This window comes from Oncorhynchus mykiss, chromosome 10 (genome assembly GCF_013265735.2).
Source record: "Oncorhynchus mykiss isolate Arlee chromosome 10, USDA_OmykA_1.1, whole genome shotgun sequence".
Taxonomy (NCBI): domain Eukaryota; kingdom Metazoa; phylum Chordata; class Actinopteri; order Salmoniformes; family Salmonidae; genus Oncorhynchus; species Oncorhynchus mykiss.
This window is the reverse complement of record NC_048574.1, coordinates 74,016,484-74,160,662: the sequence shown is the minus strand read 5'-3', so window position 1 is coordinate 74,160,662 and position 144,179 is coordinate 74,016,484. Positions and strand designations below refer to the sequence as shown.

At 40.4% G+C, this 144,179-nt stretch overlaps 6 protein-coding genes, 1 non-coding gene and 1 pseudogene across 10 annotated transcripts; 7 read left to right on the top strand and 1 right to left on the bottom strand.

Moving 5' to 3' along the window:
* Positions 1 to 47,045: 47,045 nt before the first annotated feature.
* On the top strand, positions 47,046 to 47,915 carry LOC118966653 (proteinase-activated receptor 2-like). The gene has a single exon (XM_036989387.1). It carries the CDS (start codon positions 47,046 to 47,048, stop codon positions 47,913 to 47,915), a length of 870 nt encoding a protein of 289 aa, XP_036845282.1.
* A 4,336-nt stretch (positions 47,916 to 52,251) lies between these two features.
* LOC118936764 (probable E3 ubiquitin-protein ligase TRIML2) lies at positions 52,252 to 67,476 on the top strand. 2 transcript variants are annotated; one of them, XM_036933972.1, is made up of 16 exons: positions 52,252 to 52,464; positions 58,911 to 59,188; positions 59,752 to 60,332; positions 60,617 to 60,712; positions 61,236 to 61,391; positions 61,738 to 61,815; positions 62,023 to 62,161; positions 63,637 to 63,687; positions 63,794 to 63,844; positions 63,956 to 64,000; positions 64,106 to 64,150; positions 64,253 to 64,297; positions 65,503 to 65,556; positions 65,720 to 65,746; positions 65,965 to 66,140; positions 66,341 to 67,476. In XM_036933972.1, exons 2-16 carry the CDS (start codon positions 59,050 to 59,052, stop codon positions 66,713 to 66,715), a joined length of 2,058 nt encoding a protein of 685 aa, XP_036789867.1. In that variant the 5' UTR covers positions 52,252 to 52,464; positions 58,911 to 59,049; the 3' UTR covers positions 66,716 to 67,476. The 2 variants fall into 2 exon arrangements, with proteins under 2 accessions (XP_036789867.1, XP_036789866.1); XM_036933971.1 differs by having other exon boundaries at positions 59,749 to 60,332; positions 66,341 to 67,474.
* Positions 67,477 to 68,014: 538 nt separating this feature from the next.
* LOC118936763 (UPF0687 protein C20orf27 homolog) lies at positions 68,015 to 81,348 on the top strand. Its single transcript, XM_036933970.1, has 6 exons — positions 68,015 to 68,366; positions 74,265 to 74,352; positions 74,772 to 74,908; positions 75,252 to 75,405; positions 79,235 to 79,360; positions 79,820 to 81,348. Exons 2-6 carry the CDS (start codon positions 74,334 to 74,336, stop codon positions 79,891 to 79,893), a joined length of 510 nt encoding a protein of 169 aa, XP_036789865.1. The 5' UTR covers positions 68,015 to 68,366; positions 74,265 to 74,333; the 3' UTR covers positions 79,894 to 81,348.
* Positions 81,349 to 81,894: 546 nt separating this feature from the next.
* On the top strand, positions 81,895 to 92,303 carry LOC110534571 (sterile alpha motif domain-containing protein 9). Of its 3 annotated transcripts, XR_002475145.2 has the most exons (7): positions 81,895 to 82,135; positions 83,451 to 83,737; positions 85,170 to 85,271; positions 86,100 to 86,171; positions 86,377 to 86,431; positions 86,647 to 91,833; positions 91,865 to 92,303. XR_002475145.2 is itself a non-coding variant. In XM_021619480.2 (6 exons), the coding sequence occupies exons 2-6, from the start codon at positions 83,478 to 83,480 to the stop codon at positions 91,570 to 91,572; spliced, it is 5,415 nt and encodes a 1,804-aa protein (XP_021475155.2). In that variant the 5' UTR covers positions 81,895 to 82,135; positions 83,451 to 83,477; the 3' UTR covers positions 91,573 to 92,303. The 3 variants fall into 3 exon arrangements, 2 of the variants coding, with proteins under 2 accessions (XP_021475155.2, XP_021475156.2); XM_021619480.2 differs by having other exon boundaries at positions 86,647 to 92,303; XM_021619481.2 differs by lacking the exon at positions 85,170 to 85,271 and having other exon boundaries at positions 86,647 to 92,303.
* Positions 92,304 to 93,863: 1,560 nt separating this feature from the next.
* On the top strand, positions 93,864 to 93,946 carry trnal-cag. Its single transcript has one exon. It is a non-coding gene; the product is annotated as a tRNA-Leu (tRNA).
* A 3,783-nt stretch (positions 93,947 to 97,729) lies between these two features.
* Positions 97,730 to 100,344, bottom strand: LOC110534573 (GTPase IMAP family member 9). Its single transcript, XM_036933969.1, is given in 3 exon segments — positions 97,730 to 98,559; positions 98,562 to 98,708; positions 98,711 to 100,344. Coding segments are annotated over 3 exon segments (993 nt in total). The 5' UTR covers positions 98,955 to 100,344; the 3' UTR covers positions 97,730 to 97,957.
* On the top strand, positions 99,217 to 102,497 carry LOC118966652 (annotated as a pseudogene).
* Positions 102,498 to 105,938: 3,441 nt separating this feature from the next.
* LOC110519805 (GTPase IMAP family member 8) lies at positions 105,939 to 114,180 on the top strand. The gene is made up of 4 exons (XM_036933968.1): positions 105,939 to 106,481; positions 109,618 to 109,692; positions 110,051 to 110,770; positions 112,838 to 114,180. The coding sequence occupies exons 2-4, from the start codon at positions 109,686 to 109,688 to the stop codon at positions 113,734 to 113,736; spliced, it is 1,626 nt and encodes a 541-aa protein (XP_036789863.1). The 5' UTR covers positions 105,939 to 106,481; positions 109,618 to 109,685; the 3' UTR covers positions 113,737 to 114,180.
* The last annotated feature ends 29,999 nt before the right edge of the window (positions 114,181 to 144,179 follow it).

The window sequence follows — 144,179 nt, the reverse complement described above, 5'->3', positions numbered from 1 at the left end:
GTGAATGGAAGCAAGTCCCCGTAGCAATGTTCCAACATCTAGAGGAAAGCCTTCCCAGAAGAGTGACGGCTGTTATAGCAGCAAAGGGGGGGAAACAACTCCATATTAATGCCCATGATTTTGGAATAAGATGTTTGATGAGCAGGTGTCCACATACTTTATGTCAAGTAGTGTTTATTGTGATATGTTTCTGTCACCTCAGTCTCACAATTAAAACCTATAACTGACTGTTTTGCTTGGTTTGACTAAATGCATTCCATTACATATTACACTCTGTATAACAGTTGCTTCTCTACTATTCTATATTGTTCTATATTAAAATGTATTGTTCATTTTTTTAAAGTGTGGAATAAAGCAAATGTGATTGATTCAACAGTTTATGTCATCAAATATGTCTCCTCCGTCAGTGATGAATACAAATGTATTTGCTAATTGTGTCAACATTAAGAAACATGCTAACTCAGCCACTAGGAAAAACAACATTAGCTTCCATGAACATCGGGACCTACCTGATGTTTTCAATGACTATTTGCATGATAGCCAACATTGTATTTTAGCTGTTGTAACTGCCTCTGTAGGAGCATGGCCTAATTCTGGAGTTGATCCTGACATTATCTTCAATATTTGTATATTTTTAAAGAAAACCACACACACACACACACACACACACACACACAAAGACAATAGATATTATATGATTTCTAAAATTCTAATAGTTCAGCAAATGTAGGTTTATGTGACAAAATAACCAGTCACCGTGTAGTGAATCATTGTACCATCAAAACCATTGTGAAATATACACTGCTCAAAAAATAAAAGGGAACACTAAAATAACACGTTCTAGATCTGAATGAATGAAATATTCTTATTAAATACTTTTTTCTTTACAGAGTTGAATGTGCTGACAACAAAATCACACAAAAATGATCATTGGAAATCAAATTTATCAACCCATGGAGGTCACTACAGGCTGATCCAACTTTGATGTAATGTCCTTAAAACAAGTCAAAATGAGGCTCAGTAGTGTGTGTGGCCTCCACGTGCCTGCATGACCTTCCTACAACGCCTGGGCATGCTCCTGATGAGGTGGCGGATGGTCTCCTGAGGGATCTTCTCCCAGACCTGGACTAAATCATCCACCAACTCCTGGACAGTCTGTTGGTGGATGGAGCGAGACATGATGTCCCAGATGTGCTCAATTGGATTCAGGTCTGGGGAACGGGCGGGCCAGTCCATAGCATCAATTCCTTCCTCTTGCAGGAACTGCTGACACACTCCAGCCACATGAGGTCTAGCATTGTCTTGCATTAGGAGGAACCCAGGGCCAACCGCACCAGCATATGGTCTCACAAGGGGTCGGAGGATCTCATCTCGGTACCTAATGGCAGTCAGGCTACCTCTAGCGAGCACATGGAGGGTCATGCTGGAGGATGGTGCAGGCTGCAGAACGTTCTCCACGGTGTCAGTGTGAACCTGCTTTCATCTGTGAAGAGCACAGGGTGCCAGTGGCGAATTTGCCAATCTTGGTGTTCTCTGGCAAATGCCAAACGTCCTGCACGGTGTTGGGCTGTAAGCACAACCCCCACCTGTGGACGTCGGGTCCTCATACCACCCTCATGGAGTCTGTTTCTGACCGTTTGAGCAGACACATGCACATTTGTGGCCTGCTGGAGGTAATTTTGCTCGGCTCTGGCAGTGCTCCTCCTGCTCCTCCTTGCACAAAGGCAGAGTTAGCGGTCCTGCTGCTGGGTTGTTGCCCTCCTACGGCCTCCTCCACGTCTCCTGATGTACTGGCCTGTCTCCTGGTAGCGCCTCCATGCTCTGGACACTACGCTGACAGACACAGCAAACCTTCTTGCCACAGCTCGCATTGATGTGCCTTCAAGGTAGTGTAGCCCTGGATGAGCTGCACTACCTGAGCCACTTGTGTGGGTTGTAGACTCCGTCTCATGCTACCACTAGAGTGAAAGCACCGCCAGCATTCAAAAGTGACCAAAACATCAGCCAGGAAGCATAGGAACTGAGAAGTGGTCTGTGGTCCCCACCTGCAGAATCACTCCTTTATTGGGGGTGTCTTGCTAAATGCCTATAATTTCCACCTGTTGTCTATTCCATTTGCACAACAGCATGTGAAATTTATTGTCAATCAGTGTTGCTTCCTAAGTGGACAGTTTGATTTCACAGAAGTGTGATTGACTTGGAGTTACATTGTGTTGTTTAAGTGTTCCCTTTATTTTTTTGAGCAGTGTATTATCCGTAACCAAAACTATTGTATTTTGCGCTGTTTGAAGCTGGTGCACAAAACAGAATGTAAAATATTCTAAAACAAAATGTAAGAATGCAATGCACAGAAATAGCACAGCTTCTCACATGTGCTTTCAATGAGAATGACAGATCTATAACTCCCATTTCTACGTGAATTTGGTTGGGTCGCCCAAAAAGTTACACATTGCAGGTGACAGAGTCAGCCCTTGCAGGTGGCTGGGCTAACCTTTGGCTGGGAAAGACAGGTGCTGAGTGATATGAGTGATGATGCTTCCATTTCTGCTCAGGCCAAAATGCCTGAGCAGGTTTAAATGCCTGTGTTTAAATCTATGTGTGTGTCTGTGTGTGTGTGCATATACATGTATGTAGCATTTGTATTTTATTCATCTGTGTTTTGTTCGTGATATATTTTGATTTCTAGTCAAATCAAATTATTTCCTCTCAACTAATCATGCAGTTGTACACCTTTTTTCACTTCACTGTAATGGTGACGGGTGGTGTCAGTTCTGTCTTTGATTGTTTTTGTCCTATTATATTTGTTAAAATGGTGTGCAGTGCATCAGAGTAGTTGAGTCAGCATAAATGGGGTCAGCCAGTTATTAGCATATTTTTGTCTTTTGGTTGTGTGCATCTCGTCTGATCCCCGGTGGTACCCATGGAGACGCAGGATGTAACTGCCTCTAGCCAGTCACCCGGATGGAGATAGAGAAATCAGTACTAGCTATTTAGCAAGATACTTCTTTGAGAAGAAATGACAGCAACAGATCGGTGTGGGAGAATGCAAAAATGAGACAGAGGATCAAACGATTCTCCATATTGCTGCTGTGTGAACTTTATGAACTACCTCCAAAGATAGTACATTATGAAGATTCCTTGAAACTGCTTCTCAAATAGAAATCCCTGATCACGCTTGTAGCTGATGTCATGGCAACGTTGGCTAGCTAGGACAGGAACACATCATCAGGTCTTACGGTCGTCTCACTCCGAACTGCGCATATGCATGCTGTCAGAACAAACTAACTATCGAGACAGAGTTGTTTTTGACGAAAATTAAAACGTGTCAGTTTGTCACTTTCACAAGGTTGGAGTAATATGATGTACATCTTCTTTAAGACATTTGCTCGATTCTATATTGTGCCTTTATTTCTTTTGAAATGAACAACTAAGGAAGTATTTTCACTACTCCTATTGACTTCCTATACCCCCAAAACCGGTCTGGTCGGTCAAGTCTGCTTTGTGAAGCATTCTTGGAAGTATCACGATGTTTGGCCTCTGGGTTTCGAAACATATGGGCACATGGTGATATTGTTGTATTATGGTATAAAATATGTTGTATTGTAGATATGCAGTGGTGTATTAATGTTATATGACGTACTGTTTTATATGTAGTGGTGTATTAATGTTATATGACATACTGTTTTATATGTAGTGGTGTATTAATGTTATATGACATACTGTTTTATATGTAGTGGTGTATTAATGTTATATGACATACTGTTTTATATGTAGTGGTGTATTAATGTTATATGACATACTGTTTTATATGTAGTGGTGTATTAATGTTATATGACATACTGTTTTATATGTAGTGGTGTATTAATGTTATATGACATACTGTTTTATATGTAGTGGTGTATTAATGTTATATGACATACTGTTTTATATGTAGTGGTGTATTAATGTTATATGACATACTGTTTTATATGTAGTGGTGTATTAATGTTATATGACATACTGTTTTATATGTAGTGGTGTATTAATGTTATATGACATACTGTTTTATATGTAGTGGTGTATTAATGTTATATGACATACTGTTTTATATGTGGTGGTGTATTAATGTTATATGACATACTGTTTTATATGTAGTGGTGTATTAATGTTATATGACATACTGTTTTATATGTAGTGGTGTATTAATGTTATATGACATACTGTTTTATATGTGGTGGTGTATTAATGTTATATGACATACTGTTTTATATGTAGTGGTGTATTAATGTTATATGACATACTGTTTTATATGTAGTGGTGTATTAATGTTATATGACATACTGTTTTATATGCAGTGGTGTATTAATGTTATATGACGTACTGTTTTATATGTAGTGGTGTATTAATGTTATATGACATACTGTTTTATATGTGGTGGTGTATTAATGTTATATGACATACTGTTTTATATGTAGTGGTGTATTAATGTTATATGACGTACTGTTTTATATGTAGTGGTGTATTAATGTTATATGACGTACTGTTTTATATGTAGTGGTGTATTAATGTTATATGACATACTGTTTTATATGTGGTGGTGTATTAATGTTATATGACATACTGTTTTATATGTAGTGGTGTATTAATGTTATATGACGTACTGTTTTATATGTAGTGGTGTATTAATGTTATATGACGTACTGTTTTATATGTGGTGGTGTATTAATGTTATATGACATACTGTTTTATATGTAGTGGTGTATTAATGTTATATGACATACTGTTTTATATGTAGTGGTGTATTAATGTTATATGACATACTGTTTTATATGTAGTGGTGTATTAATGTTATATGACATACTGTTTTATATGTAGTGGTGTATTAATGTTATATGACATACTGTTTTATATGTAGTGGTGTATTAATGTTATATGACATACTGTTTTATATGTGGTGGTGTATTAATGTTATATGACATACTGTTTTATATGTAGTGGTGTATTAATGTTATATGACGTACTGTTTTATATGTAGTGGTGTATTAATGTTATATGACATACTGTTTTATATGTGGTGGTGTATTAATGTTATATGACATACTGTTTTATATGTAGTGGTGTATTAATGTTATATGACATACTGTTTTATATGTGGTGGTGTATTAATGTTATATGACATACTGTTTTATATGTGGTGGTGTATTAATGTTATATGACATACTGTTTTATATGTAGTGGTGTATTAATGTTATATGACGTACTGTTTTATATGTAGTGGTGTATTAATGTTATATGACGTACTGTTTTATATGTGGTGGTGTATTAATGTTATATGACATACTGTTTTATATGTAGTGGTGTATTAATGTTATATGACATACTGTTTTATATGTAGTGGTGTATTAATGTTATATGACATACTGTTTTATATGTAGTGGTGTATTAATGTTATATGACATACTGTTTTATATGTGGTGGTGTATTAATGTTATATGACATACTGTTTTATATGTAGTGGTGTATTAATGTTATATGACATACTGTTTTATATGTAGTGGTGTATTAATGTTATATGACATACTGTTTTATATGTGGTGGTGTATTAATGTTATATGACATACTGTTTTATATGTAGTGGTGTATTAATGTTATATGACGTACTGTTTTATATGTAGTGGTGTATTAATGTTATATGACGTACTGTTTTATATGTGGTGGTGTATTAATGTTATATGACATACTGTTTTATATGTAGTGGTGTATTAATGTTATATGACATACTGTTTTATATGTAGTGGTGTATTAATGTTATATGACATACTGTTTTATATGTAGTGGTGTATTAATGTTATATGACATACTGTTTTATATGTAGTGGTGTATTAATGTTATATGACATACTGTTTTATATGTAGTGGTGTATTAATGTTATATGACATACTGTTTTATATGTGGTGGTGTATTAATGTTATATGACATACTGTTTTATATGTAGTGGTGTATTAATGTTATATGACGTACTGTTTTATATGTAGTGGTGTATTAATGTTATATGACATACTGTTTTATATGTGGTGGTGTATTAATGTTATATGACATACTGTTTTATATGTAGTGGTGTATTAATGTTATATGACATACTGTTTTATATGTGGTGGTGTATTAATGTTATATGACATACTGTTTTATATGTGGTGGTGTATTAATGTTATATGACATACTGTTTTATATGTAGTGGTGTATTAATGTTATATGACGTACTGTTTTATATGTAGTGGTGTATTAATGTTATATGACGTACTGTTTTATATGTGGTGGTGTATTAATGTTATATGACATACTGTTTTATATGTAGTGGTGTATTAATGTTATATGACATACTGTTTTATATGTAGTGGTGTATTAATGTTATATGACATACTGTTTTATATGTAGTGGTGTATTAATGTTATATGACATACTGTTTTATATGTGGTGGTGTATTAATGTTATATGACATACTGTTTTATATGTGGTGGTGTATTAATGTTATATGACATACTGTTTTATATGTAGTGGTGTATTAATGTTATATGACATACTGTTTTATATGTAGTGGTGTATTAATGTTATATGACATACTGTTTTATATGTAGAGGTGTATTAATGTTATATGACATACTGTTTTATATGTAGTGGTGTATTAATGTTCTATGACATACTGTTTTATATGTGGTGGTGTATTAATGTTATATGACGTACTGTTTTATATGTAGTGGTGTATTAATGTTATATGACGTACTGTTTTATATGTAGTGGTGTATTAATGTTATATGACATACTGTTTTATATGTAGTGGTGTATTAATGTTCTATGACATACTGTTTTATATGTAGTGGTGTATTAATGTTATATGACATACTGTTTTATATGTAGTGGTGTATTAATGTTATATGACATACTGTTTTATATGTAGTGGTGTATTAATGTTCTATGACATACTGTTTTATATGTGGTGGTGTATTAATGTTATATGACGTACTGTTTTATATGTAGTGGTGTATTAATGTTATATGACGTACTGTTTTATATGTAGTGGTGTATTAATGTTATATGACATACTGTTTTATATGTAGTGGTGTATTAATGTTCTATGACATACTGTTTTATATGTAGTGGTGTATTAATGTTATATGACATACTGTTTTATATGTAGTGGTGTATTAATGTTATATGACATACTGTTTTATATGTGGTGGTGTATTAATGTTATATGACATACTGTTTTATATGTAGTGGTGTATTAATGTTATATGACATACTGTTTTATATGTAGTGGTGTATTAATGTTATATGACATACTGTTTTATATGTAGTGGTGTATTAATGTTCTATGACATACTGTTTTATATGTAGTGGTGTATTAATGTTATATGACATACTGTTTTATATGTGGTGGTGTATTAATGTTATATGACATACTGTTTTATATGTAGTGGTGTATTAATGTTATATGACGTACTGTTTTATATGTAGTGGTGTATTAATGTTATATGACGTACTGTTTTATATGTGGTGGTGTATTAATGTTATATGACATACTGTTTTATATGTAGTGGTGTATTAATGTTATATGACATACTGTTTTATATGTAGTGGTGTATTAATGTTATATGACATACTGTTTTATATGTAGTGGTGTATTAATGTTATATGACATACTGTTTTATATGTGGTGGTGTATTAATGTTATATGACGTACTGTTTTATATGTAGTGGTGTATTAATGTTATATGACGTACTGTTTTATATGTAGTGGTGTATTAATGTTATATGACATACTGTTTTATATGTAGTGGTGTATTAATGTTCTATGACATACTGTTTTATATGTAGTGGTGTATTAATGTTCTATGACATACTGTTTTATATGTAGTGGTGTATTAATGTTATATGACATACTGTTTTATATGTAGTGGTGTATTAATGTTCTATGACATACTGTTTTATATGTGGTGGTGTATTAATGTTATATGACGTACTGTTTTATATGTAGTGGTGTATTAATGTTATATGACGTACTGTTTTATATGTAGTGGTGTATTAATGTTATATGACATACTGTTTTATATGTAGTGGTGTATTAATGTTCTATGACGTACTGTTTTATATGTGGTGGTGTATTAATGTTATATGACATACTGTTTTATATGTAGTGGTGTATTAATGTTATATGACATACTGTTTTATATGTAGTGGTGTATTAATGTTATATGACATACTGTTTTATATGTAGTGGTGTATTAATGTTATATGACATACTGTTTTATATGTAGTGGTGTATTAATGTTATATGACATACTGTTTTATATGTAGTGGTGTATTAATGTTATATGACATACTGTTTTATATGTGGTGGTGTATTAATGTTATATGACATACTGTTTTATATGTAGTGGTGTATTAATGTTATATGACGTACTGTTTTATATGTAGTGGTGTATTAATGTTATATGACATACTGTTTTATATGTGGTGGTGTATTAATGTTATATGACATACTGTTTTATATGTAGTGGTGTATTAATGTTATATGACATACTGTTTTATATGTGGTGGTGTATTAATGTTATATGACATACTGTTTTATATGTGGTGGTGTATTAATGTTATATGACATACTGTTTTATATGTAGTGGTGTATTAATGTTATATGACGTACTGTTTTATATGTAGTGGTGTATTAATGTTATATGACGTACTGTTTTATATGTGGTGGTGTATTAATGTTATATGACATACTGTTTTATATGTAGTGGTGTATTAATGTTATATGACATACTGTTTTATATGTAGTGGTGTATTAATGTTATATGACATACTGTTTTATATGTAGTGGTGTATTAATGTTATATGACATACTGTTTTATATGTGGTGGTGTATTAATGTTATATGACATACTGTTTTATATGTGGTGGTGTATTAATGTTATATGACATACTGTTTTATATGTAGTGGTGTATTAATGTTATATGACATACTGTTTTATATGTAGTGGTGTATTAATGTTATATGACATACTGTTTTATATGTAGTGGTGTATTAATGTTATATGACATACTGTTTTATATGTAGTGGTGTATTAATGTTCTATGACATACTGTTTTATATGTGGTGGTGTATTAATGTTATATGACGTACTGTTTTATATGTAGTGGTGTATTAATGTTATATGACGTACTGTTTTATATGTAGTGGTGTATTAATGTTATATGACATACTGTTTTATATGTAGTGGTGTATTAATGTTCTATGACATACTGTTTTATATGTAGTGGTGTATTAATGTTATATGACATACTGTTTTATATGTAGTGGTGTATTAATGTTCTATGACATACTGTTTTATATGTGGTGGTGTATTAATGTTATATGACGTACTGTTTTATATGTAGTGGTGTATTAATGTTATATGACGTACTGTTTTATATGTAGTGGTGTATTAATGTTATATGACATACTGTTTTATATGTAGTGGTGTATTAATGTTCTATGACATACTGTTTTATATGTAGTGGTGTATTAATGTTATATGACATACTGTTTTATATGTAGTGGTGTATTAATGTTATATGACATACTGTTTTATATGTGGTGGTGTATTAATGTTATATGACATACTGTTTTATATGTAGTGGTGTATTAATGTTATATGACATACTGTTTTATATGTAGTGGTGTATTAATGTTATATGACATACTGTTTTATATGTAGTGGTGTATTAATGTTCTATGACATACTGTTTTATATGTAGTGGTGTATTAATGTTATATGACATACTGTTTTATATGTGGTGGTGTATTAATGTTATATGACATACTGTTTTATATGTAGTGGTGTATTAATGTTATATGACGTACTGTTTTATATGTAGTGGTGTATTAATGTTATATGACGTACTGTTTTATATGTGGTGGTGTATTAATGTTATATGACATACTGTTTTATATGTAGTGGTGTATTAATGTTATATGACATACTGTTTTATATGTAGTGGTGTATTAATGTTATATGACATACTGTTTTATATGTAGTGGTGTATTAATGTTATATGACATACTGTTTTATATGTGGTGGTGTATTAATGTTATATGACGTACTGTTTTATATGTAGTGGTGTATTAATGTTATATGACGTACTGTTTTATATGTAGTGGTGTATTAATGTTATATGACATACTGTTTTATATGTAGTGGTGTATTAATGTTCTATGACATACTGTTTTATATGTAGTGGTGTATTAATGTTCTATGACATACTGTTTTATATGTAGTGGTGTATTAATGTTATATGACATACTGTTTTATATGTAGTGGTGTATTAATGTTCTATGACATACTGTTTTATATGTGGTGGTGTATTAATGTTATATGACGTACTGTTTTATATGTAGTGGTGTATTAATGTTATATGACGTACTGTTTTATATGTAGTGGTGTATTAATGTTATATGACATACTGTTTTATATGTAGTGGTGTATTAATGTTCTATGACATACTGTTTTATATGTAGTGGTGTATTAATGTTATATGACATACTGTTTTATATGTAGTGGTGTATTAATGTTAAATGACATACTGTTTTATATGTGGTGGTGTATTAATGTTATATGACATACTGTTTTATATGTAGTGGTGTATTAATGTTATATGACATACTGTTTTATATGTAGTGGTGTATTAATGTTATATGACATACTGTTTTATATGTAGTGGTGTATTAATGTTCTATGACATACTGTTTTATATGTAGTGGTGTATTAATGTTATATGACATACTGTTTTATATGTAGTGGTGTATTAATGTTATATGACATACTGTTTTATATGTAGTGGTGTATTAATGTTATATGACATACTGTTTTATATGTAGTGGTGTATTAATGTTATATGACATACTGTTTTATATGTAGTGGTGTATTAATGTTATATGACATACTGTTTTATATGTAGTGGTGTATTAATGTTATATGACATACTGTTTTATATGTAGTGGTGTATTAATGTTATATGACGTACTGTTTTATATGTAGTGGTGTATTAATGTTATATGACATACTGTTTTATATGTAGTGGTGTATTAATGTTATATGACGTACTGTTTTATATGTAGTGGTGTATTAATGTTATATGACGTACTGTTTTATATGTAGTGGTGTATTAATGTTATATGACATACTGTTTTATATGTAGTGGTGTATTAATGTTATATGACATACTGTTTTATATGTGGTGGTGTATTAATGTTATATGACATACTGTTTTATATGTAGTGGTGTATTAATGTTATATGACGTACTGTTTTATATGTAGTGGTGTATTAATGTTATATGACATACTGTTTTATATGTGGTGGTGTATTAATGTTATATGACATACTGTTTTATATGTAGTGGTGTATTAATGTTATATGACATACTGTTTTATATGTGGTGGTGTATTAATGTTATATGACATACTGTTTTATATGTAGTGGTGTATTAATGTTATATGACGTACTGTTTTATATGTAGTGGTGTATTAATGTTATATGACATACTGTTTTATATGTAGTGGTGTATTAATGTTATATGACATACTGTTTTATATGTAGTGGTGTATTAATGTTATATGACATACTGTTTTATATGTAGTGGTGTATTAATGTTATATGACATACTGTTTTATATGTAGTGGTGTATTAATGTTATATGACATACTGTTTTATATGTAGTGGTGTATTAATGTTATATGACATACTGTTTTATATGTAGTGGTGTATTAATGTTATATGACATACTGTTTTATATGTAGTGGTGTATTAATGTTATATGACATACTGTTTTATATGTAGTGGTGTATTAATGTTATATGACATACTGTTTTATATGTAGTGGTGTATTAATGTTATATGACATACTGTTTTATATGTGGTGGTGTATTAATGTTATATGACATACTGTTTTATATGTAGTGGTGTATTAATGTTATATGACATACTGTTTTATATGTAGTGGTGTATTAATGTTATATGACATGCTGTTTTATATGTAGTGGTGTATTAATGTTATATGACATACTGTTTTATATGTAGTGGTGTATTAATGTTATATGACATGCTGTTTTATATGTAGTGGTGTATTAATGTTATATGACGTACTGTTTTATATGTAGTGGTGTATTAATGTTATATGACATACTGTTTTATATGTAGTGGTGTATTAATGTTATATGACATACTGTTTTATATGTAGTGGTGTATTAATGTTATATGACATACTGTTTTATATGTAGTGGTGTATTAATGTTATATGACATACTGTTTTATATGTAGTGGTGTATTAATGTTATATGACATACTGTTTTATATGTAGTGGTGTATTAATGTTATATGACATACTGTTTTATATGTAGTGGTGTATTAATGTTATATGACATACTGTTTTATATGTAGTGGTGTATTAATGTTATATGACATACTGTTTTATATGTAGTGGTGTATTAATGTTATATGACATACTGTTTTATATGTAGTGGTGTATTAATGTTATATGACATACTGTTTTATATGTAGTGGTGTATTAATGTTATATGACATACTGTTTTATATGTGGTGGTGTATTAATGTTATATGACATACTGTTTTATATGTAGTGGTGTATTAATGTTATATGACATACTGTTTTATATGTAGTGGTGTATTAATGTTATATGACATACTGTTTTATATGTGGTGAAATCAGATAAAAAAATGACTATGTAAAAGCAGGGACTGTGAAGAGACTCACAGTTACAAACACAAACATAATAACATGTGCACTACATATACAGCTACAACTGGATTTTGTCTTGTAGTAGAGTAGTTGCCTGAGGGCACACACTCAATGTATTGTGAAATCTGTTGTTAATGTATGTTAACATGTATTCCATGCTTTAATTGTTGCTGGACCCCAGAAACAAATATTAGTCCAAGAATGTATTTAGCAATCACAGATTGCAGATTGGGATGGATAAAAGGAGAGAAAGGGTAAAAAAGAGGAGGGAGGGCACAGATCATCCTGCTGACCTTGATGCTGAACTACTCGCCTACGATCATCAGGGCTATTCTTCAGGATCATATTTATTTGAGATCATTCGGGTGTATTCTGACCCCCATTACTTTCTCCTTCAGGGTGTTGGGTATCTTTGCTCAGCCCCTCCTCTACCTCCACAGGGCTGGGAAACTAACCTACAAGGATAATTCCATTGTCCATTACTCAGGTAATCATTCTGTTCTGTTCCTTTTAAACATCTCATTTGTTTTAGAGGTTTTGACATTTATAATAAGTGGTGTATGGTTAATACATAAATATAACCCACCTTTATGCTTATCTGTTTCATACACATAATTTAAAAAAATTAAAAGGTCTATACACCATGTATGTTTAATGTACATTGTTCTGAAAAGTTGAAGAGCCTTATGGGCTTGTCAAATAGCTGTACTTCTATTGCCATGGCTGCCAGGTGGACGACACCACACCTAAAGGAGGGTAACTCTGACTCTTAGGGGTACAGCAACCAAGGGTTTGAGGCCCCCTTCATGTCAAGCTTTTTTATTAAGGAAATGGTTAGATGCTGGTCCTCGATGCTCAAAGACTGTAGACTACACATCTATGTATTATACTGTAGCCCATATTGTAGCAACAATTACTAATATAGCAGTAGCCTATGTCGGTATGCGAGTGGGACTCCAGGAAGCTCCTCATTAAATGTACTTGTAATCTTTTTTTGAAAGGTTTTTGCTTCATGCAATTCTACATTTCAAAGTAAAAAAGAACATCTTACCTGGGATTCACAGTTGACGCAAACTGCGAAAATCTGCAGGAGCCAGGATCACGACACTGTCAGCCTTTCGTCCAGTTGAAATGTTGCTCATGTTTTAGTAACTTTGATTGGTAGATCGTGCGGTTTGACTTATGTTATTAAGGATGCTGAGCACGTCAAACTATGTCACCATTTCTAATTGGCTGATAACGTGGCCAGCTGGTCTTGTTAGCATAGGGCTGAGTGTTCCAGGTTATCTTATGGGGACAGCTAACATGTAGCGATCTATAGCATGCAACTACATCAATGATTTGATTTGGCTGATGGAGATTTTGAGAGAGATGTCTCAAAAATGTGTTCAGGTATGGATCCAATCAATTCAAACCGTTATCACACTGGAATACAATCAAATACGCCTCTCTATTTAAACATGGGAATACATAGAAACAGATTTACCAAATTACTTTCAAGTTATTTACCTGTAAATGTTGTTATTTTATGTCTAACAAAGAAAATTATTTTTTTGACCCCCCCAAAAAAATCAGTGTGGGCCAAATATTGGGGAATCCTCACCTGTACTGTAGGATGCTCTAACACAATTAGAGAGACATTCTATTTGAAACAGACTAACACTGTGTATGTCTGATTCCCATATGATGTGATTATGTAAGGTGACACAGTCAGACCTTTCAGGTGGCTGGGTTAACCTATGGCTGGGACAGACAGGTGCTGAGGGATATGAGTAATGATGCTTCCATTTCCAACAATGCCTGAATGCAAATCACTGAGAAGGTGTGTGTGTGTGTGTGTGTGTGTAGGTGCTTGCTTTCATGTGCATTTTAGTACCCTGTGTTTTGTTCACGATACGTTTGATATGATTTCTAGTCAAATAACTTCTTGTAAACGTAACATAGAATTGTGCTCAATTCATCACTGCCCACAGGTGTGTGTATGTAAATAACACAACACGTGACTTGTTAGGAAGAACACAGGACTGAGAGCTTTGGCTAAAATCACTCATACTGTATGTAGGTGTTGTACAGTCAGGTTAGACGAAGCCTTCTGCTGGAGAGAGAAGTACGAATATCACAAAGCAAGTTCTGACTTACCAAAACAACTAAGGTGGGTTATTTGGCATTTTAACATCCCTGACTATGTCATCTCAAGCTACTTTTATTTTAGGTATCCTCTTCATGTTTTCATTCAGCCTTTCTGAGACGATAAAGAATGTTTTGACTGACAAAAAAGTAGACTGACGTATATCAAAGTATGTTTGTGTCTGTTTGCATCAGTATAGTAAATAAAAAATGTTGCCAATAAAATATTGTAACAAAGTCATGAATTGTGTATTCTCCCCTCTCTCATAACTCAGTGGGCTTGAAAATTGTTCCAAAAGCATGAACGACACATCAGGAAATCACACTGACCTTGACAGATGGGATGTTTGCTTGGACCAGGGCTATGTTGCGCCAGTGCTTTGCCACGCTGCCCAGGCCCTGTGCTTCTTCCTAGGGGCACCAGCTCTGGTTTCCTGCCTCTGGCTCTCTCTGATTGGAAGTCTAACTGGAGGTCTCAAACCCACCCAGGTCTTCCCTATTGAACTGTTTGCAGTGGAGCTGGTGTTCTGTGTCAAGGGTTTTCTTGAGGTGGTCAGCTACCTACTCACCCAGAATGTAGTTTTACGGAAGGTTATTTATGTCCTCTTTTACATCTCCTGGACCTGCAGGCCCCTGCTCCAGAGCTGCATGTGTGTGGAGAGATACCTGGCGGTGGCCCAACCTGTGGCTTTCCTCAAGTACAGGCTCCGGAGGTACAGGGTGGCGTGTTCAACCACGGTCTGGCTGCTGTCGCTCGCTTTTGCATGTTCTCCAATCGCCTCAATCGGTTATGAAGAAGCTGCAGCTCAAGTTCTCATTGGTGTCTATTGCCTTGGAGTGGTTGTCATTTCTATCTGCTGCTTCTTCATCCTGTGTGTGCTGAAGCAGCCTGGTCCAGGAGAAGTAGAGAGGGGCAGAGTGGGAGAGAAGAAACAGGGGACGACAGACTCACATAAGATGAGAGCTTTTGGGATTGTCTTAACCAACCTGGTGATTATCTTGGCGAGCTCCATCGCGGTGGTTGTTAGTTACACCACCGTGTCATCCAGTCTTGTCTCCTACTGCAATATCTTCCCCTTGTTAATGATCGTTAACATTTTCAGTGTCCTGGTCTCACCCCTGATGCATCTCTACAGAGAGGGAAGGCTGCCATGCCGAAGAGGGCCAGAGACACAGTAGTAGGCACTAAATGTACATGTTTGTGACAAGCTAAAGTTCTGCTTTCTGATGTATCAAATACTTATGTCATGCAAGAAAATGCAAATTAATTACTTAAAAAGCATACAATGTGATTTTCTAGATTTTTGTTTTAGATTCCGTTTCTCACAGTTGAAGTGTACCTATGATAGAAATTACAGACCTCTACATGCTTTGTAAGTAGGAAAACCTGCAAAATCGGCAGTGTATCAAATACATATATACGTATTCTCACACACACACAAACAAACATGTTCACACGATCACCATATACTAATGCACATTATTTTGGAATGAGATGTTTGATGAGCAGGTAGCCACATACATTTGGTGACGTCATATACACTGACAGTCTCGCACACAAACACACGTTCATACAATCACCATTCCCTTGCTAGTCTTAATTATTTTTTATCATGCTGCGCTACAATCTTACCTCTGATTGCGTGTACATGTCTAACTCAACATTCACCTGTATCCCTGCACATTGATATTGGTACTGGTCTTGTCTATAGTGTATATTCTAGTGTGTATTTTATTTATTGTGTATTATATTTTATCTGACTTAGTATTGATTCAGTTCTCTTATAAAGAATCCATTCTGGATGTTACACTTCTATTTCTTTGCTTTTAATAATAAACTGCAATGTTGAGGGAGAGCTTGCAAGTAATCATTTCATTGTACTTTTTACACCTGCTGTATCCGGTGTGTGTGACAAATAAACTTAATCTTAAACTTAAACAAATTTGATTTGTGTGTATGTAAATAACGGGACTTCTTAGGAAGAAAACTGAACACAGTTCATACACTCATTCATGTAGTTAAAATCAGGTTGGATTCAGCCTTCTTCAGGAGAGAGCACCAAGTCAATCACAAAATTAAGGACATACCAAAACAACTAGTGTAAGTTATTTTACATGTTAACATCACGGAGTATGTTCTCAGGCTAACAGTTTAACATCCCCTTTTCATGTTTTCTTTCAGACTTACTGAGATACAGTGCCTTCAGAAAGAATTGACACATTTTGTTGTGTTACAGCCTTAAATTAAAATGGATCAATTACGTTATGTTATGCAAAGCCTAAATAAGTTCAGGAGTAAAAATGTGCTCCGTGTGTGAAACAATAGTGTTTAACATGATTTGAAGGAAACCTCATCTCTGTACCCCACAAATGCAAAAAGCCACCACAATGCTTGAGGGGTATGACGGCTGCATGGTCCCATGGCGTTTGCAAATTGATCCCAAGGAGGAACCAGACTAGTGAAGGTCTACAAAGGTCTTGGCTGATTTCATTTGATTTTCCCGTGATGTCAAGCAAAGAGGCACTGAGTTTGAAGGTAGGCCTTGAAATACATCCACACCTCCAATTAACTCAAACTATGTCAATTAGCCTATCAGAAGCTTCTAAAGCTACAACATCATTTTCTGGAATTGTTCAAGCTGTTCAAAGGCACAGTCAACTTAGTGTATGTAAACTTCTGACCCACTGTAACGATCTTCTTCATCTGAGGAAAGGGAATATGTAAGATCGGACCAAACTACAGCGTGGTACATGTCCATGTTATTTTACAACTGAACACGGAATACAAAATAACAAAAGTGAAAATAGAAACAGTCCTGTCAGGTGACACAACACAAAACAGGAAACAACTACCCACAAACACAGGTGGGAACAGGCTAACTAAGTATGGTTCTCAATCAGAGACAAGATTGACAGCTGCATTTGATTGGGAACCATCCCTGGCCAAACACAGAAATACATAACATAGAACAAAACATAGAATGCCAACCCCAACTCACGCCCTGACCAAACCAAAATAGAGACATAAAAAAGGAACTAAGGTCAGGACGTGACACCCACAGGGATTGTGATACATTGAATTATAAGTGAAATAATCTGTTTTAAACAATTGTTGGAAAAATTACTTGTGTCATGCACAAAATATATGTTCTAACTGACTTGCCAAAACTATATAGTTTGTTAACAAGAAATGTGTGGAGTGGTTGAAAAACGAGTTATTGTCTCCAACCTAAGTGTATAAAAACTTCTGACTTCAACGGTAGCTAAACAATTAACCATAATCCCAACTCATAATGTTACTACCCTGCATAAATCTGCAGGTAGCTAACCAACCAGGTTCAATGTTAGCTAGCTAACATTAGGCTATAACTAGCAATTCAATTGGCTCAGAGATATGAATAGTATTACTACACAGATCATACACATAACATTAGCTAGCTAGCCAGCCAACTAACATTAGCTAGCTAGCTAACAATACACTAACTTGACATGAAAACAACTTACTGACAAAATTTGAAACGTGTAATACCTGAAAATGTAGCTAGCTAACCTCTCTTACCTGTATCCATGGATGGACACTTATCCCTCTCTGTTACAGATTAAATGGTTGCCCTTCGTTTGAAGTTGTAATCTGGAGACAGGTGTTTTATGTAACGGCCTTCTCTGTGTTCTCTTTTCGACTTTGTCTGCATATTTGCAATCACAGGCTAGAATCTCCTTAGCTATCAAACTCTAATTCCACTGATTTCAAAGGTTGGTCTCCAGAAAGTGGAGAAGGTTGCTGCTTTTTTCCTTGGTTAAACCAACTAGGCTCGTAATTTAACAATTGTATGAATTTTTACAGATGGCATACAAGTTTGAAAGCATATTATTTTATTTTTTTTAGTTTACGTTAAAGTGGCGCTCCTGTGAAGTAGTGACTTTCGACATACGCCTAGTTTCCTGAAACGAGACACAAATAATATGTATATGTCAACTTTTTATTTAATTTGACCAATAACTGTTAATATAATTATGTGATTAGAATGATTAGAATATTACATTCTGAAACCATAACTCTGAAACTATATGATTGTATGAAATGTGTTAGATTCATTAGACTATTTTAATGCTGTGTGTGATTTAGTCTGCAGAATTATATATCCGGGAGTGTAGTTCGTAGTCAGAATTCATTTGTGATTTTCTGGATTTTCTGGATTTTGTTTTCTCATTTTGTCTGTTATAGTTGAAGTGTACCTATGATGAAAATTACAGGCCTCTCTCATCTTTTTAAGTGGGAGAACTTGCACAATTGGTGGCTGACTAAATACTTTTTTGCCCCACTGTATCTCTCAGTAAATAATAACCATCATGTATTCTGCCAAGCCATCATATAAATAATATTTTATATTTGACAATGTATAAAAAAGGAAATCTGGGGGAGCCAGTTTGAATGGGTCTGATGCAGCTGATTAAATTAATCATAGTATTGTTATCTATATTTTACAGGTGCTATGCTTAAGTTTGTCAGCAGAGGAGATGCTTGATCATCAGCCAGTACAAGCACAGACTCAATTGATCCAAATCCAGCCTCAGCCAGTACTAACACAGACCCAGTACAGCCGGGCTTCAGTAAATACTAACATAGTACTTGCTGAAGCTACCAGTACTGGGTCTATGTTAGTATTTGCTGAAGCCCGGCTGTACTGCGTCTGTGTTAGTACTTGCTGAAGCTACCAGTACTGGGTCTAACACAGACGCAGTACAGCCGGGCTTCAGCAAATACTAACATAGACCCAGTACTGGTAGCTTCAGCAAGTACTAACACAGACCCAGTACAGCCAGGCTTCAGCAAATACTAACATAGACCCAGTACTGGTAGCTTCAGCAAGTACTAACACAGACCCAGTGCAGCCGGGCTTCAGCAAGTACTAACACAGACCTATGGTGAAGTACAGGCAGCCTCAGCCAGTACTAGCACAACCAGAGGTGTACAGCCAGCATCAAATACAAGCAGCTCAGACCCTAATAGAAGAGTTGCTGCTCCATCAAATGACCAAGCAGATTGGCCCCCAGTCTTAACAAATCAAATCAAATGTATTTATAAAGCCCTTCTTACATCAGCTTGTGCCACAACATGCTGTACAGAAACCCAGCCTAAAACCCCAAACAGCAAGCATTTCAGGTGTAGAAGCAGACTTTATGAGGACTGAGTTAGTGTGCAGAGGTCCATTCAAAGCAGGACTGGAAAATATTACCAGGAGCTGGCTTTCATACTCAATCAAAAACAACGCAGTGTACTATTTTTTATGTAAGCTATTTTCTACAAAACAATACAAAATAATAAAGGAAGGTAAAAAATATGAATGACTGGTCAAATATCAACGCCATTCTGAAACACCATGACGGTAGACCTGAACACACACAAAATTATGATTAATTAAAACATTAATAATCGATCAAATTGAAGACGGGTCTGTTTTCAATACAGGAGGATCACAAACTAACGCTACTTCCCTAGTCTTGCGCAACTCTCAAACAGTACACATAATGTTACCCTGATCCAAGATGGCCGTACTTCTTCATTACACAAAGGAAAAACCTCAACCAATTTCCAAAGACTGGTGACATCCAGTGGAAGCGGTAAGATCTGCAAACAAGCTCTTAAGAGTCTAGTGTCCCAATGAAAACTCATTGAATAGACAGTGACCTTAATCTTTTATTTCTGAGTGGTTAGTCCTCTGGGTTTTGCCTGCTACATAAGTCCTGTTATACTCACAGACATAATTCAAATGGTTTTAGAACTTCAGAGTGTTTTCTATCCAAATCTACTGATAATTTGAATATCTTATATTCTTGGCATGAGTAGCAGGAAGTTGCAACTGGGCACGCTATTTATCCAAAAGTGAAAATGCTGCCCCCTATCCCAAAAAGGTTTTAAGTGGAGAGAACTTGATCTGCGTCCAAGTCAGGGACAGACTCTTGACCAGATACAAATTATAATTTTGGACTCTAAGACAGATGGCAGGATGTCATTGCACATTTAATCGTATGACCCAGTCTCTGGCTGAAGGAAACCTAGCATTCATGGGTTCATTAGACAAACTCATCCAACCAGATAATGGAAACTTCCCAAAAGAGGTTGAATTACTGGCAAAATTTGACCCTGTTATGGTAAATAATTTCAGCTAAATTAAAGATGGAGAGACATGTTCATTACCTTGGGAAGCACCCAGAGAATGAGCTAATACAGATTGTGAGTGAAAAGATTCTTGAAGCAATAATGACTCAAGTAAGAAACTCAAATTTCTTCTCCATTATCTTGGACTGTTCTTGGACTGTCACCAGGAGCAAATGTCCATTCTGAGAAGCGTGGCTTTAAAGGGAAAGCCAGAGATCAAGGAACACTTCCTCGGCTTTGTGAATTTTGAGGTTACAACAGGCTTGAATCTGTCCACTGTCATCTTAGATAAGCTGAATGAGCTGAAGATTCCATTTAAAGATTGCAGAGGGCAAGCTCATGACAACGGGGTCAACATGAAGGGCAAGCACCAAGGAGTACAAGCCAGACTGCTAAAACAAATCCCAGAGCCGTGTTCGTCCCATGTGGAGCAGATACTCTACACCTTGTCATTGCAGATGCTGCCAAATCTTCAAAAGATGCATTTGTTTTTTGTGTGCATGTGCAAAAGCTCTTAACTTCTTGACGCTACCCATCCCTTAAGCGGGATAATTGTCATCAGCATTCACTGAATAGCATAGCGCCACAGTCAAATAATATTACCAAAAATATTTATATTCATGAAATCACAAGTGCAATATTGCAAAACACAGTTTAGCCTTTTGTTAATCCACCTGTCGTCTTATTATGCGAAATTATGCTTTACAGCAAAAGCAATCTAAGCGTTTGTGTAAGTTTATCGATCGCATGACAAAACATTAAGTACACTTAGCATCAGGTAGCTTGGTCACGAAAATCAGAAAAGCAAACAAATTAATTGTTTACCTTTGATGATCTTCGAATGTTTTCACTCACGAGACCCCCAGTTACACAACAAATGTTCCTTTTGTTCCATAAAGATTATTTTTATATCCAAAATTCCTCCGTTTGTTTGGCACGTTGTGTTCAGAAATCCACAGAGAAGAGCGGTCACAACAACGCAGGCGAAAATTCAAAATAATATCCATAATGTTCACAGAAACATGTCAAACGTTTTTTTATAATCAATCCTCAGGTTGTTTTTAAAATATATAAATCGATAATATATCAACCGCAAATGTCTTTATCAGTAGGAGAGGGAAAAACAATAGCTGTCCAAACTCTGTTGCGCGAGCAAAACTCATGTGACCTCCTGACGCAATGTTATCTTTCTGGCTCATCTTTCAAAATAAAAGCCTGAAACTATGTCTGAAGACTGTTGACACCTTAAGGAAGCGATAGGAGGAAAAGGAGGCTATGGAACATGGAGTTTTCAAAATAGAATCCACTTCCTGGTTTGATTTTTCTCATGGTTTTGCCGGCAATCTCAGTTCTGTTATACTCACAGACAATGTTTTGACAGTTTTGGAAACTTTAGAGTGTTTTCTATCCTAATCTGACAATTATATGCATATTCTAGCATCTGGTCCTGAGAAATAGGCTGTTTACTTTGGGAACGTTATTTTTCCAAAGATAAAAATAGTGCCTTCTAGCTTCAACTGGCACACAAAGATGGTGTGTTTTGAAGAAGAACGTGAACATAACCGTGAAGTCATTGAGTGACACAAGATGGGAGAGTAGTTCATGCAATCAGGTATCAGGCTTCTGAGGTTCAGGAGGCATTACTGGAAGCCAGACAGACGATCAACGATCCTGTGGCCAAAGTGGAAGCACAAGCACATGCAGAGGAATTTGGGTCCTGCCTCTTCTTGATTTGTTGTGTCGTATGGTGTGAGATACTGACAATGACGAACAAGGTGAACAAGCTCCTCCAATCTGCCTCAAGGCTGTTAGATATCATAGTGAATTTAATTTCAAATGCAAAGGCATCCCTCACCACACATTGGGAAACCTGATTCTCTGAGGTCCAGACAACAGCTAAAAGTTTTTCTGAAGAAATTAATGTGGAGGCTGTTCTGAAAGAGATGACACTGAGAAACAGCAAGAGGCATTTCAGCTATGAGTCTCCTGATGAACTTTCTCAAAATCCTCCAGACAGTCCAGATAGACTGGTGACCATGCTGATGCTGAAAATGCCAGGCTGTAGAGGGAACCAAAGTTAATCACACAGCTGTATAGGTTTTATTTTACTATTTTGAGACATATAGCTGCAGCCATAGCCTATAGGCTTATGTTTACATTGTCTATACAAAGCTAATTGTATAATATTGGGAGGACTGGACTAAATACCAGGCAGCAGAGCCAAAGCTCAGTGTTATATCTTGAAAACTTCTTAGGGATAGGCGTCCCGTTAACGGGACAGTTGTAAATCATGCAGAGCCTTGTGTCACGATCGCAGAATTTAGAGAAACAACAAATGACGGTACATACAGTATAAGTGTCTTATATTGCCTGAAAGCTTAAATTCTTGTTAATATAACTGCACCATCCAATTTACAGTTGCTATTACTGTAAAACAATGCCATGCTATTGTTTGAGGAGAGCTCCTAACAACAAAACACTTTATTTCAACACAATAGGTTTGATAAAACGTATACTTACATTCTGAAATCTTGCTCTGATTTATCATCCAAAGGGTCCCAGAGAGAACATGAAGTGTCGTTTTGTTTGATAAAATCTTTTCATATCCTAAAAAGGTCCATATAGCATGCACAATCGATTTTGTATTTCCACTCGTTCAATTTGCAGATAAAGGAATCTGTGAAAATGTAACCCTAAACATTGTTTCAACTAGTCAAATCACATTCGTATTTATTCCTCAGAGATCCTAGAACGTAACTAGACTTCACTACATCGTGAGGGGTGTAGTATATCCTATAGGACACCAAATTTGGTCAGAGAGCGACACCTTCATGGTACGCCGATTACGTGGGCAGTCTTCACTTGATTGACAATAACTTTGTCAAATAAGCACCAATCGGGTCAAACAAAGCTAGCTAGATAGCTAATGAGCTGGGCTTTATGGGAGTGTCGGGAAACCCCGTATCTGTCGCTAAGTGTAGCTGCTAACCTTGTGCGACAGCAAGCCTTTTCCTTTTGAAGAAAAATTATAAGAATATGGAGAGTTATGAAGTTATGAAAACTGGGTGTTTTGCAAATTATAATATGGCTACTAATACTGGAAAAGCTAAATCAAAGTCCAAGTACACCGATTTGACGATATTCTTTGACGATAAAAATTTAATGTGAATGTGAATGTCTCCTTCACGATTTGCCCAAATGTACCTGGGTGACTTCACACTAAAAGTTATGAAGTTTGCTCATACTTCGAGTTATCCATCTGAATCTTTGCACATACACTGCTGCCATCTTGTGGACTCCATAGGAATTACAACCAGAGTGATGGCACGATATGGGGCCTTTCTGTTGCATTTCAAAGATGGTGGTAGAAAAAAAAGAAAACAGTTGCTTTTTACTTTGTATTTTCTTCTTCCAGATCTATTGTGTTACATTCTCCTACATTCAAATCACATTTCCACAAACGTCAAAGTGTTTTCTTTCAAATGGTACCAATAATATGCATATCCTTGCTTCAGGAGCTACAGGCAGTTAGATTTGGGTATGTCGTTGTGGGTGAAAATTGAAAAAAAGGCAGCTATCCCTAAGAAGATTCTATAGAAAATATTCTAGTCAATAAATATTGTCTGTTTATACCTCATTCTGTTTTGTATAGGTCTACTAGACCGACAGATGGAGCAAACTGTTTTAAAGAAGGAATGATTGGAGTGGGAGCACTGGGGTGTCAGGACTGTGTGGCACTTGCAAATTGTTTACATGGCTCACAAGTGAGGTAGGAGGGCCCCTTAGCAGTATTTTGCTTAGGGCCTCGGGGAGGTCAGGACCAGCTCTGAGTTTAACTAAATCATCCAATTTATAATTTGTAGAACATTTTCACACGGGAATAAATGCTTCTGACATATTGATGCCACATAGGCTGTTTAAAAAGAGAAGTTGCTTTTTAGGGGCAGTTGCTTAATACACATTACCATAACACTGTCTGAATGACAAGCTACTACTTACTAGCCTGCATTCTATTACTTTGTTACTGAATTATAACATACTGTACCATACTGTTAAAACTAACTACACATTAACACTCTATACAGTATTAGCACGGAAGGTTTATTAACTCTACAGCCATGTGACTATTTTAGATCATGATAAACAAAATATGAATAATAATAACGTTTTTTTTTTTTATTAAGTACAAACCTATAATCTATGCACTATGCAATTAGAGAGAGATCCAGAATCCAGATTAATACTATGTCTGTCTGAAGCCCATATGATTTGATTATGTAAGGTGAAAGAGTCAGCCCTTCCAGGTGGCTGAACTAACCTGTGGCAGGGGCAGACAGGTGCTGAGTATTTTGAATGATGCTGCTTCCATCTCTGCTCAGGCCAAAATGCAAATCCCTGAGCAGGTTGAAATTGCATCTGTTTGTGTGTGAGTGAGCGGGTGCGTGTGTGCGTGTGCGTGCCTGAATGTGTATGTGCGCATGTGCAAGCAAATCCTAACGATACGTTTTGATAGGACTTCCAGTCAAATAAAATGACCATCATGCAATGGTGCTCAATTCATCAACGCCCACAGGTGTGTTCATGTAAATAACAAGTGACTTGTTAGGAAGAACACTTTGTCTAAAATCACTCATGCATGTCAGTGTTGTACAACTGGGTTGGAGAACTACGAATATCGCATACCAAGGTTCGAGTTGCCAAACCAACTAGGGTAGGTTATTTAACATTTTAACATGTACGTGATCTTCGACTAAACACTTTACATCTCATGTTTTAATTGACTTCTGGGACAATGCAAAATGTTTTGACTGACATAACAGTAGACCTACGTATGTCTAAACATTTTTGGGTATGTTAGTTTCAGTATATTGCATCAGTATTTTGCCAACAATATCTGAAAACATAATCACGAATCGTATACTCTACCCTCTCTCATATCTCAGAGGGCTTGGATATTGTCCCAATAGGATGAATGATTCTTCAGGAAACCACACTTACCTTGACAAGTGGGATGTTTGCTTGGTCCAGGGCTATGTTGTGCCAGTGCTTTGCCATTCTGCACAGACCCTGTGCTTCCTGCTGGGGACGCCAGCCTTGGTCTGGTGCCTCTGGCTCTCTCTGAGTGGAAGTCTCTCTGGAGGTGTCAAACCCACCCATATCTTCTCAATTAACCTGTTTGCAGTGGAGCTGGTGTTCTGTATTGAGGGTCTCCTTGAGATGGTCAGCTACCTAATTAGCCAGAATGTCTTGCTACGGCAGGCTATTTATGTCCTGTATTACCCCACCTGGACCTGCAGGCCCCTGCTCCAGAGCTGCATCTGTGTGGAGAGATACCTGGCGGTGGCCCAACCTGTGGCTTTCCTCAAGTACAGACTCCGGAGGTACAGGGTGGTGTGTTCAACCGTGATCTGGCTGCTGTCGCTCGCTTTTGCATGTTCTCCTGTCACTACAATGGGTCATGAAGAAGCCGCAGCTTACGTGCTCATTGGTGTCTATTGCCTTGGAGTGGCTGTTATTTCACTCTGTTGCTTCTTCATCCTGCGTGTGCTGAAGCAGCCTGGTCCAGGAGAGGTAGAGGGGGGCAGAGGCGGAGAGAAGAAACAGGGGACGACAGACCCACATAAAATGAGAGCTTTTGGGATCGTCTTAACCAACCTGGTGATCATCTTGGGAAGCTCCATCCCGGTGGTTGTTGGTTGGGCCACCCTGTCATCCAGTTCTGGCATAATCTGCAATGTCTTCCCTATGTTATTGATTGTTAACATTTTCAGTGTCATGATCTCGCCCCTTCTGCATCTCAACCGAGAGGGAAGGCTGCCATGCCGAAGAGGGCCAGAGTTACGTTAGACTTACATTTGCAGGCACAAAAAGTACAGGTTTGTGTGACAAATTATTGCTAAGAGAGGATATAGCATTGCAGTAAATTTTATTACCATTCTTCTAATGCCGCGGCGCAGATCACTTCTTGGTACCTGCATCTGTAGTTTAAAACATACAGTTGAAGTCGGAAGTTTACATACACCTTAGCCAAATACATTTAAACTCAGTTTTTCACAATTCCTGACAATTAATCCAACTAAAAATGCCAGGTTTTAGGAAAGTTAGGATCACCACTTTATTTTAAGAATGTGAAATGTCAGAATAATAGAGAAAATTATTTATTTCAGCTTTTATTTCTGTCATCACATTCCCAGTGGGTCAGAAGTTTGCATACATTCAATTAGTATTTGGTAGCATTGGCTTTGTATTGTTTAACATGGGTCAAACAATTTGGTTAGCCTTCCACAAGTTTCCCACAATAAGTTGGGTGAATTTTGGCCCATTCCTCCTGACAGAGCTGGTGTAACTAAGTCAGGTTTTCTAGGCCTCCTTGCTCGCACACGCTTTTTCAGTGCTGCTCACAAATGTTCTACAAGATGGAGGTCAGGGCTTTGTGATGGCCACTCCAATACCTTGACTTTGTTGTCCTGAAGACATTTTGACTCAACTTTGGGAGTATTTTGTTCCATCAGACCAGAGGACATTTCTCCAAATGACTGATTTCTTTGGATTTTCCCATGATGTCAAGCAAAGGCACTGAGTTTGAAGGTAGGCCTTGAAATACAGGTACACCTCCAATTGACTCAAATGATGTCAGTTAGCCTATCAGAAGCTTCTAAAGCCATGAGATCGTGTTCTGGTCTTTTCCAAGCTGTTTAAAAGACATAGTCAACTTAGTGTATGTCAACTTCTGACCCACTGGAGTTGTGATACAGTGAATTATAAGTGAAGTAATCTGTCTGTAATAAATTGTTGGAAACATTACTTGGGTCATGCACAAAGTAGATGTCCTACCGGACTTGCCAAAACTATAGTTTGTTAACCAGAAATTTGTGGAGTGGTTGAAAAATGAGTTAATGACTCCAACCTAAGTGTATGTAAACTTTCGACTTCAACTGTACATGACTCCATTTCTCAGGTTAACATCCAGTACCATTACTTTTAATTATATTGTTAAGGGTTTTTACATGTTTTATTCAGTAAGTGGATTATGGTTAAACTCAACAGTCTGTTTGGGGAGGGTGATTTTTGTGTGTAAAATTGACAAGTTAATAGTTGTTGTATAGCTGAGTGAAATTAGCGTTCTCACAATTCCAACCTACAGTGCCTTGCGAAAGTATTCGTCCCCTTGAACTTTGCGACCTTTTGCCACATTTCAGGCTTCAAACATAAAGATATAAAACTGTATTTTTTTGTGAAGAATCAACAACAAGTGGGACACAATCATGAAGTGGAACGACATTTATTGGATATTTCAAACTTTTTTAACAAATCAAAAAATGAAAAATTGGGCGTGCAAAATTATTCAGCCCCCTTAAGTTAATACTTTGTAGCGCCACCTTTTGCTGAGATTACAGCTGTAAGTTGCTTGGGGTATGTCTCTATCAGTTTTGCACATCGAGAGACTGACATTTTTTCCCATTCCTACTTGCAAAACAGCTCGAGCTCAGTGAGGTTGGATGGAGAGCATTTGTGAACAGCAGTTTTCAGTTCTTTCCACAGATTCTCGATTGGATTCAGGTCTGGACTTTGACTTGGCCATTCTAACACCTGGATATGTTTATTTTTGAACCATTCCATTGTAGATTTTGCTTTATGTTTTGGATCATTGTCTTGTTGGAAGACAAATCTCCGTCCCAGTCTCAGGTCTTTTGCAGACTCCATCAGGTTTTCTTCCAGAATGGTCCTGTATTTGACTCCATCCATCTTCCCATCAATTTTAACCATCTTCCTGTCCCTGCTGAAGAAAAGCAGGCCCAAACAATGATGCTGCCACCACCATGTTTGACAGTGGGGATGGTGTGTTCAGCTGTGTTGCTTTTACGCCAAACATAACGTTTTGTATTGTTGGTTTCATCTGACCAGAGCACCTTCTTCCACATGTTTGGTGTGTCTCCCAGGTGGCTTGTGGCAAACTTTAAACAACACTTTTTATGGATATCTTTAAGAAATGGCTTTCTTCTTGCCACTCTTCCATAAAGGCCAGATTTGTGCAATATACGACTGATTGTTGTCCTATGGACAGAGTCTCCCACCTCAGCTGTAGATCTCTGCAGTTCATCCAGAGTGATCATGGGCCTCTTGGCTGCATCTCTGATCAGTCTTCTCCTTGTATGAGCTGAAAGTTTAGAGGGACGGCCAGGTCTTGGTAGATTTGCAGTGGTCTGATACTCCTTCCATTTCAATATTATCACTTGCACAGTGCTCCTTGGGATGTTTAAAGCTTTGTATCCAAATCCAGCTTTAAACTTCTTCACAACAGTATCTCGGACCTGCCTGGTGTGTTCCTTGTTCTTCATGATGCTCTCTGCGCTTTTAACGGACCTCTGAGACTATCACAGTGCAGGTGCATTTATACGGAGACTTGATTACACACAGGTGGATTGTATTTATCCTCATTAGTCATTTAGGTCAACATTGGATCAGAGATCCTCACTGAACTTCTGGAGAGAGTTTGCTGCACTGAAAGTAAAGGGGCTGAATAATTTTGCACTCCCAATTTTTCAGTTTTTGATTTGTTAAAAAAGTTTGAAATATCCAATAAATGTCGTCCCACTTCATGATTGTGTCCCACTTGTTGTTGATTCGTCACAAAAAAATACAGTTTTATATCTTTATGTTTGAAGCCTGAAATGTGGCAAAAGGTCGCAAAGTTCAAGGGGGCCGAATACTTTCGCAAGGCACTGTATTCCTTAATGTTTTGCTTGGTTTTACAAAATGTAATCCCAAAAAATATAAAATACTATTTTAACTTTCCAAATCATATGTTAACTTGTATTTAATACTGTAAAGCTGTTGCTTCTCTACATTTGACTGATGTTATACATTGAATTGTATTGCTACATGTTTTAAAAGAAGTGTGGAATAAAGCAAATCTGACTGATTCAACACGCCCAATTTTTCAGTTTTTGATTTGTTAAAAAAGTTTTAAATATCCAATAAATGTCGTCCCACTTCATGATTGTGTCCCACTTGTTGTTGATTCTTCACAAAAAAATACAGTTTTATATCTTTATGTTTGAAGCCTGAAATGTGGCAAAAGGTCGCAAAGATCAAGGGGGCCGAATACTTTCGCAAGGCACTGTACTTACTCATATATACATATACACCTTATTTTAGGCACCAAAGTATCCCCATATATACTTCCATCATTTTTGATGGAGAGAAGGATAACTTCTTCTCTATAACAAGAGAAGGATAACTCCATTACTGTTTAGAGGTTTTAACATTTTCAATACAGTAAGTGGTTTATGGTTATATTCAAGTGTGTGTTTGGAGGAGGGGATTTGTGTGTGTAAAATTGCCATTTTATTTGTTGTTGTATAGCTGAGTAAAATTAGCGTTAACATTTTGTCGATTTTACACCTCATTCTCACAATTCCAACCTACCCCTAACTGTTTTTCTTTGACAAAATGTAACCTCGAAAGATATATACTACTATTTTAACTTTGCAAAAGCATCTTTTAACTTGCATTTCATGGTGCAAGCATTTGTTTCTCTACTTTTGACTGATGTTCTCTGTTGAGATGTATAGCTGTAAGTTTTAAAAGAAGTGTGGAATAAAGCACATTTGATTGATTCAACAGTTCAGGTCCCTGTCTGTCACTTGTGATTACAGCATTTCATCAAATATAAATGCCCCTTCAGTGATAAATGCACCTGTCTTGGCTAATTGTATCACCTTTAGGAAGATGCAAACCCAGACAGGGACACTGGAAAACAAATGTACTTTTTTTTAACATTGGGAACCTGCCTGATGTTTTCATTAGCTATTTGCATGACAGCCAACATAGTCTTTTAGTCGAGATCCGTCGGTAGTTCCTGGGCTGCAAGCTCGTCCTTTACTCACCCTCCACTGCGAGTGCGCGGAAATTCACTGCATAGTCTGCCACACTGAGGGAGTCCTGCCGATGCTGGAGTAACTTCCGGGCAGCCTTTCTCCAGGACACTGGAGCCTCAAAAACGGTTTAAACCTCCACCATGAAACCCTCCATACTGAAGCAGACTGTTGCTCCCAAATGGCCGTAGCCCAGGTGAGGGCCCTCCCGGACATCAGTGTGATGAGGTACAGTATCTTAGAGCGGTCCGAGGGGAAGGAGGAAGGCTGCAGCTCCATGACGAGGGAACACAGAGCGAGAAATGCCTGACAGGTGCCCCCCGACTCTCCATCAAAGCATTCCGGGGGAGGTAAGAGGAGGGGTTCCCAGGAAACGGGGGGACGGCACTGCTACCAGCCGGGTAACTGAGGGGCTGGGAGGTTACCGTGATGGTAGGCTGCCTAGTAGACAGCCCATGAAATTGCTCCTGCAATGTGTCCAATGCTAGTTCATGACGTTCAGCCACGGCCTGGAACCCTTCCATTAGACCACGAAGCAACACCTCTTACCTACCAATGGTGGCTCCTTGGGAAGAGATGGCATTGCAGAGCTGGTCCAAGTCTTCTGTGTCAGTCATGGCCAGTTCGTACGATCACGTTATAAGGTATGACCCAGGTGCAGACAGTGTTGAATAAACACAAGTTTATTCGTTAAACAGGGGTAGGCAAACGACAGGTCCAGGCAGGCAGGAGTCAATAATTCAGAGAGGGTGTAAGACACCAGAACAGCAGGCAGGCTCAGGGTCAGATCAGGCAGAGGTCGGTAATCCAGAGTAGAGGCAAAGGTACAGGATGGCAGGTAGGCTCAGGGTCAGGGCAGGCAGGAAAGGTCAAAACCTGGAAACTAGGAAACAGGGAGTATAGCAAAGACAGGAGCAAGGGAAAAAGCGGGTATTAACTATCCCAGACAGAAAACACAGGTATAAGTACAGAGGGGATAATGGGGAAGATGGGTGAGTGACAGCTGTGGGGGGGGGGGGGGGGGGGGGGGTTAGAGACAAGCAGTATCATGCTTTTCAGCGGCAGGGACTTGGAGATTAGTCAGGATTGAGGGAAAGATGAACGGAGCGTTGTACAGAGAGATCCTTGATGAAAACCTGCTCCAGAGCACTCAGGACCTCAGACTGGGGTGAACTTTCATCTTCCAACAGGACAGCGAACCTAAGCAAACAGCCAAGAAAATGCAGGAGTAGCATCGGGACAAGTCTCTGAATGTCCTTGAGTGGCCCAGCCAGAGCCCGGACATGAACCCGATTTAACATCTCTGGAGAGACTTGAAAATAACTGTGCAGTGACGCTCCCCATCCAACCTGACAGAGCTTGAGAGGATCTGCGGAGAAGAACGGGAGAAACTCCCAAAATACAGGTGGGCCAAGCTTGCATCGTCATACCCAAAAAGACTTGAGGCTGTACTCGCTTCCAAAGGTGCTTCAATATTGTACTGAGCAAAGGGTCTGAATGCTTATATTCAAATGTAGGAACTGGGTTCTACAGTTTGAACCCCTGCTGTTTCTGGACCCACAGCCACTGCGCCCGGCCATCTAGATGTGTGAAGGTTAGTGTCTTTTCTTGTAGAGAAGCTAATTATCCATCATGTATGTCCTTCCTGAGAGTGTGTAAACTTAATTTTTTTATTACCATATAGTTTTTGTATGTTCTCTATAGTTATGTACTTGAAAATGTATCAATTGACCAATTCGGGACATTTGGGCAGACTTGATTTGTCACGTTCTGACCTTAGTTCCTTTGTTTTGTCTTTGTTTTAGTAGGGTCAGGGCATGAGTTGGGGTGGGCAGTCTAGGTTTGTTTTTCTATGTTGGTTTTTGTGTTCGGCCTAGTATGGTTCTCAATCAGAGGCAGGTGTCGTTAGTTGTCTCTGATTGAGAATCATACTTAGGTAGCCCTTTTACACTTTGGCTTGGGTGTTTATTTTCTGTCTTTGTGTTACGTGTGTATGTCACCAGACAGGACTGTTTCGTTCGTTCATTTAGTTATTTTTGTATTGATTCAGTGTTCAGTGCTTCCTTTAATTAAAATGATGAACACTTACCACGCTGCGCTTTGGTCCTCCTCTCTATCTCCAGACGACATCCGTTACATGATTCAAAATGTGCAATAATGTAATAATTCCCTGGATCAGTCTGAAACTTTGGACACACACTGCTGCCATCTGTGGGCCAATATCTAAATTGCACCTAAACTCAATTGTGATTTTATGGCCTTTCTTTTGCATTTCAAAGATGATGAAAAAATAATTAATGGAAACTTCAAAGCATTTCCTTTCAAATGTTATCAATAATATCCATATACTTGCTTCAGGTCCTGAACTACAGGCAGTTAGATGTCATTTTAGGTCAAAATTGAAAAAAGGGGTCCGATCCTTATTAAGAACAAATACTTATTCACAATGACGGCCTACCTCGGCCAAACCCAGACAATGCTGGGCCAATTGTGCGCCGCCCTATGGGACTTCCAATCACGATTGGTTGTTATGCAGCCTGAAATTGAACCCGGGTCTGTGGTGACACCTCTAGCACTGAGAGGTGCGCAACTCGGGGGCCCCAGGGATGTGCATGTCTGACATCAATATATGCACAATTACAATGATAACGTAATATTGTCTACTTCAGAAAATTGTATATAACATAACCATAGTGTTGACAAGTAGGCTATGGTGTAAAGGAATGTTTTGCCTTGTGTGGAAGGTTTTGTGAGTTTTGACACTCTTATCTAGGTGTCATATCCAGCCATGAAATAATGCAATATACTGTATGTCAATATAGGTCTAAATTATGTGTCATGACAGTGTTAGGACCGATAAAGGACTAGTAGGAGACAGGCATGTAATTCATACTTTATTTCCGCACACCAAACAAACACATGACAAACAGGAAGTGGGATAGAATCTGCAAAAGTGGTTTATGGTTAATGATGCTCTAACAAACTGTTAGGAAATCTAGTGGAGTGTTAAGGTGGTGCAGTTTTCTGATCTGTTGTCTCTCTGCACCCTTGTGTCCAACTAAAGAACAGGAAGGAATAGGTATTTTATCCCACCTGATATGACTTGTTATTGGCTGACCAGGTCAGCTGAATGAGTTCCTTGGCAACCTGGTCCATAACACAAAGGTGTGAAGAGTTCTCTGCCGCTGGACAATGGGGTCTGTCTGAGGCGGGGAATGGTAGCATTAGTCACAAAAATCTAAAGTTGTGTCTCTGTAGCCAGAGAGAGGGTTTGAGAGAGAAGGTTTTCTACACTATGTATGTCTGATTTGATTCTGTAGAATAAAAAAAAACTCTAGTATTATTAGCACTACAGATATGTGACTCTACTTTAGATTAAATAAAACAAATTAACTTGTTTGAGAAATGGTGTGTGTTTAACCATATAATATATTATTTTTAAAGGAGCATTTCACATGTGGTTTAAGGGTACACTCTATGCACTATGCAATTAGAAAGAGATTCAGAATCCAAATTAACACTGTGTTTATTTTTTTTATTTCACCTTTATTTAACCAGGTAGGCTAGTTGAGAACAAGTTCTCATTTACAACTGCGACCTGGCCAAGATAAAGCAAAGCAGTTCGACACATACAACGACACAGTTACACATGGAATAAACAAAGATACAGTCAACAATAAGGTAGAAAATGTCTATATACAGTGTGTGCAAACGAGGTAAGATAAGGGAGGTAATAAATAGGCCACTATGTTTGAAGCCCATATGATTTGATTATGTAAGGTGAGAGTCAGCCCTGGCAGGTGGCTGGGTTAACCTGTGGCTGGGACAGACAGATGCTGAGTGATATGAGTAATGGTGCTTCCCTTTATGCTCAGCCAAAATGCAAATCCCTGAGCAGGCTGAAATTGCATATGTACGTGTGCATGATCGCATGTAAAAGGGTAGAATTTCTAGCCAAATAAAATGACTTCATGTAAACTAATCATGAAATTTGTGCTCAATGCACAAAGATTTGTGTATGTGAACTTAAGCTGCATTACTTGTTCAGCATTATAGGGTATGTTATTTTGTATACAACGTACAGTTGAAGTCGGAAGTTTACTTACACTTAGATTGGAGTCCTTAAAACTTTTTTTTGTTTTTTTATTCTTAACAAATTACAGTTGTGGCAAGTCGGTTAGGACATCTACCTTGTGCACAAGTCATTTGTCCAACAATTGTTTACAGACAGATTATTTCACTTATAATTCACTGTATCACAATTCCAGTGGGTCAGAAGTTTACATACACAAAGTTGACTGTGCCTTTTAAACAGCTTGGGAAAGTCCAGAAAATGATGTCATGGCTTTAGAAGCTTCTGATAGGCTAACTGACATAATTTGAGTCAATTGGATGTGTACCTGTGGATGTATTTCAAGGCATACCTTCAAATTCAGAGCCTCTTTGCTTGACGTCATGGGAAAATCAAAAAGAAATCAGCCAAGACCTCAGAAAAAAAAATGTAGACCTCCACAAGTCTGGTTCATCCGTACAAACAATAGTACGCAAGTAGAAACACCATGTGACCATGCAGCCATCATACCACTCAGGAAGGAGATGCGTTGTGTCTCCTAGAGAAGAACGTTCTTTGGTGGGAAAAGTGCAAATCATTCCCGAAACAACAGTGAAGATGCTGGAGGAAACGGGTACAAAAGTATCTATATCCACAGTAAAACGAGTCCTATATCGACAAAACGTGAAAGGCCCCTCAGCAAGGAAGAAGCCACTGCTCCAAAACTGCCATAAAAAAAGCCAGACTATGGTTTGCAACTGCACATGGGGATAAAGATTGTACTTTTTGGAGGAATGTCCTCTGGTCTGATGAAACAGAAATAGAATTGTTTGGCCAAAATGACCATTGTTATGTTTGGAGGAAAAAGGAGGAGGCTTGCAAGCCAAAGTCCTCACAACTGTGAAGCACGGGGGTGGCAGAATCATGTTGTGGGGGTGCTTTGCAGCAGGAGGGACTGGTTCACTTCACAAAATAGATGTATCATGAGGTTGGAAAATTATGTGGATATATTGATGCAACATCTCAAGACATCAGTCAGGAAGTTAAAGCTTGGTCGCAAAAGGGTCTTCCAAATGGACAATGACCCCAAGCATACTTCCAAAGTTATGGAAAAATGGCTTAAGGACAACAATGTCAAGGTATTGGAGTGGCCGTCACAAAGCCCTGACCTCAATCCCATAGAAAATGTGTGGGCAGAACTGAAAAAGCATGTACGAGCAAGGAGGCCTACAAACCTGATTCAGTTACACCAGCTCTGTCAGGAGGAATGGGCCAAAATTCACACAACTTATTGTGGGAAGCTTGCGGAAGGCTACCGGAAACGTTTGACCAAAGTTAAATAATTTAAAAGTAATGCTACCAAATACTAATTGTGTGTATGTAAACTTCTGACCCACTGGGAATTTGATGAAAGAAATAAAAGCTGAAATAAATAATTCTCTCTACTATTATTCTGACATTTCACATTCTTAAAATAAAGTGCTGATCCTAACTGACCTAAGAGAGGGAATTTTTACTAGGATTAAATGACAGGAATTGTGATAAACTGAGTTTAAATGTATTTGGCTGAGGTGCATGTAAACTTCCGACTTCAACTGTACGCATAATATTAGCACAGGTTGTCTAGATATGGGATTAGACCTACTCATTTTGTGTCAGCATAATGGAATGTCTTTTTCTTCATGTTATATTGTACTTTTGAACTTAGATCCTTGTCTGTCACTTAGATTGCACAATGTTGTTCAAATATATGGGGGCTTGACTGTGGACGATCATCTTAACTTGGCTAATAATGTCATCTTTATGCAACATTCTGGCCCTGACAGTTCACACAAAAAAATGTGGACCCACCTGATGTAAACTTTGGCTATTTAAAAGGCAGATTAATGTCAATTCAAAAGTGAATAAGGTTGTCGAATATAGGCTACTCTAGATGAGTGTCATCTTGTTTTGAGCACTCTTCACACCATAATGTTGGAGCCAAATCAGAATCCCTGGACAAAGGCACAGACGCTCATTCCTCCCAGATAACAACAAGCCACAGCAGGTACAATGACAACTCAATATCTTACCTTGTCTTGAATCCCCAGTCAATGTTATCATTATGTAATAATAACATTGTCTATCCATGAGTATTAGCTTACTTCCTGTGAGGATAAACTTATTTTACACCGTGTTAAACCTCTCTAGATCCACTACTTACCTCTTCTCTTGATTTTCTCTTTCAGCCTCATTCTCTTAGAACACAGGTCTTCCTATTCTTCAGAGAATAAAGTAACAGAGGATATGCAGCAATGAAGGAACCAAACTCCTATTTTCACGACTCCCAGACTTAAATTAATATGATGGTGCTGGGTGTGTCCCACCTGTCTGCCTGTCTAACTGGGAACAGAGATGTTCAACTGCCTCCTGGCCTGGTCACTAACAACTGGTACCTGTGGCTGGTCACCAACAACTGGTACCTGTGGCTAGTCACCAGCAACTGGTACCTGTGGCTGGTCACCAACAACTGGTACCTGTGGCTAGTGGCTGGCGGCCCTTCGGTCCAGGTGAAACAGGAGCTCTTCAACGTCAACCAGTCTGTCATGAATCTTCTACTCGCCACTATTGGTCACCAATGTCCTCTTCATCAAAAGTTTGAGCATTCATTCGGACAGGGTACACTTTTGTCTTTGCTGAGTTTGGACGGTCCCTGTTCCAGTGCTGCATCTGTGTGGAGCTCTACCAGGCGGTGCTCTACCCTGTGGTCTCTCTCAAGTACAGACCCCTGAGGTACAGGGAGACATGTGTGATCATGGCATGGTTGATGACACTCGGCCTCTTCGGTTCAATGGGCGCTACCGAAGGCTGCATCGAGTTCAACGCTGGTATCTTCGCTGTGATTCTGTTCACTGAGTGTCTTCATACTGAGCGTGCTGATCAGGTCCGGTAAAGAATTTACTGTCACCTCATGCCCACAATTACGACTGTTTTGCTTGGTTTCACAAGATCGAACCATAAAATATATATAACACAACTTTAACTTTGCAATGTCATCTCTTAACTTGTATTACATGCTGTATAGCCAGCCTGGTCTCATAGACTAGCCATAACATAGTAAATAGGGCACACTCATATAAGTATCATATTTTACATTTTGTATAGTTACATAAGACAGAAGGTTACTTGATGGGACATTTGAGAAGTGTCTAACTTCATATTCATCATTGCCAGCATCAACATACTGTATGTGAAATTACTTATTTTTTTACATTTAAACCTTATTTAACTAGGCAAGCGCTACCAATGACATCATCAGTGTGAATCACATGATTTTTTACTTTTATTTAACTAGGCGAGTCAGTTAATTAAGTACAAATTCTTACTTATATTGACAGACCACCCCTGTCAACTGGGACAAAGCTGGGCTAACTGTGTGCCGCCCAACAAGACTCCCAATCATGGCAGGATGTGATACAGCCTGGACTCGAACCAGGCACTGTAATGATGCCTCTTGCACTGAGATGCAGCGCTTTAGACCGCTGCGCCACTCAGGAGCTGAATCACTTATGATTGGCATTGCCTACTAATTGGATACTAATTGTGTACTAATATATCTTCCTATATATTTCTTACTACAAAACAGAAACTCACAATTTTCACAATTAGAAATTTGGAGGTACTCAACACACTTCACAGCCATCTCCTAATGAACCGTCCGTCCATTATCGAGAACCACATAGCAGATGTTTTAACAGGGTCATTAGCAATTGAGTTTTACAGGTATTTCCTGCACCTACCTAGCTCAAATTCTAGACTTCGGATTAAAACGAGTCTATAGAGTCCATAATGTGACCATTGGGCATTTTTTTGGAGCATATCCGACAATGCTAACACCTTTGGTGGCCGAAACTCAGATTTCTAACACCAGTTCGTGTTGCTCGGCAACAACACAGCATCTTCCACCATACTATCAGTCATAAGAAGTGTATGGAACAAACCAAGGCTACTGTATATAGCTAGCTATATGGTGGTATTCAAGCTGAGGTTAATCAAGAAAGACAAACAAATAATTGCATTAAATAGGTAGATAACATGTCCTTTTTAATCATAACACACACATTTTCTCAACAACAGGTTATTGTCAATAATATCAAAGGCTGCATTGAAATCTAACAGTACAGCTCCCACAATCTTCCTATTATCAATTTCTTTCAGCCAATCAACAGTCATTTGTGTCAGTGCAGTACATGTTGACTGTATTTTCTCTATAAGTATGCTGAAAGTCTGTTGTTAATTTGTTTACAGAGATATAGCAATGTATTTGGTCAAACACCATTTTTTCCCAAGAGTTTGCGAAGAGCTGGCAGCAAGCTGATAGGTCTGCTGTTACAGCCAATAAAGACTGCTTTACAGCTCTTGGGTATCCAAATGACTTTCCCTTCCCTCCAGGCCTGAGGACAAACACTTTCCTATAGGCTCAGATTAAAGATATGACAGATAGGAAGGAGTGGCTATAGAGTCAGCCACCATCCTCAGTAGGATGGTAGCTGACGTCTTTTTCCACCCATCTTTTAACCTATATCCAATGACATAGTTAACAGTTTTTGTTGATTGCACTTTGAATACACGTTAACTGACAACATCCAACTTTAAATCAAAACTTTGAACTGTGCCCAGTGGGAATGCCTAATTCTGGAGTTGATTCTGATCTTCAATATTTTTGTGTTTTAAAGGAAAACTACAAAAAAAATTGATTTTACTCAACATGTCAGTGGTTCTGGGACCCTTGGAAATCAAAAAGGACCTGGTTGTCAGAATTTCAAACCTTATGTCACTCCATATTATGGCAAATCCTTATGCATGTCTATAAACACATGAATACTATTCAATAATCATTACCATGACTGAATGACAAGCTACTACTTACTAGCCTACATAATATTACTTTATTACTGAATTATAACATAGTACCATACTATTAAAACGAACTACATTTCACACATCAACACTCTATATAGTATTATAACACTAGCATTATTAACACTACAGATGTGTAAGTATATTTTAGATCGTGATTAATTAAAAAACATTTCACTCTTTTGAAAAAGGGTGTGTGTTTAAACATAGAATGTATGTTTTTTAAATGAACATAGCACATATTGTTTACCTGTATGTGAAAATCTATACTGTATTCACTGTGTGATTAGAGATCCAGAATCCAAACAACAGACTAATACTATGTATGGCTGAAGTCCATATGATTTCATTATGTAAGGTGAAAGTGTCAGCCCTTGCAGGTGGCTGGGTTAACCTGGGGCTGGGTTAGACAGGTGCTGAGTGATGATGCTTATTCAAAAATGCAAATCCCTGGGCATGTTGAAATGTAACCTGTGTGTGTGTGTGCGTCCGTGCGTGCGTGCGTCCGTGCGTGTGTGCGTGTGTGTGTGTGTGTGTGTGTGTGTGTATGTGTGTGTGTGTGCGTGCGTGCGTGTGTGTGTGTGTAACATATGCATTTAGGTAATCTGCCTTTTGTTCATGACTAGCTTGCTGTAAACAGATCATACCATGGTGCTCAATGTATCAATGCACACAGATGAGTTTATGTAAAGAATGCAACACGTGACCTGTTAGGAAGAACACAGGACATTGGCTGAAATCACTCATACATGTAGCTGATGTTCCATCGGGTTGAGCACAGCCTTCTGAAGGAGAGAGAACCACAAATATTGTGAATCAAGGTCTGATTTACCAAAACAATTAGGGTAGGTAAATTTACATTTTAACATCTCTTGAGTATGTTTTCTCAGGCTAATTGTTTTACATCTCCTCTTCATGTTTCCGTTCAAACTTCCTGAGACAATGCACAATGCTTTGACTGACATGACAAGAGACATCAAAGAATATTTTATGTATCTTTGCAACAGTATATTGCTTCAGTATTTTGCCAACAATATATTAAAACAAGTCATTCTGATCTTCAATATATCCGTGATTTACAAATAATCTACACACAGACACAAATAAACTAGATTTTACTCAACATGTTGGTGTTTTGGGGATCATTGGAACCCTAAAGCATGTGGAAGTCAGAATTTTAAATCTAATGCTTTTCTCTCTATTTACTGACAACTCCTTATACATGTAAACTGGACAGAAACCACGACTGAATGACAAGTTACTACTTACTGGCAACTCCTTATACATGTAAACTGGACAGAAACCATGACTGAATGACAAGTTACTACTTACTGGCAACTCCTTATACATGTAAACTGGACAGAAACCATGACTGAATGACAAGTTACTACTTACTGGCAACTCCTTATACATGTAAACTGGACAGAAACCATGACTGAATGACAAGTTACTACTTACTAGCCTACATAATATTACTTTACTACTGAATTATTACATAGTACCATACTGTTAAAACTAACCACACATTTCACACATTAACACTCTTTATAGTATTATCACTCTAGTAGTATTAACACTACCGACATGTAGATCTTGATTAATATATTTAATTAAAAAATATTTAACTTGTTTGATTTCTGGTGTTTAAACATAGAATGTATGGTTTTAAATGAATATATCACATATGGTTTACCTGTAAGTACAAGCCTATATTGTATTCACTATGTGATTAGAGAGAGATCCAGAATCCAAACGACAGACTAGTACTGTGCATGTCTGAGGCCCATATGATTTGATTATGTAAAGTGACAGAGTCAGTCCTTTCAAGTGTCTGGATTAACCTTTGGCTGGGACAGACAGGTGCTGAGTGATGATGCTTAGGACAAAATGCACATCTCTGAGCAGGTTGAAGTTCCTTTTGTGTGTGTGTTTTTGTGCATGTATGTGCTTGCGTGCAACATACAATTTTTTTTATATGTGTTTTGTTCATGATACGTTGTAATCTGATTCCTTGCAAAATAATGACTTGATGTAAACTAATCACACAATTGTGATCAATTCATAAATGCCCACAGCTCTGTTTATGGGTGTGTGTGTGTGTGTTTATGTAATTAATGCAACATATGATATGTTAGGAAGAACAAAGGACTGAGAGTGTTGGCTGAAACATGTAGATGATGTTCTACCATGTCGGACACAGCCTTCTGCAGGAGGGACAACCACGAAAATAATAAGGAAAGGCCTCTATTTTACCGAAACAAGTCGGGTAGGTTATTTTAAATTGTAACATGTTATGTTCAGCTAACCGTTTTACTTCTCCTCTTTATGTTTTCATTCAGACTTTCTGAGACAATGCACAATACTTTGACTGACATAACAGTAGATCTACGTGTATCTAAGTATTTTATGTATGTTTACATCACTATATTGCATCAGTTTTTTCAATATATTAAAACCTAAAGTGATGAATCTTGTAATCTGCCCTCTCTCATATCTCAGTGGGCCCAGATATTGTTCCACAAGGATGAATGACTCTTCAGGAAACCACACTGACCTTGACAAATGGGATGTTTGTGTTGACCACAGCTATGTTGTGCCAAAGCTGTCCGGTGCTGTCCAGGCCCTGTGCTCCTTACTTGGGATGCCAGCTCTGGTCTGGTGCCTCTGGCTCTCTCTGAGTGGAAGTCTCACTGGAGGTCTAAAACCCACCCAGGTCTTCCCTATTAACCTGTTTGCAGTGGAGCTGGTGTTCTGTGTCGAGAGTCTCCTTGAGGTCATCAGCTACCTATTCATCCCGAAGGCTATAATGTTACGTCAGACTGTGTATTTCCTTTATTACCTCTCCTGGATCTGCAGGCCCCTGATCCAGAGCTGCATCTGTGTGGAGAGATACCTGGCGGTGGCCCAACCTGTGTCTTTCCTCAATTATAGACTCCGGAGGTACAGGGTGGTGTGTTCAACCGTGGTCTGGGTGCTGTCGCTCGCTTTAGCATGTTCTCTGATCTCTTTATTTGGTTATGAAGAAACCTCAGGTTATGTGCTCAGTGGTGTCTATTGCCTTGGGGTGGCCGTCATTTCTCTCTGCTGCTTCTTCATCCTGCGTGTGCTGAAGCAGCCTGGTCCAGGAGAGGTAGAGGGAGGCAGAGGGGGAGAGAAGAAACAGGGGACAACAGACCCACATAAGAAGAGAGCTTTTGGGATCATCTTAACCAACCTTGTGGTTATCTTGGCGAGCTCCATCCCAGTTGTCGTTGGTTACACCACCCTGTCATCCAGTCTTGACTACAACTGCAATGTCATCCCCATGTTGCAGATTGTCAACGTCTTCAGTGTCATGGTCTCACCCCTGATGCACCTCTACAGAGAGGGACGGCTGTCATGCCGTAGAGGGCCAGAGACACATTAGACTTGCAGTTGCGGGCACTAAAAGCGTGTTTTATTTTGACCAACTAATGCTAGGACATGACAGAGCATTGTGTTAAATATGCATTGAATTATAACATTTCTGTCAGTACCGCTGCTCAGTCTAACTTCTTAGTGCCTGCAACCGTTGGTGGAAAAGAAGTAGATGCGGCGAAGACGTAGAATCCATGTCTCTTATCTCTTATTTGATCAAGTTCTTCTTGTTTTAACAGCCCGTTACCATTAGAGTTGTTGTTAGCTAAAGCTGCATCCCTTGTTTATCTTTTATAGTGAACGTTGGTTTGTTTTATTAATGATTCATTATACAGTTGGGACGGGGTGGTTTGATAGTGGATTAGACCTATTCATTTAACTTCATTATTAAGTAATGACTTGTGTTCTTCTTAATGTTATGTTCTACTTTGAACTGAGGGTCCTTGTCTGCCACTAAGATTACATAATGATATTTAAATGTACGGGGACTGACTGTGCATGAGACTTGGCTGATGGTGTCATTGTGACTTAACATTCTAACCCAGACAGTGTACACTCCTAGAAATACATTTGGGCTCCATCTACTCTGGAGATAAAATAAAGTGTGGACCCCCCTTTTGAATGGCAGGTGCATTTCATTTGAATTTAAATGTCTATACATTACTCAAATACAGTGTAGTCTAGTCTAGATGAGTGTCATCTTGTTATGAGAACAAGTACTGTAGATGCCAGATCATAACGCCTTGACAGAAGTATAGATGTCCAATCTTCCCAGATAAGAACAAGTTGCAGGAGGTACAGTGAAAACTATTGTATTGAAATGCCACAGTAACTTCAGTCAATAATGTAATAATGACATTGGCCAGTTCTATTCAATGACCAGTTTTCATACTGAGGGTACTAAGAAGGTCCATGCGATGGAGGGAAGGAGAGAAAGGTTGAAAAAGAGGAGGGAAGGAACCTGAGGAAGAGAAGAGCCTCCTGTAGCGTCCAGATCATCCTACGGACCTTGACACCATCCTACGATCGTCAGGGAAATCATTCAAGATCATATTTCTTAGAGACCATTCAGGTGTATTCTGACTCCAATGACTTTCTCGTTCAACATGTTGGTTAGCTTTACTCAGCCCCTCCTCTACCTCCACAGGGCTGGGAAACTGACCTGCATCTGGGGTTAAAGAGAAGGATTACTGCACTGTAGGGGAATGTTTGTCTTGCATTTATCAGGTTATCATTCTGTTCTATTTCCTTTAATCACATTGTTCATGCTATCTAGAGGTTTTGACATGTGTAAGAAGTGGTTAATCATTCAAATAAACAGTGTGTGTAGAGAGAGCAGGGCATAGAGGGTGATTGGTGCGTCTGTGAAATGTTGTATTTGTCGTATATAGCTGTTAATTCATCTAAGTGGAAATTAGGGAGCTACATTGTGATAATTTACTATCACCTCATGCTCACAATTCCAAACGAATCCTAACTTTTTTGCTTGGTTTGACAAATTGTAACCCCAAAAATACATACTACTATTGTTACTGCTATACTATTGAGTGGTGTTCTCTATTGAATTGTATTGCTGTTTGTTTTATAAGAAGTGTGGAATAAAGGAAGTCTGATTGATTCAACAGTTCAGGTCCCTGTCTGTCTGTCACACACGATTACAGCATCTCATCAAACGTGTATCGCCCGTCAGTGATGAATGCACCTGTATTGGCTCATAGCAGGATTTTAACAAAACATATGCTGAACAAAAAATATAAACGCAACATGCAACAACGGCAAAGATTTTACTGAGTTACAGTTCATAATGGGCTCCCGAGTGGCGCAGCAGTTTACTAAGGAACTGCATGGCGGTCACATACAGCGGCGCACAATTGGCCCAGCGTCGTCCGGGTTATGTTTTGGCCGGGTTAGGCCGTCATTCAACCGCTGGTGGACATTCCTGCTGTCGGCATGCCAATTGAATGGATCTGGAGAAGGTCTGTATGGAGGAGTGGGCCAAAATCCCTGCTGCAGTGTGTGCAAACCTGGTCAAGAACTACAGGACACGTATGATCTCTCTAATTGCAAACAAAGGTTTCTGTACCAAATACTAAGTTCTGCTTTTCTGATGTATCAAATACTTATGTCATGCAATAAAATGCTAATTAATTACTTAAAAATCCTACAATGTGATTTTCTGGATTTTTGTTTTAGATTCCGTCTCTCACAGTTGTAGTGTACCTATGATAAAAATTACAGACCTCTACATGCTTTGTAAGTAGGAAAACCTGCAAAATCGGCAGTGTATCAAATACTTGTTCTCCCCACTGTATATACTGTCCCAACCATTTAAAAAAAAATGTATCCCCTTTTTCTCCCCAATTTTGTGGTATCCAATTGTTAGTAGTTACTGTCTTGTCTCATCGCTACAACTCCGGTACGGACTCGGGAGAGGCGAAGGTCAAGAGCCATGCATCCTCCGAAACACAACTCAACCAAGCCGCACTGCTTCTTAACAGAGCGTGCATCCAACCCGGAAGCCAGCCGCACCAATGTGTCAGAGGAAAAGAGGAAACAGAGGAAAAGAGGAAACTGTAAACCTAGCGAGCTGGTCAGCGTGCACTGCGCCTGGCCCGCCACAGGAGTCGCTAGTGTGCGATGAGATAAGGATGTCCCTGGTGGCCAAACCATCCCTAACCCGGACGATGCTAGGCCACGATGCTTTCCTCCTGAAAGATAATTTGCCTTCTATAGACAACCTCAGACATCAGTATGTCTGTTAGTTAGCATCAACATAACTATGATCTGTGGGTTGGTGCAGTCCCTCACCTACCTCCACAGAGCTGGGAAACTACCCGGCTGCCTAAGGAGTCAAAGAGATGCTAACTGATGTAGAACACCCCCCCCCCCCCCCCCTCTCTCTCCGTCTCCATTCCAGTTGCTAAAATCACAAATCCACATATCATCACAGAGGAATAAATAAACACCCACACACAGGTGTTCAGGCTGTTGATGGATTTGCCTAATAGACATGTGATTCCTCTCTGTCAGGAAGATGTAAAGTAAATGTGACACACCTCACAGGAGAGACAGGTTCCCACAACACAGGTCTGACACATTTTGGTCTTGTTAATATCATGATATTAAGCTGTATGTTGTAATATGAATAGTTGATTTGTTGTACATGACTTGTGATTTAGTACACCCTGTTGAAGAGAAACTCGTCTTGCGTACCTAGACTGTTTGTTGTACAATATCTACTTAAGCTGACTGTCTGATGCTACGTTTATAATGTACCATTTTTTGCTGATACATTTAATGTTATTACATTACTATTGTTACAAACTGCTAAAGATGACCTATTCTCATGTGTGGATTGGGTTTAGTATACAAAACTGTATGTCTTTGCAACATATATACAGTTTGTTTGTAGTTGAAAAGTTGTAAGAATATTAATTGAAAGGCAATATTTTTAATATTTTGTCATAATGTTGTACATTTCAGTTGAGAAAGATCACAGATCGAGGGGTGCTGTTGGCTCTTCGAAATTTGAATCAGGGATACATGGGTCATTAGCCCGGTGAGAATGTTTCCCAGTAAATCATTTTCAGTATGAGAAGAGAGTGTTTGCATGTGATTCATGTACATTACAAGTACGTGGCAGTTGTGAAGATATCCTGCCCAGCTGAAAATAATAATAATAATCATATCATCCACTTCAAAAGAGTAAACAGTCATTTTCCCTCTTCCCTCAAAACAGCTACAAACAGAATAATAAGAAAATGAACTCCTCCGAGATCAGTTCTGACCAGCTCCAGCCAACCAACAGCACTGTTAGCCTGTTGAATTGTCTGGGCTCCCCCAGCTTTACAGGTAGCGTTGTTGTCATGACGATAGACTTCACCTTCGGTGTGCCAGCCAATGGCTGGTCTCTCTGGCTCATCTCTAGCGGCGGGTGGAGTCTCATCGAGTCCGAAATCTTCACTTTGAATCTGGTCTCCATGGAGATGGCCAGCACTCTCCTGTTCATGTTGTCGATACTCAACGTTTTCACACTGCGTAACCTGTCCTTGGAATTGGCTTTTAATTTCATGTATGGTGTGGTCTTTGCAGCCAGGCCTCTGTTCCAGTGCTGTATCTGTGTGGAGCGCTACCTGGCGGTGGTCCACCCTGTGGTCTTCCTGAAGTACAAACCCCTGAGATACAGGGTGGGGTGTTGTGGTGTAGTCTGGCTCTTAGTTCTGGTGTTCGGTGTAATAAACTACAAAATATTATCTGTATACAATAACTTGGGCATATTCCTCCCCGTACTGTCAATGGACTTGTTCTGCAGCCTCTCCATTCTCAGGGTTCTTAAGAAGCCTGGCCCGGGAGATGGAGGGAAGGAGAAAGAGGGGGGAAACCTGCAGAAGAAGAGAGCTTTCAGGATCGTCTCCATCATGGTGGTGATGCTGCTGGTCAACTATGTACCAACGATCATCATGGCACCAATGATGCATCTATTTTCAGAGAAGGAAAACCTGTGTGAAATAGCCCCACCCCTTGTCTCCTTCTCCATTATGGGCAGTTCTGTCCAGGCCCTCCTCTTCCTCCGCAGGGCTGGGAAGGTGCCATGTCTCTGTGCAGGCAGGGGTAGCGGGGAGAACCACTAGGATTGTAATAAAGGTAGACTTAGCATATTTGGCCAAATTCCACAGAATGACCCAATCGAGAGGCTTATCTTCTTAGCACTTGTTGTCACGCAACTATCACATTGAGTGAAGCAAACGTGCATGCGTTCTGAGTGGGTACCACACAAGTGCTGCCTCTTACATTGTGTCAACTCTGTAATATCTGTGGTTCCCATATCACTGAGTCTACTTAACGTAAACAGCAGGAAACAGATGTAACTTTAACAGTAGCATGTTTCTGTGGACAACTACCGGTGGAATAACATGATTATATGTGACGTTATGTAATTCATTATGAATGTAGAACATTATAATAATCACTTGATTATATGTGACGTTATGTAATTCATTATGAATGTAGAACATTATAATAATCACTTGATTATATGTGACGTTATGTAATTCATTATGAATGTAGAACATTATAATAACCACTTGATTATATGTAGCGACACTGGTGATTGATAAGATGGCTATACTTTATTAACTGGCTTTGTTGTCATTGTATTATAATTTTACGTTAAATGATTTGACAGTTTAAGTCTATACAATCTAAATGAATCATTTCCTCACTACATAATGTCTTCTTCATCGTGTGTAGTCTCATTATTCATGTTTGAACTACTCATGTCATGCTGATGTTTGGTGTATGTTTGATAATGATGAAATTAAATTGTGAGCTAGAGAAAGATCTAGAATCTGTCTCTTTTGTATTTCCTTTTTGGAGCCTTTCTTCCTCAAGTTTCTTGTACGTTATTGTGGTAGTAATGTCAAGCACAGTATAATACAATGATACTGTGTTAAATATCACTGCCCTTTAGGCTACAGTATATGATGACTAACAATACTGAACGATGACACGTGTATTTCAGGGTTAATATAGCATGAATTATTAACTAATACGCCTATTTACACACTTGTTTAAGTACTTCACTTGAATCTATTGCATGAGGATACTGTATCTTTACAAACACACACAAGTTTTTTTCTAGCAGTGATTTACTTATTTGGCATCAATCTTTACTCAGTCAGAGAGATGCAAAATCTACACCTCTCACTCAGAGAGTCCTCCTGTGACATTGTTACTATATTTGTCTGGAAACAATGATACTGAATGCTGATTGGTTAAAACCGTATACATGTATGCAACATGATGGTTTTATGAATGAATGTGTGAAGACAAAGATCAGCCTTTATCTGTCTATATCAGTCTGGATGAGCCCCACAACTATTCCTGCTGTTATCCTTCTCTATTCAAAGTATTGTAGTAGTAGTACTAAGAATCACAAGTAGATGGCGCCTAATGTCACACACCAAAACAGCAAGTTGCACCTCATCACTCAAAGTAAATACAACTGGAAACTCCTGACTGTAGGCCTATACTGCCTAATTCCATTGGGTTTGGTGATGGCAGCCCTTTAGTCACCGCACATTAGCCTAATAATATCAGCCTGACAGGTTGGCAGAAGGGGAAAAATATATTTGCATGGGATCGATTACACAGTGCTCTATGCCGAGTAGGCCAAAAGGCAGTATGCTTTAGTCCTTTTGATTAATGACTAGTTCCTCCCTTTTCCTAATGGGTCAGTCCTCCCTTTGCCTAATGGGTCAGTCCTCCCTTTTCCTAATGAGTAGTTCCTCCCTTTTCCTAATGGGTCAGTCCTCCCTTTTCCTAATGAGTAGTTCCTCCCTTTTCCTAATGGGCCAGTTCTCCCTTTGCTTAATGGGTCAGTTCTCCCTTTGCCTAATGAGTCAGTGTTCCTTTTGCCTAATGGGTCAGTTCTCCCTTTGTCTAATGAGTCAGTTCTCCTTTTGCCTAATGAGTCAGTCCTCTCTTTTGCCTAATGAGTCAGTTTTCCTTTTGCCTAATGAGTCAGTCCTCCTTTTTTCCTAATGAGTCAGTCCTCTCTTTTGCCTAATGAGTCAGTCCTCCCTTTGCCTAATGGGTCAGTCCTCCCTTTTCCTAATGAGTAGTTCCTCCCTTTTCCTAATGGGTCAGTCCTCCCTTTTCCTAATGAGTAGTTCCTCCCTTTTCCTAATGGGTCAGTTCTCCCTTTGCTTAATGGGTCAGTTCTCCCTTTGCCTAATGAGTCAGTCCTCCTTTTGTCTAATGAGTCAGTCCTCTCTTTTGTCTAATGAGTCAGTGTTCCTTTTGTCTAATGAGTCAGTCCTCTCTTTGCCTAATGGGTCAGTCCACCCTTTGCCTAATGAATCAATGTTCCTTTTGCCTAATGGGTCAGTTCTCCCTTTGTCTAATGAGTCAGTTCTCCTTTTGCCTAATGAGTCAGTCCTCTCTTTTGCCTAATGAGTCAGTTTTCCTTTTGCCTAATGAGTCAGTCCTCATTTTTTCCTAATGAGTCAGTCCTCTCTTTTGCCTAATGAGTCAGTCCTCTCTTTGCCTAATGAGTCAGTCCTCTCTTTTGCCTAATGAGTCAGTCCTCTCTTTGCCTAATGGGGCAGTCCTCCCTTTGCCTAATGGGTCAGTCCTCCCTTTGCCTAATGGGTCAGTCCTCTCTTTGCCTAATGAGTCAGTCCTCCCTTTGCCTAATGGGTCAGTCCTTCCTTTGCCTAATGGGTCAGTCCTTCCTTTGCCTAATGGGTCAGTCCTCCCTTTGCCTAATTAGTCAGTCCTCCCTTTGCCTAATGGGTCAGTCCTCCCTTTGCCTAATGGGTCAGTCCTCCCTTTGCCTAATGGGTCAGTCCTTCCTTTGCCTAATGGGTCAGTCCTCCCTTTGCCTAATGAGTAAGTCCTCTCCTTTGCCTAATGGGTCAGTCCTCCCTTTGCCTAATTAGTCAGTCCTCCCTTTGCCTAATGGGTCAGTCCTCCCTTTGAACAAACACACACCATTCTCTAAATGACTTCACGTTTTGTTATTAAGTTCGTGCAGTTTTATGTTCTCAAAAAATTGAAAGTTGCGTGATGTTTCCACTTACCTGTGATCTTGTCGATCAACACAAACGTTTTTGTAGCAGCTTAAAAACAGGTGACAGCGCAAGAGAACACACCCATGGGACAAGCTGTAGGCCTACTTGCTGGGTCAACCAGGCTTCTTACGTAGACAATGTGTATGAATAAAACCACAAATGTTGTCGTATTCCACATTAAAACAAATCTAGCCTACTTTCAAATTACACACTTGAAATTGTCAGTCAATGTCAGTTGATCTGCTGCACCACATTCACACACAAGGCACGTCAGTCATGTCACTCACGTCACTAACATCACTCACAGCTGCTGAGCTAACAATCCTCTCCTTCTAATTGTGTCTGTATGGTGTCTGTGTGGCTACTAGAATTCTTCAAAGACTTACAAATCATTAACTCTTTATTTGCACACTCAAGGAGTATACAGTTACAGCACTTAGACTTTATGTTTAATAGCATAACCGTGAGGCGGATCCTGAAGGGGACTTGAATAGGAGAACCAGTAAGACGGGTGGTAAGGTCTTTCTGCCTACATGTACGTATTACCTCAACTACCTTGACTAACCTGTGCCCCCGCACATTGACTCTATACCGGTACCCCCTGTATATAGCCCCGCTATTGTTATTTTACTGCTGCTCTTTAATTATTTCTTGTTCTTATCTCTTACTGTTTTGGGGGTATTTTCTTAAAACTGCATTGTTGGTTAAGAGCTCATAAGTAAGCATTTCACTGTAAGGTCAAATCAAATACCTGTTGTATTCGGCGCATGTGACAAATACAATTGGATTTGATTAGATTTTTTAAGCTCTGTGTACTTTTCCTCCAAGACAGGACACCATTGTAGTTGAATGTGCTCAGAACCACAAAAGCCTTACCTCTCGTGAAAACATTTAACAGGTGTAGCCTGTGTCTCGCAAGCCTAATGATATGTTATTAGACCTACACCGCCCGCCACTCTCTCACTCAAGAGTAAACACATGTAATACGGTTGTGTGCGTCAAGGGGCCACCATCTCTGGGAAAATGCTACCTTAGTTATGGGAGTTTAGGCGAGAGAGTAAAGAGAGGTACTGCTAGAACAGTGCCATGAGTTAATCCTTACAAATCCTTTAGAGGATGTCAGACAGGTGTGGAAAAGGAGGGAGGGAGAGAGAGACAGAGAGAGCAAGAATGCAGAGAGAGAGAGAGAGAGAGAGAGAGAGAGAGCAAGAAAGGCAGAGAGAGAGAGAGAGAGAGAGAGGTAGAGAGAGAGAGGCAGAGAGAGGGAGAGCAAGAGAGGCAGAGAGAGAGAGAGAGAGAGAGAGAGAGACAGAGAGAGAGAATTAAACGCATACCTGAACCTGGTCGGCACACCTGTCTGGCTGGTTGGATTGGCTGAGGGAGGGAGGGAGGGAGGTACCAACTGTAAAGTCTGCAGTTACTCCATCATGATGACAACAACCTCAGTCTAACTCTGGATACCTGTTGAGAGCAGTGAGGAAAAGACAGAAAGAGAGAAAAGGGGAAAAGTGTGTAACAAGGAACAACAAGATAGAGGAGGGGAAGACTGACAGAAGACAGGACACTGGACATTATCCACTTGGAAGTCTCAAGGACCACAGAACAGGTACTAGGTCCATCTCAAAATGATAAAGTCCTAGCTAATAAGCAAGCCTTTTGCATATATTTTCATGTGGGCCAGTGCATTGTGTGTGTGTGTTTCTCCAATACTAGCCTATTGTACACCTGTCACATGATGGATAACAAGTGGGTTTGCCAGTGGTGCTTAGTTTGCAGAATTGCTACACTTCATCAGACTTGGTATGATAATATTATTTTGGAGCTAGCTCATTTCCATTCTTTAAATATACACCAGGAGGAGCCATGTGAATCTGTGAAGAAAGCCTAAGCATATGTAAATGTGGGTGAGGTAAGTCTCAGGTGGAGACCCAAACTAAGTCCTGAAAAATGTAGAAGTACTGAGACTAGGAAGACGTAGCTACTTTGCATGTGTCTCCTTCAATATCTAACTACAGTAGGCCTCAACATAGATGTCACTTAAATATCTAGCTAACAATAACTAGCAGTAGAGTAAACTCAAAAACACAGACTATTTCCCTAGTACTATTCCACAGTAGGCCTAGCTCCTTCTAGCCAGCTAGCTACTTCTCCCGTAGGTAGCTAACTACAGTATCTAGGCAGGGCTCAGAAATGAAGGGTGTCCTGTTGTCCCGGTGATGATAAAATGTCTGGAATGTCTGGGAAGATTCAAACAGACTCTGGGACAGTTCTGGGAGGATAGTTCCACATTCATACAACTACTGTACATACAAAACACGTAATAATAATACGCTGTTAAAGCTAATGCAAGAGATTAGAACGTTTAGCTTAAAATGTTAATGAGCTGTTACTTCTGCACATGTTAAGCGCAGCAATGCACACTAAACAGTAGGTTATGTGTCAATGTTCCAAAATGCAATTCATGGGAACACACTGTTCTAAAGAGCTACATTCAGGCTACACAGAATAGATGTACATACGCTAGTATTCCAATGTTGACCTTTTTACAGGCCATTTTTTTATGTGAATTTCTGGCTCAGCCCCATTTATCTACTTCAGTAGCAAATTAAATGACTGTGAATGACATAGGTTCTCAAGTAGACCCATGTTGGCATATCAAAACTTTAAACAAAATATGTAGACTATTTTAATTTTGGATGGTTCATCTTCATTTTGGGGCGATTTAAATTGCACTTCGGAACGATTCTGGGATGGTGATAAAAACGGTTAGTCTATTGGATAACTATGTCAACTCCACTCTTGCTGTGAAAAAAAAAGGACTTCCGACTTCAGTGCTTTCAAATGAGTTCCGACATTGAGCGCGGCCTCCTGTGGTCGGAAAAAAACAAATAATAATAAATAAATAAATAAAGGATGTGCCTCTTGGGCCCCCTTATAGGCTCGGTCCCAGCCCCTAACTCACAATTGATCAGTCACAATAATTTAGTATGCAGTTTATTTGAATGTTAATAATCAGTTACCCAATCAAGGCAGGGCCAGCCCCCTACCTCTTCTCCTCCCCCATCTGATGATTATCAGAGCGGCAGCAGACAGCAGCAGGCTGTCTACACTCACTGAGAGCTCCTGAGTCTTCCTGTGGTTGGCGGTTGCAGTAAAAAAGTACTAATTATATACTACATACATACTGACTAATTATATATTATATAATATATAACCCTTGAACTCAACTCTGGATCTCAAAGCCAGTTCCACTGCATTTGTTCATTGATCCCCTCTAATTTACTGATTGTGGCTGTATCCGGCACCGACAGAGATGGCCGCCTCGCTTCGCGTTCCTAGGAAACTATGCAGTACCTCGTTTTGTTATGTATTATTTCTTACACTGTTACCCCAGGAAATCTTAGGTTTTATTACATACAGCCGGGAGGAACTATTGGATATAAGAGCAACATCAACTTACCAACATTATGACCAGGAATACGACTTTCCCGAAGAGGATCCTCTGTTTGGTCCACCTCCCTGGACAATGGGCCACAGAAGGGGCAGACGGAGCGGTCTTCTGGTCAGGCTCCGTAGACAGACACATCGCCCACCAATCCGGAGTATACTACTCGCCAATGTCCAGACTCTTGACAACAAGGTAGACGAAATCCGAGCAAGGGTTACCTTCCAGAGAGACATCAGAGATTGTAACATTCTCTGTTTCACGGAAACGTGGCTCACTAAGGATACGTTATCGGAGTCGGTACAGCCACCTGGTTTCTTCATGCAGCGCGCCGACAGAAACAAACATCTCTCTGGTAAGAAGAGAGAAGGGGGTGTATGCCTTATGATTAACGAGTCGTGGTGTCATCATAACAACATACAGGAACTCAAGTCCTTTTGTTCACCTGATCTAGAATTCCTTACAATCAAATGCCGATCGCATTATCTACCAAGAGAATTCTCTTCAAGTATAATCACAGTCGTGTATATCCCCGCAGACACCTTGACGGCCCTGAAAGAACTTCAATGGACTCTATGTAAACTGGAAACCACATATCCTGAGGCTGCATTTATTGTAGCTGGGGATTTTAATAAGGCTAATCTTAAAACAATGAATGAGTGACATATCTGGATCATTGTTACTCTAACTTCCACGACGCAAGCAAAGCCCTCCCTCGCCCTCCTTTCAGAAAATCTGACCACAACTCCATTTTTGTTGCTCCCTGCCAGGTCTGCTCAGGTCTGTTCAACGCTGGTCAGACCAATCTGATTCCACACTTCAAGATTGCTTCGATCACGTGGACTGGGATATGTTCCACTCACTTCTGTCATCATGAAGTGCTTTGAGAGACTAGTTAAGGATCATATCACCTCCACCCTATCTGACACCCTAGACCCACTCCAATTTGCTTCCCGCCCCAATAGGTCCACAGACAACACAATCGCAATCACACTGCCCTAACTCATTTCAGCCCTCTCCTGTACTCCCCGTTCACCCATGACTGCACGGCTATGCACTCCTCCAACTCAAATATCAAGTTTGCAGACGACACTACAGTGGTAGGCTTGATTACCAACAATGACGAGACGGTCTACAGGGAGGAGGTGAGGCCCGCAGAGTGTGGTGTAAGGAAAATTATCTCACACTTAACGTCAACAAAACAAAGGAGATGATCGTGGACTTCAGGAAACAGCAGAGGGAGCTGCTCCCTATCCAAATCAACGGGACAGTAGTGGAGAAGGTGGAAAGTTTTAAGTTCCTCGGGGTACATATCACGGACAAACTGAAATGGTCAACCCACATAGACAGTGTAGTGAAGAAGGCGCAACAGCGCCTCTTCAACCGCAGGAGGCTAAAGAAATTTGGCTTGTCACCAAAAACACTCACAAACTTTTACAGAGGCACAATCGAGAGCATCCTGTCGGGCTGTATCACCACCTGGTATGACAACTGCTCGCCCACAACCGTAAGGCTCTCCAGAGGGTAGTGAGGTCTGCACAACGCATCACCGGGGGCAAACTACCTCCAGGACACCTACACCACCTCTCACAGGATGGCCAAAAAGATCACCAAGGACAACAACCACCCGAGCCACTGCCTGTTCACCCTGTTATCATCCAGAAGGCGAGGTCAGTACAGGTGCATCAAAGCTGGGACTGAGAGACTGAAAAACAGCTTCTATCTCAAGGCCATCAGACTGTTAAACAGCCATCACTAACAATGAGTGGCTGCTGCCAACATACTGATTCGAATCTCAAACCACTTTAATAATAATAAATTGGATGTAGTAAATGTATCACTAGTCACTTTAAACAATGGCACTTTATATAATGTTTACATATCCTACATTACTCATCTCATATGTATATACTGTACTCTATATCATCTACTGCATCTTGCTTATGCCGTTCGGCCATCGCTCATCCATATATTTATATGTACATATTCTTATTCATTCCTTTACACTTGTGTGTATAAGGTAGTTGTTGTGAAATGGTTAGATTTCTTGTTAGATATTACTGCATGGTTGGAACTAGAAGCACAAGGATTTCGCTACACTCGCATTAACATCTGCTAACCATGTGTATGTGACCAATAACATTTGATTTGATTTGATTTAGACCTGGGACACCAGGAAGGTGCAATTAATTATTAGGTCGAACAGAAAACCAGCAGGCTCCGGGCCTTGAAGGGTAAGAGCTAAGTACCCCTGATATGTAATATGAAGATAAATAATAGATACATAATATATTTCCTTTATTATTATATATATATTTTCTTTAAAGTATATAAAAAAAAAATCTCTGTCTTGGTCCCACCACTGGCCTGGGACCCCCAGGGGCTTCTGCCCTGGTAATCTCCTGCATTAATCTGGCCCTGGTCCCTTGTGTGTTGGCCTATATAGGAGCCTACCACATTTTGAGTTCTATCAACTTGAAGTCCTGTGTGACTGTGAGTCTTGTCCCACAAAATACGTGTCTTTGATAGCCAGCTCTGTACATTTATCTGCATCCAATAGATGATGTAAATGGAAGTATTATGTCATTGATTTCACGTTGCCTAGTCACCTGATAGTTGATGAGAAGTAGTACTCAAGGTACAGATGCATGATAAGAGAGATGGCAAGTGCCTGTGGATTTTCCTGCAAGAGAAGATTAGTATGAGATAACACAGTGAAGGAAGTGAAGAAGTGCATTCTATTTAAACCAGTATGGCTTTGGGTGACCAAAGCCAATCATGTCATTCATGTCATGCATTTTATCAACAAATTCAAACACTACTAACTTATAAAACAAAAGGCTGATTTGTCCCAAATTTCAATCAAATATTCAGACCTGTCCGTTGCCGTCACATTGCGCTTATGAAAATATATATATAATATCGTAAGGATGTGGTAGCCTAAACCTACTGGTGATGTTAAACATGTGTTCTTCAATCATTTTTAAGATCTGACATGCCATGCAGCCCAGTGCAGCGCAAGACATGTCATAGGCCAATGGTTAACCAATCATATTTTTCAAATCCTGAAAGGCAAAATTCCAGGTAACCTTGGAGAGGAAAGTTATGCCTTACAAGTTTGCTTCTGAGGAAGAGCTGCAAAAGTAAGTAAGTAGCTGTATTAGGTGGAAATATAGAAGGTCATTTCGTCAAACTTCATTCAAAATATAGATGTTTTTCTTGAGACAATATGTGTGGGCATAGGCAGATGTTGAAATTGGAGGATGCATTTGGGCATATTCTATAATGAGATTCAATCGGCCACATCTGTCCGTACAAACGTTGAGAAATGATGACGTAATTTAAATTTGTATTGCTCTCTTCCACCTTAAACCCCATGAGCTCTCTCTCTCTCTCTCTGTGTGTGTGTGTGTGTGTGTGTGTGTGTGTGTGTGTGTGTGTGTGTGTGTGTGTGTGTGTGTGTGTGTGTGTGTGTGTGTGCGTGCGTGCGTGCGTGCGTACGTGCGTGCAAATGGATATTTTACATGTGGCCACCCTAGCATGGCTACTGACATTAACCATAAACAAATGAAAGATGCTAATAAGTACTAAGAACATGATATACCCTGGGTGGTTATGACTTAGGCTGGGTGCTCATGACATAGGCTGGGTGGTCATGACATAGGCTGGGTGGTCATGACATAGAGTGGGTGGTTTTGACATAGCATGTGTGGTAATGACATTGTCTAGGTAGTGATTTGTGAAAGTAACATTGTGTGAGCCCCAAATAGCAGTTTAGGTTACAGAGTGCAAACGAGTAAGTGAGGATTACTAGCAGTCTTATTTTGTGTTTTAAACATATTGCCTAGTTATAGTGCATGTTTAAAGATGTTTCCTGTCAGGCAGAGGCTGTGGCCTAACAACAGCCTGAAGGCCTATTGATCCTTGTTTTCTCCAACCAGACCAGGTAGTTTTTACCATGTTGCCATAGGCGACAGTATCAGCGCTGGTTGAGGTCTCCTCTGTGCTGCCGGTCCTACTTCATTCCACCCCCTGTCTGATGTGACAGATGCAGGCCTACTGTGTCTAACTCGGGTAAACATCAGTCAGAGTGCACAGACCACATTCTTCTACATTATCTCACAGGCAGCCATGCTTGACTGAGACAAATGTTCCTCTGTGGAGGACACAGTCTCTCTCTGTGTGTGTGTGTGTGTGTGTGTGTGTGTGTGTGTGTGTGTGTGTGTGTGTGTGTGTGTGTGTGTGTGTGTGTGTGTGTGTGTGTGTGTGTGTGTGTGTGTGTGTTGTGTGCTGACAGACATTACCTAAACAAAAGGGACATTTACACACACTCTCAATCCACCTAATACCTGGGAGCTCCTGTCCCCTAGCTGCAGAGATCCAGATAAGTAGCCCTACCAGCCAGCCCTAGTGTCTCACCGGCCCCAGCCTCAGCCCCAGCCTCAGCCCCAGCCCCAGCCTCCAGCCCCAGCCCCAGCCCCAGCCCCAGCCCCAGCCCCAGCCCTATCCTAAAGCCCCAGCCCCTGCCAGGCTCCCTCTGGGCTGGGCAGATTCCTCTCAACAAACTTTTTAATGACACCTAACACTTGCGTTCTGTTGCCCCCTAGCTGCAGAGCTCCAGACCAGTAGCCCTACCAGCCAGCCCTACCGTCTCCCCAGCAGAGGTCCAGACCAGTAGCCCTACCAGCCAGCCTTACCATCTCCCCTGCAGAGCTCCAGACCACTAGCTCTACCATTTTCCCCAGAATGGCTCTCTCCGGGTCGGGTGGCTTCCTCTCTGAGGATCAGTTCATCTGTTCTATCTGCCTGGATGTGTTCACCAACCCAGTCTCCACACCCTGTGGTCACAGCTACTGTCTGGACTGCATCTCCACCTACTGGGATGGTATGTATTGTGGCTTTGTATATACTGTAGACTACCTGAAATATAAGTGTTTACATAGGCCTATATACTGTACACTACCTGAAATATAAATGTAAATTTGTTTGTATGTTTACATAGGCCTATATACTGTATATTACCTGAAACATAAATGTTCATGGGCCTATAGACCCTACCCAACTTGAAATATAAATGTACATAGAGAGAGAGAGAGAAATTAGTTTGTATGTTTACATAGGCCTATTTACTATACACAACTTGAAATGTAAATGTACATAGGTCTATATATTGTATATTACCTGAAATATAAATGTACATAGGTCTATATACTGTACACTACCTGAAATATAAATGTTTACTTAGGCCTATATACTGTAGACTACCTGAAATTGAAATGTACATTTGTTTGTATGTACATGAGACCAATACATGCAACAACTTACATCCATGCAATCTTATTGGTTGTTTCCTATTAGTAGGCCTATTTCATCACATCCCCATTCAGAGATCAATTGTATTCCACCTTGTGAATGAATGAAATGAACTGTAACTTGTTGTTGAAGGAGGAGGAGGGAAGACGTGTGTGTGCCCGCTGTGTAAGGAGAGCTTCAGGAAGAGGCCGGAACTTCACATCAACCGCACCCTGAAGGAGATCACCGAGCAGTTTAAGAAGATGGCAGACGGATTGGACCGGGGGGCCATGGTGTTTGAAGGAGGGATTGAGAGTCAAGGTTTGGGTGGCGGTGGAAATGAGGGGGTGTCATACGGCGTTGAGCGTCCTCCGGTCCCTCCAAGACCCCCAGGGATGGGTGTGATGCCTGGGGATTTGTTGTTGGAGATGAAGACCAGGTTCCAACGACCTTCGAACTCCAGAACCCCTCCGCCGGTCCTCCACCCCCACCCGCCCTCACCCTTCTCCTCCAACACCACCGCCCTCTCGCCCCCCGCCCCTCCTGTTGTCCCACGCAGATACACCCTGAGCGGGCCGGCTGATTCCTCCACCGATGCGCCTCTCTGTCCTGAACACCAGAGGGGGCTGGAGTTCTTCTGCCGGACAGACCAGACGTGTGGGTGTGCCGTGTGCATGGAGGGAGAGCACCATGGACACCAGGTTATACCAGCCAAGAGAGAGTGGCTCATTAAGAAGGTAGGGAGAGGGACAGAGGTGGAGGAGCAGAGGTGTGTGAACTAATTCTGATGGAGATGTAGGGTACTCCAATTGCAATGCTACTACTGTAGAAATGAAAACATACTGTATTAACCAACGCTATATAGTCAGTTTAATCAACTCTACACAAAAGAGACTGGGTGTTTGAAACATATTTAAATTGTGTTAATCACATGCTTCGAGTTAGAGGTAGATAGGTACATACTAGGAATACGGAATAAGTACATTGCAGTATGTTGACTCCGGTCTGTTTCTATATGCAGTCTCAATTGGAAATCACAGAGGCAGAGCTGAGGGACATGATCACACAGAGAGAAAAGAAGGTGGAGGACATCAGGACATCACTGGAGAACATACAAGTGGGTGTCTGGAACACACTCACACAGACACACACACACACACACACAGTACACACACACACACACACACACACACACACACACACACACACACACACACACACATACACACACACACACACACACACACACACACACACACACACACACACACACACACAGACACACACACTACACACACACACACACAGACACACACACACAGTACACACACACACACTCTCCCTGCCCCTCATCCTCCCTCTCTCTCCCTCCCCTCTTTGTCTTTCAATCCTCTCTCCCTGCCCCTCATCATCCCTCTCTCTCTCTCTCTCCCTCTCTCTCTCTCTCCCTCCCCTCTTTGTCTTTCCATCCTCTCTTCCTGCCCCTCATCATCCCTCTCTCTCTCTCTCTCCCTCTCTCTCCCTCTCTCTCTCCCTCTCTCTCTCCCTCTCTCTCTCTCTCTCTCCCTCTCTCTCTCTCTCCCTCTCTCTCCCTCTTTACCTCTCTCTCTCTCTCTCCCTCTCTCTCTCTCCCTCCCCAGGTGTGTGCGGAGCATGAGACAGCAGGCAGCATGCATATGTTCTCTGCCCTGGTGAGCTCTGTGGAGAGGAGCCAGGCAGAGTTGTTGGAGGTGATAGAGATGTCACAGCGGGCTGCACAGCACCAAGGACAGACCCTCATCAGAGACCTAGAGCAGGTGTCATTTTATTCATTCATTTTATTTGAGTGAATGGTTTATTTCAGAGAGAATGGTTTATTTCATCAAGAGGACAATCATATCAATAGCAGAGAAGGCGGAGTTGACACAATATTATTAAAACTTAAATCACATGAAATGTGATGCATTGTACTAGATATGGCTAAACAGCTCATTTGCATCTTCAGTAGGTGATCAATAAAATAAATTCATGCTGCTATCTTTTTAAGCTACTGATATTGCTGATTGTTGTCTTTGTGACTGTGTTGCTACAATGGTTGACAAACCAATTCCCTCTGGGATTATTAGTAATAAAGTAGTTATTCTCTTTTCTTTCCTATCATAGGAGATCTCTGAGCTGAGGAAGAGAAGCGCTACCCTCACCCAGCTAGCCCAGTCTGACGACTACGTACTTTTCTTCAAGGTTAGAGACTCTTTCTGTTCATCACATCTTTTTGTCTTTATTCATCCTTTTCAACAATTTCTACCTTTTTTGAAACCGTTTTTTCCTCTAGTTACCTTAGTTACAAGGTGAGGTACTTTTCCTTTCCATTCTCTTCATTTAAAATGATCTTGCCTCTTGTTTTTTCTAATTCATTTATTCCTCCATTCTCTTTATTCCTCTTCTCAGACATTCTCCACGCCGCCTCAGACCAGGGATTGGTCGGATGCTGTTGTGACCTCTGACCTCACCTCAGGGGCGGTGCTTCTGACTGTCAATCAAATGGTGGAGCGGTTTCGGGAGGAGCTCAAGAGACTGCCGGAGATCTGTGAGTTATGGCTGACCGTTGTAGAACTCCTATACATTCTATCTATGAGTACTATCAGTTTCAAAGTGGGCAAAACTGGTTGAAATTACGTCAAGATTTTACCACTTTTGCTCGCTGGGTTGTTGCAAGTGACAAACAGAGAATATCACCAATACTGTAGTGTTGAGACGGTCTAATTTTACTTTATGAGCACTACTAGGCTACAATACTGTAGTGTTGAGACGGTCTAACTTTACTTCATGGGCACTACTAGGCTACAATACTGTAGTGTTGAGACTGTCTAACTTTACTTTATGAACATGACTAGACTACAATACTGTAGTGTTGAGACTGTCTAACTTTACTTTATGAGCACTACTAGGCTACAATACTGTAGTGTTGAGACTGTCTAACTTTACTTTATGAGCACTACTAGGCTACAATACTGTAGTGTTGAGACTGTCTAACTTTACTTTATGAGCACTACTAGGCTACAATACTGTAGTGTTGAGATGGTCTAACTTTACTTTATGAGCACTACTAGGCTACAATACTGTAGTGTTGAGATGGTCTAACTTTACTTTATGAACCCTAATAGGCTACAATACTGTAGTGTTGTGACTGTCTAATTTTACTTCATGAACACTACTAGGCTACAATACTGTCGTGTTGAGATGGTCTAACTTTACTTTATGAACCCTAATAGGCTACAATTCTGTAGCGTTGAGACGGTCTAACTTTACTTTATGAACATGACTAGACTACAATACTGTAGTGTTGAGATGGTCTAATTTTACTTTATGAGCACTAATAGGCTACAATACTGTAGTGTTGAGACGGTCTAACTTTACTTCATGAGCACTACTAGGCTACAATACTGTAGTGTTGAGACTGTCTAACTTTACTTTATGAACACGACTAGGCTACAATACAATATGTAGAGGATGATGTAGACCATCGATTCTCAACTGGTGGGTCGTGACCCAAATTTAGGTCGCAAGCGGTTTTGAATGGGTTGTGTGTGTCAGTAAAATAAACAAAAGATTTAATAAAAAAATACTCCAGTCTGAACTTAAACAACTTAAACCAGGTAGAGAGTGTGAATAAATGATAATGAACTTCCATTTTTTTTTTAAATAATTTAATCTCTTTGTCTTCAATCACAGTATTTTCATTATAAAGCTATTAGCAGCACTATTTTGGTTGATTTTGTTGTCTCAAACCAGTGAGTTTATTAACAATCTTCATCAAGAACATGGGGCAAAATGTATTTATTGACAATGAAAGAGGTGGGAATGTTGTTCCCTTGTCATATAATTGCTATATTTAAAATCAATACAGAATTAAAAATAGTTTTTCAGAATATATTTTGCTGATTATTTTTCCCATTGCAAATATTGTGTCGTGACTGAGACAACCTGGTTAATTTAGGGTCCCAAGGCAAAACCAGTTGAGAACCTATAGACCCATACACTGCATTGTCTTTTGTTGGCCAGGTCTGCGTCCTCAACCTCAAACAGACCAATCTGTGGGGAGAAATATTCCAAGTAAGGTCTACACGCTCAAAGTACCATCCCATCTGTATCTTTTAATGTTAATTATGATCTAATATGTGTCTGATATTGATTAATGCATTCTCTTATGTTTGGCCAGGGTTGCGTCCTCAACCTCAACCAGACCAATCTGTGGGAAGATGCAGTCCAAGCATGATTTTCATTCATGCCTGTGTCACACTCAAAGTCCCAGCTCCTCCCATTCCGTGTGTCTAATAATCTATACGGTATTGATTTTATGTATTATTTTTTGTTTGGCCAGGTTTGCTTTCTCAACCAAACTATGCTGTCGGAAGAAATAGTCCAAGTAAGTCCAAGATAACATTCATGTCTCTGTCACACTCACAGACCCAACATATGTCTAATAATTCATGCAGTAATTGATTTCCTGTATTCTAATTTGTTTGGCCAGATTTACCTTCTCAACCAGACCAGTCCCTGGGAAGAAGTAGTCCAAGTAAGATTTTAATTAATTCATGGCTGCTTCTGTCACACTCATCCCTTTCCATTTGTTTCTAATAATAACACTGTATTTGATTACATGATATTGTTTTGCCAGGTTTGCGTTCTCCACCTCCACCAGAACACTCTGTAGGAAGTCCAGGTTTGGATTCGTTCCTGTTTCTTTCACACGCACAGGCCCATTCCATATGTGTCAGTTACCAATGATACATAAAGTGTCTAATTAAGGTATAATGACCGAGATGGTGGTGTTTGGAGGATAAATTGGCACAGATGCTGTTAGGCCCGAGATGAATATATCCTCCAAACACCTGCTTCGAGGGCATTGTCACTTTTATACAACGGGTTGCTAACATATTCAAATAACGATTGACATATTTTCATTAAAAGCATTAACTTGATTAATTTATTCAAACTATTTTATCCTTCCACAAGATATAAGCCGACACAGATCTAGGGTTGCTACCCGAGCCGGCTGGTCGTTCATTCTATCAGTTCGGTTGTCAGAGACGCGACCCAGTCGTTCAGTTCTGTATCTATGAATGCGATCCAGTCGTTCATTCTAAATGTTCCATTGCCATACTGGCTGGAAACGTTTATCCCTTGCTTGCTAGCTTGTCAACTACAGCTAACTTACAGTCACGTCAAACACTGCAGCCAGAATATCAACAGTAGCTGCATTAGCATTAGTTTAAGCTGTTTTCTAGTGACATTTATTTGGATACATCCACAACAATGAGATAATGAGGCGCGATTTCACCTGGATTAGAACATTTTCTATCTCGTCAGGACGCTGTTGTTCAGAGGACCTAGCCAACAACACAATAACTTCAAACTGAAGCTGGAACGACTGCAAACTAGCTGCACTTCGTCTCGTTTTACCTTTTTTCAATTGACATTTCTTGCTATACTGTATACCTAATGCCAGCTGATTCATGATTTAGACTGGCTGAGAAACGCTGCCTGTCTGTCTCATCCCGAATCCCAACAACTTCATTACCATGGGACAGCTGGAGATCCAATTTGAATATTGAAACGTTGTTGAAAATGTCAGAGAGACCAACAGCAAGGTTTATACAAATCTCCGCTGTTGAAAACTAAATGTTAGTCTAAAAGAATGTCTAGATGCTTTTTATAGTGGAGATAAAGTTCATAAAGTGCCTGGCTGGGCTGATGAGACAGTGGATTGCGCAGTCAGATGGAACAGAGTAAATAGGCATTTTAACGTGATAGATTTAGCCGGTGGTAACTTTTGGAATAGACACCGGCTGGAATGCGATTTTAACCCATCAGCATTTAGGATTAGACCCACCCGTTGTTTAATTACATGTATTTTTGTTTGGCCAGATTGGCTTTCACACCCTCAACCAGAGCAGTCAGTGGGAAGAAATCCAAAACCAAGTGAGGTTTTGATTCATTTATTAACTCAAAGTCCCAGTCATGTGATAATACATACAGTATTTGATCAGGGATTAGATGGTTTAACACCTCTCTTTCTCTTTCTCTCTCTCTCTCTTTCTCTCTCTCTCTCTCTCTCTCTCTCTCTCTCTCTCTTACAATCCAGAGGTGAGGAGAGTGCAGGAATATGCAGGTATGTACTTCCTTCTTCCTGTATCATGTTTTCTGTGTTCATGTGTCAAGCACATTCCTGCTAGTTATAGACACAAAACTGCTGATTGAACTCTTGATTGGTGATTGATAACTTTTTCTCCCTCTTTCTCTATGCCTCTGTTCTCTCATTTTCTCCCTCTGTATGTCTCTCTCTCTGCCCCCCCTCCCCTTCTACCTCTCCCCTCCTCTCCCTCTCAGTGGACATAACCCTGGACCCCCTCACCGCCCACCCACGCCTGCTCATCTCCGACGACGGCAAGCAGGTGCGCTGCTGGGACCGCTACCAGCCCGTGGCGGACGGCCCCGAGCGCTTTGACCGTGTGGTCTGCGTCCTCGGGCGCCAGGCCTTCTCTTCGGGACGCCATTACTGGGAGGTGAGAACAGAAGCAGGGCTGGTTTCATTCCAACAGCCATCAGGCTGAAGAACAGTGGCTCATAATGGGGCCTGATAGATGACGGGACTGTATGCCAGGGATGATGTGAATATACATGTGCTCACCTTCCAGTGTTGTTGTATTGCATGATGTTGTATTGTAGTGTATTGATTATGACTTTGGGTGATTTGTATTCGTAGGTGGAGGTGGGTGGGAAGACGGACTGGGACCTGGGCGTGGCTAGCCACTCCATCAACAGGAAAGGGAAGATCACAGTAAGCCCCGCCCACGGCTACTGGTTCCTGAGTCTCCGGGATAAGAACGACTACGCGTTCCGAACGGAACCGTCGACAGCGCTGGGCCTCAACCACAAACCCAACCGTATAGGGATCTACGTAGACTGTGATAAGGGACAGGTGTCGTTCTATAATGTGGACGCTAAGATGCTCATCTATACATTCACCGACAGCTTCTCGGATGTCATTCATCCCTTCTTCAGCCCTTGCACCAATAAGTCTGGCAGGAACGAGGCGCCGCTCATCATTTGTCCTGTCTCGATGCCTCTGGTGGACTGAGATGGGTTTTAGTTTTTTTTTTGTTCATTCCTAAAGGTAGTTTCCTTCAGTCTGTCCTTGTTCAATGTTCTTCACTGAGCCAATAGGACGGGACTGGATAGGGCAAAGCAATATGGGGGAAGCTATAGCTGATGCGCCCAATATACCCAGATGTCTCATGTCAACATAGGGAAGGGAACAAGGCCAGAAGAGAGGGAACAATTTTCTGCAATGAAATACAGTCTCTTAGAACCATTCATAATGACCTCCTGTGTTCTATGGAGCTGACCAATGGATAATCTGGATACTGAGTCTGGATTGGACTGATCATTTTGACCAATACAACCGACTACAGTCCATCAGTCTGAGAATGAAGGATTTCACCATCTGTCCTTATCACAGGATGGATTAATCTGTCTATATAGGGTCATATGTGTCTCACATGGCTCCCTATTCACATATAGTCTGCTTCTTTGACCAGAGCCCCATGGGCCCTATGTATTGCATTACTATATGGAATAGTGTGTTATTTGTGACATAACCACAGTCATTACAAATAAAACATATTACTTGTACATTACAATCCAGTTTTTGAAGAATGTCCACAATAAACCAAATGTAAACTATGTGGACTGGGAGCCACTGAGTAAGACCCAGAGACAAACACAAAGACAAAGAATCCTTTATGAGCCAGTCAATTTAGTCATCGTATTCTACACAGAGTGGAGAAAACTTTAAGAATACCTGCTCTTTCCATGACATAGACTGACCAGGTGAATCCAGGTGAAAGCAATGAGCCCTTACTGATGTCACTTGTTAAATCCACTTAAATCAGTGTAGATGAAGGGGAGGAGACAGGATAAATATGGATTTTTAAGCCTTGTGACAATTGAGACATGGATTGCGTATGTGTGCCATTCAGAGGGTGAATGGGCAAGACTAAAGATTTAAGTGCCTTTGAAAGGGGTATGGTAGTAGGTGCCCGGCTCACCGGTTTGTCTCAAGAACTGCAACGCTGCTGGGTTTTTCACGCTCAACATATTGGATAGCCTGGGGTGAATGAGACTGAATACTTTTTGGAAAACTATATTAGTGACAGAATATATTTGAATCATGTTGTGATAGGAGTTCAATTGGAGGCTAATCTAATAAATCATTGCATGAATTTTTCTAAAATAACCCTGACCTTGAGTTGTCCATCTTCTTGAACTTTCTAGTACAGTATTGTATAGGCTATTATATTATATTATACCCTGTTAGAGCCTATTAAATTAGCATATTCAATAAGGCTACAAATAAAATATTTATCCAATTGATAGCCTGCATTTCATTCAATCTGAAAGCAGGTATAGGGCCAATACCACAACTATCTAATAGGCAGAATAATTACAGTGTAAACGTGATGTTTACATTAGGAGTGTTGAAAAACCTCCCTCCCCGCAATGCCTGCATCCGCCAATGACTGCAGCTATAGGTCACCGAGAAAGCGACGTGCCAGGTATGGCTGTTGTAGACTGCGTCTGTCCGGAGGAGGAGAGCTGGAGAGGAGACTGAGTAGAGCCTCGGTAATAAGAGATCAGACAAACACAGCAAGCAGCATGCCGTTTGGGATGGTAACGCTTCCCACTGTCCGCTACCATCATCACTAAGCACTGAACAAATCTACAAAGCGGTAAGTCCTTCGATAGGTTTTTTAATTACGTTACACATTTTCATAAACGCTTTCTTGCAGCTGGGGGGAATCCAGTTCGGAGGTTCATATCGTATTGACATCTAACTGGGCGTAGGCTAGGCTATCTGCCGATCTGCCCGTCTGTCTGTCTGTCTCTCTCTCAGGTTGAATATATTCGATTTGATTTATGTCACAATGACAATATAACGAATATGTAGTTGTTGTCCAAATCTATTCGTTGCAGTTTTGCCCATCACGACAGCAAATGCAACTCTGTGCCTATGTCCCAGTTTTGATGCGCACTCCATCCAATGGGCATGCAGTGTGTGTGATCGTCAACATGGAAATTGTAACATTAGAATAAAAACACTGGTGGGCTATGTGATTGAAAGGAACAGCATTGCATTGCCTCTATATTCAATAAACAACCCAAGCAGCCTAAGGAACACCTATTCGCAAGTATTTTGTAATTAGGCTAAAACCGGTCAAAAATGTCCCGGGCGGCGCACGTCCCTCCCTGTTGATGCGGTGGTGGCGGCTCGGGGCTGGGTCGTTCCCAACAGTGCCGCATTTGCACGTAGAACAGTGACAGTGTCAAATAAGGTAGAAGCCTACCAACCGCGATGCCTTTGCACAATGCGTCCAGGTCCCATTGATAACTGCAGTGGTGTAAAGTAACAAAGTAAAATCTACTTTGAAGTAGACTACTACTTAATTATTTTGGGGGGATATCTGTACGTTACTTGAAGCCTACAACAGTGCATTCTGAAAGTTTTCAGACCCCTTGACTTTTTCCACATTTTGTTTGGTTACAGCCTTATTTAAAAATATATATATATATTTTTACTCATCAATCTACGCATAATACTCCACAATAACAAAGAAAAAATAGGTTTGCAAAAAAATGAAACATCACATTTACATAAGTATTCAGACCCTTTACTCAGTACTTTGTTGAAGTACCTTTGGCATTGATTACAGCCTTGAGTCTTCTTAGGTATGATGCTACAAGCTTGGCACATCTGTACTTGGGGAGTTTCTCCCATTCTTCTCTGCTGATCCTCTCAAGCTCTGTCAGGTTGGATGGGGAGTGTCGCTGCACAGCTATTTTCAGGTCTCTCCAGAGATGTTCGATTGGGTTCAAATCCGGACTCTGGCTGGGCCTCTCAAGGACATTCAGAGACTGGTCCCGAAGCCACTCCTGCGTTGTCTTGGCTGTGTGCTTAGGGTTGTTGTCCTGTTGGAAGGTCTGAGGTCTGGGGCAGGTTTTCGTCAAGGATCTCTCTGTACTTTGCACAGTTCATCTTTCCCTTGATCCTGACATCCCCACAGCATGATGCTGCCGCCACAATGCTTCACCGTAGGAATGGTATTGACCAGGTGATGAGCGGTGCCGAGTTTCCTCCGGACGTGACACTTGGCATTCAGGCCAAAGAGTTCAATATTGGTTTCATCAGACCAGAGAATCTTGCTTGTCATGGTCTGAGAGTCCTTTAGATGCCTTTTGGAAAACTACAAGCGGGCTATGTGCCTTTTACTGAGGATTGGCTTCCGTCTGGCCAATCTACTATACATGCCTGAGTGGTGGAGTGCTGCAGAGATGGTTGTCCTTCTGGAAGGTTCTCCTATCTCTACAGAGGATCTCTGGAGCTTTGTCATAGTGTCCATTAGAGGTCGACCGATTATGATTTTTCAACGCCGATACCGATTATTGGAGGACCAAAAAAAAGCAGATACCGATTAATCGGACAATTAAAAAAAAAATGTATTTAGAATAATGACAATTGCAACAATACTGAATGAAAACATATTTTAACTTGATATAATACATCAATAAAATAAATGTAGCCTCAAATAAATAATGAAACATGTTCAATTTGGTTTAAATAATGCAAAAACAATGTGTTGGGGAAGTAAAAGTGCAATATGTGCCATGTAAAAAAGCTAACGTTTGAGTTCCTTGCTCAGAACATGAGAACATATGAAAGCTGGTGGTTCCTTTTAACATGAGGCTTCAATATTCCAAGGTAAGAGGTTTTATGTTGTAGTTAATATAGTATTTATAGGACTATTTCTCTCTATACCGTTTGTATTTCATATACCTTTGACTATTGGATGTTCTTATAGGCACTATAGTATTGCCAGTGTAACAGTATACCTACCTGGGCTCGAACCAGGAACACATCGACAACAGCCACACTCGAAGCAGCATTACCCATCGCTCCACTAAAGCCGCGGGGGGAATAACTACTCCAAGTCTCAGAGCGAGTGACGAAACCCCGCTAACTAGCTAGCCATTTCACATTGGTTACACCAGCCATTAGGCTGATAGGCTTGAAGTCATAAACAGCGCTGCGAAGAGCTGCTGGCAAAACGCACAAAAGTGCTGTTTGAATGAATGCTTACGAGCCTGCTGCTGCCTACTATCGCTCAGTCAGACTGCTCTATCAAATCATAGACTTAACTATAACATAACACACAGAAATACGAGCCTTTGGTCATTAATATGGTAGAATCCAGAAACTATCATTTCGAAAACAAAACGTTTATTATTTCAGTGAAATACGGAACCGTTCGGTATTTTATCTAACGGGTGGCATCCATAAGTCTAAATATTGCTGTTACATTGCACAACCTTCAATGTTATGTCATAATTATATACAATTCTGGCAAATTAGTTCGCAATGAGCAAGGCTGCCCAAACTGTTGCATATACCCTGACTCTGTGTGCAATGAACGTAAGAGAAGTGACACAATTTCACCTGGTTAATATTGCCTGCTAACCTGGATTTCTTTTAGCTAAATATGCAGGTTTAAAAATATATACTTCTGTGTTTTGATTTTAAGAAAGGCATTGATGTTCATGGTTAGGTACACATTGGAGCAATGATACGCACCGCATCGATTATATGCAACGCAGGACACGCTAGATAAACTAGTAATATCATCAACCATGTGTAGTTATAACTAGTGATTATGATTGATTGATTGTTTTTTTATAAGATAAGTTTAATGCTAGCTTGCAACTTACCTTGGATCTACTGCATTAGCGTAACAGGCAAGCTCCTCATGGAGTGCAATGAGAGGCAGGTGGTTAGAGCGTTGGACTAGTTAACTGTAAGGTTGCAAGATCCCCCGAGCGAACAAGGTGAAAATCTGTCGTTTTGCCCCTGAACAAGGCAGATAACCCACCGTTCCTAGGCCATCATTGAAAATAAGAATGTGTTCTTAACTGACTTGCCTAGTTAAATAAAGGTATAAACATTATTTTTTTTAAATAGGCAAAATCGAAGCCCAAAAATACAGATTTCCGATTGTTATGAAAACTTGAAATCGGCCCTAATTAATCCGCCATTCCGATTAATCGGTCAACCTCTAGTGTCCATCGGGTTCTTGGTCACCTCCCTGACCAAGGCCCTTCTCCCTTGATTGCTCAGTTTGGCTTGGCGGCCGGCTCTAGGAAGAGTCTTGGTGGTTCCAAACACCTTCCATTTAAGAATGATGGAAGCAACTGTTTTCTTGGGGACCTTCAATGCTGCAGAATTTTTTGGGTACCTTTCCCCTGATCTGTGCCTTAACACAATCCTGTCTCGGAGCTCTACAGACAATTCCTTCGACCTCATGGCTTGGTTTTTGCTCTGACGTGCACTGTCAACTGTGGGACCTTAAATAGACAGGTGTGTGCCTTTCTAAATCATGTCCAATCAATTGAATTTATCACAGGTGGACTCCAATCAAGTTGTAGAAACATCTTAAGGATGATGAATGAAAACAGGATGCACCTGAGCTAAATTTCGAGTCTCATAGCAAAGTGTCTGAATACTTATGTAAATAAGGTATTTATGCTTTTTATTTTTAATACATTTGCAAACATTTCTAAAAACCTGTTTTCGCTTTGTCATTATCGGGTATTGTGTGTAGATTGATAAAAAAATATATATATATAGAATAATGCAGGAACGTAACAAAATGTGGAAAAAGTGAAGGGGTCTGAATACTTTCAGAATGCACTGTACTTTTTATTAGGCCTTATTGTCCCTGACACCAACAGTAGGCTAGGCTACTCGATAATCGAATGCTTAGCAGGACAGGGAAGAATGGTCCAATTCATACAGTTATCAAGAGAACATCCTTGGTCATCCATACTGCCTCTGATCTGGCGAACTCACTTAACACAGATGCTTTGTTTGTAAATGATGTCTGAGTGTTTGTAAATGGTCTGTTGGTCAGTGTTGGAGTGTGCCCCTGGCTATCCATTAAAAAAAGCTAATTGTGCCGTCTGGTTTGCTTTATATAAGGAATTTGGATGGATTTATAGCTTCTACTTTTGATACTTAAAGCTACAATATATAACTTTTTGGGTGACCCCAACCAAATGCACATAGAAATGTGAGTGATAGATATGTCATTCTCATTGAAAGCAAGTATAAGAAGTGGTGTATCTATTCTATGTGCTCCATTTCTATGCTTCCCATTCTTAAGTGTTGTTTTTGCGTCTTTTACTTTCCGTTTTACACACCAGCTTCAAACAGCTTCAAATAAAATATTTTGGGTTATGGAAAATATATTTCACAGCAGTTTTCATGGTCCAATGATTCTCTACCTGTTTGTTTTGCCACATGAACTGAATTTAGGCAAACTATTACAATTTTAGCAACCAGGAAAAAAATTATTTAAGTTATTTCTGCGTAGTGCATCTTTAAGTGTATTTAAAAGCAGATAGTTTTAGATTTTTACTCAAGTAGTATTCTACTGGGTGACTTTCACTTCCACTTCAGTCATTTTCTATTAGGGTCTTTACTTTAACTCAAGGATGACAATTGGGTACTTTTTCCACAACTGGATAACTGTCGATGGTACAGTAAGGCCGTTATAAATAGAATGGAATGAGCTTCTCTCTGTTCTGTGTTCTATTTCCTCCCCATTCTAGTTTAGGTTACATAACACTCAAGGCTATTCCCCCTCCAGTGTTTCCGTATTAGGGAGGATTGTGTGAATTAGGCTCGGTACCCAACTCCCAATGGTAAAACTGTAAGAAATGACTCTTTCTAATTTCTTCCTCTAATCCCACCTGGTAAGCTTTGTGGGCAGAGATAAGCTTCTTTAGTGAGCAGGTCAGGGAGTCGTTTAGCCGCGCCTTTGTCTGCAACACTGGACTGGACTCACAGCTGGGCGCTTCTAATGATATTGATAAAGCCGCAGTAGGATTACATTTAAGGTCAAAGGTTATTGTTGACGTGCGGAACAGATGGCACCCTATTCCCCTATTGGACCTTGTTAAAAGAAATGCACTAGGGTACCATTTGGAACTCAGTCTAGGGCTCTATCCAGCGGATTGATACGCTACAGTACCAGAGTACTTTTGGGCAGAAGTTGCTACCTGGCACAAAGCTAAAGAAAATAAACCACTTTACCGTTATGACTTTGCCAGTGACACTTTAGTTTATTTGACTTTTACTTTAAGAATATCATAGAATTATTACCAAACACCATGCAACAAGTAACCTCAGATGTGACTGCTTTTCCTATTTTGATTCACAGGTCTAGGATCAGCCATCGCTTATACCCAAATCATGACCGTAATTAGAGGGGAAAGTGTTTAACTGACTTTAAATGAGTGTCTAGGCCTAGGGGCTACTTTGTCCTACTTCTAGTTCTAAGAGGTGGTTTAGTCTGAGGGAACTTTTTGGCAGAAAATGACAGAAGACAGAAGAAACTGTTGTTGAGGAGCTGTCACCTTTACAAAGAAATTGTGACTTGGTCTCTCTTTCTCTCCCTCTTTCACCTCACTCTTCACCTCTTTCATTCCTCATCTGCTCCCCCCTTTTCTCTCTCCATCTCTCTTGTTCTCCCTCTCTCTCTATCTCCTTACATTGTTCCTTGTCATGTTCTCTGAAGGAGGGTAATGATGACATCACAAATTCAGACTGATACAGTGTGATCCATCATTCCTGGCCTGACATTGACATGGCAACAGGCAGGAAGGGTGAGTCCTTGACTTCTATGTGTGTGTTTCTGTCTGTCTGTCTGTCTGTCTGTCTGTCTGTCTGTCTGTCTGTCTGTCTGTCTGTCTGTCTGTCTGCAACTGATATCGCCCAAACATTAATTCATTTATCTGCCAGCGATTGTCTCTAAGTGCATGGATTTTCAATTCCCTTCCCGCTGTTTGTAAAGCCCTAATACCATGTCAGACCTAAGTTATACTGATAGACCAAAACACTAACTCTCTCCCTCTCTCTCTGCTCTCTGTCTCACTCTCTCTCTCATAAAAGCGCAATGAAAACTTGCAGTCCTATACAGCTGCTTAGCCATGCATGAACGATATGTGTGTGCGTGTGTTCAGTACGTGCCTGTGTGTGTATTTCTGTCCCTGACCGAGTCACGCCCTTACTGCCTCTTCCCCAGGGTCGACCTCAAAGGGAGGAAGCGTGCGTTTCCCTGACGACGAGGATGCCATGGGCTCCCCTGTTCACCGTGAGGACAAAGCCAAGGATTCTTCCATCCCTGCTCTCCCAGAGCCTGATGGGAACTTCCTGGTTAAGGTGGGCGGGGTTTGGAATATGAATGCTCGAATTGCTTGTGCCAAGTTCAGTAGGCAAACATTGTTGAACATTGCAGATTGAAATGTTATGAATAGAGCAGACATGATTCCTTATTCTACAGGTCATAGAGCCATGTTTGTTCCCCATAACATATTTCTACAACGTTATGCCCTGCTGAATGCACCCCTGATGGGTACCTACATAAGAACTACTTAACGCATTTCATAAGACGTGTGTGAGTATTTAATAAGTGTTTATATAATTTATACTGTGTTTCTCCTCTCTCTCTCTCTCTCTCTCTCTCTCTCTCTCTCTCTCTCACATACACTCTCTCTCTGTTCAGGTAGGGTTCCTGAGGAGTCTGCATCGTTATGAGATCGTCTTCACCCTCCCAGAGGTGCCTGTGCTGGGGAAAGATGTGTGCTCCCTCCCTTCCTCCTCATCACCGACTCCCAGACCCCTCCTCAAAGTCAACCGTGTCACACCCACACCAGAGGGTACGTTGGAGACCAGGGCCGTATGCATTAGGGCATGTCAAAGAAAACGTTAAACCGTTTTGCAATGGAAAATGAAAATTAGTGTTTCTTATTGGAGTCCAGGTATTCCTTTCCTGTTTCAATCAGTTTTTATACTGTTCGAAGCCTATTGAATGCGACCCAGGATAGAAACTGAGATGATTGCTTCTGTGTTCCAAATCGTCCAAATGGATATGGATTGAGTAAATGGATATATTGGTAAAGATGGGTGCAGTGTAGACCTGAAAGTGGCAGAAAACCACTAACAAGGCATATCTAATCTCCCATGTGCCCCTCTGCCAACAAACATATTAGCACCATAACAAGACACTGTTTCTGTCATTACTGTAACCTACTATTACAGTAACTGGTATGTTATCAAACCTGTGAAACTTGAATGTTTGTCTGGATCACTGGCGAAGGTCTCTTCCTTCTTCTACTTTTTCTCCCCCTCCATCCCCTGTCCCCAATGAATACTTGTCTGGCGCAAAGGCGACAATTTCCCTACCTCTTCCTCTTTTATCACCTATTCTGCATTCTTTAGATCCGCTCTCCATCCCCTGTTCCCCTCCCAATGCCATCCGACCCATGGAGGGTGAGGCTCTGATCGGAATTACCAGAGGAATATAACCACTACCAGACAGTTATTACCAGAGGAATATAACCACCACCAGACAGTCATTACCAGAGGAATATAACCACTACCAGACAGTCATTACCAGAGGAATATAACCACTACCAGACAGTCATTACCAGAGGAATATAACCACTACCAGACAGTCATTACCAGAGGAATATAACCACCACCAGACAGTCATTACCAGAGGAATATAACCACCACCAGACAGTCATTACCAGAGGAATATAACCACTACCAGACAGTCATTACCAGAGGAATATAACCACTACCAGACAGTCATTACCAGAGGAATATAACCACCACCAGACAGTCATTACCAGAGGAATATAACCACTACCAGACAGTCATTACCAGAGGAATATAACCACCACTAGACAGTCATTACCAGAGGAATATAACCACTACCAGACAGTTATTACCAGAGGACTATAACCACTACCAGACAGTTATTACCAGAGGAATATAACCACTACCAGACAGTCATTACCAGACGAATATAACCACCACTAGACAGTCATTACCAGAGGAATATAACCACCACTAGACAGTTATTACCAGAGGAATATAACCACCCTCAGACAGTCATTACCAGAGGAATATAACCACTACCAGACAGTCATTACCAGAGCAATATAACCACCACTAGACAGTTATTACCAGAGGAATATAACCACTACCAGACAGTTATTACCAGAGGAATATAATCACCCTCAGACAGTCATTACCAGAGGAATATAACCACCACTAGACAGTTATTACCAGAGGAATATAACCACTACCAGACAGTCATTACCAGAGGAATATAACCACTACCAGACAGTCATTACCAGAGGAATATAACCACCACCAGACAGTCATTACCAGAGGAATATAACCACTACCAGACAGTCATTACCAGAGGAATATAACCACGACCAGACAGTCATTACCAGAGGAATATAACCACCACTAGACAGTCATTACCAGAGGAATATAACCATCACTAGACAGTCATTACCAGAGGAATATAACCACTACCAGACAGTCATTACCAGAGGAATATAACCACCACTAGACAGTCATTACCAGAGGAATATAACCATCACTAGACAGTCATTACCAGAGGAATATAACCATCACTAGACAGTCATTACCAGAGGAATATAACCACTACCAGACAGTCATTACCAGAGGAATATAACCACTACCAGACAGTCATTACCAGAGGAATATAACCACCACCAGACAGTCATTACCAGATGAATATAACCACTACCAGACAGTCATTACCAGAGGAATATAACCACCACAAGACAGTTATTACCAGAGGAATATAACCACCACTAGACAGTTATTACCAGAGGAATATAACCACTACCAGACAGTTATTACCAGAGGAATATAACCACCCTCAGACAGTCATTACCAGAGGAATATAACCACCACTAGACAGTTATTACCAGAGGAATATAACCACTACCAGACAGTCATTACCAGAGGAATATAACCACCACTAGACAGTCATTACCAGAGGAATATAACCATCACTAGACAGTCATTACCAGAGGAATATAACCATCACTAGACAGTCATTACCAGAGGAATATAACCACTACCAGACAGTCATTACCAGAGGAATATAACCACTACCAGACAGTCATTACCAGAGGAATATAACCACCACCAGACAGTCATTACCAGACGAATATAACCACTACCAGACAGTCATTACCAGAGGAATATAACCACCACAAGACAGTTATCACCAGAGGAATATAACCACCACTAGACAGTTATTACCAGAGGAATATAACCACTACCAGACAGTCATTACCAGAGGAATATAACCACTACCAGACAGTCATTACCAGAGCAATATAACCACCACTAGACAGTCATTACCAGAGGAATATAACCACCACCAGACAGTCATTACCAGAGGAATATAACCACTACCAGACAGTCATTACCAGAGGCAAACAAAGACCAAAGAGATCAATCCATCAGCTCCCATTTCAGCCATGAATCGATTCAGAGAGAGGAGACCAGAAGAAGAGATTATTTTGCATTGCTCCCCCCCTCTCTTTTACACCTCTGCTACTCTCTGTTGTTATCAACTATGCATAGTCACTTTAATAACTCTACCTACATGTATGTATATATGTGTATGTATGTATATATAGTCTCGCTATTGTTATTTTACTGCTGCTCTTTAGTTACTTGTACTTGTATTTATTTTTCTTATTCCATCTGCATTGTTGGTTATGGGCTCATAAGTAAGCATTTCACTGTAAGGTCTACACCTGCACATGTGACCAATACAATTTGATTTGTTTCCCTGGCTTCCTCCCAAATGTCCCCTTGTCACCCCATTCCCTATACAGTGCACTGCTTTTGACCAGTGCCCACATGGCAGGCCCATAGTCCTTTGGACAAAGGTAGAACACAATGTAGGGAATAGGGCACCATTTGAATTTTAGGGGGAAAGAATCTGATCTCCCCTCTGGGCTTTCAGAGTGGCTTCCTGTAAGAGAACCCTGGGTTGTGTCATGGAGAGCAGCCTATTCTATTAACTTGAAACATTGAATATTCCCTATAGGCCCTGATCAAATTAGTGTACTATATAGGGAATATGGTGGCATTTCAGACACAGATTTTATGGTATGTGGGGAACTATGGCGAATTACATTGAAGTAAATACTGGTTATAAATACTCAATAGACTACTGTCTCTCAGTCTTATGTTACTTCTGTCTGTTTGATGACTTTTTGTCTCTGTCTTCATGTCACTCTTTCCCCGACCATTCCTGTCCTTTTATTATTGACTGTCTCCATCTTTCTCTCCTTTTTTCTGTCTTTCTTTTTTCTCTCCCTTTCTTTTTCTACCTCTGTCTGTCTCCCTCCCTCTCTCCATCCATTCCGTCTCCCTCCCTCTCTCCATCCATTCCCTGTCTCCCTCCCTCTCTCCATCCATTCCCTGTCTCCCTCCCTCTCTCCGTCCATTCCCTGTCTCTCTCCCTCTCTCCATCCATTCCCTGTCTCTCTCCCTCTCTCCATCCATTCCTTGTTTCTCTTGGTCCATCTGCCATCTCCTGCTATCTCCCTCCCTCCCTCCCTCCCTCCCTCCCTCCCTCCCTCCCTCCCTCCCTCCCTCCCTCCCTCCCTCCCTCCCTCCCTCCCTCCCTCCCTCTAGGTGGGGTGAAGGTGACGTGTGAGTACACCACCCATCAGGAGGGGGTGCTGCAGGAGGAGCTGACCCTGATCAGCCGGGGGAAGAAGGACCAACGTCTGCGGGTCAGACTACAGGCCCGGGTCATGGGTGAGTTACTCCTGTGTGCCTGGTCATGTGTGGACACAGTCATACACACAGAAACACACACAGTGACACACATACTGATCATCTGGGCAGTAACCCTGTGTTAATAGGGGAAATATCTGCAGTTAGTTACTTATGGTATTTACAGTAAGGCATACTGCTGAGTTAAATGCTATTATGCAACAGATGTACTATGTATGGCCTGTCAGTGTTAAAGGGTGGACAGCACCCTCTGGTGGACTAAGAGGTCTCTGCAACTTCCTCTACATCACACACTCACTATGATCCTTTACTCAGCAAAATAACAGTGACTCTTCCGCTCTCTTTCTCAATCTCCCTACCTCTCTCTTTCTCTCTCTCGCCCTATCTCTTACCCGCCAACCCAATCTACCCCACCCTCTCCCTCCTTCCCTCTCTCTTCTCCCTATCTCTCCCTCCCTCCCCCTCTCCCTCTCTCTGTAGATCGTCACCATGGTACTCCTATGCTGCTGGAGGGGGTGCGGTGTCTGGGGGCGGAGAAAGAAAAAAGGAAATGAGCCGTCTGTCCCTTTATATCTTTCCCCTCCTGTAGAGACCAGCCATCATCCATCCCTTTATATCATCCCCTACTGTAGAGACCAGCCATCATGTATCCCTTTATATCTTCCCCCTCCTGTAGAGACCAGCCATCGTCCGTCTCTTTATATCTTCCCCCTCCTGTAGAGACCAGCCATCATCCGTCCCTTTATATCTTCCCCCTCCTGTAGAGACCAGCCATCATCCGTCACTTTATATCTTCCCCCTCCTGTAGAGACCAGCCATCATCCGTCACTTTATATCTTCCCCCTCCTGTAGAGACCAGCCATCATCCGTCACTTTATATCTTCCCCCTCCTGTAGAGACCAGACATCATCCGTCCCTTTATATCTTCCCCCTCCTGTAGAGACCAGCCATCATCCGTCACTTTATATCTTACTCCTCCTGTAGAGACCAGCCATCATCCGTTCATTTATATCTTCCCCCTCCTGTAGAGACCAGCTGTCGTAGTGGAACAAAACCAGCACTTACCTGCACTTAGCCACACACATGCATGCACCCGTAGTGGCACACACACACCTGAGGAGGCTGATGGGAGGTGCTATAGGGACGGCTTAGTGTAAAGACTGGAATGGAACATGTGGAACGGTATCAAACATATAGAAACCACGTTTGACTCCGTTCCATGAATTCCATTCCAGCCATTACAATGAGCCCATCCTCCTATAGCTCCTCCCACCAGCCTCCTCTGACACACAAACACACACACACACAAACTGTTTTTTTTTGTGATTAGCCCTGTAATGAAGACCAAGGTGTCCATGATCACTTATAGTTCCCCAAATGTAAAATGACACATTGCTCAGTGAGGGAGGCAATGTGTTTCCAACATCCACTGTAGGTCCATTATATAACCAGGCACTGCAGCTCTTTGCTTCTCGTCCCTTCTGTCGTTCTGCAACAAGAGCCAAGCGTCAACCAGCCTTAAACGATCAGAAATAATATTTACATTTTAATTATGCACGTCAATATAACCTGTCATTGTATTATGATTTACACTGAGTGGACAAAACAGTAAGAACACCTTCCTAATATTGAGTTGCACCCCCCCCATTCACCCTCTGAATGTCACACATACACAATCCATGTCTCAATTCTCTCAAGGCTTAAAAATCCTTCTTTTTAGCCTGTCTCCTCCCCTTCATGTACACCGATTTGAAGTGTATTTAACAGGTGACATCAATAAGGGATCATAGATTTCACTTGGATTCACCTGTTCAGTCTGTCAAGGAAAGAGCAGGTGTTCTTAATGCTTTGTCCACTCGTTGTACAGTATGTGTTCTGTGTGAGCGCCACCTTTCACCAACTATGTAAGAGTATGCCTTTTAGTCTATGTGTCCTGCAAAACTGTCTCTGTATTGTACTAGATTCTCCTATATCTCTGTCAGTAAATAAAATATCATGTCAACTGTTAACCTGTAGATGTACACTATTGTTTTCCTGTGTTCTGCAATTCATTGTGTCCTACAGGATCCATATCATTTTCTTTGACTCATGATAAGGTATATTATATATATATACATTGTGGTTGTTGAAGACTAGTGGTGGTGTTCAAGTATAGACGACAGCCACCATATAATGTAATGGAGATGGTGTCGGAGAGGGCAGAAACACTGGCATCGAGCCAGCATAGAACTGGTCCACTGGCTCAATTCCCAGACTCCTTGCCTTCATAAAAAAACGAGACAGTCGAGCCGAGAGTTGAAGACGGGTAGAAAACACAAACCACACTTCATAGAAGAAGCTCCTCTAACTGTTTTTTCTTTCTTATTTCATCTCACCGGAGTCAAAAGGTTTTGCATTCTACTTCCTAACATATTTTAGTCTAAGATACAAGTTTCTGAAATATATATCCAAAGCTACCTCCCACAAACCCTGACTCTGCCCTTTGGTTTCCTTATATGGAGATCATGGGTAGGTCTAAAGTATCGGATATCAGATATCAGCCTTCACACCTCTTCAGACGCAGGCTAAATATCTACTAGCTGTGAGCTACTAAATAGACCATGTTTCTCCTGTATTAGTAGCTTCTGGGGTTAAATTCGGCACCTCCTAGGTGCGGCCCAGAATACGTGACGAGTTTAGTGGTTCTTTGTCAAGAATACAGCGGGGAAACGGTTACTGATATTTCTGTGGCTGCACAGGATCTAAGAGCACACCTTTCAAACTGTGCAGATATGAGTGAAGTTAGGACTCAGAGTGGTAAGGTTCTGTTTAAAGTCTTGGATATATTCTGTTATTGTCTACACAAATGTTTTCTAAACTAAAAATACTGCTGTAATTAGTCTAATTATTACAAATGAATGCAGCCTAATTACGTTGAGCTCATTATAATTAAAATAATAATCGTACTGATTATTTCTCATGCAATAACTGAGATTCTGAATGTATAAATCAGACATACTCCGTAGGTGACGAAGGTCCAAGTTTACTCAATAGCGTACTGAAATCAAATGGCTCCTGAGGGAAAATCTTATTTGACGTAGCAAGTCTACAGTACAGAGTTACAGTACACTCCCTGGTATATTATGTGTCTCTGGAATGCAGAAACACAAGTTTTCATTCAGTCTACTCCATGTTCGATGAGGCGATAGGCAATGAATAGGTTTGTTTGCTTTTCATGGTAATGTTTGGGAAGTAAGCCGTTGTCAAATAACCATGACACTATTCAAATCACAAGTTCATATGAGAAGCTGAAGTTCCGGGTAAGTATGGCTGTCAAATGAAATGTACTGCATGTGCAACCACTGCTGAGTCATCGAGGGGAGGTGTCTGATCTTGTATCCCTGGACCATAGGAGAGAGTAACCAGATTTCCTTTATCCTCTTTGGCTATTGTAGAAACTGTATCTTTCTACTGCATGGGAATGCACAGTCTGCCTATTGAAGGTGACACAATATGATACGCCTTTTCTACAAACAACATAACTACCACGTTTGGGAAACAATACATTTTCTACGAGAGTATCCCAAGTGGTTTATATACAGAGGAGAGGTATTAGTCTGTTGTGGTCATATAGGAATGTGTGTTTACTAGACCTGTTTCTCTATGATTTGGACAAGAAGTCCGGTACATTGTTTCAATGCTGAGAGTTTCAGAAAGGGAATGAAGTTAGCGGGAGATTTTGATACACGGTTAAAGAGCATTTGACATTTGAGTCATTTATCAGATGCTCTTATCCAGAGCGACTTACAGTTAGTTAGTGCATTCATCTTATTAAGTTCCTAGGTTTTGACCTTTCTAGGGAGTTTTTCCTAGCCACCGTGCTTCTACACCTGCATTGCTTGCTGTTCGGGGTTTTAGGCTGGGTTTCTGTACAGCACTTTGAGATATCAGCTGATGTACGAAGGGCTATATAAATACATTTGATTTGATTTGATTTGATTAAGACAGCAAGGTGAGACAACCACATATCACAGCCACAGTAAATACACTTATCCTCAATAAAGAAGTTACTGCTAAAGAGCGGTTTTTCGGATCTTTCCTCTCACCCCTCTCGCTTTGTTTTCTTTGTCAGGAACCTGAATGCTGGTGTGGAGACAGGATGAGTGACACCACTGTATCGCCTGAGGGTGCAGAGAGTGGGAAGAGTGAACATATCCGCCAATGGCTGCATAGTAGTCCCACTGCCCCACAGGAGTATAATGAGGACGTTGCAGGGTCAAGTCTTCTCTGCCCTGGTAAACAGGGCTTGGTGGCCCAGGAGGAGAGAGCAGAGTCACCTAGCTGTCTGTCAATGAAGAGTGATCACTCAATGGGTCAGCCAATCAACTTCCACCGAGGACATGGCACAAGGGACAAAAGGTTTGGGCCTGTATTCACAGTCTCAGAGTAGGAGTGTTGCTATAGGATCAGCTTTGCCTTTTAGATCATAATGAATAATATTATATGGACAGAGGGGAACTGATCCTAAATCAACACTACTACTGTGAGACACTTTAGGCCTTTTCGCACAGCAATGTTCTTAGCCCTGGGCTAAGACTGACCCTGGGCTAAGACGGACCCTGGGCTAACTTATCCTGTGTTCACACTAACATGTGTTAATCCTGGGCTGAAATATCCTGGGGACAGTGGGGAGCAGACGTTAGCCTGCCTACATAGCAACCGTTTTTGTTAGCCATAGCAACTAATGTTTTCACACCGATGAAAGTATGTTTTTGTTACTGTAATTTAATTATGCCAATGTGCTTTCATCAATTGAAAGCCCTTAATCTATTTTATGAGAATTTCTAAGATTTCTTGTTTGCATAAAATAGACGCAGACCAGTCTTTCAATAATAGGTAATAGAATTTATTCTCGGAGCGCGCTCCCACTTAATCACGTGCAGCAGTTTATATACAGATAATGACGTCATTTCATTGCTTTAACAGAATCCCCTCCTCTCGACCGGGACAAAGTGAGGTGAAAAGTTCATTCTATCTTACTAACACACTCCCAGATAACTTTTGACGCCTCAACATTATCGATCACCACTGAACTGACAGTTTTAATTAACAGAAAACCTAGGAATGCACTCACTGCCTTATCTATAAAAAAAAACCCAGAGCTAAGTTTCTGTAGGGTCAACCACAGGTTAACGACCTTATCTGTTTACACAGTCCACAACCCATTTGTTTCTTCCTAGTTGGAATGGTGTTCATTAACTTTTATTACTCCTTGTCCGTGTCACACAATCCCTTCTTATGAACTCATATTGTTAATCAGATATAATAAAACAGATTATAAGTTTACTTAGTTACAATTCTATTTAAAATGGGGATATTGTTTATTCATTTATCCATAATAAATCTAACAGTTTTTTTGTCAGGTTTTTGTCCTCAGATGGAAGGATGAAATAGTATAAATGTACTTATTAAAATAGCGTGCAGAACTCATCACAAGCATATGAAAGTTAAGTGGAAATGCAGCTATTGTGATTGGACAGTGAAATATTCTATGCGTTTTTCTTGACCCCCGTTTCACACGGGCTATTTTGGCACCGGGTTTCTGGGTCTAGTCCTACAAAGTTGGACCTAACCCGGCTCCGGAGCAAGGCCAGCTAGCCCTGGGCTAAGGTTGGTGCTAGAATGTGCAAGTGTGAAGACTTGCATAGCCCTAGGCTAAAATCTCAATAAACCCAGGGATAAGGAGACTCGTGCAGTGTGAACACTGCATATGGATAAATATGGGTCCCGATTTCCAACTGTATTTACAAGCTATGTTATAGGGTTAGGGTACTGACTGTATATTTCACAGGGAGGGTGCAGAGTCACCTACATCCAGCTGTGTGTCAATGAGGAGTGACCGCTCAATGGATCCACCGATAAACTACAAGAGAGAGTTTATTCCCAATCACAGGTAATTTATGATTTTCATAATGAGGACGTTGCAATGTGTCAATACGTCCAACAATCGACAAAAGACAAAAGGTCTGGGCCCGTTTTCACAGTCTCAGAGTAGGAGAATTGATTAGTATCAGTTTCGATTAGCATCAGTTTTGGTTAGCATCAGTACTGATTAGCTTCAGTTTTGATTAGCATCAGTTATGATTAGCATCAGTTATGATTAGCATCAGTTATGATTAGCATCAGTACTGATTAGCATCAGTTTTGATTAGCATCGGTTTTGATTAGCATCAGTACTGATTAGCTTGAGTTTTGATTAGCATCAGTTATGATTAGCATCAGTACTGATTAGCTTGAGTTTTGATTAGCATCAGTTATGATTAGCATCAGTACTGATTAGCATCAGTTATGATTAGCATCAGTACTGATTAGCATCAGTTATGATTAGCATCAGTACTGATTAGCATCCGTTTTGATTAGCATCAGTTTTGAATATTATTTTGCATATGGTTTGATGACGGTTGACTGACCGAAAGCTCAGCCACAATTAAATAAATAGATTTTCATCTGTCTGGAAAAGTGCAGCGACTTTTTCCTGTTTCTCCAGTTTAGCATTTTGACTCCAGCACCCTCACTAAATTGGTTTGGGTGTGTGGTACATTCTGCCTATTATCTATTAGATCATAATGATGTAGGGGGACTTGATCCTAGATCAGCACTCCTACTCGGAGACACTTTTGAATATGTGATTTCTAATAGACATCTTGCAGATCGGTAAAAGCGACTGTACATCATGAGCATAGGATTGATTAAAAACACACCTCAATAACATTTTTTGCAGGGAGGGAGCAGACTCACCTACGCCCAGCTATCTGTCAATGAAGAGTGACCAGTCAATGGGTCCATCTTCAAGGTCATTTATGATGATTTTTTAAATAATTTAAAGTATCTAAAGTGTGTCATGTGGGAATTCATTACTATAAAAAAAATAAACTAAATTAAAATGCACAATACCTTGCATGTATGTATAAAAAAACACATTTGAGGTGATCCAAAACATAAATTTGTTTAATTTCAAATGAATGTATTTGCACCTAATGTATTTCCACCAATTGTAGGATGATGACATCAGACACAACACAACTGTCCATTGGTGGAGTGCATGCAACAATGGTATGTTTGCAAGTTTTAAGCTGAAACTCTATGTATGCATTGTACATGTATGTTCAGTGGATTGTTCTTAGTTTCAATAATAATAAGCAATAGGCATTGGTGATTTGGCAAATAAAAAATATAAACTATATGTGCAGGTACAGTAACTGTTAATTGGTTTAAAAAGAAATACAACTGCCTATGGTGATGATCGTTTTTATTTATTGGGTTCTCAGCATACTGAACATCATGGCATGAACAGAGTCAGCAACCTCAGAGAATTCCCACAGAGAATCGAAGACTGGACGAAGGAGCATGTGAAAGAGTGGCTAATTAGTAGCCTCAAACTCCCTGAGGTCGCAACAAAACTTTATGAACAGGACGTGTCAGGAGCTAGCCTGGTTTGCATTGAGAAACAGGACTTGACTGATTTCGGTGTTAAGTTTGGGCCTGCGATTCAAATCATAAAAAATGTAGAGATACTGAGAAACGACTTGGAGAGTGTAGGGAGAAGCATGAGATCCCCTGAGAGTGACCCCTTCAGAAGACAGGAGAGATTTAGATTTAGAGCCATACCAGAAGCTAGGATGGGGTCACATGAGGAAACTCAGGATTCTGACAGTGTGAAATCGGAGTCGGTGGCTCCAAGTCTAAGCTCATCATGGACATCAGTGGAAGAACTGAGACATTCCGGTTCAGATGTTGCATCCCCCATTCTACTGCCAATGGTAGAGTCGGAATACATTCCAGCTTATGGAAATATGGAGGACAATACGAGACAAAGTGAGACGTCCATCTCATCATTTGACCACTTAAGAGAAACTGCTCCAAATCTGGAGAAGAGAATATGTCCCCCACGTCCCTTTGACCAAAACGACCTATCGTTCACATACATACAAAATGATATCCTCCCCCCTGAATCCGGTCCAAGCAATCTCATTGACCCGGTACATGAGTACAAGCTCCTGCCAAGCACAGAGGAAGCCAGTGAGATAGATATTCTGGAAAAGTTCAGCAATGAAGTGTTTCGTTTTTCCGCAGCCTGCATGAACTCTCGCACCAATGGTACAATTCATTTTGGGGTGACAGGCGGGCTCGGACACATGCATGGACAGGTGATTGGGCAAAACCTGCCATCATTCAATATGTATACAGACAGGTTTGACTTGCATCTCAAGGAACACTTTGGAGAAGAAACAAATATCGCAAGATCATGCATCAGACCTCCAAAATTCTTTCAGGTTCAACGTCTAGATGGCGCGACTTCAGACAAGTGGGTGATAGAAGTTGATGTTGTCCCAAGTTATTCACAGACTCAAGAGAAGCTTTTCTATACCTCAATAATACCTGAACAAAATGGAGAAGAATACAAAACTGAATGTCTGTTTATTCGACAAGGTCCAAAGAGCATCAACATTCTTGCAGACAATAATCCCAGAAGTCTACAGGAGAAGATGAGAGGTTTGACAGAGGAAGTCAAATGTTGGTCATCAGCACGCAAGTCAAAAGAGGAGAGCAACTGTCAGCAGCCCAACCAAAACCACCAAGGTCAGAGGCTAAAACAATTGATAACTCATGGGAGAGACACACTTGAAAACTCATTGCAAGTTCTAGTTGTCACAAACAAGTGCCACCCCAGTCAACATGAACATTTGGGTTTTTTGAAAGAGATGAAGTTGTTTGCAGTGCTCGAGTTTGACCCAGAATCTGACATGAACGGGACATGCAGTTTCTACAGAACAGATCGCATAGCGAATCTTCATTACCCTCGAATGTACAATACTAATGACAATGTCTCCAGTGTTATCGGAAAGCTGAACTTGTTTAAGCAGACAAGCTGGGTCTTTTGTAATGGTCGAGCAAATGAGGTCAGTGAAGCAGACAGACCTTTCAGTACCAGTGAATGGCTGAAGAAACGTGCTGGAGAAATCAGCGATATGGTTTCATTTCTCTGCAATCCAGACGTCTTGTCGAAAGACAGATTACTTGTGGTGTTCATGCTTCACTCAGGAGTCACTGACATCTCAAGCCCTATACTTGAGGCCTTTTGTGCGATCTATCGCACTCTTGAGGGTGAGGATAATATGCTCTGCATATGCAAAGATTCCAATGTATTCAGTCAATGGAGAGACATGATAAACACTCGCTGCAAAGTGGATATTACTAGTAAATGTATCTACGAATTGAGCCTGAATGAAATCGACTGCACCATCAGGAAAATCAAAGAACCCCAGACACGGTCCTCTAGGAGATATCTGCCATCTTCTGGCTCCAGTTCAGTCCTCCTGACACAAAAAGACGAAGAGCTGATGACCGTACTTGATATACTGAGTGAAAATGAATGTGAGAACACTGAAATTGAAACCAAAGACACTTTTGAGGAATTCAAGACCAACACGGAGGAGGACTTTTACAGAGGCGGACAAGTGACTTGGTGGAACTTCTACTTGTCCGAGAGGCCAGGTTGTCTGCCATTCATCAAACGTGACAAGTATGAGGATCTTCACAACCTGATCACACCTACAGAGAGGTACACATCGCCATGCATAATAATAAACCTCTTCCATCATCCAGGATGTGGTGGAACAACACTGGCCATGCACGTGTTGTGGAACTTGAGATGTAAATTCAGATGTGCCGTTCTGAAAAACACCACAGCACAGAACAGTGAGATCGCAGTCCAAGTCACACACCTGCTGACCTGTGGCAAAGAGAAGCAGTTGAGTTATTCTCCTGTTCTACTCTTGGTGGACAACTGGGAGGACGTTGAAGACCTACAGAGATGCATACTAAGTGCAGCCAACGAGAAGAAGAAACCTGACACTCTGATGGTCATCATACTGAACTGTGAGAGATCACAGATTCCTGCAGAGAGCTCCAGAAACAGCCGACTTGACAATGTGTTCATGATCAACAAGCTCTCCACCAAAGAGCAGAGCTTCTTTGAGGTGAAACTGAAAGAGCTCAAAGGTCACCATCAAAAACCTGAAACGTTCTACGCCTTCATGATCATGACAAACAATTTCAGTGAGAAGTACATCAAGAATCTGGTGCGAAACACCCTGAAAGACCTTGACACCTCCAGAAAAGAAGGACAGCTATTTTCACTCTTAGCTTTGCTAAATACATATGTGAATGGCTCCTACATGGCCCTGTCCCTATGTGAGGATTTTGTGGGGATTAGGAATGCTCTGTGGGGAAAAGAGACACTTGAGGACAAAATTAACCCATACTCCACGCTACTGATCCGCTTCAACATTGAAGAGCACGGCACTTATCAGGCAGTTCGGTTTCTACACCAAATGATTGCAAGTAATTGCCTCAAAGTCCTCACCGGAAAGCACAAGCTTCAACTGGGGGAAATAACAACCAGTCTGTTACACTGTGACTTGCTGTACAAATCTGGCATGGGTAAGGACATCCTGGTTCAAAACATCCAAAGTATGCTGATCACGCGGCAACGAAAGGAACTTGGACATGACAAAGATACACTCTTCTCTCCTTTGATTGAAGACATACAGACGGATGAGGGAATCAGCCAAATCAAAGAAGTTCTTGTAAGAGCAACAATGAGATTTGACAAAAACGCAACTCTGCCACAAGCTTTGGCAAGGCATTTCTATCTGAAAGAGAAGGATTATATATCTGCTCTGCAATGGGCCAAGGATGCACAGCAGAAAATGTACAATTCTTACATTGCAGACACATTGGGACAGGTGTACAAAAGCCACCTGAAATATGAAATTGAACGTGCTGAGGAGCTCACTCCAGAAGGGTTAGACAAATGCCTAAAATTAGCATTTCAGGCCACCAAAGCATTCAGAGATTCACAGGAACTCGCAAAGAAGGACGAGCCAATGGATTCCCTTGATCTGCCCAACAGAAAGAGGCAACGAACCTACAACACATCTGGGTATGTCGGTGAAATGGAAGTTTCAATGATTGTTTTTGATATCATCAAAGATATTCCTTTTTTCAAAAAAAGTGATGCACTCCAGCGAGACAAAATGCTGCAGTTCCTCAAAAACCACTTGCCAGTGAGTGATTTTCATGAAACAACAAACAGTACAAATTATCAATTCATTGCTGTTCTGTCAGACCACGAGAAATTCCTGGTCTCTTTGAAGCCACGGCTGAAGGAGATGTTCAGTTTTTTTGAGAACTACTTCACATACCTGAAGCCAAGGTCAATTGAGAAGGAGACAGCAGAGGACAGAAACAAACGAAAAGTATCAGAGCTCTTCAAGAAGTACATTCACATCTTCTGTTCCTCGGGAGAAGAGAGAGCCTCCGAAAGGGCCAGTAAACCAAAACTGAGTCTCCGGCAGGAGATAGAGGAGCAGCGAAACTATTTGGAGCAAAAACGAGCAGATTCATTTGCTGGTCTTCTCCAGTATCTGAATGAGAAGAATGGGAATCAAATTGAATTAATTCTGAAGAAATTGCAGTTCATTGTTCAAAATTCTACACGGAAACTCATGGCTGATCGGATCAATTTCATCCTTGCAAACATTGTTCTTCACTGCGTTAAGCAAAGCTCAACATTGCTGAAGAGGTACGAGGAGCTGGTCTCCCTTCTCAACGAGGCACTGCAAGAAGAGGGAACCAATTCAAACTGCACAGAGCTGTACTACCTCTCAATGTTGCTGATGTGGCCAAGAAAGGACAACCTGCTTGAGAGCACCACAACGTTCAAAAACATTGGCACGTATGTCACTTCATCGAAAAAATCTTTCCATCGTCGCTTCTCCCACATGTTGCCGGCGAAGAGTTGCATCGCACATTTCTACCTCGGGAAATCAAGAGGACTGAGGAGAATAATTCACAAAGGCAGGCTTGATCAGTTGCTGTACAAAGAGGGACCCAAAACATCACACAAGAAGGCCTCATCCAAAGATAGACCCCCAAACCCGCATCAACTGTGGCAAAGTGGAGCAATATGGAGGGATCCTGAGATACAAAACCTTTTACAGCGGGTCAAAGGCAAAACGGAAAACGGTGATATTTATGTTTACTACGGGGGCAATTTGAAAATCTCAGTGCGTCCAGTATACCTTGGTGGAGTCCGGAGTGGATGCAGTACGGAGGAGGTCTCCTTTTACCTTGGATTCACCATGGAGGGACCCGTCGCTTATGACATAAAGTATGAAAATGACCGGTAAACAGCTTACCATCAGGCAGACTGAGTAAGGGATGCAAGCGTTTGCACTTAGGGAAGGCAAGGCTTCCATTGAAGTTATATAGGCCTAGAGGGTTTGACTGGGGTGAATGTCTGTGAACCAGGACAGAATCACATTAAGTAAGATACCAGTGTGCTCTTGTCACTGTGTGAGGAAACCCAACCTCAACCACCTTGATATAATCAAAGCAGAGAGAACAGGTGTCGGGTGACATTCAGCAATGAATCATTCATGCTTTTAGAGGTGAAACAATGAATCATTCATGCTTTTAGAGGTGAAACAATGACAATCAATCTGGCATCAGAATGGATTGTAATGTCTCTAAGTCCCTGTAATTTTGTCTCTTAAATCCCTGTAATTTTATCTCTAAGTCCCTGTAATTTTGTTTCTAAGACCCTCTAATTGTAACATACAGTACTACACAGTAGCAGACCAATGAACAAGGATTGTAGACCTATAAACCATTTGCAACTATTCAATGCTTAAAACATGTTTTATGGTTTTGCATTGTGTTTATTGAAACTACGGAATGATTATTATGTTACAAGGCATATTGACTTTCTGCAAGTTATGTATCTTCTTCAGATGTTTGTCTAAATACATTCAATTGCGTGGTTATTTGAAAGTATATGCTGCATTATTTACAAGAGAAAAGAAATTAGGAGAAAACCTATTGTCAATGTTTGTTAATGGAATAAAGAGAATTGCATACTGTATATATACAGTATATACCTGTATATAATTGAGGATATTTTTCCCTGAATGTTCTGTAAAACAATTATGATTCTATAACAAAATGTTACCTGCATGTCTTGCACCCTACTGAAAATATTTTAATATGTGACACTTTTCAAATCAAATCAAATCAAATCGTATTGGTCACATACACGTGTTTAGCAGATGTTATTGGTCACATACACATGTTTAGTAGATGTTATTGGTCACATACACGTGTTTAGCAGATGTTATTGGTCACATACACATGTTTAGTAGATGTTATTGGTCACATACACGTGTTTAGCAGATGTTATTGCGGGTGTAGCGAAATGCTTGTGCTTCTAGCTCCGACAGTGCAGTAACATCTAACAACATATACCCAAAACACACAAATCTTAAGTAAGGAATGGAAATAAGAATATATGCAGATATGGACGAGCGATGTCAGAGCGGCATGGACTTAGATACAGTAGAGAAATATAGAATTAAGCAATAAGGCACGAGGGGGTGTGGTATATGACCAATATACCTCGGCCAATATACAATTTTGAACCTGGTAGTGTGCCAAATTAATATTCATAACCTACAGTAAAGCACTGTTTGATTATGTTGTTGTTGTGTTTAATTTACCAGAACATGTTTCATGTGCCACTGGCTTTTCTATATCTTACCATCTGCCAATGTTCAGCTGGAAAACTATACAAAATGGCCATCCCTGGAATATACTGGTCCTGATCAGTAGGAATGTTATTTTTCAAATAGAAACACAGCAGGCAGATAGAGACTATCTATCATGATTTTATTAAGTTGCTACAAAAAAAAAAAAAAGGATTTTGCTCTGTTTTAGTCACTGAAATAGTTTTTCAGAATAACTGGTCTGACAGCACCCTCTACTGGACCAACACAAATCACACACTGTCAGTGTGGGGCCGATTACGTGTTAACTAGGTATTCTTGTGATTCTTTTTTTTATACAATAGGATCCCCCAAAGAAGTGTGTGAGGGGCTGATTGTGAGAATGTAGACTTTCTCTCAGTCAAGCTGTCCAATACAATAACGGTTGTTGTAGACAACATATAGTGTCCGTATGCTTGTGTACTTACTGTATCTGTCTGTCTGCCATTTTCTCACATTACAACGTAATTAACTTCCAAAACCAATGTCCAGAAAAGCGTTAAAAGTTCCCAAAACTATAGCCCAACAGACTTAGCTAGCTACTGCTACTCCTTTATAGCCACAAGACAGCAAGCAAGATATAGTAATAAACATGTATTCTAAAGAGAGATAGATAGCTAAGAAAGTAGGCTATTTACCGGATATCTAAATGAACGCAAACCAACGCAAGGTTCGCTATTATGAAGGCATTTCTTTATAAAACATAATGAATAGCAAACGTTTGGCGTGGCTTTATGCAATGGTTGCGTAAACCGCGGATAATGTTCTTCTTCATTTTTCCAATGTATTATAATTTTAGTATTCCCCACAATACTTATAGTTAAACGATCTACAGTAAACTGTCAGGCTCATGTACTGGTAATTTGAGTTCATTCCTGTATGTCAGGATGGCCGAGCGGTCTAAGGCGCTGCGTTCAGGTCGCAGTCTCCCCTGGAGGCGTGGGTTCGAATCCCACTTCTGACATTAATTTTTGTAATGTAGATGCAACATGCCTTTCTTTGTAACATATTTATATTCAACAGGAAATGAATGTCAGAAAATGTTGTTCAGTGTTATAACACTTTGACCCAAAAATGAAAGGTACAGATCAACCATTTTACTTCTTTAAGGTTTTTGTTTCCTTACATTGAAAGCAGTCTATGACTGTGAATGAGTCACTGCAATACACACTATGATTTGGTAAACTAACCTCTGCACTGATTTTGCAACATGTATAAATGCAAAGAGAATAGTTAAGCATGGTGTTGTGCCAATAAATTATATATAGACTAGATGACTTATAGGGGGCGCTGTGTTGAAGCCAACATGCCTCCATCTTGGCACTCCCCTTGTTTGTAATTAATATTTTGGAAGCTATAGAAATGCATTTATTAATGTCTACATTTGTTTTTGCCACATGTATTATATTACAGACACCTAAATGCATGCTTTACAATTATATTATGTGAGGTAAACATACATATAAAAAATCTATATATAAAAACATTTAAAAATATATATATATTTATTATATTAGTAATGTTACTATCCCCAGTACAACAAAAAAAGACTTAAAAACATGTAATTTTGTCCTGAAACATTTAAAGCTGCAAAGGGTCACTTTTTTGGGTGACCCTACAAAATTCAGACAGAAATTTTAGTTATAGATCTGTCATTATCATTGAAATCAATTCTAAGAAGCTTAGATCTATGCTATGTGCACAATTTCTATTCTTCCCATTCTTAACTTTAATTTCTGCATCTTTTACTTTTGATTTTCTTCACCAGCTTCAAACAACTGAAAATACAATATTTTTGGTTATTGAAAACATATTTCACAGCTGTTTCGATGGTACAATGACTCTCTACGCTATACTTGCTTGTTTGATCACAAACTTATATTAGGCAAACCATTAGAATTTTTGCAACCAGGAAATGGCAGAAAAACTTCTGCATAATGTACCTTTAAAATTATCTAGGCTATTATGATGTTTTGAAGCCATTCATACACTTTTCACGTTGCATGTACACACATACATAGCTAATTCAATTGATAAATGAAATAAAACGTCACGGTAACTTAGCCCAGAGTTTAGATTCTACGATCAGTGTTTATTCATGGATGCAAAGGGAAGCCAGGCATTCCCCCGCAATAAACATACAATTATTTATCCCTGTCTCTCTGTTTTTCATACTTTTCCTTCAATTTGCAAGAGGCTGAATGTATCTCACCAGAGAAAGCATCAGAACGAGCGAAACAAAGGCCATCTTGCTCTGTATGTGTAGCCCGATTATCGGATGCTGTCTTGACAAAAAGAGTATGACATTGTTGCCGCCCGTAGCATTGGATGCAAGGGAAGCCAGCAAGCATTTGGCCTCCCCTGATTAAAAAAATAAATAAAAAATGATAACCAATCAGCGTTGAGCTAAACTGAGTGAGCTCAACTGTGAATGGCTCTAGCACACAAAAAAAGGAAGCCAGTTTAGATTTGGCTTTATCTCTTTTTAACGTTGTCCTCCAGTGGCTAGCTAGCTAAAATTGTCCCTTTCTTAAATTAACAATGGATTTAAATAGGGATTTGGAGTTGTGATTTTACTTAATTCTCCATACTGGACAATGATTATAACAGAGATTCGACATTCGATCCAACCATAAATTCATACATTGTACATTGGCAAAGGGCAGTCTACAAAACCTTGTGTACTCTGTTCATAAGAGATTTTAGTTTTGTGAACAGAGAACTGCATGGAGGTCGAATGTTTCTTCGATGACAAAATTAGCAGAATGCTTCTCCCACTGCCGGACACTGGGCTTCCTCTGGTGAGTGGAAATGCCAAATGGATACTTCAGATTTATACATCTGGTGAACCGTCTGGCTCATTGCTCTACCTGTTCGTGTGCTGTATGAGAGTCATAGACCGTTTTGGCCACATGAAAGACAGGAGGATGTCTTTGGCATTTCTCTACAAGTATGGTGAGTCAACATGTTTTTTCTACTTGCTCGCTCGCACGCACGCACGCACGCACACAATCAGTGTCATGTACAGCCACATCATATTTAGCTAACAGGAATGCGGCAGATACTTCATGTTTTTGATGGAAGACCAGGTGTGTTGCATTTAGGCAATCACTGACCTGATCAATTAGCTGGTATGGTGCCTCGTTGGAACAAAATCCTGCTGGACCTGAGAGACTCCAGGAACAGGGTTGCCTTCCCCTGGTCTACACGAAGGGACTAGTTAGGGCTTGTTTTTGAACAGGGACTCTTTTTTCTACGAGAACCCTTCTTCTACATGCAAGGCACTTCTGATTAGCGTTGTTACTGTGAGTATCATCATTTGGGAATGACCAGCTTTAATAAACGGTGTTGTGATAATGTGTTATTTAAAGAAAAATGTCCTCCCTGAATAAAAACAAAACATTGAGTGGAATATCTGCTCTTTGTCTTGAAATATCATCCATCACATGATAATCTATGGTTCTAGTCAATTCAGTTTAATTCAATTCAACTGACACTGCATCTGTTCCTCCAAATGTGGCTCCTGCTGCATGAGACACCCAATCCTGTTCTTTTCAGTTTTTCATGTTTTATTGTGTGTAGCTGATGTGTAGTCTGGTAGGTGAGCCCCCTTTAGAACTCACAGGCAACAGTCGATCACCATTCACATTACCAGATAGTGACAATGTCTCTTCTACTTGACAGCCACTACTTCCGTTAAACATCTTCATAATACACAAACAGTACAGACACTTCAACAGACAGTCCAACTTTCTGGTGGCTGAACCCTAACCTTCTGGTGGCTCAACTCTAACCTTCTGGTGGCTGAACCCTAACCTTCTGGTGGCTAAACCTTAACCTTCTGGTGGCTGAACCGTAACCTTCTGGTGCCTGAACCATATCCTTCGGGTGCCTGAACCATATCCTTCGGATGGCTGAACCTTAACCTTCTGGTGGCTGAACCCTAACCTTCTGGTGGCTGAACCCTAACCTTCTGGTGGCTGAACCCTAGCCTTTTTTGAGTGGCTAAACCTTAATCTTCTGGTGGCTGAACCCTAACCTTCAGGTGGCTGAACCTCCTAGGGGCTCCAACCCCTAGGTCTCCAACCGGTCATATATACAGTGGGCATATTTAATACATCCAGGCTTTCTAGGTCCATTCCCTTCATTCATATTCAGCCTACGACCCTCACCTCCTGAAGATGTCAGAATGACTGGAAACAGCTACACAAACTTTGCCTACCTCGTTTTTGTGTACTGGTTCCTGTTCCACTGATTCGGACTGTGAATTGTGGTGAAACATGCAAACTATGCCAATTCTTAGGTTCCAGGTTCTGGTACAAATTCCAGCTTGACTCCAAAGAAAGCTTGATTTATTTGCCACACTGGGTCATACAGCTGCAAAGACAAGATATGAAGACACAAGCACAGACCCCCGTTCTGTGTCTAGGATGAACAATCAATCTTTGCTGCTGTGAAGGTGGCGTTATAGTTCCAGCTCGAGTCCGGTGGTTCGCCACGCATCTCACAGGTCTCCTTATCAGTCACGAGAGGCCTTGAGGGAGTCAATCACATAAGCAGAGAGAACACTTATTTTGATTCTAAGAAATGATGAAATTCCAACATTTTAAGAGAATATAATGACATACATTTTGAGAAAATATTATTTAAAACATATTAAGATATAAGACAGTGTTATAGGACAGTAATGTATGATCTATCAGCTCTAACACATGGCTCCTATCCCAACCTTATGGACAGACCTGTGCTTACTTCCCTCTGGCCAATACCATTTCACATAGATCATTCGATCTAAACATATTAAAACATGTTCAAGTCAATTAGTCTGTTTACAGCAGTAGTTACAGATGGTGGAAGTTGTTTGACCGTCAACCCTGGAACAGGCAAGATGAAGAGACACTAAGCGAAAAGTCAGAAGATGTACTGATATCCATGTCCAATTACGTTGAATATCTAAGCAGTCAAGTCAAATAAATTATTTTGTATCATATACAGCAAACATTGGTTTCAAAAACACCTCTATTGCTCCTGCTACACCTCCTACTATTGCACCCACTGCTGCACCAACTGGTAATGCAATAGCAGCTCCAATAGCAGCTCCACCTGCAGCAGCAGAACCTACAACAGCAAGATAACGCCCAGCTGTATTTCTTTCAGCTTTCTCTCGAGCCTCTCTTTCATGTTTTTCTCTCAGCTCCTTTCTTGCTTTCTCCAGAGCCTCTCCTTCAAAAAAATTATTCAGTTTCTCATCCTCTCTGTTTCTCTTCTCTTTGTTCTCTCCAAGGATCCTGTTCTTCTCCTCTTCAATCGCTCTCTCAGCCTCCTGGAACATCTCCGTGGTGTAGTGGCTTCCTCCATTCATCTTCACCATCTTGTTTATCTTCTCAAGCAGCTCAGTGACCTGGGAGCGACTCTTATCTTTGTTGTTGGAGACATGAAATCCCTCCTTGCATTGGTCAACTAAGCTTACTACATTTTGTGTTCCAGACACTAATTCTTTAATCGTTACATCCTCAAGGAGGTTTCCATGTGTGAAGAGAACAATTGTGTATTTTGATGCTTCAGCACTGAAGAGTGCTGAATCATTTGCACTGCTTTCTGCTCTTCTTCAGTGAATCTTCCCAGCTTGATCACAATCAGGAACACATGGGGACCAGGAGAAGAGAGGTTGACGCACATTGTGATATTTTCTATTGCTTCCTCCTGTGTAAACTTTGTGTCAAACACCCTGGGGTGTCAATAACAGCCACACGTTGCCCACACACCATCTCTCTTTCCTTATCAAAGTCTTTAGTCACAGAGTTGGAATGTGAATGTGATTTTAACACTTTCTTCCCCAGGATGGTGTTTCCTGCTGCACTCTTCCCAGCTCCAGTCTTCCCCACCAGCACAATCCGGTTCTCTCTTGGATAATAAGGGAAAGTTGTTGCTGTATAGTGTTTTTGTTGTAAAATCAGCTGTTCACTGTTCATGGGAGGCCCATGAACTGGGTGAAATTAAAACATCACAAGTCAGTTGTATTCAGCAACTAATCAACACTGCAGAGGACATAGCTGAGATGAAAATGCTTCATCACATGTATTTATTTTCAAAGACACAACTAGGCATATCAGACTTATGGTTGTTGCACCGACAAAACTGGGAAGTGGAGAAATATTAAACGTATGGAGATTAACAGTAGTGTTCTGACAAGCACACAAATGACGCTGTAATTTAGCCCATTCCTTGTCTGGAATGATAATTGTGGTAACCCGTAACAAAAATCAAATAAAAAAGGTAGAACAGCCCAAATCAGTTTCCATCACTGTATTGTACAGTGAAATTAAGACAAAGTACTCAGCAGTCATGTTTGGGTTTTGGAATGCTGTCAAGCTCTTACCAGGTCTAGTGTTCCCAACCAGAGCAATCCAGGTCTCTTTTGGATCAGAAGGAAATGTTGCTAATGTAGAGAGAAATGTGATGTTGATGTTCTTTCTGTTTGGGCATCTTATAGAACAGCTACTAATGCTATATTTTCAGTCTCACATTGTTTCTTAGACTTACATTATTGGTCTATAAAATACAAACTCTAAGCAAATTAACAATGACATTATCTACAGGTAACTTCCTAAATAAGCCTACAGACTAAGTTTCCACATTAGGCAAATATGGCAGCAGTCTCTTGCTGCCTTGGGTAGAGCACCAGTTGAAAAAGTGTAATGTAATCGATATTGTGTGGGACACATAGAGAGAAGATCTCTAAAAAAAAAAAATCTACGAGAGAGAAGCAAGGAAAAGGCATCTGAAAGAATGTTGGGGAGAGAACCAACTTCCATGTAAGTTCTCTGACTTTAAGAAACTGGATACAGACATCATTGTCCTCCTTGCTTGTCTGCTCTTCTATTTTACCAAGGATAATCCAACCATAAAGCCATGGGTTCACTTTTAGTATGGGGAAAAACAACCAGATTTGAATCAACACCATCTACGAGAAGCTTGGAATGCGCTAGAATTTGGCTTGGTCAGGCTTATATTTATTTACAGGTTAGGATACAACCTCACAGTTTCATGCGAAGAGAAAAAGTCATTTCCAGAGGGGCAATTCCACAGAAACAGAACTACGCTTTGACTCCGTTTTTTTCACTTAGAAAATATATGCCAAACAAAAACAATTTAAATCAAAGTTGAACAAACAACATAACCTGCTGAACAAGGGCTACTTTAAACAATGTCTACTGAAAAATGTACAAAAATGAATTTAGTGGAAGAACTATCATTCCAAGATCTTTCTTTCTTTTTACTATTTGCTACTTTGTAGATAAATAATAAAGACATAAAAACTATGAAATAACACACATGGAATCATGTAGTAACCAAAAAGGGTTATACAAATCAAAATATATTTTAGATTTTAGATTCTTCAAAGTTGCCACCCTTTGCCTTGATGACTGCTTTGCACACTCTTGGCGTTCTCGCAACCAGCTTCATCTGGAATGCTTTTCCAACAGTCTAGAAGGAGTTCCCACATATGCTGAGCACTTGTTGGCTGCTTTTCCTTCACTCTGCGGTTCAACTCATCCCAAACCATCTCACAAGTGGGTTGAGGCCCTTACACAGCCTGGAGGTGTGTTGGGTCATTGTGTGTTGAAAAACAAATGCTTGTTAAGTGTGCCTTGGATTCTTAAATAATCACTGACAGTGTCACCAGAAAAGCACCACCACATATTTTTTTATTTTTTTTATTTATCACCTTTATTTAACCAGGTAGGCCAGTTGAGAACAAGATCTCATTTACTACTGCGACCTGGCCAAGATAAAGCAAACAGTGCGACAAAACAACACAGAGTTACACATGGGATAAACAAGCATACAGTCAATTACACAATATAACATCTGTATAAAGTGTGTGCAAATGAAGTAAGGAGGTAAGGAAATGAATAGGCCATAGTGGAGAAGTAATTACAATTTAGCAATTAACACTGGAGTGATAGATGTGCAGATGATGATGTGCAAGTAGAAATACTGGTGTGCAAAAGAGCAGAAAAACAAAAACAAATATGGGGATGAGGTAGGTAGTTGGTTGGATGGGTTATTTACAGATGGGCTGTGTACAGCTGCAGCGATCGGTAAGCTCCTCTGACAGACGACGCCTAAAGTTAGTGAGGGAGATATAAGTCTTCAACTTAAGTGATTTTTGCAATTGGTTCCAGTCACTGGCAGCAGAGAACTGGAAGGAAAGGCGGCCAAAGTAGGTGTTGGAAAGGCGGCCAAAGTATGTGTAATGATTCTAAAAAGGAACACATGGATTAGACATTTATTTTTGTACTGTGGCCTTTATTTTATAAAAGTAACATGTAGAGTTTTATTGGTATTTGATGGTAGTCAATGTAGCAACAAAATAATTATGACAGAAATACAGACTCGCACAAATTTCAGACCTGAGTTTCCATAACGTAAAATGTATCAACCCCTTCAAAAATGTCCATTAATTAAAATCCACATTACATTTCACATTTCCTGTTGCTGTAGGAATATTTTCCTGTTGTAGCAAACTTGCTCAAATGAAGATCTGTACAGGCAATGCTCACAGATTATTTTGTGCATTCCATAAAGTACAGCTTTGTGTCAAGAAGTGTGAAATGTAGCCGTTCCTCAAAATGTGACAATGTGTGGTACATGAAGACTAGACCTCTTTTAAAAAGGTAACAGCCGTGTCCATTTAATCCAACAGAACTCCAACCACAGACACAAAAGGAGGTCTGCATTGTTCTGGTCGGGAAGACTGGCGCTGGGAAAAGTGCATCAGCTTTAGAATCAAGGGTTTCCTCTAATTCTCTGACAAAAAAAAACTGTGAAAAGGAAAAAGGGAAGGTGGATAGGCAAAGTGTAGCTGTTATTGACACCCCAGGGTTGTTACATACTACATTACCCAATGAAGAGGCACTGAACGAGATCGCTCTGTGCATCTCTCTCTCTCTGCTCCTGCTCCCCATATGTTCCTGGTTGTGATCAAGCTGGGAAGATTCACTGAAGAGGGGCAGAAAAACATGGAGATGATTCAGAGATTCTTCGGTGATGAAGCATCGAAATACACCATGGTTGTCTTCACACATGGAGACCTTCTTGATGATGATGGTGTAACAATTGACAACTTCCTGGGTGAAAATCCAAGTTTAGGAAGTTTAGTTTTCAAATTCAATGGGGGATATCATGTCTTCAAAAACAAAGATCAGAATCCCTCCCAGGTCCCTGAGCTCCTTGAGAAGATAAACAAGATGGTGACGATGAATGGAGGAAGTCACTACACCACTGAGATGTTCCAGGAGGCTGAGAGAGCGATTGAAGCGGAGAAGAACAGGATCCTGAGAGACAATGAAGAGAAGATACACAGAGAGGAGGAGAAACTGAAGAAAGACAAAATGAAACAAGAGGCTCACAAGAAAGAGCTTAAAGAGGAGAATGAGAGGATCCTGTATTGCATAAACCTGTCCAATCCTCTCAGATCTCCACCTGGCTTACAGGAAGGGGCTAGTTAGGGGTTGTTTCTGGACAGGGGCTCTGTTGTTTCTACTAGAACCCTTCCTCTACATGCAAGGCTCTTCTGATTAGCTTGTTACTACTGTAAGTATCATCATTGGGAATTACCAACTTTAATAAACTGTCATGAAGATTATTTGTGTTATTTAAAGAACATGCCCTGAATCATCTGACACGTCCTCCACCATCCCTCCCTTCTCCCTCCTCCTTTCATCCTCCACCATCCCTCCGTTCTCCTTCCTCCTTTCATCCTCCACCATCCCTCCCTTCTCCTTCTTCCTTTCATCCTCCACCATCCCTCCCTTCCCTTTTTCTGGTTTTGTCTAGTGGGTCTAGCTAATATGTATGTTTCTAGCAAATTACCAGACTCTTTCAAGGTGTAATATTGTGAATATTTCAAGTGAGGTGTTATTGACACACACACACACACACACACACACACACACACACACACACACACACACACACACACACACACACACACACACACACAGTTAACTAATGTATTTCCTTTTTACATGACCCTAGATCAAGGCTTTCGTACTATCACACAAAAACCCTTAACTCAACCCTTTCACATCACTGCACAACCAGAGTCAAATATAACCATATTTTTCTTCTTCTTCAGTAAACTATTTGTTTTCCACTTTGACCCAGAAAAGAAGTGCCCTCCCTTCCCTTATTGAACATTATCACATGGAACTACAGTGTAACTGTATCCTCGTGTAATGTTTGATGAGTAGAACCAAATATACTCTATCACAGTGTATATCTCTATCTAGTGGAAACTATGGAGAACTACAACATGTATGTTTTTTAAACATAGTCAGTGGGCGTGTGTGTGTGATTGGGGAGTTCATGGGGACACTGGTGGTTGTATTGAGAGTAACAAGGGAGAATTATTTTTATTTGAACCATTATTTAACTAAGCGAGTCAGTTAAAAACAAATTCTTATTTACAATGACGGCCTACCAAAAGGCAAAAGGCCTCCTGCGGGGACGGGGCCTGGGATTAAAAATATATAAAAATAAATACAATATAAATATAAAACACACATCACAACAAGAGAGACACAACACCACATAAAGAGAGACCTAAAGACAACAACATAACAAGGCCGCAACACATGACCACACAGCATGGTATCAACACAACATGACATCAAAATGGTAGCAACACAACATGGTATCAGCACAAAAACATGGTACAAGCATTTTTGGGCAAAGTCAACAGCACAAAGGTCAAGAAGGTGGAGGCAACAATGCATGGAACAGTAGTGGAGAAGTTGGAAAGTTTTAAGTTCCTTGGCATACACATCACAAACAAACTGAAATGGACCACCCACACAGACAGCGTGGTGAAGAAGCCGCAACAGCGCCTCTTCAACCTCAGGAGGCTGAAGAAATTTGGCTTGTCACCAAAAACACTCACAAACTTTTACAGATGCACAATCGAGAGCATCCTGTCGGGCTGTATCACCGCCTGGTATGGCAACTGCTCCGCCCACAATCAGTTTGCCCTCTGGAGCGCCTTATAACTGCCATTCCAGGACACCTACACCACCCGATATCACAGGAAGGCCAAAAAGATCATCAAGGACAACAACCACCCTAGCCACTGCCTGTTCACCCCACAATCATCCAGAAGGCAAGGTCAGTACAGGTGCATCAAAGCTGGGACCGAGAGACTGAAAAACAGCCTCTATCTCAAGGCCATCAGACTGTCAACTTCTCTGGGATATGTGGGACGGTAGCGATATGTGGGACGGTAGCGACCTCACCAAGAGCCAGTGAAATTGCAGGGCTCCAAATTCAAAACAACAGAAATCTCATAATTAGAATTCCTCAAACATACAAATATTATACACCATTTTAAAGAGAAACTTCTCGTTAATCCAGCCACAGTGTCTGATTTCAAAAAGGCTTTACGGTGAAAGCACACCTTGCGATTATGTTAGGTCAGCGCCTAGCCACAGAAAAACATAAAGCCATTTTCCAAAGAAGGAGAGGTGTCACAAAATACAGAAATAGCGTTAAGATTAATCACTAACATTTGATGATCTTCACCGGATGGCACTCGCAGGACTCCATGTAGACAATAAATGTGTGTTTTGTTCGATAAAGTTTATCTTTATGTCCAAACACCTCATTTGAAATTGGTGCGTTATGTTCAGAAATGCATTGTCTCAAACAAACATCCGGTGAAAGTGCAGAGAGCCACATCAAATTACAGAAATACTCATCATAAACATTAATAAAAGATACAAGTGTTAAACACACAATTAAATATACATTTCTCCTTAACTTCTCTGCGCACAGATCCAGTTAGTGGGATTAAATTAAACAACATACAGCCACAGCGCTACATAAATAGTCATATTAAACATTCCTGATAATAGAAGTGGCTCACGTGGTTCAAAAGTCTAGAATCTTGATAATCCAACTGCGTTGTCAGATTTAAAAAAGGATTTACTGCGAAAGAATACGATGCGATTATCTGAGGACAGAGCCCCATACCAAAATACTATTTCAACCAGCACAGGCTTAACAAAATCGAAATTGCAATAAAATAAATCGTTCACCTTTGACAATCTTCCTCTGTTTGCAATCCCAAGGCTCATTGTTACACAATGAATGGTCATTTGTTTGATAAAATCTATTTTTATTGCCTTAAAACATACAAATTATTATATCACTATGTAAGGCTATTTCACTGACAACGTGAATGATTAACAATATTAGGTTGTTAACACGTTTGTTTCTTTACATAAATAAATGGACACAAAAAAAGGCAGTGTATAACAACATTTCCCATCATGCATTGCTTCTGAAATGCTGCCCAAGGCTGTAGCAGAGAAACAGTGGTTATACAAGAAATCCCGTGACTGACTAGAAAGGGACTCAGTGATCTATGATTTATCATGCAGTGGAGAGCATGGTCTTTTGTCCGAGTAGATGTGCAAGCATTGCATTGCATCAACTAATGGTTGCGTGCAAGTCATCCAGATGGCACTATTATGATGTGGTAAGCTGAAATATGAAATACCTATCCGGGTGTTGTAAGATCATGGCTGCGGTCCAAACACTTAAAAGACACACCCTCGTCCACTTACCCTCGCCTTATGCCCTTGGGGTATCGCAGTCGCCATTTTGGAAGGTGGTCTAAATTATTAGCCAAGCAAGGGAAGTTTACAACGTAAGCCCTCAGCCCGCGTTTTTAGTCGGCTTTGTGAGTGTACAATTATTGTCACACCCTGACCATAGTTTACTTTTTATATTTCTATGTTTTGGTTGGTCAGGGTGTGAGCTGAGTGGGCATTCTATGTTTCATGTCTAGTTTGTCTATTTCTATGTCTGGCCTGATATGGTTCTCAATCAGAGGCAGGTGTTAGTCATTGTCTCTGATTGGGAACCATATTTAGGTAGCCTGGGTTTCACTGTGTGTTTGTGGGTGGTTGTTCCTGTCCTTATGTCCTTTTTCTGTCGTGTGTTACTTAGCACCAGTGTTAGGCTGTTTCGGTTTTCGTATTACGTTTATTGTTTTTGCATTGGATTCGTGTTCACTTTGTTTTCATTAAACATGGATCGCAATAGCCACGCCGCATTTTGGTCTGACTCTCCTTCACCACAAGAGAACCGTTACAATTATGTTCACTCCCGGGCCTGAAACTCCCCATAATTCAATTCGCAAAGATTGTACATCCGCTATGAAAAGACGGCGAAAACTTAAAAACAACATCAATAGAGAAGTCAACATACAAGTGTAAGTCAAAACGAATGCAAATAAGTATAAATCACCCGCAGCCCTGGTGTGAGTCAGCAATGTTGTGCAGGAACTCAAACCAGGGTTGACAAGAAATCACCTGACTAAAAACAGAAACCTTCCAAGATCACGTCATGAAGTACAACTTGGCATGCGCTATAAAACGGCAGCTGCATCGCCCTTGTATATGTATGATACCCAACTCAGCAGGCATTAAAAGGTAAGGACATCTATAAAGTTACTATTACAAGATACAAGCCTGAACCACATTCTTGTTGCATGTTTTCATATAAAAAATTGGGTGTTCTTTACATATATATCAAAAATCGAGTATGACAAAGTTTAATATCTGTGACACTTTTGGAAAGACTGCATATGCAGTTTATTTTAGACAAAGCTATATGTAAATATGTTTATTGTAACAAGAGTAACTAATGAATACATGTCATGTGTAAATATAGTGATGCTGACATTATGATGAAGGTGTTATGATGTAGGCATTATGCACATTCCTAAAACAGAACTAATATGGACTTAAATATCTAATACACATTCTGTACTTCTAAAAGCTGCACTATAAAAGCTCTCTAACCCTTTCAAAACTAAAATCTTTTATTAAAACCATAACAAAGTGTCTTCCCTGTCCCCGTTTCCCTAAAGACTAAGGGATGGGACTGGAGAAATGTAACCACTCTCAAATTCATAGACAGGGCTATGGATGGACTGATATCAAATGTATAGTTGTAACCATGTTTGTTTGTTTACAAACATTGGTGTAAAACAAGCTTTGATTTAATCAGATCAAGCCCTAACCGGTGATGCCCGACACCTGCGATGATGATTTGGCAGTGTAACTGTTAGAGCCGTCAAATGGTGAGGAGCTGCTCTTGTGAGCATTGTCAGGAAGCCACACCCATCCAGCTCGTGTTACATCTCGATCACACCGACAGGTCTTGTATTTTGGTACACCAGAAGTGCATTCATTTCCAATGGATTTTTTTATTTTACCTTTTTAACTAGGCAAGTCAGTTAAGAACAAATTCTTATTTTCAATGACGGCCTAGGAACAGTGGGTTAACTGCCTTTTCAGGGGCAGAACGACAGATTTGTACCTTGTCAGCTCGGGGATATGAATGCTGCGTTTGCCTTGCAGTATTGTTTTGCAGAGGCAGTTACAGTGCGTTCTATGTGGTGCAAATGTTGGAATTATCGATTGTATGCGTCAAACTGTATGGGTAGACGGCTTGATAGAAACGGTAGCAGAAGGTGCATATTGAACTTTTGTTGCACACATATCCAGAAGATGATGTTTGTGTCACTTTACGGAACTACTGTTGGTGTGATCAAGCCGTTAGAAGTTCAGAACGAGAAAGTGTAGGCTATATACAAATAATGACAGTCAAATTGAAAATCATTAAACAAAATAATTAGAATTTCTATCAGCCTAATTGAGATGGAGATTACATCTCACATTTCAGTGTTCGAACATGTAAACATGGCTGCATGTGATTGCTCTTAATGCGACTCTGTGCAGCCAATGGTAAGGTCCGCTTTAATATAATGTGGTGTCATGATACTGGTGGTTTGTCGACACCCTCTTGAGGATAGCGTAAACAAAAAACTTTCTCATTTTGTCTGTCATAGTTGAAGTGTACCTATGATGAAAATTACAGGCCTCTCTCATCTTTTTAAGTGGGAGAACTTGCACAATTGGGGGCTGACTAAATACATTTTTGCCCCACTGTACACTATATGTACAAAAGTACCCCTTCAAATGAGTGGATTCAGCTATTTCAGTCACACACGTTGCTGACAGGTGTATAAAATTGAGCAGAAATTAATGCATATATAAACATTGGCAGTAGAATGGCCTTACTGAAGCGCCCAGTGACTTTCAATGTGGCACAGTCATAGGATGCCACCTTTCCAATAAATCAGTTTGTAAAATTTCTGCCCTGCTAAACCTGCCACAGTCAACTGTAAGTGCTGTTATTGTGAAGTGGAAATGTCTAGGAGCAACAATGGCTCGGCCACAAAGTGTTAGGCCACAAAAGCTCACAGAACGGGATTGCCAAGTGCTGAAGTGTGTCGCATGTATAAAAAAAAACAACACAAAAAAAAAGGTCTGTCCTCGGTTGCAACACTCACTACTGCGTTCCAAACTGCCTCTGGAAACAACATCCACAAAATAACTATTCGTTGGGAGCTTCATGAAATGGGTTTCCATGGCCGAGCAGCCTCACACAAGCCTAAAATCACCATGCGCAATGCCAAGTGTCGGCTGAAGTGGTGTATGTTTTGTTTTTTGTTTGGCATGTTACCGTGGAATTGACCCTCTGGAAATGACTTCAAGCACTCCAAGCTGTCTTTTTGTCCTTTCCATGAAACTGTGAGGTTGTATCATAACCTGTAAATGCGTGGAAACCTGATTAAGCCAAACTCTTGTGCATTCCAAGCTTCTCGTAGATGGTGTTGATGAAAATATCCTAGTAGTTTTTTCCCATACCAATAGCAACACACCACTTTCTGGTTGGATCATTCTTGGTAAGATAGTAGAACAGACCAGCAAGGAGGACAAAGATGCCTGTATAAGTTGTTGCATTTATAATGGTCTGTGTACCCTTTTGAAGTGCATTTTTAAGATGAAGGCATACTATTGTCTGCCTCTTCATAGTCCCATTCCAGCATTCAGACCACAGATTCATCAGTTGTAGCATAGATTCATTGGCATACACCTTCTGTGTTGTCATTTTGAAAAACTCCTGTTTGTTATTAGGGTTTCTGAGAAATTCAGAACTTACATGGAAGCTTGGTTGTCTCCCCAACTTTCTTTCAGATGTAATTTCCTTGCTTCTCTCTTGTTCAGTCTTTTAGACTCTTTGTATGTGTCCCACACATTATGGATTCTATTGAACCTTTTCAACTGGTGTTCTACCCAAGACAGTAAGACACTGAGATATTTACCAAATGTAGAAACTTGGTGGGTAGGCAAGGAATGGACAATGACAGCTCTGTCAATAGTGTTTCCTTTATTTTGGAGGTTATCTGTAGATAACAGCTATTTTTTTAGTTTTTTGTAGACAAAATGTAAGACTGAAAATGTAGCTTCAGTTCTGTAAGACCACACTTATTTCTACAGATCAACATCACACTTCTCTCCTCTACAGATCAACATCACACTTCTCTCCTCTACAGATCAACATCACACTTCTCTCCTCTACAGATCAACATCACACTTCTCTCCTCTACAGATCAACATCACACTTCTCTCCTCTACAGATCAACATCACACTTCTCTCCTCTACAGATCAACATCACACTTCTCTCTACAGTAACATTTCCTGTTTATCCAACAGAGACGCTGATTGTTCCAGTTGGGAACACTAGACCTGGGAAGAACTTGACAGCGCTCCAAAACCCAAACATGACCGGTGAGAACTTACTCTAAACTTCACTGTATGTAGGCTACAAATAGACAGAGATGGAAACTTATAAATACATTTACAAAAATGTGTTTAGTTTTTTATGGGTTTGCACCAAATAATTATGCTTTGTTAAATTATTAATATATTTTAATTAAATTAATGTATGATTGTAGCATTTATTATTCATTTATGGATAATGTCATTGTTCATTTGGTTACAGTTAATATTCTATAGATCATCAATGTAGGTCTAAGTTATGTGAGACTGAACATGTTTAGTAGCTGTTCTGTAAGGTGACCAAACAGAAAGAACATCAACACCAGACTTCTTTCTACAGTAACAACATTTCCTTCTTATCCAACAGAACAAAATAAAAAGGTCCGGATTGTTCTGGTTGGGAAGACTGGAGCTGGGAAGAGCGCAACAGGAAACACTATCCTGGGGACAAAAGCTTTTAAATCCAAAATGGCCTTTATTTCTGTGACATCAACATTGGATAAGAAAAAAGGAGAGATGAGAGGGCAAAGTGCAGCTGTTATCGACACACCAGGCTTGTTTGAAACAAAGTTAACACGAGATAAGGCACTGAAAGAGATATCACAGTGCCTGCTTTTCTCCGCTCCTGGTCCCCATGTGTTCCTGGTTGTGATAAAGCTGGGAAGATTCACTGAAGAGGAACAGAAAACTGTGGAGATGATTCAGACATTATTTGGTGATGAAGCATCCAAATACACCATGGTTCTCTTCACACATGGAGACCTTCTTGATGGTGTAACAATAGAAGACTTCCTACATGGAAATCCAGATCTGGAACGTTTAATTGCCAAATGTAATGGGGGATATCATGTCTACAAAAACAAAGATCAGAATCCCTCCCGGGTCACTGAGCTGCTTGAGAAGATTAACATGATGGTGAAGATGAACGGAGGAAGATACTACACCACTGAGATGTTCCAGGAGGCTGAGAGAGCGATTGAAGAGGAGAAGAACAGGATCTTGAAAGAGAATGAAGAGCTGAGATGCAGAGAGATGGAGGAACTCAAGGCAAAGTTTGAAGGAGAAAAGCTGACGAGGAGCCAAGAAGGTGAAGCTAGAGAGCAAGCTGAAAATGTAGTTTTAGTTCTGTAAGATCATACTTATTTATACAGATCAACATCACACTTCTCTCCTCTACAGATCAACATCACACTTCTCTCCTCTACAGATCAACATCACACTTCTCTCCTCTACAGATCAACATCACACTTCTCTCCTCTACAGATCAACATCACACTTCTCTCCTCTACAGATCAACATCACACTTCTCTCCTCTAGAGATCAACATCACACTTCTCTCCTCTAGAGATCAACATCACACTTCTCTCCTCTAGAGATCAACATCACACTTCTTTCCTCTAGAGATCAACATCACACTTCTTTCCTCTAGAGATTAACATCACACTTCTTTCCTCTAGAGATCAACATCACACTTCTTTCCTCTAGAGATCAACATCACACTTCTCTCCTCTACAGATCAACATCACACTTCTCTCCTCTACAGATCAACATCACACTTCTCTCCTCTACAGATCAACATCACACTTCTCTCCTCTACAGATCAACATCACACTTCTCTCCTCTACAGATCAACATCACACTTCTCTCCTCTACAGATCAACATCACACTTCTCTCCTCTACAGATCAACATCACACTTCTCTCCTCTACAGATCAACATCACACTTCTCTCCTCTACAGATCAACATCACACTTCTCTCCTCTACAGATCAACATCACACTTCTCTCCTCTACAGATCAACATCACACTTCTTTCCTCTACAGATCAACATCACACTTCTTTCCTCTACAGATCAACATCACACTTCTCTCCTCAACAGATCAACATCTGTTACTGTAATTTAATTATGCCAATGTGCTTTCATCAATTGAAAGCCCTTAATCTATTTTATGAGAATTTGTAAGATTTCTTGTTTGCATAAAATAGACGCAGACCAGTCTTTCAATAATAGGTAATAGAATTTATTCTCGGAGCGCGCTCCCACTTAATAACGTGCAGCAGTTTATATACAGATAATGACGTCATTTCATTGCTTTAACAGAATCCCCTCCTCTCGACCGGAACAAAGGTGAAAAGTTCATTCTAACTTACTAACATACTCCCAGATAACTTTTGACCCCTCAACATTATCGATCACCACTGAACTGACAGTTTTAATTAACAGAACCTAGGAATGCACTCACTGCCTTATCTAAAAACCCCAGAGCTAAGTTTCTGTAGGGTCAACCATAGGTTAACGACCTTATCTGTTTACACAGTCCATAACCCATTCGTTTCTTCCTAGTTGGAATGGTGTTCATTAACTTTTATTACTCCTTGTCCGTGTCACACAATCCCTTCTTATGAACTCATATTGTTAATCAGATATAATAAAACAGAGTATAAGTTTACTTAGTTACAATTCTATTTAAAATGGGGATATTGTTTATTCATTTATCCATAATAAATTCAACATCACACTTTTTTCCTCTACAGATCAATATCACACTCCTTTCCTCTACAGATCAATATCACACTCCTTTCCTCTACAGATCAATATCACACTTCTCTCCTCTACAGATCAACATCAATCTTCACTCTACAGATCAACATCACACTTCTCTCTACAGATCAACGTCACACTTCTACAGTAACATTTCATTTTTATATAACAGAGGCCCGGATTGTTCCGGTTGGGAACACTAGACCTGGGAAGAGCTTGACAGCGCTCCAAAACCCAAACATGACCGTTGAGAACTTACTCTACACTTCACTGTATGTAGGCTACAAGAAGACAGAGATGGAAACTTATAAATATAAAAAACAAAACTAATTTACAAAAATAAGTTTAGTTTTTTTATGGGTTTGCACCAACAACATTTTTTTTTAAATTATTGATAAAATTTCATAAACTGAATCTATAATGGTCGCTTAATTTATGGATAATGTCATAGCTAATTTGGTTACAGTTTATATTCTATAAACCATCAATATCTAAGAAGCGAGACTGTGAGACTGAACATGTTTAGTAGCTGTTCTGTAAGGTGACCAAACAGAAAGAACATCAACACCAGCCTTCTTTCTACAGTAACAACATTTCCTTCTTATCCAACAGAACAAAATAAAGAGGTCCGTATTGTTCTGGTTGGAAAGACTGGAGCTGGGAAGAGCGCAACAGGAAACACCATCCTGGGGACAAAAGTTTTTAAATCAAAAATGTCCTCTACTTCTGTGACATCAACATGTGAAAAGAAAAGAGGAGAGGTGGGAAGGCAACATGTAGCTGTCATCGACACACCAGGCTTGTTTGACACCAAGTTAACACAGGAGGCGGCACTGAAAGAGATCTCACAGTGCCTGTTTTACTCCGCTCCTGGTCCCCATGTGTTCCTGGTTGTTCTCAAGCTGGGAAGATTCACTGAAGAGGAACAGAAAACTGTGGAGATGATTCAGACATTATTTGGTGATGAAGCATCCAAATACACCATGGTTCTCTTCACACATGGAGACCTTCTTGATGATGTAACAATTGAAGACTTCCTGCATGGAAATCCAGATCTAGAAAGTTTAATTGCCAAATGTAATGGGGGATATCATGTCTTCAAAAACAAAGATCAGAATCCCTCCCAGGTCCCTAAGCTCCTTGAGAAGATAAACAAGATGGTTGAGATGACTGGAGGAAGTCATTTCACCACTGAGATGTTCCAGGAGGCTGAGAGAGTGATTGAAGAGGAGAAGAACAGGATCCTGAAAGATAACGAAGAGCAGAGACGCAGAGAGATGGAAGAACTGAAGGCAAGGTTTGAAGGAGAACGTCTAAAAGAAGAAGTAGAGAAGCTAAAGAGAAAACAGGAAGGTGAAGCTAGAAAGAACGCTGAGAATACAAACCGCTTAAGGAAAGGTGCCGGAATCGGAGCAATTGTGGGAGTAGTTGGAGGCCCAATCGGTATGGCAGTTGGTGCAGCATTGGGAGCTTCAGTGGGAGCTGTAGTAAATGCATGTACATTTCAATGAGAGTCCATAGCTAACAGTGCTGTACCTTCTACAAGTTGTTTGACTTTATTACTTGATATTTAAAGCTTCCTCTATATACACCAAGTATACCAAACATATACCAACCAAGCTCTTCAGCCAAGCTAGAGAACACCAGACATGAATTTACAGGATAGGACGCTTGCACATGTATACTAGTCGTAACTACTTACAGCATGAACATAAAGATAGATCTGGGTATTGCACATTTGAGAGCACAGAATTGAATAGTTCCCTCAGTAAAGGTGAAAGTTAAGTGTATTTCTGCCTGTCAAGCTAAAAAGCTATATGCTACTGTAAGATTAATTTACAGTCACAGCTCACATTGCTGTCTCAGAAGCATGATGAATGGAGATGAACTATTTAACCATTGCTATTCATGTCATAGTTCTTTCATCACACAATAAAATGAAGGTCCACTGAAAATTCCTTCCTCTCTCCTTAACTGCTTCCTTTCCTTGCTATAGTCTAACTAGTACAGGGCATAGGGAGATGGAGATACAAGGTATGCAAAGGGAACATTGGACAAAATAATGTATTTAGCTGGATAGAACCCCACTGGACTATTTACACTGAACACTTGGAGAAATACATCTATATGATCTTCTTACTGTAGAAACAAGCCATGAGAGATGGAAAGAATTGTGTTACACCACAAGGTACATTCAAAGGAAGACTGCAGATGTATAATAGATGTTAGCTAAATCATTGAAACGCATCACCACTTCTCACTTCTGAGACTTGTGTTTTGTCGTGCATTGTCCCTGTTCAACTACATTTAATAGATATATTTTACTGTCATGGTAGCCTACATTTAAGAATGATACTTGTATGTGAATATTTAGCTGTTTTGTGATCACTGGAAAAGGGGGTTGTATTGAGTTACATTTTTTTTTAGCAGTAACAGACTCCTGATGAAGATGTGAGGCACTCACAAATCAAGTTTTACCTATACATATAGTTAACACTCACAATGGACACATTTCAGCCATCAAGCAGTTGTCATAATGTAATTGTTTACTTAATCCATGTGTTAATTCTGTTTAGTCTTATTCTTATGACCTCACAGAACCATGGTTCTTCATAATTGAAAGAAAGCCTCATTATCCGCTATGCACCACAGTCTATGTATTCCCTCATGTTGCATAAACTTAGAAACTTGATGCATTACAGATGCATTAAGTCAATGCATTAAGTCAACAGGGAGGGCAGGGAGTTCCAATGCAAAGACATTTTCTATAAAATCATGTGACTTAGGCTGCTAAATCACTCTCAAAGAGATGGCAGCATAACAGGAAGGAGAGACCTAAAGAAGAGGTAACATTTCTGAGGAAGAGGTGGAAATATATATGGTTGTCACGAGAATTTTTGTCCCAATGTTGTGAACTCAACCATCACTTAAGCTTTGAATAATTCCCAGGGGTTGTAAATCCCTGGTTAATGAAGAATTAGACAAAGTCCCAGTCTGCAATAGGTCAGAAATTTATTCAGAGAACGTTCTGAAAATCATACAATGCACATTTGGTTATATACCTCACATTTGGTCATCAATGCCCCTCCTCTTCTCCTAACCCTATCAATACCTTTTACAAGTATTCTCCTACACATCCATTGCTTATCATATCCTGCCACATGTTACACAATCTACTGCGAACCTAACGGTTTCTCCCCTCCCTGGGTGGGGAGACCTCTTTTCCTGTTATCAGTTTCACAGTGGTCACAAGTTGTCTGCCACAGTTCCTTGTCTGTTAAAAGTTCCTTTTTTCCTATGCACACACTGTCTCGCCTATACTGCTAAATGGAAAAGTCTTAACTTGTCCTATGCACACATTAAAGAATTATCGTCTTATGATTCAAATACATTTCACTCCATTATACAGTGACAGGGTGGAATACTTTTAGTCATTATCTTAACATATAAATAACTGAGTCATTATCTTACCATTACCTAATACATATAAATCATATGAATTTCTATTATATCAATGGTGTATAAACTTAAGCAGCCCTTACTATATTATTAGAATATAGTTTGTGTTCACACACATTTTGGATAAAATTGTTCAATAAACCACGGATTGCTGTAAACAGGCAACAAGATCCTGACCAACTTAATCAACATGAACATAATAGCCTCAGGTGATCCCCTGGTCAAACACACACAACCAGACATTGATTGGTTGATTGGAGACAGCTTGTTCCAATTGCAGAACATTTCCTACCTGCAGCAACACTGGTGGATATTGCTGGAAATACCAGTAAAAACACTGTACCTCCATTGCGTCTCCAAACAGCAGGGACCTTCCCATTTGGCTCTGTTCAAAAGTAGTGCAAAATATAGGGAATAGAGTGTCATTTCAGACACAACCAGTCAGTCAGCCTCAACAGGAACAATCAGCCTTATAAAACCAAGAGTGCAGCATACAGAAATGGTGTGTTACAAAACAGTATATGTTGTTGGGTTAGCTGTCACTCAAACTTTAACTGATTAACATTCTGACATGTCTTAAATAGTATGTTGTTCAGCCAGTGTCCACCTAGTGTCTTCTCACTGTCACTAGAGTCCTCCTGTCCTGCTTATATTCACATTACTGAATGTTAAGAGTAGTACTGTAGTTACACATATATACACTGTGTAATATACTGCATTGTGTGGGGAGATATAGGTCACAAGTTACAGTATTGGGTTGTGGGTATAATCATCCAAGGAACTCTGAACAAATTGCTCAGATAATTGTTATACTAACATGTTTTCAATATCAATTATTAGTAGACATATTGGTTATTAGTCAACTTGCTTTTGTCTTGATTAGTTTGCTACTGATTAATAACAGGATCTAACAAATGCAGTTTGAAATGACCAAAGGATTTAAACAGAATACAATGTACTATGAGTATTGTGCAAGTTGGCATATGTTCTTATTCAATTCAAAATAAACATAGATCTTTTTCTACTCCAAAGTATTGTTGCGTTGTGTTATTCTGAATTGTGTCCATACTTTTTTTTATTAGTCATCTCAGGGATCATACTCAGTCATGTACAGTACCAGTCAAAAGGTTGCACACACCTACTCATTCAAGGGTTCTTCTTTATTTCTACTATTTATACAATGTGGAATAATAGTGAGGACATTAAAACAATGACATAACACATACAGTTGAAGTCGGAAGTTTACATACACTTAGGTTGGAGGCATTAAAACTCGTTTTTCAACCACTACGCAAATTTCTTGTTAACAAACTATAGTTTTGGCAAGATAGTAGAAGGACATCTACTGTGTGCATGACACTAGTCATTTTTCCAACAATTGTTTACAGACAGATTATTTCACTGTATCACAATTCCAGTGGGTCAGAAGTTTACATACACTAAGTTGACTGTGCCAAACAACAGCTTGGAAAATTCCAGAAAATGATGTATTGGCTTTAGAAGCTTCTGATAGGCTAATACACATAATTTGAGTCAATTGGAGGTGTACCTGTGGATGTATTTCAAGGCCTACCTTCAAACTCAGTGCGTCTGGAATACAAGTTTTAATGACTCCAACCTAAGTGTATGTAAACTTCCGACTCAAAATGTACATCTAAAGCACATACACACTGAAAACAGACTTCCATCTCCAAACAGGACTGAATTATGAATTCACATTCTCATTTACAGCAACAACCAGGGGAATAGTTACAGGGGAGAGGAGGGGGATGAATGAGACCGTTGTAAGCTGGGGATGATTAGGTGACCATGATGGTATGAGGGACAGCTTGGGAATTTAGCCAGGAGGCCAGGGTTAACACCCCTACTCTTAGGATAAGTGCCATGGATCTTTAATGACGTCAGACAGTCAGGACACCCGTTTAACGTCCCAGCCGAAAGATGACACACTACACAGAGCAGGTTCCCCAATCGCTGCCCTGGGGTATTGGGATATTTTTTAGACCAGAGGAAAGAGTGCTTCCTACTGGCCCTCCAACACCACTTCCAGCAGCATCTGGTCTCCCATCCAGGGACCAACCAGGACCAACCCTGCTTAGCTTCAGAAGCAAGCCAGCAGTGGGAGGCAGGGTGGTATGCTGCAACCAGGACCAACCCTGCTTAGCTTCAGAAGCAAGCCAGCAGTGGGAGGCAGGGTGGTATGCTGCAACCAGGACCAACCCTGCTTAACTTCAGAAGCAAGCCAGCAGTGGGAGGCAGGGTGGTATGCTGCAACCAGGACCAACCCTGCTTAGCTTCAGAAGCAAGCCAGCAGTGGGAGGCAGGGTGGTATGCTGCAACCAGGACCAACCCTGCTTAGCTTCAGAAGCAAGCCAGCAGTGGGAGGCAGGGTGGTATGCTGCAACCAGGACCAACCCTGCTTAGCTTCAGAAGCAAGCCAGCAGTGGGAGGCAGGGTGGTATGCTGCAACCAGGACCAACCCTGCTTAACTTCAGAAGCAAGCCAGCAGTGGGAGGCAGGGTGGTATGCTGCAACCAGGACCAACCCTGCTTAGCTTCAGAAGCAAGCCAGCAGTGGGAGGCAGGGTGGTATGCTGCAACCAGGACCAACCCTGCTTAGCTTCATAAGCAAGCCAGCAGTGGGAGGCAGGGTGGTATGCTGCAACCAGGACCAACCCTGCTTAGCTTCAGAAGCAAGCCAGCAGTGGGAGGCAGGGTGGTATGCTGCAACCAGGACCAACCCTGCTTAACTTCAGAAGCAAGCCAGCAGTGGGAGGCAGGGTGGTATGCTGCAACCAGGACCAACCCTGCTTAGCTTCAGAAGCAAGCCAGCAGTGGGAGGCAGGGTGGTATGCTGCAACCAGGACCAACCCTGCTTAGCTTCAGAAGCAAGCCAGCAGTGGGAGGCAGGGTGGTATGCTGCAACCAGGACCAACCCTGCTTAGCTTCAGAAGCAAGCCAGCAGTGGGAGGCAGGGTGGTATGCTGCAACCAGGACCAACCCTGCTTAGCTTCAGAAGCAAGCCAGCAGTGGGAGGCAGGGTGGTATGCTGCAACCAGGACCAACCCTGCTTAACTTCAGAAGCAAGCCAGCAGTGGGAGGCAGGGTGGTATGCTGCAACCAGGACCAACCCTGCTTAGCTTCAGAAGCAAGCCAGCAGTGGGAGGCAGGGTGGTATGCTGCAACCAGGACCAACCCTGCTTAGCTTCAGAAGCAAGCCAGCAGTGGGAGGCAGGGTGGTATGCTGCAACCAGGACCAACCCTGCTTAGCTTCAGAAGCAAGCCAGCAGTGGGAGGCAGGGTGGTATGCTGCAACCAGGACCAACCCTGCTTAGCTTCAGAAGCAAGCCAGCAGTGGGAGGCAGGGTGGTATGCTGCAACCAGGACCAACCCTGCTTAACTTCAGAAGCAAGCCAGCAGTGGGAGGCAGGGTGGTATGCTGCAACCAGGACCAACCCTGCTTAGCTTCAGAAGCAAGCCAGCAGTGGGAGGCAGGGTGGTATGCTGCAACCAGGACCAACCCTGCTTAGCTTCAGAAGCAAGCCAGCAGTGGGAGGCAGGGTGGTATGCTGCAACCAGGACCAACCCTGCTTAGCTTCAGAAGCAAGCCAGCAGTGGGAGGCAGGGTGGTATGCTGCAACCAGGACCAACCCTGCTTAGCTTCAGAAGCAAGCCAGCAGTGGGAGGCAGGGTGGTATGCTGCAACCAGGACCAACCCTGCTTAACTTCAGAAGCAAGCCAGCAGTGGGAGGCAGGGTGGTATGCTGCAACCAGGACCAACCCTGCTTAGCTTCAGAAGCAAGCCAGCAGTGGGAGGCAGGGTGGTATGCTGCAACCAGGACCAACCCTGCTTAGCTTCAGAAGCAAGCCAGCAGTGGGAGGCAGGGTGGTATGCTGCAACCAGGACCAACCCTGCTTAGCTTCAGAAGCAAGCCAGCAGTGGGAGGCAGGGTGGTATGCTGCAACCAGGACCAACCCTGCTTAGCTTCAGAAGCAAGCCAGCAGTGGGAGGCAGGGTGGTATGCTGCAACCAGGACCAACCCTGCTTAGCTTCAGAAGCAAGCCTGCAGTGGGAGGCAGGGTGGTATGCTGCAACCAGGACCAACCCTGCTTAGCTTCAGAAGCAAGCCAGCAGTGGGAGGCAGGGTGGTATGCTGCAACCAGGACCAACCTTGCTTAGCTTCAGAAGCAAGCCTGCAGTGGGAGGCAGGGTGGTATGCTGCTGGCAATAACAATAACTTTAAGGAAGAAAATACTACTGTAAAATAGTGTACATATTATTAACAAATGTGTATTTCATTATTTGTACGTGTTTGTAAGCACTATAAGCATTACAATTTTAAACAATTGATATGAAAGAAGTAAAGCAACATTTCTACATATTTACAATGGTTTATTCATCAAAGTTTAGTCAACATAAATATTTAAGAAAATAAGTTGTTTTCTGTAGGCTTTGTAAGACAGCCATTTGCAATATGCAAACATCTTTTAAAAAAAACATGATTTTTTTCCAGCAATAGTGGGTGTAGTAGTAAGAGCCACTGTGATATGACTATCAAGGTTGTTCAAGTAGTAAGCAGAATAGAATAATTGAGAAATTTAACAAGGTCGTTCCCTCTGAAGACTGATTTTACATGGTGCATGTTGTTTGAAAGGTTCAGTCATCTGTAAATGTTCTTATGTGTACAATAACAATTTCGTGGACTGTGCCATTACTGAGGGACTGGCATAGTATAGGCAGTTCATAATCCATTTAATGCATTCTAATGATGTTGTCATGGTTCCACCTGTCACCAGAGGGCGGCAGAGACCGTCCTGGTGACAACGACACTCTAGTGCAGGGGTGTCAAAGTCAAATGGACGGAGGGCCAAATAAAAAAATCAGCTACAAGACGAGGGCCGGACTGTTCGAATGTTCATTGAAAAATTTTTAAATGACGCATATAGTCTAGTGAACCTAATTGAACCTACTGAAAACCTAACAAATATATTACAATATGATCAGATAAATAAAGCAATATTTTCTTATGGCTCTGTCAGTAATCTTTAATTTTCAACAGACACAAAAGACAAATTTCCTTTATATAAATATCCCCATAACATGAACATTAAATGAAAGAAACCGGTATTCAAGGCACCATCAGTAGACTATATTTTCTATTTTAGCAAAAGTGGGCTAAATTTACTTCAAAGAAAAAACAATAATAGCAATTTTCTATCATCCACTCAACTGAAATATTTTTAAAATATAATTGGATTGAAATACAAAAAAATAAAGTGCAAAAATCTATTAATCAAAAACAACACTTTGTTTAAGGAGAAGTAACATGCAGTGAAAACAAATATTACATTTTAACTTTTAAACTTGAACTGAGTAAAAACTCTAAATATGTGATTGCACAGTAATGTTCACTTGTTTGAGGTTGAGGGTGATACTTGGTGGTGTCCCATCTTTTCCACAAGTTCATCAATGTTCGGGGTAAGGCTCTGAGCTGAAGAAATCCTCAGAATTGAGTGGAGGTGTTCAGCAGTAAGTCGACTTCTGTGTGATGTTTTGTTCAGGTTCATCAAAGAAAACAGTTGTTCACACAGGTATGTGCTGCCAAACATAGACAACGTTTGAGCAGCCTGGATGCGCAGCTGGGGCATTGTGCCGGGGAGGAAACGGGCGAACTCCGCAGCACCCACTGCCGCATATTTTGCCCTCAGTGCATCATTGCATTGGAGGTCAATCAACTCCATTTGGAGGTTTGGTGGTGAGCTTTCCACGTCAACAGCAAATGGGTTACCGAGCAGTTCCAACCTGCTTTTTTGTGCTTCAAAGTCAGCAAATCGGCGTCGAAAGTCAGCGGCAAGCATACCTATTTTATCAGCCAACTGTGTGCTCGGGAACGCACTGGTAGAGAGCTTCTCTTTCATGGTCTGGCAGCTGGGAAAGTGGCTCAAATTTTCTTTCCGCATCTGCGTCTCCCACAGAGTCAGTTTGGTTTTAAATGCCTTCACTGTACTGTACATATCAGAGATGACACGATCCCGACCCTGCAGCTGCAAGTTTATTGCATTCAGATGACTCGTAATGTCACACAGAAAAGCCATTTCACACAGAAACATTTCGTCTCGGAGTTGTGTTGTGTCTTTCCCTTTGCTGTCCAAGAACAGACAAATCTCCTCACGAAGCTCGAAACATCTTTGAAGCACCTTTCCCTGGCTTAGCCATCGCACCTCTGTGTGATAAGGCAAATCACCATGCTCCGTTTCTAACTCCGTCAGAAATGCCTTGAACTGGCGGTGATTCAAACCTTTGGCTCTGATAAAGTTAACTGTGCGCGTGATGATGCTCATTACATTTGGGGCGGCAGGGTAGCCTAGTGGTTAGAGCGTTGGACTAGTAACCGGAAGGTTGCGAGTTCAAACCCCCGAGCTGACAAGGTACAAATCTGTCGTTCTGCCCCTGAACAGGCAGTTAACCCACTGTTCCCAGGCCGTCATTGAAAATAAGAATTTGTTCTTAACTGACTTGCCTGGTTAAATAAAGGTAAAATAAAAATAAAAATAAACATGCTCCATTTTCAAGGCTTTACCGCACAACGCTTCCTGGTGTATGATACAATGATAAGCTGTCAGCTCACCTGTCGCGTTTTCCTCTTGCATCTTTTCCCGTATCTTCGCCACCAGTCCGCTCCTGTGTCCACACATCGCAGGTGCTCCGTCGGTTGTCAAACCCACGAGTTTTTCCCAAGGCAGCTCCATCTCATTTACACATCTTGACACCTCTTCATACAAATCATGCCCCGTAGTTGTGCCATGCATAGGACGTAAAGCCAAAAACTCCTCTGTCACGCTTAGGTTGGAGTCCACTCCGCGGATGAAAATTGACAACTGGGCAATGTCAGAAATGTCGGTGCTCTCATCCACAGCCAAGGAATATGCAATAAAATCTTTTCCCTTTTTCACAAGCTGCTCTTTTAGATTGATGGACAACTGGTCTACTCTCTCGGCAATGGTGTTTCTGCTCAGACTCACATTTAAAAAGAGTTGCCTTTTTTCTGGGCAAACTTCGTCACAAACTTTAATCATGCAGTTTTTGATGAAATCCCCCTCCGTAAATGGCCGGGCTGATTTAGCGATCTCTTCTGCCAAAATAAAACTGGCCTTGACAGCAGCCTGGCCTTGTGATTTGGCTTTTTTGAACAGAGCCTGTCGAGATTTGAGGCCTCGTTTTAATTCCTCTGCCTTTTGTAGCCTTTGTTCCATGTCCATATTCTTGTTTTTGTCCGCGTGTTTCGTTTCATAATGTCGTCTCAGATTATACTCTTTCAGTACCGCCACACTTTCTCCACACAGAAGACACACAGGTTTTCCAGCTACCTTCGTGAACATATACTCCGACTCCCACCTTGTTTGAAACCCCCGGTTCTCAGTATCCACCTTCCGTTTTGCCATTTTTGATGGGTATCTGAAAGTTAATTTTACTGTGATGCTGACGACTGCTGTGCCAATAAATATTGAAATGAAGCAGCCTACTGCTCGGTGCGTCACCGTTGCATTGTGGGAAATGTAGTATTGGTGCGTGTAAAAGATCTGCGGGCTGCCGGCTTGCTGCGGGCCGGTTCTAATAATAAATCAAGATCATCCCAGGGGCCGTAAAAAACCTTCTTGCGGGCCGGATGTGGCCCGCGGGCCTTGACTCTGACATATGTGCTCTAGTGTGTCCTATTTACTCATTATGATTTCCCTGTTAAGATAGCTGTGTTTTCTGTTGGTGTTTGCAGAAGCTGGAAGAGTTTTTTTCCCAGTGTTACTGTGATCCTTTGTTTACTGTTTCTCAGTAAAGTATTATGTTGATCCTTAACCACTGATTCCTCGTTTGGTCTCTTCTCTGCGCCTGGGTCCAAACTCACCATGTCACAGAAGTAAAATAGAGTCTTACGTCTTTGTTATTTTACCACAGAAAAAAATGACTGTGACAAAGGGAAATTGCAAACATTTTCAGCGTCATATTCCTCTCCAGCACCAACCCAACATCAACATATGTGAAAATGGTTCTGTTTTGTCGTAAAAATAGAGGAAGAAATTGTTTCCAATGACATTGATAAAATCACAGGATGCACACTGATGATGTCACTCTCTCTAAACAGTCCATAGGCTTATATCTGCAATAGCCAACTCTCTCTTAAATAACAACTGTACTTACAATGAGAGACAGAACCGTACAGCTGATAGTCAACTAATGTTTTATATGGTCTGTAACAGCTGACTATGACTGCCGCTCTCCACTGACTTCTACATATATTTTAAGTTTTCTATATTGTAGACTGTAGAATGCAAGTGTCATTAAAACTGACCATGGTCATTTACCGTGGCAAATTAACAGGATGAATCATATTATTCCAGCCACTAGACCTTGAAATTAAACCATGAAAAAACTTGAAAGGTATTCTTGAAGCACAGACAGAGGGTGAAAGTTGGCCTTGATGGAAAAAGACCTTGAGAGACATACTACCTGGTAACACTGGAGGGCAGTCAAAGAGCAGTAGACATTAACTCTTATCTCCTCTCACCATTTACACGACAGGATGTTCAGAAATGTCCTTTAGCATTACTACTAACAGCATGAACATAGGTTTTGCTTGTGACTCTCAGTGACGACCATAAAGGTCAACCTGGGTATGGCTCACTTTGGGGTCCAGAATATTAAACCTCTTATCGGGAGCATTATGAATGATGAAACACAAATAGTTCATATTAATTTCATAATTGCACGTAACAAAAATACAAATGCAACATGTAAAGTGCTGATCCCATGTTTAATGAGCTGAAATAAAAGATCCCAAAAATGTACATTCAATTCTCTGGCAACAGCTCTGGTGGACATTCCTGCAGTCAGCATGCCAATTGCACCCTCCTCAAAACTTGAGACATCTGTGGCATTGTGTTGTTTGACAAAATTCCATATTTTAGTGGCCTTTATTGTCCCCGGCACAAGGTGCATCTGTGACCTGTTCGGTGGATGGATTATATTGGCAAAACAGAAATGCTCACTAACAGGGATGTAAACAAATGTGTGCACTACATTTGAGAAAAATACGATTTTTGTGCTTATGAAAAATGTCTGGGATGTTTTATTTCAGCTCATGGAACCAACACTGGACATGTTGCATTCATCATTTTGTTCAGTATATACACATCTACTGTATAAGAATTTATAATAGTGTATTTCTGAACATTTGTTTTCTGTAGTAAAATATGTTCATCATACAGTATTCAAAGGACTGTATATACTTATTCAAACCAGTTGTTTTCATATTTGTAATCAAGTATTATGCATTTAGTCTTTCATGTCTTTGAACTGTGAAAGGTTAATGTGCAACAGTAACGTTCTCAAATGTTGTCTGTTGTTGGTGTCACCTGTCACATCTACTCCCGCTGACCCGTTCCGACACTCAACATCGCTGGTCTACTAGCCACTGGTCCTGGCAACCCATCTTTACCACACCTGGCAACCGTCAATACGCACACCTGTGTCTCATCATCAGTCACACCTGGACCAGTGATGACAACTTAGCAATTTTGTTGCTAGATATAGCAACTTTTCAGACTACCCTGGCAACTTCTTTTCAAACAGCACCTAGCAACAAATTTAGCTACTTTTAAAAATGTATTTTGAACTTTTAGCAACTTTTGAAAAGTGACTCAAATGCTAAAATGCATTTTCCCTCTAAATGACACAAAACGATTTTCTCGGTCACACACTCAGTCACAACACAAGTGCCTGGCTGCAAAAGTGCATTGTGAGTGACGTCAGCAGCAGGCGCTCAGCTCGTGCACCGGCAGCAGCCAGCCAGCAGCAATTTCCGCAAATTACAAGTCATTGTTGGCTGACAGCAGCAGCAGTAGTACGGGTTTGACGAGCCAAACCCAATGAATATAGTTGGTCATGAATGTTTGATCTTGAACAGAACTTACAATATCAATCAACATGTCTCAATCAAAATTGTACAGCCAGAAGTACAGAAAAGAGTGGGAGTCCGTACCTGAACAAATGTCAAATCATATTTTTTTCAGAGATGGCCAGTCAATTTGAGTAACTTTATTGTGTATTCCACATAATGACGCAGTTTTACGTTATCACGCAATGACATCACAATGTCTTTTAGCAACAAATCAACCTGCCTCTAACAACTTACCCTGAAAAGTAGTTGGCAACACTGACCTGGACTTCATTACTCCATTGATTACTTACCGTTTATACTCTTTTGTCATAAGGGAGTAAGTATTGTTTGTGTTTCCATGTCAGACGCTTCTCTTGATTTGTATTGTTCCATGTTTTGCATTTGGCACCCAGCTCTTTGTCTCAAGAGTCCAGTCTGCCTTTCACAGCCCTTATTGTAAAGACAACATTGTAAGTCTTTTATCCAAAATTGATTTAGGTACATTTTTGTGAAGGGGTATGAGGGTTGTGATATGGGTCATTTAATAGTACAATCGTTTAAGGGGTCAATACATTTCTATATTGCTTCCCCAGTATCTGCATGAACCATCAGGCCAAGTGTTTTTGGTTGACCCTGCTGGACAGAAAGAGGAGGAATCGGAACACGCTGCATTCAAATTCAGGTCTTAGTTATTCCATTGTACTGGATCTAATACATATTTGCATTTTACATACATTCATAAGTGTAATATTTTTTTATGACATACTGTGAAACATTCTCTTGGCTGCTGGCTCTGTCACATTCAGACATGTGCAGAGCAGACTGAAAGGGGAAGGGTAGCTCTTGACTTGAACCACAGCGGCTTTCTGTAAAGAGAGAGTCATCCAAAAGGCAAAGACACACCCCTTGACTTTCAGTTGGCATTGTTGACCTGTATGTATTCTCTCCTGATTGGCTCTGTGGTGCACAGTCTGGCAGTCTGACTAAAGTGCCAGAGGTATGAGGAGAGACATCCTCCTTTCTATTTATGGGAATTTATTTATCCTAACACTTTGGATCCTATTCTTGGACAGTTAGAAGACACAATGCATCAATGCAAAATGACTAATTACTGTACATGAGTAACCTCAACCTTGTGGGTCTGTGGGTGTTTGGGCCAATACAGTGGCAAATCAATTCTACCACTGACTAGTCTCTCATGCCCCTCTGAACAGGGACACAGGGCAATAGTGTTTAATCTAAACCAGACCTTTCTTTTACTGGAGTACACTAACCCTTAATTGGGGCTCTTTTCTTGACACACAGTAGCAGTTTACCAGATAAGAAGTGAAGGAGATCAAAAAGTAGATTGTTGTAAGGGTGTATTACATCCTGTGCTGCCACATTGTCATATCCATTCTGGATTCTGAGTGGTAAAAATTATAGCTGAAAAATGCCTCTTTGTATGTGTTTACTGTATGTGGGAATGTCTTATGTCCGTTCTACATGTAGTGTTGGTACATGTAATATTCCACAACTGCATATATCATAAATTGCTATTGCAAATAGAAGTATTACGTTCAACAACTGCCATTTTCAGATATTATTTTGACAAACACACTTTAACACACTTTGGTGATTACAATTCATTGTGTCTTGTCATAAATTTGGTTGGCACTGTCATCTGTGATATGACTTTATTTAAGCACCTACTGATGAAACTGTCACTTAATAGTTATTTCTTAAAGTCTACAAACGCTCTACATTTATTCACTCTGTGATAGGGTTGGGTCCTATATGCTACTTTTATTCATGTCCTGTAAATGGTTCAGTGCCTATAATTTAGGCTGTGTGTAGCATGGGGCATAAAGTAAATGACCTCTAATAGATTATAGTGAGAAGGAAAACAGCATGCAAATTTGGCCTGTGTATTCATTTGCCCGTAACTAATCAGAATTCCATGTTCACATAAAAAAAGAGAATACTTCAAAATGAGAAGATCCTGCCATGGAAAAGACGACTGGGTGAACAAAGTGGAAAGCAGGAGAAATAACTCCCACCATGCAGCAGGACACCTTCAGCTGTGGGGTCTTTCTAATGGAGGTTTGATGGTTATATTTTCAATAATGAATGGTTAGCTGTTTATGTGACAATTAGGTCAAAAACTATATTTTATTGCACAGAACTTCCCCAACATCCCCTCCCAAATTGATATAGAACCTTCACAAAAACACATGGAGCAACTGCGAAAAGAAATGGCTGAGGATATACTAAAAACGTATGGTATGTTATGACATTTAATTCAAAGTAAATGTAAATTATTTTTATGTAGTTGTGTGGGACAGCCATATGTTCAGTTCATGCCTATGATTTCAGAGTTCAACAAAGCCAACAACTGCCTCATGTGTGCCACTGATAAAGAACCTGGATGTGGCCCAAAGACTGACTGGGTTAGTAACTTTATTTAACATCTTTATAATCTTTTGACAACAGTGACGGCATGAAAGACAATTTATGATATAACACAATGGATGGCTAATTCGTCATACTGCATTGATATTGATATTATTTATAATGTGTTACACTTTGTTTTGTTTAGATTGAATGTTTTGCCTGCCAACGGTGGTTCCATGTGCTGTGCCTCGGAATGAAGACAAAAGAGTTCAACAGAGTAAAGAACACAAACTGGAAGTGCAGTCTTTGTTGTTGAAAATGTATGCTATAACCCATCCACACTGAAGAGGCTCTGACATGTACATCAACCAGGGTTAATGTATGCTATACCCCATCCACACTGAAGAGGCTCTGACATGTACATCAAACAGGGTTAATGTATGCTATACCCCATCCACACTGAAGAGGCTCTGACATGTACATCAACCAGGGTTAATGTATGCTATTCCCCATCCACACTGAAGAGGCTCTGATATGTACATCAACCAGGGTTAATGTATGCTATACCCCATCCACACTGAAGAGGCTCTGACATGTACATCAACCAGGGTTAATGTATGCTATTCCCCATCCACACTGAAGAGGCTCTGATATGTACATCAACCAGGGTTAATGTATGCTATACCCCATCCACACTGAAGAGGCTCTGACATGTACATCAACCAGGGTTAATGTATGCTATTCCCCATCCACACTGAAGAGGCTCTGATATGTACATCAACCAGGGTTAATGTATGCTATACCCCATCCACACTGAAGAGGCTCTGACATGTACATCAACCAGGGTTAATGTATGCTATTCCCCATCCACACTGAAGAGGCTCTGATGTGTACATCAACCAGGGTTAATGTATGCTATTCCCCATCCACACTGAAGAGGCTCTGATATGTACATCAACCAGGGTTAATGTATGCTATTCCCCATCCACACTGAAGAGGCTCTGACATGTACATCAACCAGGGTTAATGTATGCTATACCCCATCCACACTGAAGAGGCTCTGACATGTACATCAACCAGGGTTAATGTATGCTATACCCCATCCACACTGAAGAGGCTCTGACATGTACATCAACCAGGGTTAATGTATGCTATACCCCATCCACACTGAAGAGGCTCTGACATGTACATCAACCAGGGTTAATGTATGCTATACCCCATCCACACTGAAGAGGCTCTGACATGTACATCAACCAGGGTTAATGTATGCTATACCCCATCCACACTGAAGAGGCTCTGACATGTACATCAACCAGGGTTAATGTATGCTATACCCCATCCACACTGAAGAGGCTCTGACATGTACATCAACCAGGGTTAATGTATGCTATACCCCATCCACACTGAAGAGGCTCTGATATGTACATCAACCAGGGTTAATGTATGCTATACCCCATCCACACTGAAGAGGCTCTGACGTGTACATCAACCAGGGTTAATGTATGCTATACCCCATCCACACTGAAGAGGCTCTGACGTGTACATCATCCAGGGTTAATGTATGCTATACCCCATCCACACTGAAGAGGCTCTGACATGTACATCAACCAGGGTTAATGTATGCTATACCCCATCCACACTGAAGAGGCTCTGACGTGTACATCATCCAGGGTTAATGTATGCTATACCCCATCCACACTGAAGAGGCTCTGACATGTACATCAACCAGGGTTAATGTATGCTATACCCCATCCACACTGAAGAGGCTCTGATATGTACATCAACCAGGGTTAATGTATGCTATACCCCATCCACACTGAAGAGGCTCTGACGTGTACATCATCCAGGGTTAATGTATGCTATTCCCCATCCACACTGAAGAGGCTCTGATATGTACATCAACCAGGGTTAATGTATGCTATACCCCATCCACACTGAAGAGGCTCTGATATGTACATCAACCAGGGTTAATGTATGCTATACCCCATCCACACTGAAGAGGCTCTGACATGTACATCAACCAGGGTTAATGTATGCTATACCCCATCCACACTGAAGAGGCTCTGATATGTACATCAACCAGGGTTAATGTATGCTATACCCCATCCACACTGAAGAGGCTCTGACGTGTACATCATCCAGGGTTAATGTATGCTATTCCCCATCCACACTGAAGAGGCTCTGATGTGTACATCAACCAGGGTTAAAGAGAAAGTTAACACTGTGAAATGTTTTGTACTTATTTGAAGTAAAGTGTCTGTTGACATGTTGGAAAAGATTAAAGGTTTACAATTTCTGTTAAATTGTCAATGTTAAATTTGTATTCATTGATTTACTGGCCACCACTACTGTGGTTACATGTTCAATATATGTATTGACCAGCAAACCCACTGCAGCCTACCTCACTAGCTCACTCTCCATCCCTGCTTTGGTCAATTAATAACATGACTTTCATACTTTGCCATTTTCCTTTATGGTTGATATTAACGACGAAAGGAGATATTATCTGTCTCTCTCCTATTGTGTACCGCTGTTAAATACTGTGGCAAAATAAAAAAACAGGGAAATAAGTACTTAGAACTACCAATTATTATAGATAAATATTAAAGAAAAGGGTAAACACTGGACTGAACCCCCAAACTAATATTAATGTACAACAATATAGAAGCTACATGACTAGAGGTTGTGCAATATGGGTGTATATTATCCACTGCACGCTTCTTAGGTGTGTAATTGACATGACCAAGGAGATATTGAAATTTAAATCTATGAAAAATGTATGTTACACCGCGTGATTTTACAGTACACAAACTAGAGTGTGCAATATAGAAGGGTAGTCAGTGGACATTCTGAACCTTGTTTGAAGTCAGTAGGTCACATCACCAAGGAGCTATTGACATTTGGAAAAATTCATGTAAAAATGTGTGAGATGAAAATGGACACTACAGGGTGTGCAATATAGAAAGGTAGTCAGTGGACATTCTGAACCCAGTTTGAAGTCAGTAGGTCACATGACCTATTGACGTTTTACATTTGGAAAAATTCATGGAAAAATGTGTGAGATGAAAATGGACAAACTACAGGGTGTGCAATATAGAAAGGTAGTCAGTGGACAATCTGAACCCAGTTTGAAGTCATTAGGTGACATGACCAAGGAGCTATTGAAATTTTAAATTTGGAAATTTTATGGAAAAACGTGTGAGATGAAAATGGACAAACTAAAGGGTGTGCAATGTGTAGGCCCACTAAGTGGACATTCTGAACCTTGTTTGAAGTCAGTAGGTCACATGACCAAGGAGCTATTGAAATTTTAAATATGGAAAAATGTATGTAAAATCTTGTGAGATGAAATTTGAAAAACTAAAGGGTGTGCGTGCGTTGTAGAAGGCTAGTCAGCTAGTCTGAACCTTGTTTGAAGTCATTAGGTCACATGACCAAGGAGCTACTGAAATATGACATTTTGAAAAATTAGTGTCAAATCATGTGAGATGAAAATGGACAAACGAAAGGGTGTGCAATATATAAGGGTAGTCATTGGACATTCTGAACCTTGTTTGAAGTCATTAGGTCACATGACCAAGGAGCTATTGAAATGTTTTATTTGGAAACATTTATGGAAAAACGTGTGAGATGAAAATGGACAAACTAAAGGGTGTGCAATAGAGAAGCGTAGTCAGTGGACATTCTGAACCTTGTTTTAAGTTAGTAGGTCACATGACCAATGAGCTATTGAAATTCAAAAGTGCAAATTAATCATTTAAAATAGTGCAAGATGTAAATCGACAAAAAAAAAAATGTGTGTCTGTGCCATCGGGTTAGCTATAACCAGTTTTTCACGTTTTTGGAGTAATGGTTAAAGAGATAATGACATTTTTAAAATGTGATTTGTCACTATGTTGACGGTCCCTAACTGCTGTTGGTGGATGTAAGGAAAACTACAGGTGACTATCCGTTGAATATCCAACCTGACATTGTTTTTACCTCGGTCATTAGACTTGCAGAAGTGCATTTAATATTTATGTCCATATCTGTCCGGTTTTAGGAACGTGCATAATGACTACATCATAATGTCTTGAACAACTTTACTTTAGACAAATGGAAAAACTGTCATTAGCTAGTTAAAATCCGGTGGCTTCCCTGCAATCTGAGCTAGCTAAATAGCTAGCTTTATACTGCAGCTAAAAGTCAATCTGGTGACATCAAAATATCAAAGACTTTCCTAATTATTTGCCTCCTTTCGAATGTAATTTCATTTCCAAGCCACTATAATGATTATATCGTCATCAGTGCTCATTGACGAAGCATTAAGTAGAATGCTCAGTTGGGCATCAGTCCAAAACCAACGTTCAAAACAATATTGTGACTAAACATACAACCCATCAATATTTACAAATGACATGTATTCATTATCTCGTTACAATAAACTTATTAAATGAAGATTTGTATAATATAAATTGCAAATGCAGTCTTTCCTGAAGTTTGACATTTTAATCTTCGTCATCCTCTCTGAATGTCAATTTGGAGAAAACACCCATTTTTTATATAAAAACATGCAACAAGAATTGTTCAGGCTTGTGTCTTGTAATAGTAACTTTATAGACGTCCTTACCTTTGCCTGACTGTTGGGTATCTGAAGTCATGTCTACAAGTGGAGATGCAGCTGACGTTTTATAGCAGTATGGGGCATATGCCTAGTTGTAGGGTACTATGTGTAACCAGGGTTGGTAACAGATTACATGTAAGGGATTACAGAAACCGGTAACTGTAATCCATTCTGTTACCAGCAGAAATATTGTAAACAGATTACAGATACTTTTGAAAAACTATGATTACTTCGAGGATTACTTTTAAATTCAGAAAGGAGGTTTGCTGAAAAAAATCTTTGACACTTCTCTGTTTTCAAAATGACATTCAAATCAGCATTGAAAAAAAAGGTTAAAGTTTAAATTTGTTCCACCTGAGCGAGTCTGACCACAAGTCAGAGACCACGATGATGACACAGCAAATGTGTTTGATGGATCGCGGGAAAAGAGCTGGAACAGTCCAAGCTCTGTCTTCCAATGGTGCAACTGCTGTCGGCATCCAACGATTATCCAATTTGAATAAACACTTGGAGGTAAGGATGACAGCAGTGGTGTAGACAATGGCGATACAGATTTCACTTATTTTTTATATCTACATAGCGCGTTGATGTGAATCACACTGCTGCTCTCTCATTTAGCTATTTGTGCTTTACAGATTGAGGTTGTTGTGGATAGCTGTTCACAAATCTAAATGTGTATTTGAACACAAAAAAGATCTGATTCAAGAAGTTTAACCCTTGTGTGGTGTTCGGGTCTGTGGGATCCATTTTTAATGTTTACTGAAAGAAAAATCACACAATGAATCATTTTTTCAACCTGAGACTCATTGGCCTTTTCCAATTTTCTGTGAAGAACATATAAAATAACACATTTTCATTGAGTGCACACTGTGCACCCCCCTACTTATAACATGTGGTGTTCAGGTCCACTGGAGCTGTGTGTAATAGAAGTGTGGAAAAGTGTGTGTATAGGTGAAAACAAAAAAAAGGTAACGAAAAGGTTTGCTGTGTGCCTTCAGTCTGTCTTTCTCCACCCTGGGCCTACTGTTTCAACATAGCACCAAGAACCTGTCTGTCTCCCTGCCTGTCTGCCTGTCTCCCGCTTTTCTCATACTCTTTAAACTTTGTAGTGTGTGAAACTACACAATGTCTTGGGGGAACCCGCACAATGTTATTACACAGCATTATTTCCATACATTGTAAAAAACGAATGCATTATTTTCCCCACACTCTAACCCAGCCAGGTGCAAATTGGGGAGTGACAACAAATAGCTTGCATGTGTGGCTCCATACCACATTCGAGAAAACATAGAAAAAATAATAGAACCGCATAGAAAAAAAAGTATCTCTGCTCGGGGGGCCTGAGAAATCATTTTGCAGAGAGAGAAGCTAGTGTGGAAGGAGCGTCTTCAACTTTGGAAGCTGAAGAATTTCAATTTAAAGTCTGACAGTGAGTTGGAAGAAGAGGATGAGATTGACCCCAGCTAGCTCCAGGACCAGCTCATCATCATCCTGCAGGAGGAGAAATATGGATGTTAAGAAATTGTGACATTTTTTGGTACTCTTGTCCAAGGAATGAGCCACCCTGCATGGCTGCTAATGTGAGAAGGATGCAACCAGGGCCTGACGCGGATGGCGGATACTCATGTGCAGGACATTAAGTCTTCTTTTGATCTGTTTATCCCAGACATCATCAAGAAAATCATTCTGGACTGCACTAATTTGGAGGGAAGGCGTTGATAACCGAGACACCAGACCAGCTCGGCGGCAGAGAGACATGCTAGCTGCAATCAGGTCATTGTGGGACAAATGGGTGGACTGCCTTCCCCTAATTTACAACCCTGGGCCCGTTACTGTTGATGAGCAGCTTATGCCATTTAGGGGCTGCTGCCCCTTCAGGCAGTACATACCGTCTAAACCCGCAAAATATTTGTCCACCCAAACAAGACGCGATCAGGACAAGCAGGTTGAAATATCAATGAACCAACTATATTCATTTGGGGAAAGCTAGCTTGTTTTTGCCAGCTAATTTGTCCTGGGATTTAAACATTATGTTGTTATTTTACCTGAAATGCACAAGGTCCTCTACTCCGACAATTAAAATGATACCACTACCGATAACCGACATTTAAAATTGAGCGGCCTTTTAACTGAAGTGTCTGTGTGATGAGAGACGGTGATGCCCTAAACAAACAATGAGTGTATGACTACTGGCTCTCTCAAGGATACCTTGACTTGCATTGCATACTCTCACTGCAGAAACATTTTCTCATGAAAACATGTGACTTATAGTTAGAGAAAATTATTTGTGCAACCGTGCCCTTCTACAAGCAGGAAACCAGTTGTGGAAGAACCAGAAATGTGGCATGTCTGTTTGTTATTAAGCCTAGAAAATGACTCTGTCAATTATCTTGTCATCTTTTTGGCTAACCACATTGGAACACTAATCTTTAAAGACATGAACTGGCAGAACAGGTTTAAGCTAAGTATTGTGTCATTGTTTTCAGGAAGGTCTACCAATGGCAAGGACGGGAGAGGTGACAGGAGAGACAGGTTGAGGGACAGGAGGGGTGATGGGAGAGACAGGAGAGGTGATAGGAGAGACAGGATGAGAGACAGGAGGGGTAATGGGAGAGACAGGAGAGGTGATAGGAGAGACGGGATGGGGGACAGGAGGGGTGATGGGAGAGACAGGAGAGGTGATAAGAGAGACAGGATGGGGGACAGGAGGGGTGATGGGAGAGACAGGATGTGGGACAGGAGGGGTGAGAGGAGAGACAGGAGGGGTGAGAGGAGAGACAGGAGAGGTGATAGGAGAGACAGGAGGGGTGATAGGAGAGACAGGAGGGGTGATAGGAGAGACAGGAGGGGTGATAGGAGAGACAGGATGGGTGAGAAGAGAGACAGGGGGGTGAGAGGAGAGACAGGAGGGGTGAGAGGAGAGACAGAAGGGGTGATAGGAGGGACAGGAGGGGTGGTAGGAGAGACAGAAGGGGTGATAGGAGAGACAGGAGGGGTGATAGGAGGGACAGGAGGGGTGGTAGGAGAGACAGAAGGGGTGATAGGAGAGACAGAAGGGGTGAGAGGAGAGACAGGGGGGGTGAGAGGAGAGACAGGAGGGGTGAGAAGAGAGACAGGGGGGTGAGAGGAGAGACAGGGGGGTGAGAGGAGAGACAGGAGAGGTGATAGGAGAGACAGGAGGGGTGATAGGAGAGACAGGAGGGGTGATAGGAGAGACAGGAGGGGTGATAGGAGAGACAGGAGGGGTGAGAAGAGAGACAGGGGGGTGAGAGGAGAGACAGGAGGGGTGAGAGGAGAGACAGAAGGGGTGATAGGAGGGACAGGAGGGGTGGTAGGAGAGACAGAAGGGGTGATAGGAGTGACAGGAGGGGTGATAGGAGGGACAGGAGGGGTGGTAGGAGAGACAGAAGGGGTGATAGGAGAGACAGAAGGGGTGACAGGAGAGACAGGGGGGGTGAGAGGAGAGACAGGAGGGGTGAGAAGAGAGACAGGGGGTGAGAGGAGAGACAGGGGGGTGAGAGGAGAGACACGGGGGGTGATAGGAGAGACAGGAGGGGTGAGAAGAGAGACAGGGGGGTGAGAGGAGAGACAGGAGGGGTGAGAGGAGAGACAGAAGGGTTGATAGGAGGGACAGGAGGGGTGGTAGGAGAGACAGAAGGGGTGATAGGAGAGACAGGAGGGCTAGTAGGAGAGACCGGAGGGGTGAGAAGAGAGACAGGGGGGTGAGAGGAGAGACAGGAGGGGTGAGAGGAGAGACAGGGGGGTGAGAGGAGAGACAGGAGGGGTGAGAAGAGAGACAGGGGGGGTGAGAAAAGAGACAGGGGGGGTGAGAGGAGAGACACGGGGGGTGAGAGGAGAGACAGGAGGGGTGATAGGAGAGACAGGAGGGGTGATAGGTAAGACTGGAGGGGTGATAGGTAAGACTGGACGGCTGATAGGAGAGACAGGATGGGTGAGAAGAGAGACAGGGGGGTGAGAGGAGAGACAGGAGGGGTGAGAGGAGAGACAGAAGGGGTGATAGGAGGGACAGGAGGGGTGGTAGGAGAGACAGAAGGGGTGATAGGAGAGACAGGAGGGGTGGTAGGAGAGACAGAAGGGGTGATAGGAGAGACAGAAGGGGTGAGAGGAGAGACAGGGGGGGTGAGAGGAGAGACAGGAGGGGTGAGAAGAGAGACAGGGGGGGTGAGAGGAGAGACAGGGGGGTGAGAGGAGAGACAGGAGGGGTGATAGGAGAGACAGGAGGGGTGAGAGGAGTGACAGGGGGGTGAGAGGAGAGACAGGAGGTGTGAGAGGAGAGACAGGAGGGGTGATAGGAGAGACAGGAGGGGTGATAGGTAAGACTGGAGGGGTGATAGGTAAGACTGGACGGGTGATAGGAGAGACAGGATGGGTGATAGGAGAGACAGGAGGGGTGATAGGATTGACAGGAGGGGTGATAGGGAGGGCCAGAGGGAGGGACAGGATAGATAATGGCAGGGACAGGAGATGTGAAATCACGTGATTTCATGAGAAATATTTCCACAGTGAGGGTGTGTAATGCAAGTCGAGGTGTCCTTGGATGAATGTCAACAAGAGGCCTACACCAACATTGCTAAAAACCCACACAAAGGTTCCATCTAACTGAAGTGTGGGGTAACATTAAATAAATGCTCCCCACTGCTGTACATCTTTATACATATAATTTAAAGGAAAAAGCACATTAGAAAAAACATCCCCTATACCTTTCTATTTCAAATCATTCAGTTCAGTTCCCATCTTTATAACCTAAAGGCTACTCACCAGACAGATAAACTTTGCTGTTCATGTTCGGAGTGAAGATCTGTCAGTCTCAAGCCCTGTGTGAGAGTACTAGTAGTAGCAGTAGTAGTAGTAGTAGTAATAATAGTAATAGTAGTACTAGTAGTAGTCATTTCTGTACTCATGTAAGGATACTAAAGAGACACAGTTTGAGAGTGGGTCTTCCCATGCTATGCTAGGCTATCGATAAATTTACACAAATGCTTGTCTTGCTTTGTCTGTAAAGCATAATTTCAAAATCTGAGATGACAGGGTGATTAACAACAGGCTAAGCTGTGTTTCACTATATTTCATGAATATGAATATTTTCTAGTAAGATTTTTTGTCCGTTGGGTTATGCTAATTAGTGTAGTTGATGACTTAGAATGGAGTGGATTAAATTCCTATAAAGCATTGGTCAGGGATGATTTTAACTGTAAAACTAAGTAAGATTTGTATCGGGTATACCGTCCATATAATCTAATGTTGAGAAAGTTTAAGACAAAAGTATCTATGTTAGTGTTGGCGGCACTGGGTCACAGATCTAAGTAAGACATTTCGAGGTAAGTAAGTTTGGGTCCGTAATGACCCAAGGTATCTATGGCCATTACCAATGTAAACTATCTAACAGTAAGACCTAAAAGTAAAACTGGTTGGTATACAGTAGCCGGAAAACGTAATATAGAAGGCGAAATAAAGTCAAGTAAATTACGTTAGTCTAGGACGATGAGTAAGTGAGATTAAGTATGACACTAGAGTACATCCATAGAAAGTGAGAATACATATTAGAAAATCAATATAGTAATTGAGTATGCATAACAGTAATTGAATAAACATTGGTGGTAAATCCTCAAAGGAGGTCCCGGAATTAACCGGGGATGAGAGGTAAATCTAATGCCCAAAATGGAGAAAGAAGTACGAATTTGAGAGACGTCTAGATGCAGAAAAATTAGAATGAATGATAAAGTAGATACATAAGACATGTTTAGATAGTCAAGGGAAACAGCAGGTCGAGGGTTAAATACTTGGCTGTCTGAAGCCCGGAAAAGAAGACAAGAAGGCAAGTGTAGAGAAAGAGAGAGAGAAAGTTTCAAGAAGGATATCAGCAGGGGAAAAATGATGTGCGTGTGAGATAGGTTTATTGACCAGTCAAAAGTCATAAGAAGCGATAACTCGTATACGTGTGAGACCTAATAACTTATCAAAAGTCACAATAGTAATTATTCCTACATTCTGAGTCGGAGAAAGAGAGACAGAGAGCAAGATAGAGAGAGAGACAGAGAGCAAGATAGAGAGAGAGACAGAGAGCAGGATAGACAGAGAGACAGAGAGCAGGATAGAGAGAGAGACAGAGAGCAAGATAGAGAGAGAGACAGAGAGCAAGATAGAGAGAGAGACAGAGAGCAGGATAGACAGAGAGACAGAGAGCAGGATAGAGAGAGAGACAGAGAGCAGGATAGAGAGAGAGACAGAGAGCAAGAGAGAGAGAGAGACAGAGAGCAATATAGAGAGAGAGACAGAGACAACGAGAGCGAGAGCAGAGAGAAAGTTTCAAGCTAGACACAGGGATACCAGAAATGTTATGGTTAAAATGAGTGACAGATGTGGGATTTATTAAAGGAGTTCTACCTGTAACTGTTTCTCCTGAATTATTTGATTGACCTAATTGAAGGCAGTATTTATTAAAACCAGAAGTAATAGCAGGGATTATGCCTATGTTTAATTAAAAAATTGATAATGATGTTATTATTGGAGGAGAAGAAGTTCTTGTTTTTTTTCTACTTGTCCATGTTATTAGTCCGAAAGGCTCCTCCACCCTTAGTGGGAAAGAGAATGGTGCTGGATTTATAAGGATTAAATACAAGTATTATTTTAAGAGTTTCCTGCGTCCCTGATTCTAGTACTCTCCTAAATTTAGTAAATGAGTTTTTCTTACATTTTAGTTCACCCAGATAGTTAGGGGTGGTTTGGATTCCAAGTTTTATACTCCCTTAGGTAGTTAGCTTTTGTTGTATGTGGATTATATTTTTGGGAGAAATTTAACACTATAAAGCTGTGAAATTGATATAATAGTATTATAATATTTTGTTGTTGAATAAGGTTATAAAGTTAGCAAGAATAAGTTTTAATAATGGTCGACTTATGTTAAGTATTTAGGACATATTCTAAGCCAACAGGACAAGAAAATAGATGAAGATAGAGAAATAGTGATTTTATAAGCGTTAAAATGAATTATGAAAAGAAACATGTTGCAGTTCTTAGGGATGGTAAATGACTGTAGATAATGGCTCCCACACTATGCAACATATATTACATTATTGATGAGACTGATTTAAGATTAACCCATGTTATGGCTGAGGACCAGTCTGTAAATATAAAGACGTTATTGACGTCTAGCTCTGTGTCACGTTCTGACCTTAGTTCTTTTGTTATGTCTTTGTTTTAGTATGGTCAGGGCGTGAGTTGGGTGGGTAGTCTATGTTCTTTTTTCTATGTTGTAGTTTTGTGTTTGGCCTGGTATGGGTCTCAATCACTAACAGCATGCACATAGATTTTGCTTTTTACTCTTAGTGATGAATATTGACTTGGTTACTGCACATTTTGAGAGTCAAGAATGTTATATTTCCCTGAATGAGGACATGTATTTCTCCCTGTCAGCCTACATAAGACATGAACTACAGCACGACTCCCCTTTACAGTAGGCATAATACATCTCCCATTCCCTCCTTGGGAGCATGATGAATGACTATCTAAGAACAAATAGTTCATATTCAATTCATAACTATTTCATGACACTGTAAAGTAAAGGGTCACTGAAAACTCAATTTGACCATTTGTTTTTGTTGCATCCACCCGGTATTGTAAACAATGGCTGCTTATTTTCATGGACATTGTATTGATGCTGGAAAAATATTGCTTTAATGGTTTGTGTCTTCTTCATTTAAAAATCCATTAAACACTTCATTAATCATTTACTCTCTGTTAGACTTGTATAATTTCTGTCTGTCCAAAACCCAACCCATAGTAAATATCAGCTTTACAAAAAAAAAAACACACAGAAGCTGAGATAATGTCGGTTTTATTCAATTCCAGTGTGGCTGACTGGAGTTTGTACTGTATGTGTAGTGGTGTGTGGGTAAAATCACTAGGAAAGCCCCCCCCCCAGATTTAAACCTGTGTTGTGATAATTGCGACGTTTGCTCTATAACATACATACAGTGCCTTGCGAAAGTATTCGGCCCCCTTGAACTTTGCGACCTTTTGCCACATTTCAGGCTTCAAACATAAAGATATAAAACTGTATTTTTTTGTGAAGAATCAACAACAAGTGGGACACAATCATGAAGTGGAATGACATTTATTGGATATTTCAAACTTTTTTAACAAATCAAAAACTGAAAAATTGGGCGTGCAAAATTATTCAGCCCCCTTAAGTTAATACTTTGTAGCACCACCTTTTGCAGCGATTACAGCTGTAAGTCGCTTGGGGTATGTCTCTATTAGTTTTGCACATCGAGAGACTGAAATTTTTTCCAATTCCTCCTTGCAAAACAGCTCGAGCTCAGTGAGGTTGGATGGAGAGCATTTGTGAACAGCAGTTTTCAGTTCTTTCCACAGATTCTCGATTGGATTCAGGTCTGGACTTTGACTTGGCCATTCTAACACCTGGATATGTTTATTTTTGAACCATTCCATTGTAGATTTTGCTTTATGTTTTGGATCATTGTCTTGTTGGAAGACAAATCTCCGTCCCAGTCTCAGGTCTTTTGCAGACTCCATCAGGTTTTCTTCCAGAATGGTCCTGTATTTGGCTCCATCCATCTTCCCATCAATTTTAACCATCTGTCCCTGCTGAAGAAAAGCAGGCCCAAACCATGATGCTGCCACCACCATGTTTGACAGTGGGGATGGTGTGTTCAGCTGTGTTGCTTTTACGCCAAACATAACGTTTTGCATTGTTGCCAAAAAGTTCAATTTTGGTTTCATCTGACCAGAGCACCTTCTTCCACATGTTTGGTGTGTCTCCCAGGTGGCTTGTGGCAAACTTTAAACGACACTTTTTATGGATATCTTTAAGAAATGTCTTTCTTCTTGCCACTCTTCCATAAAGGCCAGATTTGTGCAATATACGACTGATTGTTGTCCTATGGACAGAGTTTCCCACCTCAGCTGTAGATCTCTGCAGTTCATCCAGAGTGATCATGGGCCTCTTGGCTGCATCTCTGATCAGTCTTCTCCTTGTATGAGCTGATAGTTTAGAGGGACGGCCAGGTCTTGGTAGATTTGCAGTGGTCTGATACTCCTTCCATTTCAATATTATCGCTTGCACAGTGCTCCTTGGGATGTTTAAAGCTTGGGAAATCTTTTTGTATCCAAATCCGGCTTTAAACTTCTTCACAACAGTATCTCGGACCTGCCTGGTGTGTTCCTTGTTCTTCATGATGCTCTCTGCGCTTTTAACGGACCTCTGAGACTATCACAGTGCAGGTGCATTTATACGGAGACTTGATTACACACAGGTGGATTGTATTTATCATCATTAGTCATTTAGGTCAATATTGGATCATTCAGAGATCCTCACTGAACTTCTGGAGAGAGTTTGCTGCACTGAAAGTAAAGGGGCTGAATAATTTTGCACGCCCAATTTTTCAGTTTTTGATTTGTTAAAAAGGTTTGAAATATCCAATAAATGTCGTTCCACTTCATGATTGTGTCCCACTTGTTGTTGATTCTTCACAAAAAAATACAGTTTTATATCTTTATGTTTGAAGCCTGAAATGTGGCAAAAGGTCGCAAAGTTCAAGGGGGCCGAATACTTTCGCAAGGCACTGTACATTAACCTTGAGACTGTGATATATAATCATGGACGGAGACACATTTAGAAAGATCCTGTCGTACTGCATTTTATTATTGTATACAAAGAAAAACAAGACACGTGTATAAATGCATGGCTTCAAAACTACTCTTAGTAGCCTCAGTAAGAAGACACTTATCCACAGTGAAATATCACAACCCCTTTTTTTAAAGAAACATAACATTTTAAATAAATACGTTTGGATTATAACATCTTGCTGATTGCATTGGTGGGCATTGCACTTTCACACTATTTACACTTTAAATCTGACTAAATAATCATCACCGTCTCACAGACCCTCAGTGCTCACAGAAAATGTTGCCCTTTACATTCAAACCTCACCCCTTCATCGTCATATTCTATTTTTAAATGTGTTATTGTCAAGTAACCAAAAGTGAAAACTACACATTTTTCCCATTACCAGAATATACAGTATACTGTATACTGTATAAAGACAGGACAATGTACTAGATATAACTTGGTGTCAAACAGAAGACATGCAAGCACTCAATAAAGTGAAGAATATGAATGTGACCAACATATCCCCCTTGAAGGTTACATAAAGTAGACTATACAGGTTACATAAAGTAGACTATACAGGTTACATGAAGTAGACTATACAGGTTACATAAAGTAGACTATACAGGTTACATAAAGTAGACTATACAGGTTACATAAAGTAGACTATACAGGTTACATAAAGTAGACTATACAGGTTACATAAAGTAGACTATACAGGTTACATAAAGTAGACTATACAGGTTACATAAAGTAGACTATACAGGTTACATAAAGTAGACTATACAGGTTACATAAAGTAGACTATACAGGTTACATAATGTAGACTATACTGGTTACATAAAGTAGACTATACAGGTTACATAATGTAGACTATAGATGTTACATAATGTAGACTATAGATGTTACATAAAGTAGACTATAGATGTTACATAAAGTAGACTATACAGGTTACATAATGTAGACTATAGATGTTACATAATGTAGACTATACTGGTTACATAAAGTAGACTATACAGGTTACATAATGTAGACTATAGATGTTACATAATGTAGACTATAGATGTTACATAAAGTAGACTATAGATGTTACATAAAGTAGACTATACAGGTTACATAATGTAGACTATACAGGTTACATAATGTAGACTATACAGGTTACATAAAGTAGACTAGACAGGTTACATAATGTAGACTATAGATGTTACATAAAGTAGACTATAGATGTTACATAAAGTAGACTAGACAGGTTACATAATGTAGACTATAGATGTTACATAAAGTAGACTATAGATGTTACATAAAGTGGACTATACAGGTTACATAATGTAGACTATACAGGTTACATAAAGTAGACTATACAGGTTACATAATGTAGACTATACAGGTTACATAATGTAGACTATACAGGTTACATAAAGTAGACTATACAGGTTACATATAGTAGACTATACAGGCTACATAATGTAGACTATACAGGTTACATAAAGTAGACTATAGATGTTACATATAGTAGACTATACAGGTTACATAAAGTAGACTATACAGGTTACATAAAGTAGACTATACTGGTTACATATAGTAGACTATACAGGCTACATAATGTAGACTATACAGGTTACATAAAGTAGACTATACAGGTTACATAAAGTAGACTATACTGGTTACATAATGTAGACTATACAGGTTACATAAAGTAGACTATACAGGTTACATAAAGTAGACTATACAGGTTACATAATGTAGACTATACAGGTTACATAAAGTAGACTATTGAGGTTACATATAGTAGACTATACAGGTTACATAAAGTAGACTATACAGGTTACATAAAGTAGACTATACAGGTTACATAAAGTAGACTATACAGGTTACATAAAGTAGACTATACAGGTTACATGAAGTAGACTATACAGGTTACATAAAGTAGACTATTGAG

Excerpts from the sequence above, each read along its gene's own strand:
- LOC110534571 (XM_021619480.2), top strand. The coding sequence starts at position 83,478 with ATGAGTGACACCACTGTATCGCCTGAGGGTGCAGAGAGTGGGAAGAGT. Across the intron at positions 85,272-86,099 it reads GAGTTTATTCCCAATCACAG|GGAGGGAGCAGACTCACCTA; the intron begins GTAATTTATGAT and ends CATTTTTTGCAG. Across the intron at positions 86,432-86,646 it reads GTGGAGTGCATGCAACAATG|CATACTGAACATCATGGCAT; the intron begins GTATGTTTGCAA and ends TTGGGTTCTCAG.
- LOC118936763 (XM_036933970.1), top strand. Across the intron at positions 74,909-75,251 it reads ATGGGAACTTCCTGGTTAAG|GTAGGGTTCCTGAGGAGTCT; the intron begins GTGGGCGGGGTT and ends CTCTCTGTTCAG. Across the intron at positions 75,406-79,234 it reads TGTCACACCCACACCAGAGG|GTGGGGTGAAGGTGACGTGT; the intron begins GTACGTTGGAGA and ends CCCTCCCTCTAG.
- LOC118966653 (XM_036989387.1), top strand. The coding sequence starts at position 47,046 with ATGAACTCCTCCGAGATCAGTTCTGACCAGCTCCAGCCAACCAACAGC.
- LOC118936764 (XM_036933971.1), top strand. The coding sequence starts at position 59,050 with ATGGCTCTCTCCGGGTCGGGTGGCTTCCTCTCTGAGGATCAGTTCATC. Across the intron at positions 60,333-60,616 it reads GAGAGTGGCTCATTAAGAAG|TCTCAATTGGAAATCACAGA; the intron begins GTAGGGAGAGGG and ends TTCTATATGCAG. Across the intron at positions 64,298-65,502 it reads ACACTCTGTAGGAAGTCCAG|ATTGGCTTTCACACCCTCAA; the intron begins GTTTGGATTCGT and ends TTGTTTGGCCAG.
- LOC110519805 (XM_036933968.1), top strand. Across the intron at positions 110,771-112,837 it reads GCTGACGAGGAGCCAAGAAG|AACAAAATAAAGAGGTCCGT; the intron begins GTGAAGCTAGAG and ends CTTATCCAACAG.